This window comes from Pipistrellus hanaki, assembly GCF_964339955.1.
Source record: "Pipistrellus hanaki genome assembly, chromosome: 7".
Classification (NCBI taxonomy): domain Eukaryota; kingdom Metazoa; phylum Chordata; class Mammalia; order Chiroptera; family Vespertilionidae; genus Pipistrellus; species Pipistrellus hanaki.
The window spans coordinates 73,006,782-73,150,960 of record NC_140509.1 but is presented as its reverse complement, the minus strand read 5'-3'; the positions used below and the strand labels follow the sequence as shown (position 1 = coordinate 73,150,960).

At 38.5% G+C, this 144,179-nt stretch overlaps 1 protein-coding gene across 1 annotated transcript; it reads left to right on the top strand.

Annotated features, from left to right (window-relative positions):
* Positions 1-42,863: 42,863 nt before the first annotated feature.
* RSPO3 (R-spondin 3) lies at positions 42,864-127,870 on the top strand. The gene is made up of 5 exons (XM_084889668.1): positions 42,864-43,586; positions 78,529-78,720; positions 80,295-80,441; positions 85,022-85,219; positions 126,653-127,870. Exons 1-5 carry the CDS (start codon positions 43,490-43,492, stop codon positions 126,838-126,840), a joined length of 822 nt encoding a protein of 273 aa, XP_084745794.1. The 5' UTR covers positions 42,864-43,489; the 3' UTR covers positions 126,841-127,870.
* Positions 127,871-144,179: the final 16,309 nt, after the last annotated feature.

Here is a 144,179-nt window from a genome sequence, read left to right as displayed (position 1 = left end):
AGAACACCAGCCATATTAAATTACAAAACTCATCCTACTCTAATATGACTTCATACTTAATTAATTATATCTGCATTGAACATATTTTTAAATAAGATCACATACAGATATACTGGGGGTTAGGACTTCAACATAGGAATTGTTAAGAGAAACAATTCAATCCATTACAATTGGTCTCTTTCTCAAGCAGTTTAGTTGCATTCTGTGAACAATATAATTTTTGTCTTTGAATTGTTTTTAAGATTTTCTTGTAATTGCTGGTTATTCTGTAGTTCATTATAATATTTATAGGTGTGAGTTTATTCTTATAAATCCTGCTTGGAACTCAATAAGTTGTTTTTAAATATAAAAAGTGTTTATGATTTTTAGCACTTCTGAGAAAGTCTCTTCATATATTGGTGGCTTATTACACTTCATAACAAATATTGGCTCTTGTCACTACCTACAAGTATTGTAATGTATCTTCCATGCTTTTAATCTTTTTCTGTCTGTCTTACATTCTGGCTAATTCCTGAAATCTACATTTCAGTTAAAAGATTCTCTTTTTAACTTCACCTACTCTGCATTCAATTGGTCTTTAATAATAATAATAATAATAATAATAATAATAATAATAATTTTGTTTTTTAAGGATTTTATTTGGTGTTTTTTTTCAAAGCTCTTTATTTTTTATAACATGTTATACTTTTCAATTTGTGTGTGTGTGTTGATATAAATGTAAACATAACTACTTTGTAATTGTTAATCTGTAATTCTGTATTCTAAAGTTCCAGGTGCCTAATTCTGCTGTTATATCTTTTAACAGTAGATTCTTTCTTCTCATCTGGATGGTAACTTTTCTTTTGAGCTCAACTATAAAGGAAATTATTTTTTCCTGTGGTAATGGTATATGGTCAGAGATGTGAAAATTGTTCACTTAGTTACTTCTGCCAGGTGATTTGGGACTGTCACTGGTTCTAGGTAATTTATTAATTTCTTAGCTAGAAGTACTCTTGAAACTCATGAGTAATGAAATTTAGCATCATACATCAATGAGAGAATCTTTTTCTTCTACATTGTTATTTTTTTAACCACTAAAAACTATGATTTTTTTTTTTTCCTTTTCAACCTACTCACAGTAAGAAATAGTCTCAAGTGAATAGCACTAACCACCACCTAGTGGCTAGGATGAAGAACTATCTGATTTGATATATGTTACCTGGCACCTCTAAGAGATATGGGAGGTCCAAGCAGTTGGAAATAGAGATTATCAGTGACAGCAAGAGCAGCAATTAAACCCCAGATACTCCAGTGTAGGCTATGGATAGTATTGGATATCAACCCTCTTGTCCTAGCTGCAGACCATTTACTGGTAATCATCTCTTGGGATATTTACATAAAATACAAGGTCTCCAATATCAAACTTCTCATGCCTAAATCTCAAATCTCCCACTTACCTCTAAATAATCTTAGATAAATTATTTAACCTCTCTATGTCATATTTTTCTCATCTCTGATATTGGAATAATAATGTTACCATACATACCTTCATGATCATAATATCCATATTTAGGTTCTTGTGAGGAATAAATACAATGATTTATGTGAAGAAATTAACACAATTTTTGGGGGGGCTCTTGATTAGAACTTAATAATTGAGTATTGTTTCTGTTTTGAGCTAATTTGTCTTCCTGGCTGGATTTGCAATCACCCCCGATTATACTCTTTATGGCCATGTAGTTTTTCTCTGGTTCAGGGCCTTGTTTCCACTCCCTTCCTTTGCCTGCACTGCTGAATGCTCTGGACCACCTGGCCCTGGCCCCTTGTAAATGCTTTGTTAACTCATCTTATCTTCCTCACAACCTACTTCTTTGCCTGAAAAGATCTGCGTTTGGAGTGAGGTTCCTATATTTACATTTCTATGACAATAAAGATAATTCCATCTTGGAAAATTTTTCCTATCTGTACATATACCACTTTGACCACTTTACCCGTTCTTATATATCTCTCATTGCATACTAAGTTAAAGAGACAGAGAGAGAGAGAGAGAGAGAGAGAGAGAGAGAGAGAGAGAGAGAGATTGAGAGATTGTTTCTTTCTCCTACTCTTTTCATCTATTGTACTGTCATGGCTGGTAACACAAGTGTGGGTCTATGGAACATGGTCTGTACCAAGGAAACAGAAAGGTTAACAGTTTTTTAGTAAAATTAGGCCTAAATTATACAAGTGCTGTTAATCTTTAAAGAATTTGAAAATGCCCGTGAATCCACTTAAAAACCCGCACAAACTTGCCAATTTCTAACTCCTCATCTAACTGAAGTGTACTTTTTGCCAAGCACAAACCTATAGAGAAATATTTTAATTCACATCTTTTATCATTTTATTGTGAAAGACCAAAAACTCTTTCTGTAAATATTTATACTTGAAGCATATGTTTTATTGTATAAAGTGGGCATCTGTACCAATCCTAGAAACCTAACCACCGCCATATAAGATAATGTAGGCCAAATGAACTTATGGTACATGACTCACTTCTAAGTTGGGAACTAAATATAAGAAAAATGAACATGATCTCCGAGCTGAATTATTCAGGCCTACTTCTGTTTGGCATGTCCTCCTGTTATCTAAGTTACTGCGTAATTCGATCTTGGGGTGTGTGTGTGTGTGTGTGTGTGTGTGTGTGTGTGTGTTCCCCCCCACCCCCCCACCCCCCGGGTGAAACAACTATGCTTTGAAATTTAGGATAATCAGAACAGCACAATCAGATACTTTTTCTCCCACTCAGATTCCATCAAACATACTCCAAATAAATTACTTGGTGATGACAGTCTTTTGTTCAGTTGGGTGTTCACAGTGTGTAGGGCATTGGGAACATCACTTGTGGTGACATTATACGTCTCAGGCACAGGCCAGGCTGTGGGAATTCCCTGGTTTGTTGCCCTCCCTCAAATGAGATATTTTGTTCTCAGACACTTGGATGAAGGTATAGTCACTCTCTCACGGACAACTGCAGCTGTACAGACATAGAGTCTCATTCAGTTGGTTCCATTCTTAAACTGGACATTCTTCTGCCAATCACAGATCAAAAGCTAAAAATGTGAGAGAAGGGCTGTCAGTTCTTTTCCTGGTGACGTGGTTCTGTCATGGGTTGCCAGTCTTCCCCGGGTCCCCTCAGAATGTGCTGGCAAGTGGCTCCAGACCCAGGCACAAAGGGACCAGCAGGGGGTCTGCCCAGGTCACCATAGGTGAGAGCCACTCCCAGCTCAGGCTTCTTGGCTTGTGGCTCTTACATTTGAATATAATATAGAGCTTGGAATATTTTCTTTTGTAATTTGTTTTGTGATTTAGGCTTTTTTTGTGATTCTATATACAGTAGTAAATTCATAAAAGGGAAGAAATCCACAATGCTTGGATTACAATACTTGTGCTATATATCAGAGCTATTAGATATAAATTTAATTGCAAGGCATTTGTGATGTTGGATTTTTTAAATATTAGAATGTTGTGTCTCTAAGTTCTCAGGCTACAGAAACAAAGAAGGAAACTGGAAGAACCTTTAATGACACTCCCATTCATGTCTATGGCCAAGGGTCTCTTCCAAGGTACTTGTACTAGGTTCTTTAGGTTCTACCAGGTCCTAATACTTCATTGTCTCCAACTGACACACACACACACAATTAGTATCCCTCTTCCTTCCTAAAATTTCAAAAAGAAATGAATGCATTTACCTGGAGAGCGCTAATTACATTTGGGGGAAATTCCCGTTAAATTTAGGACTGCTATAGAAGTATTCAAATTCATGTAGTTATGGCACATACATCCATTCAGAGCATTATTTTCTAAAAGTTAAACTATGCAGTATAAAAGTAAACTGAGTCTCCTTTTAAGGAAGGAAATAGCACAAGAACATGTGATAGGACCAGACAGCAATTATAAATGCACACGGACTTAATAATAAGGTAATACAAAGCAGTAATCTGAAGAGAGTATATTCCTTTTCAGGGAAAAAAAAAAAAAACTATAGAAGGATGTTAAGTGGTATCCAGGTCAACACTGGACCACCCGAGAATTAATCACTCTGAGGAAGGGCATTTAGGAAAAAGAGGTTTATGCAGCAATACAATTATGTAGTGAAATACAAGGCCAATGTATTAAACTTAAGAAAAGAAGGGAAAAAGTATTTATGACACATATTCCATTAATTCACGTGGAATGCCTCAAAAATCAAGTTCTTAAACAAGGAACACATGAGTCTCAGAGTAATCAGAGATGATTTAATTATAAATCAAAAGAACATATTCCATTACTTAGAATGTTACAGACTACTTAGTACTGTATAATAGATAAAGAAATTTTAATCTGCTAAATGTTCTGAAAAGTTTGAAAAGGTGAGGTTTCTTTACTATGTTAAAATTTAATATTAGCAAAAACGAATTTCATGCATTGGGCCTCTAGTTTATATTAAGATACGTGAGAGCATTTCTAGTTTCTAGTATAACTTACTAGGAGTAAAATAAATAATTGAGTGAGGGTATGAATAAAAAAATTAAGAGATAATTCATATAATTTTTAAACTACCTGCTGGTTTCTCTTAATCAATTCATATATAGGTATGATATGTATATATGTATGTCTATATTACCTATACCAGTATATTACATATAATTATTACATAAAATATATTATAAATTATATAGTCTGGGCCAACTACATAATTTGTAGGGCTCAGCACATAAAATAAATGTGGAGTCCCTTGTTCATAAAGCAGGAAAAAAAAGTAATAAAATTACTAAAATATGAAGCTTTTTCCTTTCTTTTGACATTTCTTTCCTGAATTGTCATGATGTTTTCATTTATTGTTTAATGTCATTCTCAGTAAAGAAAATAAAAATTTAAGGTTTAAAAAAATTAAATTTTTGTATTAAATGTATTAGTGTGACATTAGTTAAAATTTTAAATTATTATAAACTAGAGACCAGGTGCACGAAAATCTCATTCTACCATTAGGGTCAATTTGCATATTACCCTTGCATATAAGATTGTACTGTTAATTTTATATTGTGCAATGCCAGTTTAAGATGCAATTATAAAAATCTCATGCAGAGTAACTGAAATTATACATTTTTATTTTGTAGCTTGGGCATTCGTATGTATTTTGTTATTACTAGAACAAAGACTACTTTTCATAAAACTATTATTTTATTTCATTTGTTGATATGCACATATTCTACCAACACTCTCTATTTGTGGCTTATCTATAAACTAGAGGCCCGATGCATGAAATTTGTGCAAGGGGCTTGGCCCTCAAAGCCCTTGCAGCCCGTCTTTGTCCAGAAGGTCTTCTGGAAGAACATTCTGAAGGTCGTTCAGCTGTTCAGTTTAATTAACATATTAGTTCTATATTATATAAGGAAGGTCTGAAGGAAAAGGAACTATAGGCTGCCCTATCTTTCTTTTTTCTTCTATAACACAGTTCCTCCCATAACATGCTTACTGTTTACTTGCTTTGAATTATCCTGAACTCCAACACATCTTGAATCCATAGAATTCTGTGTTGATGGGACATCACAAAGCCTAAATACAAATGGGATGTCAGGAATGGTGGACACATATATTTCTCACATATTCTTTGCTCACATGAATGTTCTATTATCCCATCAAACTCCATTTACAAAACACAAGTTCTAAGATAAAATTATTAAGAATTGAAAATGAGACAATAGAGCATTAAACCAAAAACAGGAGTAGATGAATGGATTAAAAACAAAAAACAAAAAACCTGTGGTGCATTTATATCATGGAATACTATGCAGAGTAAAAAAGAAGGATCTCTTACCCTTTAAGACAGCATGGAGAGACCTGGAGAGTATCATCCTAAATTAAATAAGCCAGTCAGAGAAAGACAAGTTTCACATTATCTCACTCATATGTGGAATTTAATGAACAAAATAAATTGTTGGACAAAATTGATCCAGAGACATAGAAGCATGGAATAGATGGTCAAATGTCAGGGGGAAGGCGGGGGTGGGTGGGTAAGTGGGTAGGAAGAGATGACCCAAGGAAGTTGTATGCATATATGCATAACCATGGACACAAACATTAGGGTGATGAAGGCCTGGGGTGGAGTCAAGGGGGAAAGAGTAGGATATAAGGGGTCAATGGGGGAAAAAAGGGAATATATGTAAAACTTTCAATAATTAAGATTTTTTTTTTAAATAAAGTATAATAATAATAAATGAATAAAATATAAACAAAAACAAGGTCCTTCTAAACACAAAGCCTCATATGATTGGCATAGTTCTACACTCCATGTGGGGCCTCTGCTGCCCTTTACACAATCACCCCATCCAGCAGAAGTCAAGTGGTCAAACACTTGTAAATGTTACTACCATCAGAAGGCAGGTGACAAGTTTTGCCTTAAGTTGAAACTTAAGACTTTGATTGTTGATTGCTTAAGTTTATGTTCAAAAATAATGTTATCTTTCTGATGGTGGAAAGCAATGTTAAGTTAATTGCCAAGAATCTTTAAAATTTTAAATTTATATAGATGCTATTTGTAGGAATACAATCAGACAAAAGGCTCTGTAATAGAAATACTTCATATCTGAAGGAAAAAAAAAAGTTTTCAAGTTATGGGATACCAATCTATTAAGGGATCTTGAAATAAAATTATTAGGTTGCAGCCAGTATTTTTTTAAATAAAGAAATGGACTGGAAAAGAGTAGAAAAATCAGGGTTTTGTGGTCCTAGCTGGTCCTGCTCAATGGATAGGACGTTGCCAGTGGACTGAAGGATCCTGGGTTCGATTCTGGTCAAGGGCAGATACTCAAGTTGCAGCTCAATTCCTAGAAGGGGGCATGCAGGAGGCAACCAATCAATGATTCTCTATTATCATTGGTGTTTCTCTCTCTCTCCTCCCTCCCCTCATTGAAATCAATAAAAACATACTTAAAAAGTAAATCAGAGTGTTGAGCATGTAGCAAAGATGTGCATAATTTTATGAAACTTTAATTTCATGCATATGCATATATGAATGTAATAAGCTGCAATATAAGATGTATTTCTTACTGTGGTCATCATCAAAAAGTCTTTGTCTTAAAACCCTGTGTCTTCAGATGAAGCTTATGGTTTTTAAACTTGGGAACCATCTTTCCACAGTATAGCAAAGGTTAATTTCAGAAAAGGAAGATCACATTCATGTAAGTCACCTGAAAATTATTCTCTACAAAATGTTACCTTTCCAAGCTTAGATGCCTATGGATGATCATGTTATGTAGGGTTTATAGATAATGTACCCAGCAAGTCTAACATTTGCAACATCCACTAAAGACTGGGCATTCTCATATTTTACCATCTATATACTGTTCTCTGAACTACTTGTATATAGACACACACACACACACACACACACACACACACACACACACACACACGTTTATTCATTTCCATTATGTGATTTAATCCTCACAGTAATCTCTAAAATGGATAACATCTGCCCTTTTTTATAAGTTGAGGAAAGTGGAACCTAGAAAATTAAAGTCATTTTCCTTGTTCCATATCTTATCATTGGCAAAATGGGACTTGGAACTTGGGTTGTCAGTGGCTAAGTCCAATATTTAACTCTCTTGAGGTGTTATAATCTTACCCCTCAAAAAATGTTAAAAAGATTAAAATTTTAAAAATAACATAACTGATGTACAAAAATCAAGATTTGATTGTGTTACAGTCTAGTGAAATATAATTTAATTTTCGGACTCCATTTTTCCACTGAACCATACCGTAACTAATAGGCAATATTCTTTTGTGAACCAGAGCCTCAGCATTTGCGTTTTCTTGTGGTTACATTATAAGAAATAATGTGCAATGTTTTGATTTCTTTGTACCCACAATCTAAGCCATTCAAAAGCAACAAAAATCCCACAAAGGAGGAGAAAAAAATAAATCTTAGAGAATTTTTGAAAGAACAGCATCAACTTTTTATAGCAATCATAAGAAAATCATCTACATTCGTATCAAATATCAGGTTTCCAGCACAGGAAAGAAAAACTGCAGTACCTGCCATTTTAAATTACTCCCTGTCATGTTTTTATTCCTCCTCCTCCCCTGGGATGTTAACGTCTTGAAGAAATATGTGTGCACTCCGAAAGTATTTCCTGAAATCAGTGCATTCCATATGTTCCTAGGGAAACAAATTATTCACTCCGTGGGTCATTCCTGGCGACATTGAGATCTTCTAATCAGTACTTTTAGGCCCGATGCACTTCGTATTTTCAGGGGTCTCTTAAGTAGACCTACATAGAACACAGAAATATTTCCATGGACTTCAAACACTCCCGTAGCCTAAAAGAACACACAGGAACACATAGATACACCCTCTTCCATACACACTTGCATACGCAGTCACACACATGTACATCCTTCATCGTTTAACCATATTGGACATTGGTTTAAGAAAATTGAGACAGCTATTTTAAACTAAGTAAATGATAGTCACAAATGCGAAACAAAATTATAAATGTACAAGAAAAACACCACCATTAATTCTATCTTAATAGCAATTGTACGTGTTTCTTCTTCATTTAGAAAGTATATTCTGCCCTTCAAGAGAATGTAAATCACTTTTTGAACTGGGTAGAGAAATTAATACCTATCTTGCCACTTGATCTCAGTCAGTATAAAATTGTTTGATATTGGGGATTTGGTAAAGGCTACATTTTTATGTTAGGAAGTATTTTTCCTCGGGAAGAAAATTAAGAGAGAGAGAGAGAGAGAGAGAGAGAGAGAGAGAGAGCGCCCTAGCTGGTTTAACTCAGTAGGTAGTGTTGGCCTACGGACTGAAGGGTCCCAGGTTCGATTTCAGTCAAGGGCATATGCCAGTGTGGGGCATGCAGGAGGCAGCCGACCAATGATTCCCTCTTACTATTGATCATTGATGTTTCTATTTATCTCTCCCTCTCCCTTTCTTTCTGAAATCAATAAAAATGTATTTTTAAAAAATTTAAAAGAGAGAAAATAATGTTCATCTTTTTCTCATATTTTACTATCTATGTACTGTTCTCTGAACTACTTGTATATAGACATATATCCAACTTCTACTCAGAATTTCCACTTAGATGTCCAATTAACTTCTTAAACATATATTCCAAAATGAACTCCTGATATTCTCCCCAAACCCTACTCCTCTGGCAGTCCTTATCATGTGTGAGTAACAACTTCATTCTTCTGGTTGCTGAAGAGATAAAGCTTTGCAGTCATTTTTAACTCCTTTCTTCTTATAGGCAAATCAAATCTTCAAAAAAAAAAAAAATCTTGTTGGCTCCACCTTCTGAGTAGATGCAGAGTCTGACCAGTTATCACCACCCTGTCCCTACCATCTTTTCCTAAATCATCCTTGTCTCCCGCTTGGATTATTGCAAAATCTTCCTAAAGTTTTTCTGCTTCCACACTTGCTCCCCTACAGTCCTTTCTCAAAAGAGCATCCAGAGTAATACTCTTTGCTCCAAACATCAAAGACGTTTTGCTTCAATGACTCCATCTCACCTGGAGTAAAATCCAAAATTCATACAGCAGTCAAACAAAACCCATGTTGCCTGTTGCTGCTCATCTCTGAGCTGTACTCATTTCTGAGTGCTGTCCCTTATCCCCTCTCTTACCACACCAATCTCTCTGTTATTTCCTGAGCACTCTAGGTAAGCACTCTCTTCAGCATTTTATGCTGGCCTGGAAAACGATCCTAGCTTCTCCCTCTTCCAACCCATCCCATGGCTAATGCTTCATCTCTTTAATCAGCCCTTGTCTGATTATCTTATTTAAAATTACAAACCCCTTCTTTCTAAAACGATTGTGTCATTCTTATGAAAGTTAGTTTAAAATCCCCCTCTTTTGTATTCTTGTCTTATTCTCCTATTATAAGCTCTTAGATGACAAGGGCTACTTCTTACCAATAGTGGAAATATTGGTTAATCTAATACAGCCATTTTCCTAAGTATTTGCTCAACAATCCTTATTTAATTAAAAAATTATAACTTTTTTAGGATTTTTAATAATTAAAATTATTTCATTTCAATAGAACGCTAGTTTTCATAAAGAATATGAAGTTAGGCAAGGGGCTAGAGTAGCATCTTGTTTTTGGATTCTGAGTACCAACAATAGTGATATTTTTTAATATATTTTATTGATTTTCCACAGAGAGGAAGGGAGAGGGATAGAGAGCTAGAAACGTCAATGAGAGAGAAACATCTACCAGCTGCCTCCTGCACACTCCCTACCAGGGATGTGCCTGCAACCAATGTACATGCCCTTGACTGGAATCGAACCTGGGACCTTTCAGTCCACAGATCGATACTCTATCCACTAAGCCAAACCGGTTTCAGCAATAGTGATTTTTATATTCAAATTAGAGGCCCAATGCACGAAGATTTGTGCAAGAGTAGGCCTTCCTTCCCTTGGCTGCCAGCACCGCCTTCACTCTGGCCAGAGCCACTTTCTGCCTCTTGCCTTGTCGCATCGATTTGCATATTCCTTCCTTATTGGCTGTGGGTGCTGCCATCTTTGTCATGGAGTTGTGGTCAATTTGCATATTCCATCTTTATTAAATAGGATCATTTTTGTTCTGTTTTTGCAGGTCATTTTTCTATATCTAACACATTTAAAGCAAGACATCCTCACTTAAGAAGTAAAAAGCCTGCAAATAGTCTTAAAAGAGAACAATAGTCCTGAGCAAGTCTCTAAAATTTTAATTCAAAATGTTGACTCACTGTAAGAATCATTTATAGGATATTTTTTAAAATATAAATTCTTGAACCATTTCCCAAACATACTAATTAGAATCTGTAAGTGAAACCAACCATCTGAATAATTTATAACCTAAGAGTGAGATAATTTTGGAAACACCTCTTGTAGAGACATGGCTGAGAGCTGGTTTCATTTCTTACCGGTAGATATGATCTTTCTATTCCATCCAAAGTAATTATATGTAATATATATTTTTTAATCTGAGCATTTGTAGTCTATGCATTGAATAAGCACTTAGAAAATATAATTGGACAAATCTGCAAGTCAGTGGTAATTATAGGTATGTACTTCAAATGTGGGTAATTTAATGTGGACCTACTTCACTTAAAATAGATTTGTATAATATGTATAATAAACTTTTGCATTGAAAAAAATAATTTTTATTTTAGTGCTTTTCCTAAGATTTGTTTTACACAAAAAGCCTAGGAAATGTTAGTTAGTATGCACTTGATATTTTGTTCTTGGCTTGTCATGTATAATTGTGTCATATGAATAAGTCCAAGCCAAGTAGAGAGAATTTAGCAATGTAAAAGTACTATGAGAGTTAAGAAAGATTATTTAAGGTCACATAAGATAGCCAATTGAAATTTCTGTTTGTCAATATTGGGGTTAATTACAGTGAAATAACACTAACTTTTATTTAGTTAACACACATCTTCTTCACTTTCATAGGAAATTGAGCAACCACACCTTGTTCTAAGAAAAATTTAATGACCAAGAACTGAAGTGAGCTTGAAATGTCAAGTTATATTTTTCATATTAAAATTAAAAGCAATAGACAAGGTACAAAAACACTGAACATTGTTGAGTCAACTGATCTAAGTTATGCTAATTTTACTATTGAATTGCTGTGGGGAAAAAGTCATCCTTTTAACTATGCCTCTTTTAAATACTGACAATATTTTTGTTGAAAAATATTAATAAAAATGATAAAGATTAGGGTGAACCCTTGCTTCACAGGTGTTAGGCATAGGAAACCCTGACCTACAAAGACAGAACACAAGTTATAAAAATAATTTGAGTATCAAAGCACTATAGTAGGCCCTCAGAAGAAGAAGAAAAAAAGGGGATGCTATTCTAGCCGATTATGGTATAACTGAGAAGGCAAAAATAAATAGTAAATACTTTATTAAACACCTATTGTATAATTAGTTATCTAAGAAGACTTCTCTATGAGCTTTTGTAAACATCAGAAACTTTAAGAAAAACAGAAAATTTAGTTGGGTTTGAATAATAACTAAAAAAATAATGAGGCATCGGAAAGCATTCTAAGAAATGTGAAGCAACATACACCAGTTTTTGCAATCACAAGACTTTGGGTCCACTGAGGTCTTGTGATACTTACAAACTAGTTAATCTTTCTGAACCTTACGTTTCTCAACTAAGAAACAGGGAGAATACTAATACCTACCTATCTCTTATGAGTATAGAGAAAATAAAATGAAATAATGCCTATAGAAGTGCATTGAAAACTGCCAAGAGCCATGAATAGGGTTTGGGTGATTTTAGATGAGGAAATAATGTGAGTCAAGACCCAAATGTCCCTGTGAGTTTGGTATATGGAAGGAAGAGTGGTGACAGAAAGAAAGCTAACTTGGTGGGGGTAAGAAGACTTATTGGGAGTAATGTGAAGTCAAGTTACATAGATCTAATAGCGTCAAGTGATTTTGCTTGCATTCTTGAAAATCCGTTTGGATTTATTTTCGTAGGCAATATGAAAGCACAAGTCTCATAGTTGAGGAGAAAGGAGGCAAGTCAAAGCTGAATTTCTATTCTGCCAAAACCATGCAGATGGGTCAAAAGAGGAAGAACAAATCAAATAGTAAGTAACTGTAAAATTTCATAAATGATTTGTAGCAATCTGTGCTAGAATATTGGCTCTGATAATGGAAAGGGAGGGGTATGCCTTTTGGCTTTGTGATGACAGAATTAACTGGCAGAGTAGATGACCTGTTGATAAAGTAAGATGTTTCAAGAGGATACCCAAGATTTCATATTGTTGCTGGGTCAGGAATAGAAATGGGATCTAGGAAAAAAATTACTTGAAATGTTTAAGGAAGTCAGGAGCCAAAGAAGTGAAGAACAAGGAGAATTGGCAAGACGATAAAATCTTTATATATATATATATATATATATATATAATATGTATGTATTTTTTTTAATCCTCACCAGAGGATATTTTTCCCATTTTGTTTGTTTGTTTGTTTTGGAGAGAGTGGAGGGTAGGGAGGAAAGGGGAGAAAGAAATATCCATGTGAAAGAGATACATCAATGGGTTGCCTCACGCATGCACCCCAACTTGGAGACTGAGGATTGAGTCTGCAACAGAGGTTCATACCCTTGACTGCAATAGAACCCACAACCTTTTGGTCTGAGGGCCAATGCTTTAACCAATGAGAAAACTGTCCAGGGTGACAAAGTCTTTTATAAAAATCACATTCAGATACTTTAAAAAGTGAATGTAAAGTTTGTGTAAAATAGAAATACTGAAGTCATAAATATAGGGTTGATAATGGAAATGCTAAGAAACTTTGCTTTATTTGTATGAGAGAAAGAGGCATGGGATATATAAGATAGTAAGAATAAAAATGCTTAATAAATAAGTGAAAGATAAATTGTTCGCCCATTTATATTGGGAATTTAAATTTTTTATATTAAAATTAAGTGACATCATTCCCTCTTTTATTCCAAAGGTGTATTATACCAAAGCATGCTTTAGAAATTATGTATTCTAAATTAAAATTTTAAAAATAAAACATACCTACAAAATGTTTGAAGAAATTTCCTGAGAATCTACCAGATGAAATAAGACTCAGGAACATTAAGGAAACAGATATTCAGTAAGTTCATGGGCTTTAGAATGAGACTGTCAAGACTGAACGTTGGCTTTTAACATTGATGGTTTCTAGGTCTGATTCTTAGTCACCTCATCTGTAAATGGGTGTAATTATAATATTGATAGAATAGTTGAGATAATTAAATATTTAATGTCTGTAATACATTCAGCATAGTTCCTGACCCAGAGTAACTACTCAATAAAAGTTGTTATTAATGTTATCATCTTCATAATCACCATTACCCATACCATCACCCTTGTTATTCAGGGCTAGTCAGAGGCAATACTCAAACCCAGCCCTCATGAACCCTATCTCAATATTCTTCCACTTTCATTTCAAGGCATTTCACAGAATTTCAAGTTAATGATACTATACAGAACTATGGTTTGAAAATGCCTCCTTTTTGGATACCTCTCTTAATGGAAATTCTGCTTTAGTAAACATCACCATCTATGTACTTGCCACAACCCTACCTTTGCCACAGCCAGGATGAATGCTCTGATAAAAAGACAATAGGACTCTTTACCACAAATGCAAATCACTATGGCAATTAACTACACAAACCTTTGAAGCTAAGGCAATTAACTACACAAACCTTTGAAGACAAATTGAAGTTGACAATTTTAAATTACCAACATAACTGGGTGAACAGTAATCTTTACTGACTGTCCAGTTTCTCATCTTTCACTCACTGATTAAGCATTCTTATTCTTACTACCTTATAGATCCTATGCCTCATACTCTCATACAAATAAACCCAAGTTTCTTAGCATTTCCATTATCAGAATGTCAGCCTGTCTATGGAAACACTTTGCTCTATTCCTCTCACATTCTTCACATATGAAGAACGGTATCTTCCATTTCCATAGAATTATACAGTTTTCAGAAAAACCTTCCCTCCCATCTTTCCATCTGATTCTCACACAGGGCTCTGAAGCATTTTATAGATTGCCTGTTTCATAGAGGAGGACAGCGAAGCAAGGACTGGCTTGCGTGGGATAGCCCAGTGGGTAAGTAAGCAGTTGACTCTACCTTCTGTTACAGAGGGCACACTCCCCTGAGCTTCATCTCTTAAATATATAGACAACTATTGACAAAGCTGTCAAAAAGTGATTTTTTTTATTTTCACATTGGGTTTAATCACGAAAGAGTTGCCAAGTGAATTCTCAGGGTAAATGAAATGCACTATCATCCTGCGATATAGTTTGTAGATTTACAGAAATAGCAGTCGGGTCTTCTGCTCTGCCACCAGAAAGAATTAGATACCTGTGAAAATGGAGATAAGAATCTTTCTATAAGGCCTGGAAGCATACACAGTACACTTCCTTTTCCAGTGGGGGGGGGGGGGGGAGGAAACCCAACAGAGCAAGCAAGCAATGGTCATCTATCTAGGTTGTTATCAAGACTTCTGTGCAACATCTGATTCTGCAATCTGTCATTGCCCAGAGCCAAGAAATAAAGAGACAGTGGGAGTCAAATCCTTTGTAGAAAGCAACGGAGCTCTTGGGCGCTTTGTTCCCTTCCTTCTGCCAAATGGGATGGGACTCTGGCAGCAACACTTTGATTAAATCGTGAAAACAGTTCTAAGGGCCAGGAAATTACTTCATAAGGGAGAGAGAGGGAGAAAGAGAAGGAGGCACTGGGTCCCTGGAGCAATGGATTTATGTGCTGTGGTATGAGATTTGGTTATCTTTATCTGATTTGTATAACTTCAAATGCTATTATTTACAAAATGCCCTGTGTTTTAGGTCTCTGATTCACCTTTTAACCTGATTACCTGTCTCTCTATACTGGTTATGAGTTCAATTTTCCCCCAAGTAATTCAGTGTGCATTAATTCTACAATTCCTAAGAATATTATTCTGCCTTTTGTTAAGTAGCATTGGCTTTTCACTTTTTAATTCTTCAACTGTGATTTCAATATCAAGCTAAAATAATCACAACAAGGTATAGTGGGGGAAATGTTGAATTTGACATAGGGACATCCAGGCATTGACATTAATTAATTGTATGGCATTGTTCTAGGTGCTTTTACCCCCTTGGCGCTCAGGTTTCTCCTTCTTTCAGAAAAATGTTTTTAATTTCTTTAAAGATTTTATATATCCTATAGTTCTATGAATTCCTGACCTCTAAACAATCCACAGGGTTTCCCTTGTTGCCAAGGTAGTATTTCTAAGTACAACAAACCTTCCTTGCATTCTGATGAGAGAGTAACAGAAGGTAGAGTCTACAGCACATATAGCGAAGGCCATGTTTTTTGGCTTTTTTAAATGTATTTTTTATTGATTTCAGAGAGGAAGGAAGAGGGAGAAACATCAATAATGAGAGAGAGTCATTGATTAGCTTCCTCCTGCATGGCCTCACACTAGAGATTGGTGGAGCCTGCAACCTAGGCATGTGCCCTGACCAGGAATCGAACCCTGACCTAGTTCCTACCACTGAGCCATGCCAACCAGGCACAAAGGCCGTATTTTAATTCAAATTATTCTAGTCCAGGTGAATTAAAGAAAGAGGAACAAAATCTATAAAGATTTTATATTTGTTTATATATTGCTTTAATTCACAAATTTTAATTCACAAATTAAAATTATGTATAAAATAATATGAAAAAATTAAAATATCAAAAAATTAAAATAAGGAATGTTTTAGATCAAAACCATAAGGTAATATAGAACAAAGATGTATAGATTGATAGGATTTAATAGTGATATTAATATTGACCTTCATTTCCCCATGCTTAAACATCACAAATCTTTGTGTAAGGTAGTAAAATTATATTTATTATTTTCAAGGTTAAATATTTTCAAATATCTGTGGTCTTTTCTTACAAAATATCCATCTCAATCAGAAGCCCTGGCATACAGCCTACTTTCTAGGTCCCAGATTATATTTGAAGCACTCAGCATTGGGCAGCTCTACATGCCTTGGGAAAATCATATATTCTCTTATTTTGTTTTGATGCATATATATCTGATCCTTATGAAAATAGATTTTAAAACAAGGTCTAAATTTTTATTGTAATGGTTTTCAGAATATACCTTTCAGCCAGGCTGTCATGGTTCAGTGGTTGAGTGTCAACGTATGAACCAGGAGGTCATGGTTCAATTCCCAGTCAGGACATGTGCCTGGGTTTTGTGCTCAATCCCCAGTGTGGGATGTGCAGGAGGCATTCAGTCAATGATTCTCTCTCATCATTGATGTTTCTATCTCTCTCTCCATCTCCCTTTCTCTCTGAAATAAATAAATAATATCTATATCTATATCTATATCTATATCTATATCTATATCTATATCTATATCTATATCTATACCTATATCTATATCTATATCTATAGATAGACAGTTGATATCAATAGATAAAGAGATAGATAGATAGATAGATAGATAGATAGATAGATTGTTATATATCCATCCCAAGTTTATATTGCTATTTGATTCTTTTAACTGCACTGTCAACCTAGAAGACACAAATCAAGTAAAATCTTGATGGCCATCTGGTGGTACTCTTACAGAGGGTGTTCATGCTTTGGGTAGTCTGGCTTCTTTTCATGAGAACTGGTGAAAAGTGGGCTAGTCCTGAAGCATGAGATAAAATCCAGGAGGTCTGACGGGATCAGATTTGTTCTGTGGAGCACTAAACAACAGATGTAAACCAAAGAATGCACACTACTGTTATCACATAAATTACTGGTCACTATCAGAGGGGTATCATTAAATGGAAGATCCAAGAAACAAACGTAAAGACATAGGCAGGAAATAAGGCAACAAGTCCAGCGTTAAAGAGGTCATGAGCAGGTCAGAAATCAGAGAAGGTGGCATTTAGCAAAATGTTTATGATACTGCTATCCTGCCTGTGAGCAAATGAAGTAAGGCTGCCAGGACCTTGTTGTTGTTTAGATGTTGAATGGTAAGTAGATTGGTCAGCTTAAAGGAGAGTTCACCTTCATACTTACCACTACAGCTATCTGGTAGAGATGACATAAATGTCAAACTCTCCAAGGATTTTGTGGACCTCCTGAAGCCACCTTAGCACCACTACTCTGGCAGAATAAAAATAATAGGCTTCTCAGACCACTCAATAATCTAACTTTATAATATGGAGAAGAGAAGCGTGTTTTTATCAAATTTTGTTTGGGGAGACAATTCTCCCTGAGTCTCTCATTTTTCCACGTCTTGTGAGCAGTGGCACATTTCGTTATTTTTTTCCAGGCTATCTTTTCAAGCACGTTTGTAAAACAGAGCCTTGAAAAATAGAGACAGCATTTCCCACCAAAGCAGAGGGCAGACTTGCCTACTGTCATGTCTAATAAAAAGTATGTTTATGGCTACTATCTATTGTAAAAGATTCAGATTCCCTAATCTCAGACCCCTGTGCTTTAAAACCAAGCCTCTGCATGGACAGGCATTACCTTCTCATTGCACTGTCTCATGGGAACTGGGGTGTGGGGAAACAGTACAAGAAAATGCTGATACTCTGGCTGCTGCCATTGCTGTTAATTTGATCTTTTTTTCCCTGAGGCAGAGTCTTGTGTCTTCTGCCAGCATCTATGAAACTGTGACAAAATAACTTTTTAGTTTGCAGAGTATAAAATCTCAAGATAAAAAAAATAATTTTAAATAACATACTTGTAAAAAGAAAACAAAACTATCTTCAGAGAGACTCACCTCTGTTAATTACTTCCAAGTAAGAGGTAGTACTTTACCACAGACTAGGGAAAATTCAAGGATGGAAAAACTACTATATGTACTTTGTAAGACTGTTTATCTATTATATTTTAGACAACAAAAATATTGGCTTTATATAACTTTCCTTAAGGAGCCTATACATACCTTTTAAAAATAAGCACGTGCCAAAACCGGTTTGGCTCAGTGGATAGAGCATCGGTCTGCGGACTGAAGGGTCCCAGGTTAGATTCCGGTCAAGAGCATGTACATTGGTTGCAGGCACATCGCCAATAGGGGGTGTGCAGGAGGCAGCTGGTTGATGTTTCTCTCTCGTCGACGTTTCTAGCTCTCTAGCTCTCTCCCTTCCTCTCTGTAGAAAATCAATAAAATATATTTTACAAAATAAATAAGCACATTGATACCAATAGATACACTTGAGTACATTATCTCTATCTTAAATGATAGAATATCCTATATTCCGTTGACTTTGAGTTTCACCTCAGTTATCTTGATCTCTGCTCCAATTTGCACTTAATTTTTATTTGTAGCCTCAGGATGTTCATCACATTTGCAAATCTCAAATGGTTATGATTTATAATTGAATCTTATTTGTTTTTGTTTTTTCAGTTATCACATCTATAATATTGAATTTATTTGTCTAGGTCAGTACTGAAAACCTTTAATGAAAACTGTAAGAAATATGAAATATATATATACATGGTATTTTTTATAGAGAAACCTTGGAATTTTTAATTCATTTTTTAATTTTAGCATTATATTCAGATTACGGCAGTCATATAGTTTGAGAAAGATGCAGGCAGAGAGGATGAATCATCCTAATATCTATATATATAAAAGACTAATATTCAAGTGTCCCTCCTACTGCTCACTATGACACACACTGATCATTAGGGGACAGACACTCAAAGCAGGAGCTGCCATGACACTTAGTGGCCATTGACAGAGAAATGGCACCTCAGACCTAGTGCCCACAAAGCAACACTCAGCTTCCCCCAAGTGGGACACAAGCCCCGCCACCACCCGAAACAACACCCTACCAAATCACAGCCCATGGTGCCGAGAACCCATAGCACAAAATGTGGCCCACAGTCCAGCCCCACACGGAAACAGTCACTGTGGGTGCCAGGTAATGGTGTCACATAGCAACACCTGCTTCCTCTCCCTAGCAACTAGCCTCCTTAGAGTTTCTTCAGCCCAGGACCACGGCATGCTTTATAGCCAGGTGCAAACATTTCACACTTTAACCAAATGTCTGGGAAGCGTTTTCCCATGTTTCATCTCATTTGATCCTCACAGAAGTCCTGGAATAGGTAGATAGGAGACTCACTGGAATCCTATTTTCTTTTCATTAGTTGAAAAAGGAAAATTTTGAAAACTTAGAAACTTAACCCGACTAAAAAGAAGTAAGAAATGGTGGACCTTAAAAATGACTTCAGGTTTTCTCACTGCACAGAATATAGTCAAACACTGCTGCAATTAAATATTTTACCCTTTGTTCTCCCTGCGTGATCTATAATAATAATCTGCTTCATGTTGATATTTACTGCTGAGTGGCTGACAATTACCTTAAAGAGAAGTTGGGATGCTTCATTGGGCTGGGAAAAATTTAGCTACATCAGAATGCAGGTCTAATTAAGCAAGTTTATTCTATATTTATAAAAGACTAAGTTGACTTGGGCATGCACGATACATATAAAGCTCTCGCTGGTGCCAATTGCACACACTTGTTTCAATCTGTCATTGTCAATCATGAACTTCTATTATAGAGAAAGGGTGAATGGCAATATTAAAATATTCCTTCTAATTAATTCCCTTTCAATGGGAATTCTTGCACCTGACACTAGTGTAAGTATAAAAGAAGAAACACAGTGAAAATTAAGTCTGGTCAATGTGGTTTAGTGGTTGAGAATAGATATATGAACCAGGAGGTCACAGTTTGATTCCTGGTCAGGGCACATGCCCGGGGTTGGGAACTCGATCCCCAGTAGAGGGCATGCAGGAGGCAGCCGATTAATGATTTAATGATTCTCTCTCATCATTGGTCTCTCTCTCTCTCTCTCTCTTTCTCTCTCTCTTGCTCTCTGAAATCAATAAAAATATATATTTAAAAAATTAGCCTCAAGTTGAATGTCACACAAAGAGATAAAGAGGTCAGGAAATTCCAGAGAAGTCTATGATGGATGGAAACAGAAGTGGTGGAGGTGACTGTGCATGTGTGACCTGAGGCAGACATGCTAGTATATCCAAAGCTTAGATTATTCTGTTTTATCACTTTAATGTCCCAGACAACTCAATCAATACAAAGGCATCCCCCTCTTCACTTTACCAAATCCCTGCCAACACTCAGTAAGTTTCAGTTTAAACACATCACACAGATGTTTACATTCAGTAGGGAAATTTGAGAATTTTCATCAGGATATACAAAAATTGAGTCTGGAAGTTTGTGGTCTAACAAGAGTCCTCCTACTCAAAAGCAAAGGCAATATTTCTAAAAAAAAAAAAAAAAAAAAAAAAAAAAATTTAAAGGGGGAAAGGAATTCAATGGACACAAAAATACTGAGAGGTTTCAGAGATGATGGGAAATAATGAACCCACCCGAACTAATCTATGTTATGAATAAAGCTTTCTTTCTGGCCACACCAAATTGGCCAAAATCAGATTTACATGCTTGTTCTACTTGGTGTCCAAAAAAAAGAGGAATTGTTTATTTCAATAACTACACACTGGAATTCACGGTTTGGGTTTTTCAAGGACTGCATAACAGGGCCTTGGGTAAGCAGGTCTCTTATTTCTGTCAATGGAAGTTTTGTGTGTTTTTTCCTAGAATTTACATTTTAAACTGTAAGTTTCCTTTTAGTTTATAATTTTTCATGCTCTTCTATTTATGCAGCAAAAGTCATTGATCACCTACTGTATTTAAAGCATTTTTCTAAGCACAGAATACAAAATGATGAACAAAACAAAATCCTGCCCTAAAGGAACCTAAAGTGGGCAGTTATCTTTGGAAACAGACCATCACAGAAACAAACACACTTTGCCACTCCAACAAAAATATTTAGGTTGGTAGTTGGTTTAATTTGCCTTATTTATTAAGTGATTTGACCTATCAGAATAAAAGACATTTTCTAAATGCTATATATATATATATATATATATATATAGCATATATATATGGTTTTATATGTATATATATAGTTTTATATATAGTTATATATCGCTTTATATATAGTTTTATATATATAAATTGTTTTATATTATATATATATTGTGACTATGCTTTTGCAAAGTTGAAAGTGAAGTAAAATTACAAGTGGTTAGGCTCATTCTTGTCATTCATTTTTATTAAATTGTATAGTATTAGAAATTTAAAAACTAGCCTGGATTAAAACAATAACAATAGTAACTGGTTTTTCTATAACCACTACCCTGTTTCCCCGAAAATAAGACAGTGTCTTATATTAATTTTTGCTTCCAAAGATGCGCTAGGTCTTATTTTCAGGGGATGTCTTGTTTTTCCATGAAGAAGAATATGGTACACATTTATTGTTAAATGAAAATAAAGGAAATTTATTACCTGTATATGGTACGATAGTATGGTAATTGTCAACACAAACCAGACAAACTGTGAATCCTACAGTATCAAGAATTTACTCATTTATTCAATGACAATCATGTCATCATCTTCTGGAACATCATCATAATAATCCAATTCCTGAATTTCCTGGTGAATTTCTTGTGACTCCATTTCTTTCAGAATCAGTGGACCAAATCTCTCATGTTTAGCCTAGGGGGGGCCTTATTTTCGGGGGGGTGCCATATATTTCACTCAGAAGGAAACCTGTAAGTAGGTCTTATTTTCGGAGGATGTCTTATTTTCGGGGAAACATGGTAGAATTCCCATTCTCCAGTCATTCATCCAGCATTTGGACTTGCACTCTTCTCTGCCTTTGTAAAGGAGCTGCTATATCACTCTCGCCTCCTTATGAATTCACTGCCATCATAAGTTGCTTCTTTTAAAAAACTACACTCAGGAAAGTAACCCAACCAAAGTTTCAGAGAGTATGGCCAGGATAGATATAGGTGCTGAAAACCCATCCTACAGCCATCAAACAGTGTTAGTCTGATTTGTTTATTGTTGGAATTCACCCTTATGACAGCCACCTCTGTCGCTGCACACAGGAGAATTACTACATTGACATATTAAGCCATAGGTGAACTGCAACTCAGAAATCTACCAAATGTTAAATGTCAAAAACATCTACACTTAAGAAAACCTTCCGGCGGTCAAATAGTGCATAATGTTTATTTATAATTTCAGTTTACAGGTGTAATATCTAAAAATACTACCATCTTTTATGGTATATATATATATATATATATATATATATATATATATATAGGCGCATTGTAAACCAGCTGCTTCTTTGTAGAGTCACAATGGTTTTAATGCTCAAAAGACCCCTCTATAATTTAAAGACACATCTCAAACTGTAAAAAAAAATTATCAAAGAAGATACAGAAACAAAGGCTCAAAATAATAGATAATGCTCATTATCTCTACTATGAAATTCTGTTCAGAGTTTTATTGTAAAGGATAAAAATGTATTTTGTTTTCTGTCACTTCAGTACTTTGATTCTATATGAAAACATCTTCATTCTACTATGAAGACCTGAGACATTAACCTGGAGGATAAATTATTACAAAGCCTTTGCAGCCTTTGTTGCTGTTAGATATTGCGCACTCCACATTGCTCAGATTAATGGAACTCCAAAAACAGCTCTTGAACAGAACACAATCCAGTAGAACTAGATTACCAAGCCACCCTGAACTCCTACTGGAGCTTATCCTTGCCAATGACATTCATTTATCTCTCTCTCGCACCATATTTCTATCTGGCTTTTAACATCTGCCTTTTGATGCTTTCTGACTCTGTGATTGGTCTATGACCCTACTCTGCTATATCGCCATCAAGATTAAAATTGCAGGCCCGGCTGGTGTGGCTCAACCTATGAACCAGTTGGTCATGGTTTAATTCCCAGTCAGGGCTGTGTGGAGTGTGCAGGAGGTGACCAATCAATGATTCTCTCTCATCATTGATGTTTCTCTCTCTCTCTCTCTCTCTCTCTCTCTCTCTCTCTCTCTCTCTCTCTGCAATAGAAATATTTTTTTAAAGATTAAAATTTCAGGTATATTCTTATGTGGGAATAAAATCTTCTCCCTCTAGTCATCACAGCAGTCCAGAGGAGGCACAAAAGAGTAGGGGGACAGAAAAATTAAACAGTCTATCTAAAGCTCTGCCTTCACTCTGAACTGAGCTGAAAGGCAAAGAGGCTACACTTAAGTGGAAGAGAGATTCAGCATTGGCTGAAACTGCCCATATCCACTGGTAGAGCTGCATATTTTCGTGGCATGATCAAGTGAAGGGCATGATGATGCACAAAGTCCTCCAGACCAAATAATCTCAACCCCACGATTTGAGATTGTAATATTAGGGATTTATGCCTTTGCAATTACCAATGGAGTGTAAGCAGATACCCAAAAAGGAATGAAATGGCATCCACTTGAAGAAAGAAATACAGAAAAGTTAAAATACAGGATGAAAAGTCTGTGATTAAAAAAAAAAAAAAAAAAAAAAAAAGGAGGGGCCACCGAAAGGATAGGTAACTATAAATAAAACAATGAAATAAATAAATTCCATCTATGGCATTCTTTCTTCTAGATAAAATTCCATGCCCTGGTTAAGGAAAGGGAGCAGTAAAAATCAAAGCAAATAAAATATGTAGTGGGCACGTACCCTGTTTTTACTGCGGGCTCTAAGGAATAAAATGTAGAAATGAAGGTAGGAAGATAACAGAAATCAAAGTTACAACAAAAACTAAGAAACTGTGAAGCAAATTCCTCAGACACACCTGTACAAAAATGTGAGAATTTTTAATTCCAGGTTCAGCCCTCTCTGGAGATTTGATCTTGTTATGATATGGAAGTAAACTGGTATCTAATGAGAAAAATTCTGGCTAATCCTTGCCTCTGATGGCTACATGTTCAAGAGACTAACTGTTGAAAATGTTATACAAACTTTGAAAAACATCCAGTCAAAATCTGCTTTGAGTGCATACCAATTTATATTTGCCAGAAAACACAACCAAATTGTATGGTTTCTTAGAAATAAATGTGCAAAGTACAAAAGGGAAAGGAATATAAAATATTTTTTCCTCCCTTGATTCTTAAAGTGAAGAAACTTCCAGAAACTACATCTTCACAAACACAAAAGCTGTCTCAGCATTCGAACGTGAAGCCTAAAGATCTGCAATGGGGGATACTAAAATAGACTCCATGTCTCCTTAAATACGTTTTTAAAAACTAGGATATTTTTCAATCATTTTCTTTTATTCATCCGTCAGCGATTTTTTTGTGGAGCATATTGCCTATGAGGGAACCAGTTTGCTTAAAATAAAGAATGTAAAGTTCAGATCACTTGATCCCTATGCTCAAGGAGCTTGAAGGTTGTTGAAGAGGTAAGACATGACCAGAAAAGAACTCTAATGCAAGGCAGAAAATAATGTCCCCCTTAAAACAAAAAAAACTAAAGCTAAATGCCAGGAAAGTTCAGAGGCAGGAGAAATCATTTCCATAGTGTTGGGAGAAAAGAGGTAGTTTTCCACGGAGCTCACACCCACTGAGTCAGGCCTTGAAAAAACTTGGGATTTCTATAATTGTTGATAGAAACAGAAGAAATTCCAAGTGAAAGAAACAGTTCAACAAGAGGAGCAAATGTGGGAAAGCTCAAGCAGTTTATGGGGGAAGACAGGGAGTCCAGTTGTGTATGTTTAGAGATGGTACAAGTATATGAGAAACTAAAATGCTGCACTTCCATGACTTTCTAGGAGCTAGTGGCTCATATTCAGATTTTCAAGACACACTTTTATACAAACCATAAACTATCTTCTACTGAACTAATATGAAATGTAGTCCTGGGACCGTCTAGCTCAACCCTCTATATTAGCAGAATTCAAAAACTGAATTTTAAAGAGGATAGATGACATTTCCAACTTCATAAAGCTAATTAATGGCAGCATCGAGACCTGTATCAACGTTTATTATTCCAGTATCAGAGGAGGGATTTCCTCTGGCGCATAAATACTCTATTACCCCACCCATTACCTCTCACTCTCTCTCCATTCATGCCAAAATATGCACTGGTTCACAGGCAAACCTGAGTAATCTGTTACCAAGAGGGAGGGATATTTTCTTTGAAAGTTCTTAATTGGTTCACCCAGAGAATCAGTCGCTACCTTGGTCTCATTAGCTGCAGGTTCTAACCAAATCCTGCACTGGGCCCTTATTGAGAGGGTCAAAACAACGTTGTCACCAAGGAAAGGAATTTCTAAAAAAGAACCAATAGCAGTTGAAATGCATTAAACATAACTTTCTTAGATTTGACTCCCTCTAGAGTATGTTGGAGGAAAAAACTTGAGTCAATGAATTCTTTTTTAATACACATTTTGAAACATGGAAAGTACTTGCTACTCCCCATCCCCCACAAAATCTACAAGTTTTCTTTTAAAAAAAAAGATGAAGAAACAAAATCAATTCAGTCTATCTTAACTTCCTTAGTGATCAGAGCCGAAATGTTTCTGTTGAGTAAACTACAAAGCTACATCTCTAACTCATTCACCTACGGATATTAGGACCAGGGATCTCTAAAGTGAAGTCCTTAAAAATTAGCTTTGTGAATTAGAGTACTAAAATTCCAAATTCATAGGTGTTGTTTATTAATGAGTGAGCGTTTGATAAGTGCTATCAAATAAAATAAACCTATCACTAAGCCTTTATTTCTATAACTTAAAGTTCACTAACCAAATCAGTTTCAGCTTTTCACGTATATGAACATGCATTCATGTGATATGCTCCTTTATGGCAAGATATATATGTATTAGTTCCATATTGCAAAAAGGAAAATTAGGGACTTGCTTCATTCTAAAATCTTAACATTTGAATATATTAAAGAGATTTCTTCCACATGTTTTTTTGCATTCTCAATCTCAGGTAGACTTATTCAACATAAAAATTTTTCAAGGTCACTGGAGAATTAAGTACTATACATCAATAATAATAGGAGTATTTATTATTCTTCATAGGAATAATACACATGATAAGATAATCAGATCACATCAGATCTCTTTTTTTTTTTCTTTCCCATTCTACCAGGGAACCTATATAAAGTTTGTGTGTGTGTGTGTGTGTGTGTGTGTGTGTGTGTATAGTTTATATATAAAGTATATTATAAATGTATATATACATAAATGTAGTTATGGATGTAGATACATATTTTAGTGAGCTCTGTTAATTAGCTTTTGCTAGTCCAGGTTAGGTCAATACTATTACACTTACCACCTCAAAATTTAAATACTATATATATAGAAATGAAATAATATGGAAGAAGAAGCCATAAATCTTATTTGACAATATCTTAACACTTATCTGAATTTATGCAGAAATCCTATTCTGCAGAAAAACACATTCCATTTTAGGCAGTGCTCATGGTCCAAAATGGCCCCTATGTCATTCTTTCAATAATGCCCCTTCCAGCCAAAACCGGTTTGGCTCAGTGGATAGAGTGTCAGCCTGTGGACTGAAAGGTCCCAGGTTCGATTCCGATCAAGGGCATGTACCTTGGTTGCAGGCACATCCCCAGTAGGAGTTGTGCAGGGGGCAGCTGGTTGATGTTTCTAACTCTCTCTCTCTCCCTTCCTCTCTGTAAAAAAATCAATAAAATATATATTTTTTAAATAATTAAAAAATAATGCCCCTCCCAGTAAAAAAAAAAAAAAAAAAAAAAAAAAAAAAAAAAAAAAAAAGCTCTCATTAGGCTTTAGGTCCCATCTATTAGCTGATTAGTAAAGTACTTCTGCTTGCCTGTTAATGTTAATAATTAACTTGACTGATTAATATAAATTAAAGAGCCAGACGTAAGTCATGCTGGTGGGAACCTGTAACCGATTGGTTATTTATTTGAGCGCTACGGTGCATTAAGAGTTCATTTTGACTCCCTTGAATGTAACGTAGATAATTGCTCACTTTCTGCAGGATTGAGAAGGAAAGTTCCAATTTATCACAAGTTACAAAATGTAGTGAGTAATCCTTATTGTATTGTATTACACAGCTGTGGGATGGCTCCTGATGTCAATAGGCCGCTTCCCATTCCCCAGACTAGACTCACTTGACTTTCGGTTTATTTAACTGACACTTTTGTTTGAAATTCTGGGTGCTTCTTATCCCTTTGAGTCACAAGCTGCATCTGGGAACCTCTGCTCTGGCACTTTTAGCACCTCATTAATTACTAACTGTGGCAAAGTCCTGCTGTTTCGCAACTCCTCTGCCTTTGTTGGGAAATCACATCTCCTTGCTAGAATGAGAAGGCAGGACAATGGTGTTCTGCCAAATGTCCAGTCTGGGTGCATGTTACAAAGACTAATTATCTGAGGGTCTTGTAATGTTCCTAGGTACTCACAGTTGATAAGATAATTGATTGTGTCTAGGAAGTACCAGGGGAAATCCAGGAAGCCTTTGCATTCAGCTGAACGAATGTTCCGAGAAGTCGAATCATCGAATCATCGTTAAAGATGTAAGTGAGAATAGGTGATGAGAGAGAAAATGCTCTCCTGGTTCTAAAGGCACCTTTCAGAGGGATAGCCCAAAGCACAATTCCCAAAGGCAAACAGCACTCAACCTCTTCAGTGTTACTGTCTGAACCTCCCATTTCACTCTCAAGGCCTGCTTTGCTCCACTGTTGTTTATTTTGTGTGTGTACAAGTTCTGACCCACCCAGACAATGAATTTTAAGCCTTCCAGGGTCAGGACTGCATCCTTTAATTTTATTTTTTTTATCCTTAGCGCCCAGCAGTGTGCTCCATATGCAGATGTTTAGAATGCATGGTAATTTCCTACTGTGAAATTTAACAAATAAAAGCACAAACAATTCTATAAATCAATGCAAGATCTTGAATAACACCTAACATAATTTTACAAAGAATTCATCTACTAAACCAACCTGATATCCTGTGTCAAGACAGCAGATATATTGAACAGATGCAATAAGTGTAATCTACACGAGTATTGGAAATGTGTTGCTGGCTTTTGTATCACATTTATCAATTAAGAGATTACACAATTTTGAAACAAGTATTCCTCAATCTGGGTATTAAATAAGAGTAAAAGTATCCAAAGGATAGCTTCCCGGAACCCTGAAGAATACCCACTCATTCCTTTCATATAGAATGATTCTTTAGCTAATCTGATTGGTTATCTCTCTTCTTCTAAAATCTTTGGTTATCTTCTCTCAAATGTTCCCATTCGGGAACAAAGGTTTAGAATTGTTAAGAATCATTCTCGGATCCAGGTGCAGAACTGGGTGTTGATAAAGATAAAGGAATGCAGGTTGATTTGAGCCCCACCTCAGCTCTCACCTTATCGGGCATTTTAAACCCATATCTCATCCTGTATTTTCTCCTTTCCACGTTTCCTTCCCTGCTCCGTGAGTCCACACCAGAAGGGTAAAAGGATCTAGAGACAGTGTTTCCTGGTAAAAGGATATAGGGACACTGAGTCAAAAATTAGCTCCCCCAAGGTCACCCGATGAAAGGACTGGGACATCTGAGGATTAGCAGTGTTTCCTAGGTTTCCTGGTTATTAACAAGTGGCATCTGAGATGCTTGTTAAATATACAGATGAATAGGTGTCTCCCTGGAAATTAATTTCTGATTTGTAAGGTTCGTTTTTTGGTTTTGTTTTGTTTTTTAATTTGGAAGGTTCTAAACCTAGACTGGAATCCATTTTGTTAACAAGGCTGTGACTCCTATCTTTAGAGAAAGAGGAGAGCACTGTGTTCACACTAGAACCTCCTGAGGACTGTTTAAGTCACAGAGCCCCGAACACCAGAGATTCTGATTCAACCGTGTTCAAATAGAAGCTCTTCAGGAGTCCTTTTTAAAGCTCTTTCAAATGATTAGTATATCCTTGAAGCAGCCCCTCAAACTTTTCTGTGCATACAAAATTACCTAGGACCGTGGTCGGCAAATTGTGGGCTCACAAGCCACATGCGGCTCTTTGGCCCCTTGAGTGTGGCTCTTGCACAAAAGACCATGGCCTGGGCGAGTCTATTTTGAAGCAGTGGTGTTAGATGAAGTTTAAGTTTAAAAAATTTAGCTCTCAAAAGAAATTTTAATCATTGTACTGTTAATATTTGGCTCTGTTGAGTAAGGAGTTTGCCGACCACTGACCTAGGAGAATGGTTAGGATGATTCGGTAGATTGTGATTCATCAGGTCAAATGTGGGACCCTAGTTACTGTATTTCTAAGGAAATGATCTCAGGCTATTGCTCTGTGGACCCCATGTGAGCACCAAGGCCAGTTTAACTGATATCTTTGGGAGTAGAGCCACCCACACAGAATTTATATACTAGAGGCCTGGTGCATGAAATTTGTTCACAAGGGAGAAGGGGTCCCCTCAGCCCAGCCTGCACCCTCTCCAATTCAGGACCCCTCGCCCTCCCCCCCCCTTCCGCTGGCCTGGTTACCTCATGCAGCCTGCTGTTCAGTAGTTTGGCTGTCCCTCACTAACCCCCTTGCCAGCCTGGTCATAGGCAGCAATCTTATGAGGGCATGGTGGTCAATTTGCATATTACCTCTTTATTATATATTATAGGAGAATATCAGATTCCAGTGGTGAATAGGATAAATAGTTTGGAAGAGAAGGTTGAAAATAAACTGCTAACTTACCTAGATGAACAAACTATTAGGTGAACGAACTGACAACAGGCCATGGTGCCTTGCATGGAGCCTGGGATGTGAGCTCTCAGGAATTACTTTTGCATGCGGATCTGAACATTCTGAAGGGGCATATGCACAGAATAAGTCATTCAGTTGGTCTCAAAGGAAAGAGGAGAAAATTTGAGCCTATGTGTTTCCTTTGAACAGTAATCACTTCAATGCCTGTCCTGCCCTTTCCCTATGTCTCCATAAAATTTGCTTCAAAATCTGGCTTAACATCCAAGTCTTCAAAGACTGCTACCTTAGCTCATTTCTCTGTAGTCTAAAGACTAACCTTCTTCTAGGGATATGAAAGTATATACAGCATAACATTTCCATTGTTGATACATCTCTTTATATCTTTTTTATGACTAAATTATGAGCTTCTGGAGACCTGTGTCCTTCATTTGGTGTTACTTTCACAACATTGAATAAACATATGCCTATTGCACATAGTAGAGTTAGCACTTTCACTAATTGGCAGTGTGAAGGCAGAATCCAAGAAATTTTTATACATTGCAGTAATTTGAAAATAAATTGTAATAGTATAAGTATAGGATAATACATGGAATGAATGTATTACCTTATTTATTTCAGAAGGTTATAAATTTTGTCCTTAAGAATGGCTAGAAAAAGAAACTATGACCACTTCTATGGCAAATTCATATTCAAATTCTCTATTATAAAAATAAATATGGGCTTCAGTTAAGAAACTAAATGCAGAAACATTAGTATATTTCTAGTATACTCAGAATTCACCTGACCCTAGACTTTGCAAACACAAGTATATGGAAGTCAATGAGAAATTATGGGGGGGGAGGGGGGGGAAAGAGACAATTAAAGTGTTTAACACAAAGAAATTAATAAATTAATATTTTTTAAAACTATATAAAGGTTTCTACATTTGAAAATGGTAATGAATATCGAAGACAAAGCCCAGAGAAAGTAGTAAAGGAATGTTAAATAGAAGTGAGTGAATGAATGAATTAAACTGGTGAACAAATGAGCTGTTCTCAGACTCCATTGCTATGAAACAAAACATATGGATTGCTAAAGTAGCATGTCTGATGAAACAGCATTCAGAATCCTGGTGTAGTCACAAGTATCCTAGAAATGAGAGGGATTGAGTTTTAGTCTCAGCTTTGCCAGTATGGGCTCCAGCAAGCCATTTAATCTTTCAGGTCTCAGTTCACTCAACTACAAAATAAAACAATATATATTAAATGATTTCTAAGAGTCCTTCTAGTTCTAGAATTCTATTAATTTTGTAATTTAAATTAAGCTAGAACTTTCATTAAGAATCAGAAGCTTTACCAGTTTTCAAACAAAGATTCCAATTTCCTGTTGAAAAGTTCATTTAGTACAGAATCCTTAGGCTGGCATATCTTGCTATTCGAGGAAAATGGTTTTTGTTCTGTATTTTTTAAATTTTATTTTATTGTTTAAAGTATTGCAAATAGTACATATGTCTCCTTTTTTCCCCCCCATTGACCTTTCCTCGGCCTCCCCGCCCCCCCACCCGGCACATGCCCTCAACACATCCCCAGTGTCTTGTGTCCATTGGCTATGCTTTATGCATGCATACTAACTAGTACAAGTCCTTCGGTTGATCTCTTAATCTCCCCTCCACAACCCTTCCCAACCTTCCCACTGTAGTTTGACAGTCTGTTCAAGGCTTCTCTGCCTCGTATCTATTTTTGTTCATCATTTTATAATGTTCTTTATTATCCATTAAGTGAATGAGATCATGTGGTATTTTTCTTTCGCTGACTGGCTTATTTCACTTAGCATAATGCTCTCCAGTTCCATCCATGCTGTTGCAAATGGTAAGAATTCCTTCTTTTTTACAGCAACGTAGTATTCCATTGTACAGATGTACCACTGTTTTTTTATCCACTCATCTGCTGATGAGCATTTAGGCTGTTTCCAAATCTTAACTATGGTGAATTGTGCTGCTAGGAACATAAGGATGCATATCCTTAGGGGAAGTCTCAGTAGCCCATTAACTGCCAAGTTGTGTTTCTCACTCAGACTGGATGTCCAGCACAGTCATCAGTGGATGAGCAGAGAGGGGGCTCTTCGCAGACTCCCACCGCTGACAAAGGATTTCTTTTCTCAAGTGCTTCCATATCAGCACAACCACATTAAGAGAATAGTGTAAACCTGTCCCTGACCCTTAAAGCTGTTACCTTGCAGTGACTTGGTGTCACTTCTGCTTCTTATTTCTTTTGTTTTATATATTCTATGCTAAATTTAAAGAGAGGGGGCGGACATGGAAATGGAATTTCTACAGCTGTCCAGAAAGCATAGTGAAGAGAGATACCATTGGCTACCGCATAAGGTCATGCCAGGAACAGCATGGTATGGAAAATCCCGACAGTCACTTTCACCCATATTTGAGTTCTGTACAAATGTCTCTGGCCCCCAAGCAAATCTGCCCATAAACTATTATATTAGGTCCCACCAATATGAGGAGAAATTTTAGCTCATCCTTGACCTTTTCATATACTGTAATTTCCTTATAGACATTTACACAAGACCTTAGATATCCACCATAGCTCTACCCCTATGATATGAAAAAGGACATGGATGAGGAACTGTGCAGAGGAAACTAGACTATGACTTATTTGTCCTACTCTCCCACCATCTTCCCTCTGGTTCCAGAAGGGCTTTCTGCATCTTCTTCCTCTGACAAGGCTATCTTTTACATCCTGATTCCTCATTACACTGTAACTTTCAGTGGAACTCTATATTTAGACTGCCAACTTCGCTTGTGTATATAAAGGGAAATTTTGGAGTTGAGAAATTTCTTGTCTCTCAACAAATCCATGGTAAGACTATTACTAACAAGGAATTCAAAAAAGGCATTTTGAGGCTCAAAGAAAAACATAAAATTATGATCTGATATCTGTCCTTTACCCTCAAATAATAAATAGCCTTGGTTCAATGCGTAGAGTAGCTGTAAGGCAACATAATATTCAGGGAATGAGAAATGCATCTGTTTAACATTTTCAAAACTGATATCTTCAAATTAAGCAATGTAGAATGTTAAACATCAGGGCTATAAATGAAACAAAATGCTTTTCATTACTGGGATAGTCTTCAAATTAAAATGTAGCATAGCCGAAACCGGTTTGGCTCAGTGGATAGAGCATCAGTCTGCGGACTGACAGGTCCCAGGTTCAATTCTGGTCAAAGGAATGTACATTGGTTGTGGGCACATCCCCGGTAGGGGGTGTGCAGGAGGCAGCTGATTGATGTTTCTCTCTTATTGATGTTTCTGGCTCTCTATCCCTCTACCTTCCTCTCTGTAAAAAGACAATAAAATATATTTTAAAAATAAAATAAAATGTAGCATAAGTACTAGTATTAATACAAAACATATTTATGTTGTCATTGAAGGTTTCCCCCAACAAAGTATTTAGAAGTCTGTCATGCCAGAAAAAAAAATCCTTTCATATAATTCTCAGTAACAAGTATCAATAATACCCTGTTTCCTAGAAAATAAGACAGTGTCTTATATTATATTAATTTTTGCTCCCAAAGATGCGCTAGGTCTTATTTTCAGGGGATGTCTTGTTTTTCCATGAAGAAGAATATGGTACACATTTATTGTTAAGTGAAAATAAAGGAAATTTATTACCTGTATACGGTACGGTAGTACGGTAATTGTCAACACAAACCAGACAAACTGTGAATCCTACAGTATCAAGAATTTACTCATTTATTCAATGACAATCATGTCATCATCTTCTGGAACATCATCATAATAATCCAATTCCTGAATTTCCTGGTGAATTTCTTCTGACTCCATTTCTTTCAGAATCAGTGGTCCAAATCTCTCATGTTTAGCCTAGGGGGGCCTTATTTTCAGGAGGATGCCTTACATTTCACTCAGAAGGAAACCTGTAAGTAGGTCTTATTTTCGGAGAATGTCTTATTTTCGGGGAAACACGGTAGCAGCAATTTCAATTTTAAAAAGTTGGTGAAGAGAAAATGGGTACAGTATATTTTGCCTCACCTTTTTGTGTTTGAGAGTATAGCCTCATCTACTTTCAGCCTCAAATGCATTTTCTGGATAATTTTTCTTTTTTTCTCCTAAGACATGCCAAATCTCAGGTGAATCTATGTCAGGGAATTTTCAATTACTTTTTATAACAACCCATTATGTAATCTCTTATACAACCTACTCCAATATTGTAGGGATTGCAAAGGGGTGTCTAACTTACATTTTTATTTATGCTTCACAGGGCCATCCCTAGAAAATTAAGTTCACCATTGAAACACTCACACCTCCTCTTCTGCTGCTTTTTCTTGCAGCTTCTATTTCTGCCCTCACTTCTCTGCTTCCCATAGTTACTCTGCATCCTCATTATACACAAGTCTCTCACATTTCAAAATATCCAGTACAGGTCAGACCTTCTCCCCTTACCAAATATCAGGGATCTGTTAAGAAGGAAACAATCTAATTAAAGTAATTTGTTCATTATTCACTTTCTTGGGAGTAATTTCATTTAAAATAAATTTCTAATTGTAATGATTAAAAGTAGTATTACTTATCTATTAGAAATTATTAATTGTTTATTACTTATTACTTGTGTATTAGTAGTCAGGCTGGCCTTGAATTTCTAACTTATTATATCATATATTTTTAATAAAACACAAAAACACCATATTTTATATAACTTAACAATGTTACTAAGTAAAGTACTGATTCTTATGATCACAAATAATGAAAATTCACCATAAAATCATGCAAAATTAATGTGTTATTTTTACATAAATCAGAGACTCAATTAACACTGAAGTCCAAATCCACCAGTTTACCACCCCCAACCCTAGGCCTTCACCACCCTATTGTCTGTATCTACGGGTTATGCAGATACACATACAAGTTCTTTGGTTGATCTCTGCCCACTCACCCATCCTCCCCTCCCTTCCCTCTGAGGTTTAACAGTCTGTTCCATGCTTCTATTGCTTCAATTTGGTATTAGTCTGCTGAGTGGCCATGGGATTCAAAAGCTTGACTTTATGCAGTGGATTAAAAATTCCCAACAATTCTCTGCAGCTCCTCATAGCAAAAGATGGAGTCTATTGAGTAAAACCCGGAAACCATCTGACCCTGTAACTTGCTCGGCCAACAGAATGTACTAGGAATAACACTGTAGGACTTCCAAAAGGATCTTTCAGTATCTACTTTCATGCATCTAGAACCCAGAGACCCAGAGAGCTCCATTCTTAGGACATGAACAAACACCTGTGGAGAGAGGCCTGCCTTCTCTGCCACCTCAGGTGAGTGCAGACCCAGTGACCTGATAGCTGCATGTAGCATCTGAGCGGCCCACCCACATGACCATTAGGAGGGAAGACCAAGAGAACCACCAGTCAAAAAACAAAACAAAGCAAAACAAAAATGGTGAGCTGCCATAAATAGGTGACATTTTAAGCCTTAAGTTTGGGAGGGAGAGAGGTTTGTTTCATAGTAATATGTACAGATAGAAGCTCTCTGGGAAGAAAGTCCTTTGCAATTTTTGTCTACAAATATAGAATACCACCTGCCAAATTGGAAAAAGTGGCCAACAGGCTAGAATTCAAATGTCAGGACCACCAGGCAACCAGAACCTTTCCTATTCCTCATAATGGCTTAAAATTCCCTGCATCTGGGCCATGCCCCTAGGACAATGTAAAATCAAAATATATTACTAAGAAAGAAATGACTATATGGAGGGGTGAAAAAGAAGAAGAGAAGGGCAGAACGATGCTAACTCTTTATCACTAATAAAGGTTAGATTCCAGAGTAGGGAGCATCTAATACGGGGAGGGCTGCAGATGGTTGAGACACAGCAGGGTACTTTCCGGTAAACTGGGTACACAAAACTGTCTGGGGAGAACATGTGGTAAGGAATACTAGAATGCGTGGGGAATAGTGGAGGATGAACGTGGGCTAGGAGAGTGAGAGCAGCCAGACACCTAGAAAGTCCAACCCTCATTTCCTTGGTTACTCTAAACGCTTGTAGAAAAGAGGAGAAATAAAACATCATTTTTTCTCACATGAGAGGCATCCACCCACTATGTAGCTATAGTAAATTGCTCAAATCATTAACCTACACAGACAGCCCCACACGTATCAGCCATTAACCGCACTCCCACATGGTCAATACTGAGCCACATTGAATTGCTGGAGGAGGGGGTGGCCTGATACCACCCCTGGAGTATGGCTGCCTCCCCTGTAGCAAGCAGTCAGGCAACCGTGACCACTGACCTCCACCAGACAAGATAGAAGAGCTTATCCTTCCACTGAATCAGGACCAGGCTATGGCAAAGGAAGAAATCCTTCCTTATCTGCGCTGAAACTCATGTCAGTCCTTTAAAGGCTGCGCATCTTAGGCACAGAGTTTATCTCCACCCCACCCAGCCACGCATTGTTCCTCTTTCCTCTTCCGAGAACACACCGCACGGGCCCTGTCACGTAGCATTTCTCTGTGGAAGCTATCATGGTTTATGTGCCTGCCTGCCTTCCTCCCTCACTGAGGGCGAGGCCCTAGTCTCTCTCTACAGCCTAGCATAGCATGTGCCACATGTGCACGCACTGTTGAAATAAGAATAACTAGCTGACCAGAGGTAGCTACTCAAATGCATGGATAGTAATAAACGTAAACCATAAATGATAGGTAAGTATAGAATTGAAGAGAGGTGTGTGTGGTTTTTTTTGTTTTTTGTTTTTTGTTTTTTAATACAGCTGCTCTGAGGAGGATTTTTCCTGATTATCATTAAGCATGATCTTATATGCCTCTTCATGCCATTTTTATTTTCTATCACAAAATATAACATTGCCATATATATATATATATATATATATATATATATATATATATATAATTTCAGAGAGGAAAGGAGAGGGAGAAAGAAACATCACTGCTGAAAGAGAATAATTGATAGGCTGCCTCTTGCATGCCCCTACTGAGGATTGAGCTCAGGACCCAGGCATGTGCCCTTGACAGAAATCGAACCTGGTACCTTCAGTCTGCAGGCTGTCGCTCTATCCACTGAGCAAAACCAGCTAGGGGTATAACATTACTTTTAACCATAGCACCAATACAACCCATAATGTCCTTTCTTTAATAATGCCCTGCTTCTTTGTCTAGCCTGGAATCACCCATAGCAGGCACCATCAACAAACACTTGTGGGATGAATAGATGGTGACCGATTGACCTTACCTGCCACCTTTCACTCTCCAATAAGGAGCCCTTACTCACGTATCCATTGTGCATGACCAGTTTGAGACCTAGCAGGAATAAACAAATAAGCAAAAAGTGACTTGGTCAAAACAGCCGTAAAGTCACTGGCATCTTTTGCTGCTGCATCCTTAACTGCACTGTCCCTTCTCTTCCCGCTTATCACCTTGTTTCTGGTGCCTGATTACAATTTTGAACATGAGCTTTGCTCTGCTCCTTGCCGTTCTGAGTTTAGTTCCTCACTTTGGGTTAGCCCACAACGGAGCTCTGAAGACTAAAGAGGCAGGAGAGCAGTGTTGTTGAAACCTGGTTGAGAGCTAGGTAATAGTTTCTATATAAGCTCAGGCCAGTGACTTTATCTTTCTGGCTTCATTGTCTCATCTGTGAAACAATCTGTTTCCAAGTTGTTTTGAAATAACCCATACAAATCAACTGCAAAAGAATTATTCATTAGAATTATCCCTCACCTAGCTTGGCACTCTGCGTCTTATAGTGTTTTTATGTCTTTGTTAGTAATCCTTCAACCCAAAACTGTGACCACAGGAACTTCACTGTTGATTTTCTGAAGAGTTTCCTAGGACAAAAGAAAATGGGTATAAATCCTCATCCAAAGATATAGATCAGAAAAAGAAAGGAATAACACAGAATGAAAAAAGTGCTTACTCAATGAAATCCATGTTCCTTACTCACCTATGATTCCTGATAACAAATAAAGATTGACTGGGGATGCAAAGGTCTTTTTCCCTACTCTCTCTAGGTGTCTGCCCAGAATCTGAGATTTAAAATTTGTTTTTCTTTATCCCAAAGCCTAAAGACATCTAAAAAGATTAAAGTAGTTCTAGACCTACTTTGTTGAGGCAGAATCATCTAGGATTCCTTTCATGGGTTAGACCAGTGGTCAACAAACTCATTAGTCAACAGAGCCAAATATCTACAGTACAATGATTGAGATTTCTTTTGAGAGCCAAAAACCGACTTCTGCGCATGGGCCATGAAGTTTCAATTCCACTTTATGTGCATGCCTGCACATGGTATTTTGTGGAAGAGCCACACTCAAGGAGCCTAAGAGCCCCAGTTTGCCGACCACTGGGTTAGACATTTCTAGAGAATCAACGATTTTGCAAGCAGATTTCTAAGGCTGAACCTATTCAATTCAACACAATTCCGTAAGTGAAAGCTGTGATGTCACATAGCTAGAAATAGCTTTGGCATTTGCAATTACAAGTCTGTCTTTCTTTTTTGGAAATATTGCCAGTATTTTCAGAGCAAAACGGGTATTTGGAGTTCACTTAGTTGAATTCTTTCATTTTTCAGATGAAAGAAACCTGAAAAACAACAAATACAGAATAAGGATTCAACTTGATCCCTAGATTGCTAGACTATGCAGCACAGAACTTTATATTAAAGATTTATAATCAAACAAAAGTTTCTGAGATATTAATATTTGACAGTAAACATTATAGGATATTCACTCTTTAAATGTACCCAGCAATGAATTTATTTGTGAAAGAATTTACTTAAAATAGGCATACCAGACAAGTGCTCACCACAACTTTATAAGCGTCCCATAACTTCATCTGGGAGAAAGAACATACTTCCTGTTGACAGAAAGTAATCTATCACGAGTCCTAATTTTCTCATTTTTCTTAATGATATGTAACCATTTAATCATTTTTTTAATTGCTATACTAACTCTGTCTCTCTTGCTGAGACTGGTTTGGATCAGTGGATAGAGTGTCGGCCTGCGGACTGAAAGGTCCCAGGTTCGATTCCGGTCAAGGGCATGTACCTTGGTTGTGGACACATCCCCAGTAGGGAGTGTGCAGGAGGAGCTGATTGATGTTTCTCTCCCATTAATGTTTCTAACTCTCTATCCCTCTCTCTTCCTCTCTGTAATAAATAAATAAATAAATAAATAAATAAATAAATAAATAAATAAATTATATATATATATATTTTTTTTTTTTTAAAAAAAAAAAGCTCTTTGGAAACAATTTCTTAAAAAATATATAAAATAAAAAATAACTCTGTCTCCTTGATTTCTCTCTCTACAAATAGCAGTTGTCCTTCCTCTACTAAGTTCAATGGCTTTCACACACCACTGCCTGCTCTGTCTTTCAGGGATGACTTCTGCTTCAGTCACACAGACCCCGGCAGCAGCACCCTGGTTGACTGACTCAGATGCCTCCAGATCTGAGGAACTGGAGAGAGCGGAGCCTTTTCAGGATCTGCATGTCAGTTCTGTGGTATAATGACTGATGTCAGCCCAAACTCTGCCAAACATCTCTCATCACTACTAGTTCTGTCCCATTCCAAACGGCGGGGCTTGCTCCTTCTTTCTGGAGCACACGCCCCCTGACACATTTTGCAGTATGGATGCAGCAATATGACAATCATTTTCTCTTCTTCGAGTGCCACTGCAGCAAAGGACAAAAATAACTTGTCACTGTTCCTCCCTGCCTGGTGGGGGAGGTGGGGGAGGAGAGAGAAGTTTCACGGACTCCTCTGGATGTGCTTAATCCATGATCATTGTCCCAAAAAACGATTCTATTCTTCCAGCTCGAATCTCTTAAACTCCTGGTCATCCAAAACCCCGTGCAACTTGAGAGTTTTCTGGAGAAAAATAACAAGCCAACGTTGACTTCTATGCTGAGCCTATGGTTTCTAACTTGCTTTTTAGGCTTGGGCCCTGGAAATCATCGGCAGCCGCAGGCTTCTGTGAGTGCTGCTTTCTTGACTTAAAAAAAAAAATAAAAAATAAAAAATGGGAGGGGGTACTATGCTGTACAAAATAAGCCAGGGCATGCTTTCCATAAGCTGCTGGGACAGTTAAGGGAATGTGAGACTCAGCCAGGCAAGTAAACACACATTTAATAGTACGCTAACATGGATCAGGAAAAAGTTCTAAAGCATAGCGTCAAGAGAGAAAGAGTACGCTTGCCGTTTATTTAATGTTTTCCTTATGTTTCCTCGGAGCCGCACTATTCCTTGACAAGCTTTTCCTGCCCACTGCATCTAGGGCTTCTTTTCCGGGGATGGCTCCAGAGCTACAGCTTTCTCACTTCGCTTGTTTATTTATTTACACTGCCATTCCCATTCTCTTCCAAGCTAGCATGTGTCTGCACAACAGGCAGTAAGAAGCAAGTGTCTTTTTCTTCGTGTTTATTTCCCTGAAGTTGTTCACCAAATTGCTTTTTTACATCCCTTTTGCAATCTCATCCCATCCGGTTTAAGTATCCTGGATTAGAAGGGCCTTCTCTGGAGTCCTTTTCAAAGGGAGCCTCCCACAGCCTTTAAATCCCCCACATTTTATGGTACAGATATTCAGGATCTGCGGCATTAAGGAGAGGGAAGGCAAAGCTGAGTGTGACCGGCACAGGAAAATAAAGCAGCTTATTTTTATGGAGAATCACTATTGGAATCATCCTGTTATTTGTAACTTTTCTGGTTCTAAGTGATACACTCGGTCATTTGCAAGTGGATATTATGCAACAGAAAAAAGGAGGAGAATGTGTGCATACTTGTGAGTGTGTGTGTGTGTGTGTGTGTGTGTGTGTGTGTTGCACAGAAAATGCAGTTCCACCCCAGAAAGAGAAATATCCAAATGGGACGTCTTAAAAAGTAAGCCAAAAATCATAATCTTGATAGGATTGTTGTAGTGGTTGCCTTCCTCGTAAAATACAGCCTAAAGAAAACTATTCCTACCTTTGCAATTCCAATACAAGTGCGCCAAGTAAGAAATTATATTTAATTAATCAGCATGGAAAGGTTCCAATTTTTAGCATCTTGGCGGGAACTCATATTTTATGCTTCTCTCCTTTTGTATCCAGGCCATTTCATCTCCCCAGCCCTCACTTTTGGGAAGTTTAACAGCTACAACCACTAAAGACCTCAGAGACATACAACAATGTGAAGCATTGCAAGCTTGCAGAATGGGGTGGATAGGGGCAATAGTCTTGTTTTTCTCCTCTCATTTATCAGCACGTAAATTGAAGGCAATCCAGGACTAGGGGTCACCAGTGGAGGAAAGAAAAAGGAATACAAATCTCACTCGCTTTCCTCCAAGGCTTCAGCTATATTTCTAAACCTATATTATTGGGCATAAAAATTAACAAGGTGTCTAGGAATCAAGGATCTTTTTACAGTGACCTCTTGGGCTGGCGTTAGGGGCTGTGTAAACCTGAGATCCTGCAGCTCTTCCATTACAATGCATAGGACAGGTCTGTCTGCGTTAAAATCCCTTTGGGGCTTGTGACTTGCAACTAAATGCTTCTTCAGTCACTATTGGAAGCTCATCCCCTGGTGCTACCACAGAAAGGAGGTGGGAAGCTTGCCTGCCGCTGACTAATGACAGCCAGGGTGTATTCTGCTCCTAAATGCTAGCCCTGGGCTCACCCACCCCGGGCCACCCAGGAACCTCGCTTTCCGCTGTCTTGGGGTCCCTACCTCCGCTGGGAACAGAAGGAAGTAGTAGACCCTCCTCTCCTCCCCCAATACCACGAGAACTCTTTCCAAACGTCATACCCAGTCCCCCAGATGAGACACCAAAAGGCACAACAGATCTTCTCCCTGAGATTGGGGGAGTGAGGGTGAGAGAGCGCCCAGCGAGGGCGAGTGACCACGAGGAAACTGCGTGAGGGGAGGAGGGATCGTCCAGGGCCGCGCGGCCGGGCTCCGTGTGGAAGAAAACCGCAGCATCATTGAATTTCCAAAGGGACCATCCTGAGCGCACACACCTCTGGGTCCTACCCGGTGACCTCCGGCAGCCCCTGAGCTCCCCGCAGACCACCCGCCCTGCGCCTCACTGCAGCTACTTTTATCCAGAGACAGGGAGGCAAGCCGCAGAGGAGAGGCTTTAAAAACAACAATCACAACAAAACAAAAATCAAACAAACAAAACACCGGGAAGTTGTCCGCAGCCAGAAACCCTTCAGCCATGCGCCCAGCGGTCCAGGGGCGAGCTGCCCGGAGCCGGGTCCCTGCGCGCCGCGCTGGGGGCGCGGGGGCCGGACGCGGAGGCTCAGCCCCGGAGAGCCGGGTGCGCCCCGCCTGGGCCGCGGAGATCGGCTGGACTCGGGAGCGGGGCGCGGGGGTCCCTCGCCTTCTGGACCTCCGCCCTCCACCCTCCCGGGCCGTGGGTCCGCCTCTCCCCGCCAAAGCCGCCCTTCGGAGGGGCCCCGCTAACGCCCGCAGCGCCTCCCCAGCTCCCCGGCTCCCGCTCCCCCGCCTCCTTCCCGGCGCCCAGAGATGCTCCGCCGCGGACCCGGGACCCCTTGGGCGCCTCTTCCCGTGCTGCCTCTGCCAAAGCGCAGCGCCGGTACTTTTCCAGCTCCCTCTTTCCCTCTGGAAATTGAAAGTTATTGAGGTCGCTCCGGGTTGTGGCTCCAGCAGTTTCCTTCCCCGCCCCCGAGCTCCCCCCGCCCCCCGCAGCCATGCCCCCTCCCCTTCGCTCGCCCCGTCTTTCCCTCCCTCCCTCCCTCCCATCTCTTCCCTCCCTCCTCCCTCCCTCTTCCCTCCCTCCTCCCCTCTGGGGTTCTCCTGGCAGCCCAGCCCCACTGGAGCGGCTCCTGCTCGCGAAAGGCTGCAGCAGCAGCAGCTCGGGGTCTCTCCAGCGCCCCTTGGCCATGGCCGCGGTGCCCACGGCGCTCGCTCCCCGACGCTCCCGGGGCCTTCGCCTCTGCCTCCGCCGCCTCTGAGCCCCAGGGGCCGCCCGATCGTCCGCTCGCCCTCTCGCCCGTCCGCCCACTCGGATCCCGCCCGCGGCCGCCCCGCCGCGCACCATGCTACCTGCGGCCGCCCCGGCGAGGCCGCCCGCTGCTGCCCGAAGCCTCCTCGCCCGCCGCGCCGACAGCCACCCTCGCGGAGCCGCGGCGGCTCGGGGCTCGGACCATTTGAAAGTACAATAGTCGGTTTCCCTCTGCACCCGGGTGACCCGGGCGCTGCTCCCGTCTGCCAGCCCAGCACGCCCATCGGATCTGAGCGCAGGAGTCTGTCCGCTGCTCGGGGTTGGCTCTCGCCTTCTCTCTCTCTCTCCCTCTCCCTGCACGCCTCACACCTACATAACATTTCTAAAAAAACAAAAAAACAATCGGCACCATTATCCACCCAAAGGACACGGAGGACAAGAAGGGAAACATTACTGGGTTACTATGCACTTGCGACTGCTCCCTTGGTTTTTTATCATTGTGAACTTCATGGAATACATCGGCAGCCAGAACGCCTCCCGGGGAAGGCGCCAGCGGAGAAGTAAGTGCTGGGTCTGGGACGCGTCGGCTCCCCGCCTCCCGCCGGGTTCACCTGTCGGGGCGCTTGGCCGGGTGCAGAGAGGGCACTCCGAGCAGCTGTCCCTCCGGCCCTGCGCCCCCCGCCTCCGAAGGGGGTCCCCCGTTAGGCTCCGGGACGGACGGCGTCTCGCACTCCCTCCCCTCCACGTCCCTCCGGGACCCGGCACCCGCGCGCGCGCGCCAGAGCCGGGCATCCCGGGCGCTAAGGTGTCTCCCGCGCCCGTTAGCTTCAGGTTGGCGGGAAAGTTGGGTCTTTTCGTGTGACTTAGCTCTGGGGATCCCCGCTTTCCTTTCGGGACTCGGATGGGGGACCTCGGATCCCGGAGATGCGTGTCCCCGGCCACCTGGGAGACGCGAGGGGCGGTGCGCTCAGCCTGGTGCCGGGTCACCGCGCGCCGCCGCCTCGCGTGGGGAGGGAGACCCGCTGGGCTCCCCCGTGGCGATCCCGCAGCGATCCCGTGGCGATCCCGTGGCGATCGGCTGCTGGGAGCCCGCGGGGCCGCCGGGGGGCGAGGGGGCGGACGCCGCGCGCGGGGAGCGGGAGGCTGGGGAGGCGCGCGGGGTCCGCGGGTCCGCGCGCTCCGGAGCCGCTCGCAGCGCCATCCCGGGGCCGTGGGGACCTCGGCACCGCCGTTCGGAGCCGGTGTCCAGGTCCAACCTTGCCTGTCACACGCGCACGCGTTTGCCATCTCGGGCTCTTTCGAGCGGGTCCCCTTTCCAGCGGGCGGACGCGTGCGGCGGGTGGGGTGCCCCCTAAAGAGTCAAGCTCGCCTCCTCGCCGGCTCTCGCCCTGCCTCCTGTGACTTGTGAACGCTTCTTTAGACAGTGTCCTAGCTGGGATGGGACGGGCGCCCCGGGGCACCCTGGGCCCAGGTCGGTCTGTGTGACAGGGGTGGAGGAGGGGACAGACCTGACAATGTCGCCTCTCCCTGCTCCTGGGTACCCCGGCGCGCCTCCATCTAACTGCTGCGCCTGGGGTGGCAGCCCCTTGGAGAGCAGCAGAGGGGGTGGGGGTCTTACCCTAGCTGCTGGGGAGAGGGAGGGAGACCCCGCCCGCAGCCCTTGGGGGCGCAGAGGGATGCTTTGGCCTGGGCCGCTCAGACCTCCCGGGCGTGGGAGGCAAAGACGTCGGGCGGCTCTCGGTCCCGCGTGGAGAGCCCCCTCGCTCCTCCCGGGGACAGGCGCGGGCCCACGCACAGGACATAGCGCAGGCTTGTGTGGGACGGGGATTTGGTCATCGCTTCCCTGCCGCTGCTCGCCTCTGCCCTCGCCCCTGGACGGGAGGGTCCCCTGAAAGCTGCCTTTGTGCCGCAGGCCTCCAGCAGACAAGGTCCGATTCACCTGAAAACGGCCTTTGAGAAACGTGGCCGGGCCAGCGCTCCAGGGGCTCCGGCCGGCCGGCCTCGCTGCCTCTGGGATCGCGTGGCAGGGGGCAGGAGGACCTCAGCTAAACATGTCAGGACATCCGATTTATTATTCTTGGCTCCTGGATGGTTTATATTCGTCCTAACTCCTCCAGCCATCCTTTCACTCAAGCACTGCGCTCACGCCTGCCTTCACCCCCCCACCCCGCCCCCTCCACGCTCCCTCCTCGCCTCCTCTTCTTGTGGAGTCTGGCTGGGGGTCTGAGCCACAGATCCCTGGGAAGAAGGATGCCCATCCATACCGAGCACAAACACGGCCTCCTATGCGCTATCCCTCTTGCAGCCTGCGCCCACCCCACTGAGGACCCACAGGGCCAGGAGCCGCACCCTCGCTGGGTGGGGACAGGGACCTGAATGTCAGGTTGTCAAGTGTCTCCGATTGCAGTTGTTGGGAGAAAGAAGAGACGGGGAAGGAAGTTGGCCGCGCATTCGCTCCCACCTCCCTCAGCGAGGACTGCCGCTCGGGCAGCTGCCCAGGGAGGCTCCTCCAAGGCTGCGGGGAGCTGCTGGATAGCGCCCCTCTGGGAGGGGGCCCTGGAGGAATCGCGGGTTCAAAAAGGCAAACTGCTTCTCCGCCGTGATCATCTCCAGGCCAAGTCAAAGGCGCCCTCTGGTTGCGTCGCGGGGCTGAGAGAGGGAGTGGGTGGAACTGGGATGAAATTCCGGTTATTCTGTGGGAGTGGGGCCCGGGGAGAGCGAGCGCCGGTTAGCAGGGGCTATCCCGCTCCCTCTCACTGCAGTCGGCTTTGGCGGCTGGGTTTGCTGGTGCAATCCTGGGAGAGGGGCGACCCCTTGCGTCCTCCGAGGAGACACGCCAGGCTCTCTTGGCAGGTGCAGTAGGGTATTTTTGTTTTTTTGTTTTGTTTTGTTTTGTTTTGTTGTTGTTTTTTGGAGAATGGGGAAGGGGTGGAGGGGAAGGAGAGATCTGTATTAAATGTCCAGAAACTCAAGGCCAAACTGCATGTGCACATATTCACTTCTTTAAAAAAATCTCTGAAAGAAACGCACTGAGACTTCTTCTCAAGGCCAGGGAAGGTTTTCTTTAATGAAAAATAAGGTCATAGTCAAAGGGATTTTAGAAAGCGATCTCCAGTTTTTCAAAGAGACAACTTCAGTGAATATTTGAGTGTCCCTTCCAGCCTGTAGTTGAATCGCTTCACTTTCTTAAACTTTTAACTTAAGATATGAGAGATAGAAAATGGAACTAAGAACTTACGGTCTTTTGAATATTTTAGTAGAGTGTCTTGCACGAAAAAATATTCATTTGTAGGGTTGGATGTCAAGTTTAAGGAACCATGGTTAATCCTCAGATATAGCAAATGAAGACCTGTTAGGGATTTGCTTCCCTAAAACAACTGCTAGACCATTTTCTCTGTGTTGTTGCAAATTAATGCTATTCTTTCCTCTTATAAAAGAAACATTTCACACAGAACTTTCATACTTTTAAAAATATATATTGAAGTATGGGTTGATAAATACACAATAACCTTCTTACCTATTTGGACTCATATCCAGTTCCCAGAGATGACTAAATTGAATTTATTCACGGTAAAAATGAAATGCAATTGTTACTTAAAAATTCCCAGGTAGCAATGTCTTCAGAGGTAAGCATTAGGATGCTAAATCCAGAACCTGAAACTCAACTTTTAATTTCTCTCCAACTTAGCCTTTGCAACTTAGTACAGTCAGCGTCTGAATTCCTGGTTATCTTCTAGTAAAATGAATAGTCAAATTTGCCACGACAATAACCACAATAGCTTACTATTGCTCCACATTTTCACCTGAATTATTCATTTGAGCTTCTAAATAGCCACTTGACCTAAAGAGACAGGCATTCCTATTCTCATTTTATAGAGAATGGACCCAAGAAACAGAGGCTAAGTAACCTATACAAAATTATACAGTTAGTCAGTGAAACTTGTCTCCTGCTATTTATATGATATGCTGATTCATGTGTGAGAGAACATGTCAGGCATGTTATGTAATCTCATGGTCTCTAGACCGCCATTTATCCAATGTGTTTGGAGAATATGCTCTTCTGCTTGACTGGAAATTTTTGAAATGATATTTGTATGTATTATACATTAATGACCAATGTCAAAGAATTAACTAACGGATAATAATAGTGAAGCTTGTTAAATATAACATAATATTATTTAGTTATTCAGAAGTAGTTGTAAGATCATATTATGCCAGAAGACTATTGTTAGAAACATCAGTTGCCATTGTTGTATTCTTTTTTTTATGCCATGTACTAATTGAATTTTAATTTTTTAGATTTCAGATAAATGCAAGACTTGAAAAGCCATTGTATGCGTAATAATTGCAAAGTATCCATTGCACATCTATAAAACTTATGAATCTTTCATGAAGGTGTTTTAAGTAAAGGAGAAATAATACAAAGGGAATATTTTTAATGGTCATAAAGTAAAAACTGGTTCACTGGAATATATTGCTCATGACATTTTTTCAAATGTTGAGCTATTCTTTGATTTCCAATGCACCCTTGGTGATTACACTCTACTCTTAGAAAATAACAAGTTAACAATAAGATGGGAAAATATTTTGTTTTGAATTTTGTAATATTGCTTTTAAATGAAAGTATGGTTTGGATATTGGCTACAATACATTTTCTCACCTGTCTACTCTTGTTAACAGTCTACCTTGTTGTTAAGAGGAATTTAATAGATGGAGACATGAGTAACATTTGCTGGAGAAGGTGTATTCTACAACATATCATGTGATACCTGTGTGAATCACAAATTCAAACTCTTAGTAATGACATCTGAATATATGCAAAAGACTTATTTTTGTGAATTCTAATTTAATCATCATTAGATTATCAGAATTATTTCTTAAACTATCCTTTTGTTATATTATTTTAATTATTTAATAGTTTAACAGAAGGATTTTACCAAGAATATTAAGGGTGATAATTTTTAAACATTGTCTTTTTAGTCCCAAGTTATTCTATGTAAAGTAATTGAGAATATAAGAATGAGTGTGAAATGGATTTAATGTCATCATGTCTATATTACTTTAAGCATGAAATATGAACAGTATTTCAATTTGTAAGTAGGTAAATTTTGCTAACTCATTTCCAGTAAATATTTCCCTGGCATTTAATATTCTACAAATTAGGTCCCCAGAAAGCTATGAATGGAAATTGTAACATGTAGTTAAAAGTTGATTTTCAAGTTATTATGGAGAGAACCTTGCCACACTACTACAAAACAAGTTTATTAGTCATCTGATCACTTTAGCTATGTTTTAAAATATATTTTTATTGATTTCAGAGAGGAGGGGAAAGGACGAGAGAGATGGAAACATCAATGATGAGAGCAAATCATTAATCTGCTTCCTCTTGCATGCCCCGAAACTAGGCATATGCCCTGACCAGGAATTGAATCTTGACCTCCTGGTTCAGAGGTTGACGCTCAACCATTGAGCAATGCCGGCTGGGCTCATTTTAGACTATTAATCTGAGCAGATATTTTTTGAATTGCTACTAAAAGTCTAAAATATAAATGGTTAAATCTTTTTTAATGTAATAGTGCTCTAATTCTATGTAATGTTGATAGAATACTATGTGAAGTTGCCAGACCCCATGTAAAGTTAAAATCATTTATCCTTCTGCAGTTATTAGAATGAACTATCAAAAATAAAACTATACTACTTATAATTATTTACTCAGTCATGTTTTCCCTCTTTATCTCTATTCAAATGCTTAATTTTAGACGTTGTGCTAACCTTTCTTCCCACTTCCCTACTATTCACCCCCACCCCAAAATCCTTTTCCAAGTAGTGAATTCTTGAAATGCCATCAGAGAGGGTATTATGTTTCATGAAATGTAAGAATCAACTTGGGTTACCGTTAGAAAAACATCATTCAGTTTGAGAGCATGGTAAGGATCATGCAAGACAGTGTGTTGAAATTATATGTTTTACTTGGTTAGGACTATTTCTTCTCTGAACAGTGCCTTGTACACTGACATTCTTTTGAGAATGACCATTTAAAAAAGTGTCAAATCATAAATTACATCGTTTTATTTATTTTATTTTTTTGCCTTGCTTTTGATTTTAAGAAATAATGTAAAATTGTAAAAATTTTTCTTAAGGTTGAAAATTATCAGCTTATCTTAAAATTTACCATCTTATGAACAGCCTAGTAAATTTGAAACACTTTGCAATTCTACCTTAACAAAATTATATAGAATCTATAACAATAAAAGCATAATATGCTACTTAGGCTGGACAGCTGAACAACCTTCCAGACGTCATTCTGGATGTCCTTCAAGACAAAGCTGCGTGGGGAACAGGGGGGAGGGGCTGAGGCAGAGGTGGTTAGGGGCGATCAGGCAGGCAGGTGAGCAGTTAAGGGTGATCAGGCAGGCAGGTGAGTGGTCAAGGGCAATCAGGCAGGCAGGCGAGTGGTTAGGAGCAATCAGGCAGGCAGGCAGAGTGGTTAAGGGAGATCAGGTAGGCAGATGGAAAGGTTAGGGGAGAACAGGCGGACAAGTGATTAGGGGTGATCAGACAGGCAGGCAGAGAGCTTAGGGGCAATTAGGCAGGCAGGCAAGTGGTTAGGAGCAATCAGGCAGGCAGGCAGAGTGGTTAGGGGCAATCAAGCAGTCAGGCAGAGTGGTTAGGGGCAATCAGGCAGGCAGGTGAGTGATTAGGGGTGATTTGACAGGCAGGCAGAGGGGTTAGGGGAGATCAGGCAGGCAGGCAAGTGGTTAGGGGTGATAAGGCAGGAAGGCAAAGTGGTTAGGGGCAATGAAGCAGTGGTTAGGAGCCAGTGGTCCCAGATTGCGAGGGTGGAGGCTAGGCTGAGGGACCCCTCCATCAACCCTCCCCTGCACAAATTTCATGCACCAGGCCTTTAGTATAAAATATATATCTGTAGAAGATACTTCCCATTTTTTCTATTTATTTAATTCTACCCATCAAACCTTCCCATTAAGGAATACTGCTAGCATTCTGATTAAAGTACTCATCCAGCAATACTGGGGCGGAAATGGATGTTCCACTCTCAGGAATTGTGGCAGGACCGAAAATGCTTACTGTTGCAGTTCCATTGAGTGCTAAGTAATCTCCTTTTATGCTCCAAATGTGTTTAAACAACATGAAACTTTTAAGCAAATTACCTGAATTCTTTTTTACATGTGAAACATTTGAATCATTTCAAAACTTTATTTTAAAAAACATAGTTAAGGTGCCTCTTCTCTGATGAGAGCATTTCTGCCTTATTTGTAATCTTGACAAAAAACCAAGTTACCATCTGCTATCACTAACATTCTTCTGGAATTTTCTCAAAGAAAACTGGTACTAAAGGCTATGATCACCCAATTAAATATATCTTTTAGAGCTTTTAACAGCCTTTATACCTCATGCAAGAATCTAATCAAGTATTCAAAACTTTACCTTATTAAGGTTCCATCTGACCTTTAAGAATTTGATAAATAGCAAGCATCACAAGTTCACAATAGAGACTAAGACCTAAGAAACCACTGAGGAGAGTCCCCAGTGTATGTTAGGAAAACTAGACTGAGAAGTAGAAGACCAGATTCTAGATCCAGCACAGCTCCTAGCATCTGGATGACCTAGTCAAGGTTACCACACTAAGTTGCAGTTCCTCGTCTGTGAAATGAGATGGCTGGTTAAAATTTTATATCTGGCCTGGCTGGCATGGCTCAGTGGTTGAGCATTGACTTATGAACCAGGAGGTCAGGAAGTCAAGTTTAATTCCAAATCAGGGCACATGCCTCAATTGCAGGCTAGATCCCCAGTGTGGGGCGTGCAGGAGGCAGCCAATCAGTGACTCTTTCTCACCATTGATGTTTCTGTCTCTCTCTCCCTCTCCCTTCCTCTCTGAAATCAATACAAATTATATTTTTTAAAATGTAGATCTAAGTGATTCCTATAGTCTCTTCAACTTTTTGTCTTTGGGTAAGAGAAGCATAAGTCAAGACTAGGGAGCTAAACAGTCCTTCTAAACTTAGCTGTCTTATTCAACTAAGTTTAGTAGATAAAGATTAAGAATGAAAGCAAATAGAAATATTCATTTATTATAAGTATATTAATCATATAAACATTAGTTAATAAGTAATTGATTAAAGAACATAATTAATTATGATATTTCCCATCCTTCACAATTTCTAGTGCCTGAAGACATTAGCTGTAGCACCAATCAGTGTGCTCCTTCTTCAGCAGGTCCATCTTGTCCTTTGGCTCACAGTCATAGGGATCTGGTTTGGAACATAACTGAAGAGAAGCTTTAGAAGTTTCCTATCATGGCAGACTTTAAGAAGTGGCCTGCGCTGGGATAAAAGTGGCAATTATAATAAATGGCCCAGGTTAAGGCACTGTGCTACGACAGTTACTGATAGAGCAAGACAGCATATACAGCACATAATTTATATTATGACCAAATCCATAGGTCTTGGAAACAAATTGGGTATGAAGGGAAAAGAGGAAGTGGACCATCTTTGGCACTAAACTTTGGAGTATAAAGATTCAGTTCTGTATGAATGGAAAAACGATCGATGGGAAGGTAGGAAAAGCATATTTTGCAAGAAACCTATTTTTCTTTTGACTTACCTTTCTTGAGGGCCAGTTGAATTTTAGTAACTCCAAATTAAAGTTTCAGAGAGTGTCAGGGGCTGAAGATAAATATTTTGGAGTCGCTCACATCAAGGGTATAATTGAATGCTTGAGACAAAATCAAATGATGCCTCGTTTATGAAAAGCGTTTGCAGTGCTGACATTGAGACTCAGCTTTATTGGTAGCTTCAAAATACGATTTGTTACATTAGTATGTTTGTTTTTTAAAGAGCCCAATATATTATTCTCACCTATGGTTTCTTGCTTTCACCTATGGGACTCTCTGTGTTATATGAGCATGGTCCCTGATATTGTGAGCTGCAATTTGAAACTTGCCAAATCTTTGAACTGAAGATCATACATGGCAGCCTCATCGAATGTGAGACTATATGGCTTTGATACAGATCACATGAAACTTGAAAAATTTTATGGTAAAGAAAGATGTGGGGTTTTTTTTTTAAGATGTAAACATGGCTTTTAAAGAATATTCCATTTAGATCTAGCATCTACTCAAAACCAGTGGAATTCTATGTTCAAGTACATTTCTCTACAAAGTGCGCTTTCTTAAAATAAGAGAATCTCAGGATGGGATGAAACTGGAAAGAATCCAGTCCATACACACAGCGTGTGGATTACCACTGCAACATCCCCACCGAGTCATTGTCCAGCCCTAGTAACCACTCCACGCCACACCCTCTCTTTCTTCCCCTATTCACTTTGAACCTTCTGTATCAGAAGCAGGTTATTTTTCCTAGTGTGCCTATTCTCACAGTTCTCTTCTCAGACCTTGGTGTGAGCATGGGATTGGATTCAGTTACCTTAAAACCTATTTCTCAGATGAATACACCATAATGCAATGCACCATATTCACTCCCAAAAATTGTCCTCAGAAAACTAGCTGGTAAGCATATTTATAATTATACCCCGATACAAAGCACATTCCTGAGAGTAAGTGGTAAAGCAGCCCCCATTTTATAACCACATAATACAAACCACCACCACACAATATAAAATAACAGAATTTGTGAGCTGCTTGTTTTAGAACACTGTTTTCTTAACATATGCTTGATAAGCTGGTAAGAAAAAGAACAGCTAGTTTCGTATTATTATGTGTCTCCACTCATGCAAAAGGACCTCACAGATATGAGCACAGTCATCTCCACAAAGGCTTTCATGTAAGGAGAGGCAGTATCAGTCACATTTTCTGAGAAGAAAAAAGCAAAATGTTGTGCCAAAGTGTGTGTAAATGCTTCCTAGTTCTCAGAGCTACTGTTACAGAGGCCCGGCGCAAGAAATTTATGCATGGGGATAGGGGTGGGGGGGAATCACCTCAGCCCAGCTTGCATCCTCTCCAATCTGGGATTGGGCCTAAACCTGCAGTTAGACATCCCTCTCACAATCCTGGACCGCTAGGTCTTAATCGCTCACCTGCCTGCCTGCCCGCCCCTAACTGGCCTCCACTGCTGGCCTGATCACTCCTAACTGCTCCACCCCTACCAGTCTGGTCACTCCTCACTAACCCCTCTGCTGGCCTGGTTGCCCCAGGCAGCCTGCTTGTTCAGCTGTTTGGTCATCCCTCACTAACCCCCCTACCCCGGCTGGACTGGTTGTAGGCAGCCATCTTGTGAAGATGTGATGGTCAATTTGCACATGACCTCTTTACTATATAGGATACATTTATCTGCATATAATACAATTATATTTACTTTTTGAAGTGAGTGCTGTGGTAATAGCTATTAATTAAATAGCTGCTGTGTTCTAACTATCTGTGAGTGCCAGACCCATAACTTCACGTTTTTTGCAAATATTATCTCATTTAGTCCTCACACTCACCCTGTAAGGAAGGTGCCAGTAGTCCCATGTTAGTTGCTCCAGATCAGTCAATGAAGATGCAGTGGACCTGGGATTCCAGCCCAGCTGACTCTAAAGCCCATGTTCTCTCCAGATTTCTTCTCATCACCTCAACTCTTGGGATTGGTAGGGAAGCATTTTCTCAAACCTCACCTTTTTCTTTCCCTTACTCACCCTTTGCTCATTATTTCTTCCTCCTCATTTAACAAGCCGAAAATTTTTTCAAACATTTACTATAGAGTTTGCTTCTGGTATCCTGGTATTCTCTCTCCCATAGCTCTTTCTTTTCTTTACCCTTTCCTCTCTTTCTTGAAACCTGCGCTATTAATGATTTTAAACTTAAAAAGTTGCTGTGTTTTTTTTTCCATTAGGACAATAGGCTAGCACAGTTTATATGAAATGCTCTAAGATTATTCTTCCCATCTATGGTGTGGCTGTCCAAGATAAGATTAACTTAGGCATGAGGATGTGGGTACAGTCTATAATTTTGCAGTTAAATATCAAAATCTGTCTATGTAATTTACAACCACAATAGATATTTCACTGGCTAGTTTTTGTTATCCAGAAAAGTTATCTTTATGGTGCTTCATAAAATCTGTTATTTATATTACGTTTACCATGAGCATTAACAGTAACCTCCACTCTGAATTTTTGTTTTATAGGCCTTTGTACAGTAATTTTCAATCCTGATTTCAAATGAAAATCACCTGGGAATCTTTAAAAAAAAAAAAAAAAAAAAAAAAAAAGGCAAATCAATCCCAGACTATACCCTCAACCAAATGGAGCAAGCTCTGGGGCTGGGGCCTGGACATATATATTTTCAAAAATAGTCCTGTTGGATCCTTAATTTGAGAATAGCTATCACTGCTGAGCAACTGTTGAAAACAGTGCCCGTTCATGAGGGTTCGGTAGATGAAAAAGCCTGTGTGTAGTGTGATAAGAAATGAGATATATGCCATTTGATCAGGTAATAGTTAAAAATATAAAGCAGTTAGATAGTCCCATGTTGTTTACCAATAGAGTAATGTTAAATTTGTGACACCGACTAGTGCAGACAAGACCAGCTGATAGAGAATTGTCTCAGCCAAAGAGTCTAAGAAAAGAGAGGTAAGGCACACCAAAGGGCACGATAGTGAGTGGAACATATATGGACTCATTGAGTAAGAATCAGCTGCTGGGGGAGGTGCAATCGGGGCTGAGTGTGCTTGCTGCTGAACTCTATGTACCATGGCTGAGTGAGGCAGTAAGTAGGATAAAATATGGGGTATCAGCCACACCAAAAAGTGTTCTCAAAGCTACTTAATAAGCAAATGTTGTTATGTCTTACCTGCTGGCTGGAATTGTACCCTAGAGTCCTCTTTGTTTTTAGGAAAATGTAATGGTTAGGAAAATGCCTAATCTAGAATAATAAAAGCATAATATGCTAATTAATCCAAATGGCCGAACAGCCGAGCAACTGTCCAGATGACCTTCCGGATGAAGCCGGGGCTGCAAGGGCCTAGTCCCTTGCACGAATTTTGTGCATTTGGGCCTCTAATAATAAATAAACATCCCTTTTTTTTTTTTTTTAATAGTTTCTACAATCCCTGACCAACTTTAGATTGACTACTGGTGATTGTAAAACTACTATAAATAACATAGTTTTAACTCTATCTTTATGGGTTAAGTTTTGTAGTAGGTTGTTTATTAACGAACTTACTGATTTTTTTTTTCTCTCCTAATGTGCTCTTCATTGGGTGGTTATCTTCATTAAATCTTGTTTATTATTTTTTCCTAGTCCAGGGAGGATTTTCAAACCTTGTCACAAACCAGAGAAAGCTCCATGGATAGTGAGGTGGAAGTCTAGGCTTCCTGTCAAACTTAATTTTGCTAGTTATGGGGGCTTGTTGGGAGAATTTGGGTTCTAGTGAGTCACTAGGCCAAATCCCAATAACCACACTTGCCAAAAGTAATTAGATTGAAGAAAGCCAGGCTCCTTGGGAGGAGGGTCATCACAGCACACTTGAGCCATTGCTACGTGGTCAGACCTAGTTACTTGTCCCTGGGGATTGGGAACAATCATGAGTTATAAAGAGCAGAAAATCCACCAGAAAACAATGCTTTCCACCAATATTTCCCCCCTCTCAATAGGTTATTCACCCTAAGCACGCAAAAGATGGAAATACGCCACTGGTATCTGTACACAGTTCATGTCACCATCACCATATAAACCACCTTGTTTGCCTGCATGAATACAAACATACACGTACAGAAGTCCTGCTGTCCTCATTCCAAGTTCTCCCCCTCCCTTCCTGAGTAGATAAAGAGAACCTAAGGAATTTAGTTGTCTTTGTAAAAGAGGTGTCTGATTAGGATGGAAAGGGAAGGGAAGGGACTCTTATAAACATCCTAAGGTCAATGTACGTATAGTACTACCGTATTAACCCTTGGAAATAAGAAAATAGTAGTATAATACACCAGGACTGGAGTTCTAAAACCTCTAGAGGTAGGAAAAAACCAACAACAAACTTATGATTTCTTGTACTGAAAAGAATACCATGCTGAAACATGGTACCATAAGTATCTAAGTAGGAATGAGCAATAACTAAGCAATGCTTTAATTTTAAACCTTTTTACAGGCAAATATTAAGTTAGCATAAATACATTAAATAACCTAAGTCCATGGTCGGCAAACTGCGGCTCTCAAGCCACATGTGGCTCTTTGGCCCCTTGAGTGTGACTATTCCACAAAATACCACAGCCTGGGCGAGTCTATTTTGAAGAAGTGGCATTAGAAGAAGTTTAAATTTAAAAAATTCGGCTCTCAAAAGGAATTTCAATCATTGTACTTTTGATATTTCGCTCTGTTGACTAATGAGTTTGCCGACCACTGACCTAAGTGAAAGATTGCCATTGCCTCAGATACCCAAAATAGAGACTGTCACCTCATGTGATGGCTTTTCAATGGAGCAAAGACACAGATCTCCCACCGATCATATTGTTAATGTGGTAAGTTTCACATTCCTTCATGACTCAGGATGACTTCAGCATATTTCAGTACTCCTATGACCTTAGCCCAGCGATTTTTCAACCAGTGTGCTGCAAGAAACATACTGGTGTGCCACAAGAATTTTTAAAACCTGCAATACCTGACTATTTATTTAGTCAGGGGCATTGACCTCTTTTCCTTTACATTGTCAAATTTAAAAAATTACAGCAGCCAACACAACAGTAGCCATCTGATGTAAGTGAATAAAAATAACACCTACTTTTTTTTTATTACACTGACAAATATATATATTTGGTGTGCTACAGAATCTCAATAATTAGTTTATGTATGCCATGAGGTGAAAATGTTGAAAACCACTGCCTTAGACTACTGCCTTAGCTCTTTCTAAGCATGTAGATAGGTGATACTGCTTATTTTAAATCCACTGCCAGGCAGGCAGAGATTCACTTTCTGGCCAGCTTTCTCCAGCAACACAATCTCCAGGTATTACTGGCAAATAAACCCTGACCTTGTGCACACCAAAAAATTATAATGACCTGCTGTCAATATATTACCAATCTAATGGAAATGTTTGATTTTCTTTGGTCTTGAATTTGACCATGAGATAATCTAAGAATAGAAGAATCCTAATTTTTGGAAATGTAGCAGATGTTACCTGTGTTTACTTATTTCACTACCTTTTGGTGGCATGTAGCTTCTGCCTTGAAATACAAAAAATATAAGCAAATGCTGCTTGGCCACAACTAAAGGAGCACATAAGTGAGCAGCTGAATATTTGTTTCTTACAGAATTCAGTCTTGCTTTCCATGTTATGACCAGTTTGTTGATCTAAGTCTAAAAGGACCTCACTACTTTTTGGTAACAATAAATTAAGCCCAAAGGTGGTATCATCAGCCCCTCTGCCCTCAATTCACCCACTCATTTCATGCCATCTTCAGAATGGTATCTCAGCCCCCTCCACAAAGACTAACATAATTTAAAGAGATAGTCTCTCTTTCCTATAGCACATTTCCAAGACATCCATCCAACTTCCCAGTTTGTCCAGAGCTTGATGTAGATTCAACCTTTTTAAAATGTATTTTTAAAATATATTTTATTGATTTTTTTTTTTTTTTTTACGGAGAGGAAGGGAAAGAAATAGAGAATTAGAAACACCAATGAGCTGCCTCCTACACACACACCCCACTGGGGATGTGCCCACAACAAAAGTACACAACAAAACTTGACCAGGATCAAACCAGGAACTCTTTAGTCCACAGGCTGATGCTGTATCTACTGAGCCAAACTGGTTAGGGCATAGATCCAATCTTTTTAAAAAAATGTTTTTATCGATTTTTTTTTTTTAGAGAGAGAAGAAGGGAGATGGCTAGAGAGATAGAAACATCGATAGAAGCATCGTTAATCAGCTACCTCCTGCACACCCCTCACAGGAGATGGAGCCAGCAACCTTGGTACTTGCCCTGACCTGGAGTCGAACCGTTGGCCTCTTGGTTCCTGGGTCAATGCTCAGCCACTGAGATCCAGCGGCCTGGCTAGATCCAACTTTTTAATGCAGATCAGTGGATTCCCTTGGAAGCCGGGCAGGCTTGCCGCAGGGCCATGTGGATGCATCCTGGGCCCAAGCACAGTCAATAGCATGTGCCATCCATTCAGCTCTGAGCCCAAGACCCTGATTCATGTGTGTTTTCACATGAATTTGCATGCCCATACCTCCATATTTAATGTCTGGGAGAACAAAGGGGGGTTTCAGGCGCTCCAAACCATTTTAGGTCACTGCTATCATTTTCAGCACCCATGCGGCCATCTCACATTGCAGGAATTCATTGTAAACGATTTGCCCCTGAACTTAATATATTGCCCACACTCTACATGGAGAGTTTACAATCCCAGGAAACTTTATGTAATGCTTTTTAACCAAACTACTTAAATCACTGGCTGTGGGGCAGAAGTGCTATCATTCATCAAATAACACATTTCAAATGAAAATTGCCAAGATTTTCCAGTGCAGGATATTTTCTCCACCCTTCCTAGCCCAAACTCACTTCCTCATCTGCTCCCCAAATTCTAAACCGCTACGCAGACGAATTGAACAGTGGTAATTTTAGAATCTTCCAAAGAAAAAACAAACACACAGATAGCCCAGTTAACTTCTAAAACACTGCTGCCTTTATCTCGGCAGATTTCAGCCCTCTCCTTTCCCACTCCTGCAGGCTGGACTCTCCCCCCCGCAGCTCAGGCAAGGAACAAGTTATTTTTGTACCCTGAGCACCTTGAGGACCATGGCACAGAATGTGTTTGATGCTCGTTCACACTTCAACAGGCTTCTTTCCTCAGAGACAATTTATTTGCTAGGTCTCTGAAGCCTTTAAACATGAGGAAATTGGAGAGTCATTTTTATAAGAGCAATAAACGAAAGTGGCTGTTCAGATACTTTCCTTGAACTGGTCCTCACACTGAAGGACCTTTTTGTCCATGCAAATCCTTGATATCCCAGCAAGCTGCTCCCTAAAATTCTGTTGCTGCTTAATATGATATGACCAGGGACCAGGCATCCCCTTCTCCTTCCCCCCACGTACACACATCAGCCCCCTGCTCCTGGGAGTATGCCAGCAATTTTGTAGAATTCATTCTGACAACTGTTCTGGTATAAATATTTAGAGAAATCCTTCCATTAGAGATTAAACAATGTGTAAGTAACGGTTCATAAATGATAGATCTTACTAATGTTTGCAACAGCAGGCCTTATGCTCTCTGATGCACAGATTCCAATGCTGGACACTGAAGAGAAAACTAAGGGAAAAGGAACCAAGACAAGAATTACATTGAACTTCATGTAATTTGAACTGCGAGATAGCATTTTAAGTTACCACCACAGAGGTGACATGTTTTAATGTGCACAGAATGTAGGGTGGATGAGTTTCTTTAAATTGCAAATAGCAAAAGTTTGCTTCTGGCAGTGTAGTGATTTAAAAAACGGGAAGAAGAGTCTGGCCAGTGTTGCACAGTGGTTGAGTGTCAACCTATGAACCAGGAGGTCACATTAGATTCATGGACAGGACACATGCCTGGGTTGCAGGCCCCAGGAGGGGGCATGCAGGAGGCAGCTGATCAATGATGCACTCATCATTGATGTTTCTATATCTCTCTCCCTCTCTTTTCCTCTCGGAAATCAACAAAAAGCAAACAAAACAAAACAAAGATGAGAAGCAATTACAGATCTTTTTATTACCAGGCCATTTCAATTGCAGTTGTGAGCTATTTCTCCATAGTCCCACCAAATGAGGTAATACATCTGAGATCCTATGTGATGTAAGGTCTGGTTTTTATCTCCTTATTCAAGAACCATTAAAAGACATTATGGCTGCCGAAACTGGTTTGGCTCAGTGGTAGAGCATCAGTCTGCGGACTGAAAGGTTCCAGGTTTGATTCCGGTCAAGGGCATGTACATTGGTTGTGGGCACATTCCCGGTAGGGGGTGTGCAAGAGGCAGCTGGTCGATGTTTCTCTCTCATCGACGTTTCTAGCTCTTTATCTCTCTCCCTTCCTCTCTGTAAAAAATCAATAAAATATATTAAAAAAAAAAAAAAAAGACATTAGGGCTGGGCTCTAATGCTAATACCAAATGTCATTTGTTAAAAAAAAAAGGGTGCTTCCCCAGTGGCAAGGACTAGAAGCCCACCATGTTCCACGTGTGTGTTTTTCAGCGTGCGTGGCATTTTTATGCTGCTTATTATATATGAGGGGATCATACAGCTAATTAACGATTACTGTGGTACTTGACTAGGACAGGTGTGCATCCTTTAATTATCATTGTAACACTAAAGAGGTTCAAGTATCTATAATGGGATTTTACTTTTGCTTCAAATATACAATGACAATCATTCATCGCCGAGTCTCCAGTTGAATCCTGCCTGAATCATGGATTTGTTCATGATTCAGCAAAGAAAATAAAAAGAGATTTAAGGGGAATGAAAGGGAAACTTTATAAATGTCGTCGCAGGAGAATCACACCTTTCTAAATGCCTTTTTAGAATCTAGATTTTCTGGAGTTTGGACTCTAAAGAAATCTCCCTGTAGGGGGCAGGTGGATTGATTTCTAATTAATACTCTGCTATATAATTTAGACAAGTCATTTAGTCTGGGGTTCAGTTGCAGCCACTATAAAATGGAACTAAAGTCTTTTATTTACTTGAAAGAAGAAGACTGATCTTGAAGCCACCCACCAGTAATATCAAAGAGCTTTTCCTTTTCTTTCTTGTAAGATGTTCTAACCTTAGGTAGTGGTCAACAGTTCAAGAAGTTGGAGTTAGGACTTGAATTAAAAAGCATAAGTTTCTCTTTGTTGTTCCATGGAAGTCTTCAGGAAGCTTACAAGTGAATAGTAAGTTCCACTGAAGGGGAAAGTCTTAGGAAAATTTGAAACTAAATGCAGCCCTAATTAAAAGAGCACAAATGCATTCATTCAACAGCTATTTATTGAATATGTAGTATGTGCTGGGATTACAAAATTGAGCAAAACACTCATGAAATCTATCCTTGTAAGGTGTCACAGTGGTTCAGGAAAGAAAATATGGAGCCAGAATTAAATGTTTGGCTCAAGAAAAAGTATACTCTTTAGATACTCTTTGTAAGCTGCATAAAATTTTTTCAAGACTTGTTTAAATAGAATTCAAAAATTAATTGTTTTACAAATGAGCCTAATGCACACCCAGATTATTCTCTGGAAAACAAAGATGCCAGACAGCCTGGGGATGAAGCAGGAAGGTGGAAGGAAGACCAACTGGAAACACTGGAATTTATTGGACCTCCCAGTATTTTCTTGCCTGGAAATTTATGACCAGTGAACCGGAGTCATCAGTTAGCGTGACGTTTGTGACAATCATAGGAAGTACGCTATGCACACTGTAAACGTAGTTGGCATTGTTAGGTAAAGCTTGTAATGGAGTGGCATAGTTTGGCTGAGCTCATTTCCATTTTTAGCACATTGACTAATTTCTATAGCTGAACTTTTACACTAGTTCATTAAGTGGAATTACTTTCCCCAAACAAACATTAAAATGTTTTATGTTTAAAAATAGGGCATTTTTGTCCATCCTGCCCAAGCATTTTTCAAATCTTTTTTTTTCTTCTTTTTTCCCCATCACCATTTGTCCCCCCTAAATCCTCTTCCACCTCCACCCGACCCCCACAATCACCACACTGTTGTCTGTGTGCATGAGTTCTTTCTTTTATGCTAACCCCTTGACCACTACATGGACCATGCACTCTCATCTGCTTAAAGCACCGGTTTGGCAAACACATATCAACAAGTTATTTTAATTTCTTATGGAAGTCTGTTGATGGCCTTTCCTAACATCAATTCATAACTTTCAAGATATCAGTTGCCAGACTTCAGAGTTTTGAAAATAACACAATCCTCTTCTTTTCTATACATTGCTGCTAACTTGTGAAGGGTTTTGAGTAAAGAAAGATCAGCATCAGGTATTTTTATGTGCCAACTCAGGTAACACTTACAACAATCTCATGATACATGGATCACTATTTTATAAATGAAGAAACTGAGGCTCAGAACACCCAAGGAACAGATCAAAATGAGGTAGCCAGACATGGTGCAACTAAGTGTGTATCCAGATCTTCTGCCCTAAAGCACAGCTTTCCCCATTACACTCTGCTTGTCAATAAGGCTCCTAAAGGAGAATGCCGGAGGACGGTTAAACATGGAGAGGTCTCTGTCTGCAGCTCAGAGGGAACTGCTAGTGAGGGTGAGAGAGTAAGCCAGGCCCATTTACAGAAGTGGTTACTTGGGAAGGGCAATGAGAAGCCTTTAAACTGTTTTTAAAGGAGCCTGATTAGGTCATAACTATTGTTTTTTAAAGGTCACTCTATGGTAGCAGCAGTCCTGGTAGGATATGGAAGGTTAGCGCCATTAATTAAGGAGGGAGAGTCCATAGGAAAGGGTGGTTGGAGATGGGGATGAGGAGGCTCCTACATTTCTGGCTTTCATAACTGGGTGGTGCCACATAGTGAGAAGAAAATATTAGGGAAAGAACGTGTGTGGATTAGCTGTACAATGTGTTTTCATAGTAAGATGTTGGGCATAACGCATACAGCATGATCCCCTCATGGTGCAGGGGTCCTCAAACTTTTTAAAGTGGGGGCCAGATCACGGTCCCTCAGAGAGCTGGAGGGCCGGACTATATGAACTACTAATTCCTACTGTAACACCTTGGCTGCGCTCACTGCCCAAAAAACTTGGCGGGCAGGATCAGACTCCCCTGGGGGCTGCATGTGGCCCGCGGGCCGTAGTTTGAAGACCCCTGCTTAGAGGATAAAGGAGAGGCCAGAGAAGTTACTTGATGGAAGTCACCACTTTGCAGTGGAGCGAAGAGTAGAAACAACTCCTGTGGCCATTCTGCAGCACTGGGCACCACAGAACAGACGGATGGTTCAGGACTGGCATTCTAGAGAAGCAACCTGTGGATCTTCTGGCAATCTAACCTCTTATTTAACCAATGCTCATTTCAAAGAGAATTATCTGTCCACTGACAAAGATTTATTTCACAGTCTTTTTATTTCCTTACTCCATGAGATCCAACTCTTAAAAAGTTACTATAACCTATTTTCCAAGAGAATGTGACCATGTTAGAGCACAATAAAATAAAAAAATTAAAAAATTAAAAAAAATTAAAAAATATATATATGTATATATATGTATATATATATATATATATATATATATATATATATATACACACACACACACAATTACACATAGTCTCACCAAATACAAATGATTAGGTTCAAATCTGGCCCTGAGTTGATGAGGTATCATTATGCTCATTATTAAAAATAAAATATCATTACGACTTTATACATTTTATTTTTCAATACCCTTGTAAAATGTGTAGAACAAGTGTTACCCTTCTCGTTTTATAGATAAAGCTCAAAGGCATTAAGTGACAAGTATAGTATCACAAAACTAGTAGGTGGCAGGATTCAGCCTCAAGTTTCTTATAGGGGAATATTGTTTTTTTTGTTTGTTTGTTTGTTTGTTTGTTTTATTTTGTTTTCTTGCCTTTTTTTGCTGCAAAAAAAGCTTTATTGTTTCATTTGGTCCAATGCATGGGAGAGGGCTTCAGGGTGGCTAAAAGAATGGCTAGTAGTTCTGGGGAGAGGCTCAGGCCAAAGCCAGACCCCAGGGGGATGCAGAGGGGCCCCTCAAAGGCCTCTGGGCTCCACAGGCTCCTAGTCCTGCTTGAGGGTGAGCCTTTTGAAGAGATCCTCTCCCAGCCCAGCCTGGGGGCCACAGCCTGTGGAGGTGAGTCAGGTATCACCCATCTTCTTGATGAGTTTCACCTCCTCACCCCGGAAGTGGTTCTGCAGGAAGTCCCAGAGCTGAGGGCCTGCACAGGTGGTATCAGGGCTGCAGCTCCACCAGGGCCTGGTTCAGGGTCCTCTCCAAGGCCAGGGTGGCTCCCATGGTGCCCTGAGTTTTGCCCACTCCTCTTGGGGAGGCTTCAGCTTGTGCTGGAGGAGAATGCAGCCTCCGCGCTGGTTTTGCATCTTTAAGATGCTCAGAGCCCTGGGCTTCTTCTCAGCCAACTGCCAACCACCAACCTGGGGAAGAAGCAGCCCACGCCCTCGAGAGCCACATCGTTGGTGGAAATAGAAGCCAGAGAGAGGTAGGTGTGGGAGGCTCGCAAATGCAGGTTGGCAGGCAGTTGACCCCAGCCTCCACCTCAGTGGAATAATTCTGATGCATTTGGGGTTCATGGTTGTTCAGCAATAAGGAGTTGAGGTAGAAAAGAAACCCGTTGTGTTGGCTGTTGCGCCAGAGGTAGTGACTGATAAGACACAGAAGAGAGGCTGGAAGAAGGGGTGTCCCTGGATCTGTTCCATCCAAACACGAGACAGATCTGAATATTTGTTTTTTGTGTTTTGGGTTGTTTTTTTTTTGTGTGTGTGTATGTGTTGTTGTTTTTTACCATAGCCTTTCCTGCATTGCCACTATCCCATTTATCTTCTATGAAGTTCCTACGATTGGTTTAGTTTCTTTGTGTTTGCTGTTAAAGAAATGCAAAGTAGGGGAAATCTTTGTTCAGGCGATGTTATTCTTATTGGCGGACTAGGTGATTGGTGGATCTTTAAGGTCCTTTACCATTTGAATATCTATGTGTGAGCCCACCACAGGGGGAAGGAGAGGATAGGGTGCCAGATAAGCTATTTTAGAGAATGAACAAAAATGTTTTCAAATCTAAGAATAAAATGTTAAGTTCTTGGCTCCCCTAAGAGAACTAATAAACTAACAATAATTTATAAAAAGAGACTCCTAGTGATATAGTATTTTGTGGAATGATTAAGAAAAATGCTTTCTCATTTTGTTATGTCATTGTCTGTCATCATCATTTTTGAATGAAGATCCTCAAATAAGCTCCCTAATTAAAATGGACTGGTAAGCTCTTTGGTGAGGCAGAGTGTCCAAGGCAATATGCTGTGAGGATTATGATGGAAAATAAGCCCTGTTGGATCTTTTTGTAACAAAAGGCTTTGGCTCTGTAGCCTCCATGGAGAATGATCATTTATAATGGGTTGCAGGAAAATTTGTTTTATCCTGTGGGGAAGACGGAAAATGAGAGGAATTACTGTCAGGTGTCTCTACTCCTAGTCTGGGCAATTTTCATGACTTAGCTTTTCAGGTCCTACCTCCAAAATGGCCACTTCGCCAGAACTCAACACTGGGGGATGAGCCCAGCCACGGGAAAACATGAGGAAATGTTGCTGCTTTAAGGAATGAAGCTTTGCTCCTCCATTCTAGGTCTCTTTGGCTTTGGCAAAACCCTGAGATTCCATATCTTAATTCGTGCATGCTCAGGTGGGATGGTTGAAATCGTCTCTCCCCTCCACTCTCCATCCCCCAACTTTGTTTTCTGAACTCCTGAAACACATGAACAACTTTTTCTAAAACTTCATCACCTTTCAAAGCAGTGATGTTTCCTTGTTATCTCCACAGTAAACTTCTTAAGCTGCTTCATATGATTTTTTTTAAAATATATTTCATTGATTTTTTACAGAGAGGAAGGGAGAGAGATAGAGAGCTAGAAACGTCGATGAGAGAGAAACATCGACCAGCTGCCTCTTGCACACCCCCTACCGGGGATGTGCCTGCAACCAACGTACATGCCCCTGACCGGAATCGAACCTGGGACCTTTCGGTCCGCAGACGACACTACCACTGAGCCAAACCGGTTTCTGCCTGTTTCATATGTTTTATCTTTATCTTTTCTCCCCTCTGTTTCTCTCCATCAATTTCACATTTCAGTCAAACAAACAAAACAACAACCCTGAAGAGTGCCACTAATGCTAGCTGGTCCTAGTCAAGGCACCCAAATTTTATAAACCTCATTTTTGCTTTGAGGGTTTTTGATATGTGTGTTTTTTTATATAAAACGAAGGGGAGTTATTTGTTCTTTATGATTTATTATGAACTGTTCATGTGCCTAGTCCTGAGGTATACATTTTTATACAAAGTGGAAATAAGAGAAGTCCAAATCCCCAGGATCTCAAAATAATAATTTTATCTGCTTTCCTCCCTCTCTCAATTTTTACCTGCTTTTCTCTCTTTCTTTAGATATCAACTATCCTTCTATTGGATATCCAAATCTCCTTTTCTCAGTTACATTATTTTGTGCCTGGCTTTCTAAGTTAGAAACCACCACATCATCATTTACTGCTCCTTTGTTTTTCCACTTAAAATTGATTTTCAAATCCTGTTTATTCTCCTTTTTGAAAAGCTTTAAAATCCATGCCTTCTTTTTACATCCCAGCAATGCTCTCATTCAGCTAACAACAATGTCCGGTATAGAGCATCACATCCCAGCGTCTCTCTTGATGTTTAGTCTCTCCTTCATTGATCCTTCTCTCCACCATCAGATCTTAAAACCAAATTAGATCATGTCACTAATTTATAATTGAACAGTTCCTCCAAATTGCATTGAAGGTTAAATTCAAACCCCCAACCAGTTTCTCCTTATTTTTCAAAATTTACTTCAAACTTCAGGTCTTCCAAGTACCTGGGCCCAGGGAGTTAGGGGTGTCCTTTCTGCCCAAGTCTTGTATGTACTATTTACCAGACTGGCTTTCCTTTGTCTGTAGTATCTCGCCATACTTAAACGCCTCAGTCTTCTCCACCTTTCTTAAAGCACCAAGTGCCATTTGACAAACTGTCTTCAGGAAAAGAGAGAAAACGTATTGGTGTCTCTATGATAGTAGAACTTCCTGAAAGACAGATTTAAGTTCAATATGGGAAGATATTTCAAAATGTTCAATAGAAGGAGGTGCTGTAAAATAATTATACTGGCTATCCCAAAATGTCATCAGATTTGTTTTACCGGACATTATGAAATAGGTTGTTCTGGGGCATATGTTTGAACTAAATCCCTCTAAAGTTCCAAAGGCTTATGACTATCAGCTGCAAGCTAATTAACTACATGGACCTCAGTGTTCTCATCTGAAATTTAAGAGAGAAGGAAGAGCTCTAAGATCCTTTTAAACTCCACAGTCATATTCACCATTCTCCTAAATCATCTTTATGCTTTTACATAATTGCTCTTGGCCATAACATTCTCTCTCTTTCCCCCCCTCCATTTGTCTAAGTTATTCTTTAATGTCAAATCTCATAACTGTTCCTAAATGCCCTCTATGGTCTTCAGATACTTCAACCATCAGTAACTGCCCCTGCCTGTTAATTTTTGTTGTACTAAATGTGGCCATTGGGATATAAAAAGATGTATTGTAGGCTTCTTGGTCAGAGACCATATTTTGTCTTTCAGTCTCTAGAAGAGTATTTCCAGTAATCACTGAGTAAATACTTATTTGTGAATATGGCAGTGATGTGGTATTCACAATGTGGTACTTGTACCACCTGCCTCACATTCACTTGGGATTACTTCTTATAAATGCAAGCTGACATTATTAAAATTACTCCAGGTCATTTTTACACACAGTAAAGTTTTAGAATCACTGGCATAGACCTTCGGGTGCTATATGCCATTCTGATATTATTTCTTATAGCTTGCCTTACCACTTCCAGTCTTCAGTGTAGAGTCCTAGAGGACTTCTTGTGTAAGACCACCATGGATATCTGTTAAAATCTGCGTCTGTGGTCCTTAAAATGTGGCCCCTCTTCCCTATGACTATTAGCGTATCCCTGATTCCCTGAAGTTTCCCAGATCACCTGTGTCAGAAGAAGCACCAGCATCTGTCCTCTCTCCAGCCTCCTTGCTTGGAGGTTTCTGACAAGAGTTGTTATTGACTAAAGCTTCCAGCTATCTCTAATGAGTAGAAATGGCTTAAAGTACTCCTTGGGTAAAACAAAGTCTCTTATGCCTAGTGATTATGTTAAGTACCTGCAAGAAGTCTAGGTGCTTACATATGATCTCATTTAATTTCCCTTCCCATCCCAGTATCTACCAAGTAGATAATCCCCATATTAGAGATGAGGAGGCCTAGGCTCAGGGAGGTAAGCAACTTTTGTCTAAGTAAATAAGGCCCTGAATTCTTGGCCACAGATTATTGGTTTTATTCATCTTTGGATGCTCACAAACAAGCACAGTGTCTGGGTGTTGCATAATTCAATTGTTTAAATGAAAAGCTGAGTGAAGGGATAAATTTTGGTTTTGCGGCTAGTAAATGTGAGAACTCTGTGTAAGCCCAAGGTCAGTCCTCCACCCCCCAGTCCCTGTGCTCCTCTGGGAAGTGTGCAGGGCCCTTTTCCAAATAAGGTGGCAACCCAGTGAGTGTGCACATAGCACAAAAATGCATCACACCCATGAAGGTGCATGTCAGCGCCTCCTATTCTCTCAGCAGTTTGGGGAGTCCAGTAGAAAAACCCATTTATTTTTCGGCTCACGAGTTTAGATGTGACACATAAAGCTGGACTTATTTAATGGTATACCCACTATTTGCACATCTTCTTGTGCCTGTTAAAATACCACAAGTCCCTTGCCTGCTGTTTGCTTATGCTAAGACTTCAGCCATCAGATATTCTACTTTCGCATGCTATGTGGCAAGAAGATCCAAGTTTATTCATCATATAACAAAGTGGAGTTTGTTTTTTAGCACAAACTGAAGTTTGTTTCATGCAAGAATGTGAACTTAGTAGTTATGGAATCACACCCATGCAGATTCATTACCATTCAACTATCACATTTTCTGTTTATGTTGATTTCTAATTAATTCTCTCCTCAAAAAAAAATATAAAAAATAAATGGAATGGCTCTCTCAGCCAGACCAGAGCACATAATGATTCCCACTGTTGGATGAACACTGTTGGATCTGTCTCATGAAAAATGCTGTTATTACCACCCACTAACTCATCAACAGGTCCTGGCTCTCTACAGAATCTGGGTCTCCATCACCCCTCTCCACACCCTCTTGTCCTCTATTCACCTCCATCTGGGAACATGGCCACTTGGAGAAGGGGAAGCTTTCCCTCCCTTAGCAACAGCTGGGATGCTGATTCAGTACCTTACATTTTACACCCGTAGCAGAGTGCATTAACTTTATGATACAATTTCTACTTGTGGTTAGGAAAAAACAACAAAAACACTATGTTTGGTTCTACAAATGCTTTTTGTTGCAGTTTCAGCAACAGAGTCAACACTAGCTATCTGGTAGGTCATAGGAAAACGAATATGGTTTCCAGTACTTTTGAAGAATCAACTTTGGAATTAGCCTTTAGGTTATTAACTCATTTAATGGGGGAAAAGAATATGATATTGAGAGTCTAAATGGAAGGTTATATCAGAAGAGAAACTATAGTTGTTCTAAATTATTTAGATGGTGTCAGTATGTGTTTCTAATAGCATGGATCCAGGAAAGAAAAAGATTGTGTACACGATTGCAAAGGGTTTTTACTTCTTATTCTCTTTATTCTTATGACCTCTTATATATTTCATAACTTTCCTGTTCCTCCTCACCACCACCACCCCCTCGTCCCTCCCTATCTCTGACACCCCCCCACACACACACACACACATTCTAGTAACAGGGAATGGGAATTTAAAACCCAAAGACAAACTAAAATTACTGCTAGAAGGAGATGGGAGGAACAAAGGAGAAATGAAGTGTTCCCAAGAGCAAAGAACATGTAGATAGATGCACAGTCTCTTCAAAGATTCTAATCTGAACATAAATTCCCAAGTTGTGGCTAGGCAGAACATTCTCCTCTAATATAAAATTAATAAGAGAACACATTTTCATGAAATATAAGATGCTGGTTCTGTTCCTGGCATCATAAATCCAACAAAAATGAAAATGAATAAACATATCAGACAAAATGTGTTCTTGCCTTTCTTCCTGGTACTAGCAATACAGACTCTAAATGCACTTGGTATAGAATCGCAGCTATTGAGTTTGGTCCACAAGGCTCTAACCTTCTTTTCTAACCTCCTCTCATTCCACTCACAGCGCCATGGTCTCATTGGACCCCTTGGGCTGCTCCTCAGGCCAGTTCTTTCCCAAAGCCTTCACATGTTTGCACTCCGTGGTGCTCACCAGTAATACTCTTTCTCAAGTGTTCATGGCTGATTTCTTATTCTCTTGGTCTCAGCTAAAGGGTAACCTTCTCAAAGGGGCCTTCCCTGACCACCCTATTTAAAATAGCTCCCCAGAGCTCCTCTCTGCCTTATCCGCCTGCTTATTTCCTTCACCACTCCACAAAATTTAATCAATTATTTATTTACTTGCTTATTCGCTGATTAATGTCATGAGGAAAGGAACCACATGTCTTGTTCCGTCCTCCATTTTCTGCATCCTGAGTAGGTTGGGCACATAGTGAGTTATCAGGAGTTTTGTTAATCAGAGTCTCCACATTGTCTATGCAATGCCCACTGTAGTCTATCTTTTGTTTCTAGTGCTGATTCCTTAGCCTGTGGATACACAAAGCACAGCCACCAGCCACCAAGTTGGCATCCAGCTACCAAATAGTCATCCTATTTTAGATTTTAGGAATTCTATATCTGCCATCATTTGCTAGCCATTTTCTTAATATGGTGAGCTGGCTTGATTTTAGTGGAAAGTCTAGCTAAGTGCTACCTAATGTTAGGTCTGTTTCATTGCTGTGGTTTTATTTAAAGTATTTATAGGATATAAATATTAGACTCCCTTCAGGAAATTATTATTCAGTAAGAGAAAGAGAAAGATTTTCCAAGTTCTGAAAGAAATAGTTTCCATTAAAAACAGTATGTTTCCCCACATAATAACGGTGGAGCCCTAACTGGGCTGTGTTCAGACCTGGTGGACACATTCCTCTCTGAGCCTGTTAGGAATTTTGTGGAACTGTTGGTGTGGCACAAACTTTTGAGTATTAAAGGTTGATTTAGAGGACAAAAGATGTGACAGATTCTATCATCCCAACTGCTTCAGGCCAATTGATGTCTTCACTCTTGATTTTGATAAAAGACCAAAGAGAACATGTATGTATCCTGTGTCTGAATACATATATATGTCTAAAAATATATATATGTATATGTATACATGAATACATAACTATATTTAAGTAGCATAAGTGAATTTTAATTAATTTAATGATTAAAACATTGGTATATTAATACATTTAAGCCATTAGATGATACACAGTATTTCAAAAGTAACAAAATTTATATGTTTGTGTGTATATATATATATATATATATACACACACACACACACACACACACACACATGTGGCAGTTTCAACAAATTATTAGCCACAAATTATAATAAAGAAGTGAGATAGATTCAGATATTATTGTTTGACGATGTAAAGAAGTATCATATTCCAATAAGCAATTATATCCATTCAAACAGTTTTTGATATTATATTGTCTATACTTAATACTCCCAAATTGCCCAAATGGCTGTGGAGATATAGCCATTGTCAGTACCTCTTGAATGTTTTAACTTATGAGCAAATAAGAAACATTGGCTCTCAATGTCTTCTGGGGTTGATTCAACAGAATTTGAAAGAGACTGCCAAGTAATTCAAATTTTTAACATTATGTTTTTCTTAAAGTGAATATTGCCAAAAATTCCATAGGAATCATGAAACATCTCTTTCTGTAACCATAACATTACATTAAACCTAAAAACGATTCTGTAACAGTCAATCCCCAAAGTATGATAGAAATGTGCTATCCTAACTTAAGCAAGAAAAAGAGTCTACATTTTCTCCAGGTGAATCTCTAATTGAAATACACAGAACTTAGAAAAGCTTTCATTGTTTTATTTTGAAAAATGTATTTCATATTTAAGCATCATAAAGTGTATGTGATTTGAAACTTGATTTTTTTGTTCATAGGATAGGCATAACTCACAAATGTTCTTTAGGTACTTTTGGTTAAATATTTACTGCTTTGACATCTTTATTATTTAAAAAACACAAATAGACCTGCTAGCATGGTTCAGTGGTTAAGCATCAAGCTATGAACCAGGAGGTCAAGGTTTGATTCCCGCTCAAGGCACGTGCCCAAATTGCAAGCTCAGTCTCCAGTGTGGGGCATGCAGCAGGCAGCCGATCAGTGATTCTCTCTCTCCCTCTCCCTTCCTCTCTGAAATAAATAAAAATATATTTTAAGAAAATAAACAGGAAACACAAACACCTTATTTTTTTAAATCTATTACCTTCAGCGATTTAATAATAAAAAATTCTTTGTTGAGACCTATTCAATAAGCAGCTGCCCTGGGAAGAAGTTGGGACTTATCAAAGAAAACTATGAAGAAATTATCAAGGCCGACCAGACCCCTGCCTTCAAAAAGCCTTCAGTCATTGTGAATGTCCTTGTAAAGGAGAAGACATGGAGAAAAGGACAGATGTAAAAATAACTTTGATTATAGGATTTCACTGGTCTCCTCTTCCTACCCTGTCTGTTAAGGCCACTTCATGCAGGAGAGTAGGCAGTAAATATTGTGAAGGCGAGAATACTTTAAAGTGACCCTGTGGTTTATTTTCCTCCTCCTCTTCCTTCCTCCTCCTCCTCCTTTCTTCCTCCTCCCTCTCCTTCTCCTACTTCTTCTTCTTCCTTAAAAGTAAATTTTATCAAATTCACTAACTTACTAATTTTTCCCTATCTGAATTATAAAATTGACAAGTTAATTTCATGTTTTTAGCTTTTCTTTTAAAGTTAATCAAACCTGCTTTTATAAGCCTAATGTTTATTAAATTTTGTACTTCTGGAAATGTGCTAGCCACAAATAAATGACCATCAGAGGTCATTGGCAGCATGTAATAAGGGATCTCTTCCACATAGCAATTTGCAATAGATGTTAGTACATTTGCAGTAGGGCTTTAGAAAGGGATTACAATAAAGCAAATCCTTGAGGCTTGCACTTCAACTGTTACAGAAATAGAACATTGATTCCAATGCAGCAATTAGTTTGGTATATCATAAACACTGAAATTAGCCAAACATTGTGTATTTACCAGATGCTCTGATACAGTTTAAAACTCTGTGTTATGGATATTTTATAAAAAAAAAAAAAAAAAAAAAGTTGAATTACCACACATGCCAATAGCCTTTAGGAAGTGTTGCATTAGTCATGCATCACAAGATGATTAAATAAAGAAATAGTAGGAAATCTTACCAACTGGGGGGGGGGGGGGGACTGAAGTTACTCAGAGTATCAAAAGTTTAGACACTGAAAATGTGTTTGTTATACATTGATATATACTCTTTTCATACTTACCCTTCATATACAAGTTAAGGAAAATACGTTCCTCTTTCCCAGTTTTGGGGACAGACACTCATTTTACCATGTATTTGACACATCTGTAGCCAGAAGGTCCCATTTTAAAGTTCCCGTGAATTCAGCCCAGTTCTCCACTTATAATTACTCACATCTAAAGTTTACTTATATGGACAGAGATTGGCATGAGATATCAAAGATCTAGGTTCTAACTTTTGATCTAAACTCACTATTTATTCAATAGTTTACATTTCTTTGAATTCTAGTTTGGGGTTTCAAAACAAATAATTGTTGTAGCTCCTGCCATTACAAACAGCAGTTACCACAGTTACTTAGGCTTTCTTTGAAAGCAAAGTGGTACGGAAATAGAAAGTATTATTTAAGTGAGCTGATATATCCCTTTTCTTTTACAAAATGTCCCTTCTCTGGGGCTCTGTTTGCTTCCATTGCCACCCTTCAGCACTTCCCCTTTCAATAGACCTTCACTAATTAAGTAGCTACCACCAGACTCACAGTACGTCCTAAGCAACTATCACACAATTAAACTTCATCTCTTGAGCTTTGCTTTCTGGATATCTTATAAAACTACAAAATCAATGATCCCAAGCCGTATTTATATTTGTAGATCTTTTTGTTCCATGTACCTTGCTCCAAACCTCCAGCTGAAGGCTTTGTATTCCGCCAGCCATCCTCTCCTTTCTCATCAGCAGCTGAAACTCAAAACACAGCTTCTCAAATCCCCTTTCTTATTCAGTCCACATTCTGTACGTCACCGTATTTAACTGGCTTTACCTCCAAAATGTCTTTGGAAATATGCATCCCTCCCTCACCACATTCCATTGCCCCCGCTTTGTTTTAAGCTATCATCAGCCTCTTACCTTGATCACTACATTTAGTCTCCTAGTTTCCATGCCTGCCATGCTCTCAGGGAAAATCACCTTTCTCAAAAATTCTCCTTATTCACAGAATAAGTACCTTGGCCCACAAAGGGTTTCATAGTCTAGATATACCCTGTGCTTCCAATCTCCTTGATATTGCTCATGCTTCCATTAACCACTGCTTAAGCATCAGTGGCATTGAACTCATGCCAGTCTCCTTCTTGATGTGGTAATTGTGGTGTTCCCTCCTCCAGCCCTGCCATGGCCACTTCCATACTGATACCTTCAGCTCCTTTTCTAACATGAAGTACAAACCTTAGATAGTCTATGAAGCCTACACACCAACACCGCCTCCATTGGTCATATAAAATAATAGTACAAAAACATTGTTTGAAAAAGTGATTTGGAAATACAAAATGGAGTTATTATTAGACTAGAACAAAGAAGAAGCACAACAAAGCAGAATTCTATTTTCTGTCTTAGGATCATAAGATTTTAAGGCTGAAAGGGTTGTTACAGTCAATCCAGACCAAAGTTTTCTGTGGTTTCCATATAAAAAGTAAAAACTCTTGCCTTAAGATGAAGTTTGAGAAATTTGTGTCTAGTTGTGTAAGACTGACTGTATAATTTGAGTGATCTTTATCCAGCTTTCAAGAAAGCAATCACTATGCTACTCAACTGTTAAAAAAAAAAATCTAGAATCTTAGGATATGAACTTCATAGTCTCAATTCTTCTCACTTCCCACAACATAATACTTAAACTTTCCTGAAGCAATGTTTGCTTTCAAATTTATGCCTGCCCATATTCAAAAATGCCCTGATTAAGAACAAACAAACAAGAATTTCCTTTGCCAGTTAAGACAGTTGTGTCTTTACTTTAAAAAAAAAAAAAAAAGTATTTTGTTAAAAATTTTTGGCTACAAACAAAATGTTGTTTTTTTTTTTAAAAAAAAAAAAAAAAAAAAAAAAAAAAAAAAAAAAAAGCAAAGAGAGTGATAGTACCACAATGTGTGAGTCAACTGTGCTGTATTAATCAGTAAAAGTTTTAATGAGGGAATTGTGCACCCTCATAATTTGGGTGCAAATTGTTACCAGATCATGGGATCCATACAGCTCTCTCCTGGAGAAGTTTCCAAACATCCGAACTCAATTTTTTTTCAATGAAATTAAACGTTTTTTGAGGCTCTTAACATGTGAGTCATGTTTATTTTCATAGTTGATTCCTTTAAAGTTACATTATAATAGGTCGACATTTCAAGGTGCTCAAAAGCCTATTGTGCCTCCTCTGAGCAGCTGCATTTCAGAGATAGGGACAGAGTGGTGAGGACCAATCTAATCCATCTTCATGTGAGCTCAGAGTCACTCAGTGCCCTGGGTGGGAATGATTTTCTTTTCTACTGAGTTCCCGAGATCCATTTTTCCATAGAGCTTTTAGAAGGTTTCAGGGTTTTATTTTTGTTTTTTATCAAAACCCTTGTTTCTGAAACTGAGTCAGTAGACTCAGAACACATGGAGCTCTCTTCACTTTAGGGTCTTTTCCCGCTTAAAATGTGTACACATTTTCTGTAAGTCCCCAATACTGAGTTACTGGCATGAAAAATTACCCTGTTACTTGGAAAGCGGTCTTCACTTACAAGTCCCCCAGGTCCTATAATGTCTAAACCTCCTGTGCCACTTTCCATGTCCACCCCACCCCACAGAGGAGCATGTACAGGAAAAGCAGACTTCCCTTCCCCCACACATTTCCTCAGTTTATTTACAAAACGTCTTGGAATGAGAATGAGCTGCTTGTGGTTCCTGTGGCTGATTCAGGGATGGTTTCCTCCAGGCAGAGGATGCTGGTCAACTGAGTGACCTCTCGGTAGCTAACCCGTGCACCCTGTGGGAAGGCTGAGAGGGCTTAAAGGTGCCCCTTCTCAGTAAGCCTGGTGGGGTTTGCTTTTGTGGTCAAGAACTTAGCAATAATCAAACATCACTGTGAAACAGACTAAAGAATGGCATGGTCCATCAGAACCTATCCCTCCCACTTCCAACAAAATAGTCAGAAATACACAGGGATGCCTTTACCCCAAGGATGTCAAACTCAAAGGCTAACATGGGCCAAGTAAACAAGGTTTAGGTTTATGTGGGCCGCAAAAAAACAAAGCTTCCATTGTCATAGAAACGTAGGTTTATTTCGTAGAGACATGCTAAATACAAAGGGCTGAAATAAGTCGTTGTTAACATAGAATAATAGAACATTTTAACAAAAATTAATATTTTTTCTTAAACATTAACTTTACCAGACAATTCACAAATTAATAAGCATAATGCAAATGAACCTATTTTTCTTGTTCTCTGAAAGCGAAATATTTCCTGTTGGGCACACCAAACAAGTCAGTCCAAGACTAATGACGTGGCATCGGCTGCTAAAATATTCGCTGTTGGTATTAGTGGAGAGAAATGGTGTGCCCACACATAAAGCGCGAAAAGGAAATGAATGCAACACGATTACTATAGCAATCAGTCATTAGCGAACGTTGTAGCTGGTTATTGATAAACAGAGGCCCGATGCATAAAATTCGTGCAAGGGACTTGGCCCTCGCAGCCTTGGCTGCCTCTCAGCCCTGTAGCCCCACCCACTGGTCATTCTGGAAGGTCATTCCGCCATCTGGTCTAATTAGCATATTAGCTCTTTATTATAGAGCAGTGGTTGGCAAACTGTGGCTCGAGAGCCACATGCTGTTCTTTGGCCCCTTGAGTTTTTAGCCAAGGCCAGCTTAATAGTACCCTAATTAAGTTAATAACAATGTACCTACCTATGTAGTTTAAGTTGAAAAAATTTGGCTCTCAAAAGAAATTTCAATTGTTGTACCATTGATATTTGGTTCTGTTGACTAATAAGTTTGCCGACCACTGTTATAAAGGATTATTTATAACAGGATATTGTAAAAATTAAATTACAAGATTGTTATTAAAACGTTTCTTATTTATATTGGTTGGGCCGCAAAAAATATTCCTGTGGGCCACATGTGGCCCACGGTCCGAGAGTTTGACATGTTTGCTTTACATACTTATGTACCAACCTTTGCTCTCATAATGGTCAGGATTTTTCCCTTCTGGACTCCTGAAAGGACAATAAGGCTATTAGTAGTGCATTTAAATAAACAATGCATTTGGAGAAGAAATCATACCCAACACCAGCTACATGAGAGATTCACCTTTGTTAGCAATTTTCCCATCAACTTGCACATAGGTGTTGATGACTGGTTAGTCATAAGGTTTAAAGTTGTGAGGATTTCAAGTAGATATAACTCTTCCAAATGTTGGTCTATATTTGTTCATATTTGCTAATGAATAGTCTCACCACACAAACAAGTGTCTCTTGGAAACCTTGGAATTCTCAGGGATATGTGTCCTTAGTATGGACTGGTTATGTTCTTGCCAAATAAAAATTCCCTTGAGTAAATGACAGATGAGGTTGCAAAAACTATAAGACTTCTCTCCCAATGGATAAAATGTTGAACATAAATTATGACAAGTGCTCACATATGATTCACGTGGAAATATTGGTAAGCTAAACATAATTTCACCATTCTATCCATGTGAACTGATAAACATCAAATTCATGTCAAAAGAAATATTTGGGGAAAGCATTCGGAGGTGGGGTGCCCAAATAGTTGCATAGTTTTAGAATCAATTGGCATTGGATCAAAGAGTAAAATTGTGTACTCAGACAGACCATAGTTGAAAAAAGATACCCTAGAACACAGTGTCCTTGCTCAAGTTAAGCCCCAGTCTATGTTGTCATCCTTGCTTGAAGAAATTAGAGACGCGTTTATCATCCACCACAGAAATGAAAAGCAAGCCGAAACTGGTTTGGCTCAGTGGATAGAGCATCGGCCTGTGGACTGAAGGGTCCCAGGTTCAATTCTGGTCAAGGGCATGTACCTTGGTTGTGGGCACGTCCCCAGTACGGGGTGTGCAGAAGGCAGCTGATTGATGTTTCTCTCTCATCGATATTTCTGGCTCTCTATCCCTCTCTCTTCCTCACTGTGAAAAATCAAAAAAATACTTTTTTTTTTTTAAAAAAAAAGAAAGAAATGAAAAGCAAAAACTAATGTGTATTGATTTCAATGAATGTGCACAAAATTACCATCTCCAATCTGCCAGGGTGCTGGTTCAATTTGGATATTTTTATTTACATAAATGAGGCAATATATTCTTATATTTCAAGTGCTCAAATTTTAAGAACTTTTAAACCAGAAACAATGTGTGTATTAAAAGGAAATTGTAGAGCAGAAAAAAGATGGGGGGGGGGGATCCCAACTCATTCACCCCTTACCACCAAATTGAAAAATAATGAAATAAAATGTGTATTCTACCCAGAGAATGTCACTGAACTTCTATATTTACAATTTAACCTTGGTTTTTTGTCTTTCTCCATTTGTCCTCCAGTGCATCCTAACGTCAGTCAAGGCTGCCAAGGAGGCTGTGCGACGTGTTCAGATTACAATGGATGTTTGTCATGTAAGCCCAGACTATTTTTTGTTCTGGAAAGAATTGGCATGAAGCAGATTGGAGTGTGTCTCTCTTCATGTCCAAGTGGATATTATGGAACTCGATATCCAGATATAAATAAGTGTACAAGTAAGTGCCTATACAAAATTATGGTTTTATCTCATCCATGGGGACTTTCCAGACATGAAATGGCCTCTAGAATATTTGTGATATTCAGTGTTAAGTAAATAGTAATATTTACCTGGTTAATTAGGCTAAAACCTATTTGGACTTCACCCTCAGGGTAGGACAATTTTTAGCACTTATAAAAAAAAGTTCAAGTTTTGTGTGTGTGTGTGTGTGTGTGTGTGTGTGTGTGTGTTTTCTCTTTTTCATTGTTTCATTCCTAAGGTATAAATCATTGAACCAATAGAAAAACAGTGCAAGCATCAATGCCATTTGAGTTCGCATTATATTTACAAAATCTAAATATTTAATGACTTAAAGAATCAATTCAGCTATTTTTCACTTCAGGAAAGATTCCAGTATAGATACTGAAACATTTGTCAGTTAGAAATAAATGTCAGAAATATCACATCATCTCTCCTCTGCACCTGAAAAACATACTCTCCACACTGTAGACCAAGAAAAGGTTTAAAATGTAAATTAGGGAATATCACTCCTCTATCCTACACCACATGTAGCCCCGCCTACCTCTCCAATCTCCTCTACAACTACCTCTCAAACACATTCACTAACCTCACTGGCCTTCTTACAGGATCTTCCCACCTCAAAGCTTTTGCAATTACTGTTCTACACTCACTGTACTGGCAGTTTGGAAAGCTCTTTTGTCCACACCTTGTTTGGCTGGTTCTCTCTTTATAGCAAGGGTTCTACTCATATGTCCCCTTCTCAGAGAGGCATTTCATGACTATCATATCAAAATAACCAACCTCTTCTTTTTATCAGTCATTTTTCATATCTTTTTCCTACTTTTGCTGTTAATTTTTTCCAGGGCATTTATTAATCTGAAATCAGACTGCCTGGTTTTACAAATCAGTGGTCCTACGCTAGTTACACAACCTTGTGTGTCTCAGTTTTCTTATCTGTAAAATGGGAATCATAATGGAGGCCACCCCATTGGGTATTGTAAGACTTAAATGACTTAATATTGCAAAATTCTGGTACAATGTCTGACCTATAGTATCACCATAGAAGAGGTGTTATTTTTTATAGTGTCTCCTCTCCTTGAATGTAAGCTTTGTGAAGTCTGAGTATTGTTTCGTTTTTGTATACTGCTGTCAACGAATACCTAGAATAGTGATTGGCACATATTGGGCAATCAAGTACTTGTTTGAATGAATGGACTTCAAGAATAGCACAATGGCAATATCCTAGTATATTTTATTACAGTTCTGATGAAACATTTCACTATTATTTTTTTAAATAGATATTTGCTCTTATAAACATTCTTGCAGTGGACGTATGGTCAAAAAAATTTTTAAAAAGCAATCAGTACAACGATTCTAAAACCAGTGACTGACGTACATCAACAAAATGACTGGAGAGTCCTGAATTTAGTTTGGCAAAATAATTTTGATCCCTAAATATTTGTTTGATATAAAAGTCACATGTGCCTAGGTTGTAAGCATACAGAACTGGATCAGTAATAGTTAAGCCAAGATAATTTTTAAAAAATGCTTCTCTTTTTGTTTCTCTTTCAGAATGCAAAGCTGACTGTGATACTTGTTTCAACAAAAATTTCTGCACAAAGTGTAAAAGTGGGTTTTACTTACACCTTGGGAAGTGCCTTGGCAATTGCCCAGAAGGATTGGAAGCCAACAACCATACCATGGAGTGCGTCAGTATTGGTGAGGAGGAACTCTGTGATTTAGAAAGATGAGAAACATCTTAGATGGTAATTCAGTCTCCATGGACATGGCCTCTCGTCGTCCTATTTCACAAGAGCCTGAGGGACTGTCTCTACGAGGCTCTCTCCATCTTTCCATCTCAATGGTGCTACCATAGCTTTTCCCAGCCATATGATAGTACACTTTAACATCCTGTGGGAGCTCCATTATGTCTTAGGGACTGTTAATAATTGTTTCGACTATTCTTATCATTCTTTAATTAAGTTTTACTTATAGTGATTTATATATATATATATATATTGGTCTTGAACTAAATCCCCACCTTAGGGCAAAAATGTTGCAAAACACCCAGGTCTAATCTCCGTCAGTGACCCAAGTTACTCTCCGAGGGGAGAAAAGCATGCTTAGTGGGTAGATCAAATACCTGGAGAACTGGAGCTGATACCGTTAGAATTCTCACTCTTTCCTTTCACACTGCTTTGCTGAAATGTTCTGCTACGCAGGTATTCAGAAACAAGGAGAGATTTTTGGACTTACTCAAACTGACAGAGGAGACAGTCCTGGGGTCTGATTAATTGCAGGCCGAGTTTCCTGGAGGGGAGGTCCCTCAGACAAGTTGTTTCTCTAAATAACAGATCACTGTCAGGCTATATTTTCCTTCTTTTAAATGCCGTGCAGCTACTACAGCTACAAGTTTGATGAACACTTGGGGAGCAGATGAGAAACCAAATGGGAAAATAGCACACTAAATCTCCAAGTCCCCTGGGCAAGAGCTTCAGGAACCTTTGATGCCGCGCTGGTGTTGGCACATGCACACAAATGTCCTCCTGATTCAGTACAAGATAGTGGTCTCCAGGACTCCCCCGCGTCCCCACAGAACAATCCATTAGACTCTACAGTGCTGGGGTAATAACCCGAAAGTGCTGGTTTGACCATTTCAGATCCACTCGGAACACTTATTTCTAAACGCAATTTTGGCAGAGGGAAATAGATAGATGATATTTTTAAGATAATTTCAGAAGCATCTGGAAAACAACAATCCTGAAACAGTTCATGGCTCATTTTGGTTTGCCTTTTCCCCCCCTTTAGTCAATAAAACACACACACACACACACACACACACACACACACACAAAAAAAAAAATACCTTTAGAAAGAACGTGTTTTATCTATTTGTAGGCACCAAGGGTTGAGGGTTAGAGGTAATAAATTCCAAACTGGGGGGAAATAAGAAAAGGAAACCTGTAGAATATTCAAACAGGATGAGCTGCAAAGAGTTTGTGGTATTTATCTCTCCAGGGAAAGGGGCACCGGTTTGGATTTTCTTAGTTGCTGAAAGTATAGCATTCAGTCCTTGAAAGGTTACTTATTTTAAATATATCTATGCTTTCTTATCAGAGAGAGCATTGAACAATTGAAACTATTGGATTAGCCTTTAAAGTTGGCTGGAAATTTATGCTACCATTAAGACAAGATTATTTCTTAACACAATAAAATTAAAGAAATTACATAATTTAGAATATGGGTCAGCAATCTAAGAGGCATTGAATGAATCTGGCTCGCTGGACAAGTAGACTCAGAACACACTAGCAGTGCAAATCAGCAACTTTGGTTCAGGGCTGGCTCTTGTTGCTTGTTCCTATGGGTTGTTTCCCATCTAGCCTACCAGCACTACTCAATCCAGGCCCATGGGCTTCCCGAGAATTTCATGAAAAATGGTGACCTGCTTGATTATCACAAAGGGCCATTAAAGCCTGTTTCTTTAACAAATATGAAAACTAGGACTAGAAGAGCTGAAATGGTGATCCCAAGGACACAAGTGAATTATTGTCAGTGCTGTAACGTAGCTTCCTAGTGTTCACCCAACAGGTTAAAGAATGTTTTCTCTCTTTGCTAAAACTTACACTGTATGACTTGTTTCTTATCCAGATTTTCAATTGGAGGGAAAGGTCATAAACAGAAAACACCACCCTGGTATAGAGCTGGGGCGAAAGACTTACAGACTTGCCCATTATCATGGTTTGCAGGTCAAATTAAGCACAAATATCCACTGACCCCAATTTTACAGGGGAATATATTTCTTCTACTTTGGACTCTGGATATTTGCTTCCCTTCTGAACTGTCATTCCATTCTGTCATCCTTATTGCTTCTCTTGGAAAGTTGTTCAAGTAGTGAAAGGGGGAAGATATCCTGCTCCAAAGAGTGAGTAGCAAGGCACATACCCTTGCTATGTTCTTTGTGGAACCACATAGTTAGCCAACAAGAATGGGAGCAGTATCATTAGAATTTCATTGTTAGAATCATTCATCATCTGACTGAGGACTAACAGCTAGCTATGCTGTAATTTTTTAAATGTTTTTATGAAGTCTGAGTACACATTTGCCTAGATCACCTTTGTGACAAAGCACCAACATTCTGTTCACTTGCAAATCATATAATGTTTTTCTTAGTTTATCCTCTTAGTTCTGGTATTAAATGAATAGTAGACAAAGTGATAGCTCATAAACTTAGATTTTTATTTTTCCATGTGCTTTCTTGGAGGTCTTTTTATTTATTGTGTTCAAGATCCACTGCTTTTTTAGTGATTAATATGGGGATGGAAGACATTTCCTTAACTGGCAAGAGTTATGGTATCATTAAGTGACTTGGTTGCTCTAATAATGGTATAACTGAGCATGAAGACTATTTAGAAAATGGTGCAATAAAGTTCAGTTGAGTTCATAGAAACTTAAATTCGCTTATCTAATCATTTCCATTTAACCCTGTGTTATGTTCAGATATCTGAAAATGACCAAAAAAACATGTAGGACAATGTATGGCAAATGGATCTAAATTTCTAAAACACTTAGGTTCTATTTCTTGAGAATGTATAAAATACAGCATTCTATCCTAAAGTAAGGATTCTTTAAATCGGAAGGCAGCAAGAACATTTTTTTTGAAACTTGTTTTTGTGCAAAAGGAGTCATATTATCTGAAAAAGTTATTATTGCAAGCTGTTACAGGAAGTTTTATAGACATAAATATAAGAATAGCACCTTGAAGATATTTATTTTCATTAGAAGTCCAAAAGTTTGACCTTGAAAAGCCATGTTTGAAAGGAAGAGATTAATACATAAAGAAAAAGGAACACCTCTACAAAAAATAAATAAAGCTTTAGAGAAAGTACATTAGCTGATCTTAGGACTCACTTATCAGGTTAATTTTAGAAGCAGTCTATCAGCTGAAATTGACCCAGAATTCAGTTAAAATAGATGTTTCCATGCCTGAACCATATCTATCTATATCTATATCTATATCTATATCTATATCTATATCTATATCTATATCTATATCTATATCTATATCTATATCTATATCTAATCTCTATCTCTATCTATCTATCTATCTATCTATCTATCTATCTATCTATATAAAGCCAGCTACTGGAACACCAGAATGACTGGAATGACTAGTTGCTCTGATGCCCACTGCAGTCAGTGAACTGGCCTCCTGCAGCCCCTCCCCCTGGTTATCCCAACCCCTGAAGGGCCCCACCATGCTGATTGACCCGTGGCCCCTCCTTCCAGCCAGCTCCACCCCTGATCAGCCCTCCCACTCTGAGCAGGGCCAGGGCTGGCCAGCCAACCACTCATGGGCGGCCCCACCCCACCACCACCCCTATTGGCCCACACTCCTCCCCCAGCCAACTCCACCCCTGATCAGCCCCACACACACCAATCGGGAATGGGGCTAGCCAGCCAATCTCCTGCGGCCCCTCCCCTAACCCCATTTGTGGGTAAGGCTGGCTAGCCCACAGCCCACAGTTCCTCCCCACATTCCCAATCAGTGGCAGGGCCCCTGGCCCCGATCTACCCATTGGAGCTTGGCCAGCTGGACCCCACCCATACACAAATTCATGCACTGGGCCTCCTCTAGTCCATTAATAAATAGCAATACTTAAATACTCAAGAGCAATGAAGTAGAACAGGTAGTGGATTGCAGGCTAAGGACCCAGATTCATTTTCTGCTTTACCATTCTGTATGTTGCACAGAAATTCTCAAAGTGTGTTTTTAGTACTTGCAAATCAGTATTTCATGTATTGTTAGAAATGCAAATTCTCAGGCCCCATCCCAGACAGCTGAATCAGAGACATGGGGTGGGGCCCAGAATTCTCTGTGTTAGCCCTCCTGGGGATTTTGTTATTTGCTACAGTTTGAGAATCCTCTAATGCACGATAATGACTATTCTATCAAGTTATGATCAGGATCGATCAATAATTGTCCAGTGCTTGGCACTTGGAAAACACTGGCTAATTGTGAGTAATTATATTAGTTGCTGGTTAGTCAAATCTAAAGTGAAAAGAAAACCTAATGCACGGATGAGTTTACCTGATAATGTGTGTACTAAAACACTGAAAACATTCCATTCCTGCCTCCCGCTTTCTCTTTGTTCTATCTTTGTCATCTTGCCCAACTCTGTTCTGCAAGATTTCTGCTCAAAAATTGGGCAAGTATGGATGGGAGCAAACCTTTTTGTTTATTTCACAACCGTGGGGATATCTGAGCACCAGCTGAGGCTGTGTCTGCTGTTCTGTTGCAGTGCACTGTGAGGCCAGTGAGTGGAGTGCTTGGAGCCCCTGCACAAAGAAGGGGAAAACATGCGGCTTCAAAAGAGGGACCGAAACCAGGGTCCGAGAAATAACACAGCATCCGTCCACCAAGGGTAACCTGTGTCCACCGACCAGCGAGACGAGGAAGTGTACAGTGCAAAGAAAGAAGTGTCAGAAGGGAGAACGAGGTACTAAAAGATATGCTTGTTTGACTCTTCATAATTTGATGGAAATTTCACTTTATTTCTCAGGACACAGTTAGTATTATCGTACATCTCTAAAGCCCTAAAGTGTGTGCTAGCCAAAGAATGCGTTGGCTGTAAATTACAGAATAGATGTGTATTTTTTCTTAACATGGAGCTGATAGCAAAACTTTAAACTGGAATAGAAGAGTGCTCACTGAGTCCTGATGAAGGAGGGTGCATCATGGGAATTTAGGCCTATAAGAGGAGGGGTGGATTCTCTTTCTTTACTCCACCTTCCTAGTGCCTAGAAAATTTGGGGAAGCCTCATAACCACTAGGTATAATACCATTCGGTATAAGATCATGATGAAGAGACAACAGAAAATAAACATATTCCTTTGTTCATTGCGTAAAAAACCAAGAAGCACAGTTAGGATGTAACTAACATGTTTTAAAGGTTACATAGGATTTAAAAAAATGTTAAATATATATGTTTTTTAAAAACATCTTTATTGACTTTAGAGAGAGGAAGGGAGAGGGATAGAGAGCTAGAAACATCTAGAAGAGAGAAACATCGATTAGCCACCTCCTGCACGCCCCCTATTGGGGATTGAGCCTGAAACCCAGGCGTTTGCCTTGGCAGGCAATGGAGCCCTAACCCCCTGGTTCATGGGCTGCCATTCAACCACTGAGCCACCTTGACCAGGCTAAATATATATATATATGTTTTTAATATAGACTTTACATTTGAGGGAAAGAACCAAGCTATATTTTATAAATTTAATACCAACAATAATGACATGGTATCCTCCAGTTTTTATTCATAGTACGCTAACTTTATATAACAGATTGCAGAATCTTAATGATCAGTGTTCAATAACTCTGTGTCAGAGCTTGTTCTGAAGTCTTATGATTACCAAGGAGGAATATACCATTTCATAAGATGTTTCAAGGTGTTTAATACATATTGGTCTTTAAAGTTTAATTTTTTTCATCTTCCTCACTAATGTCTTCAGCACCAGGGTCTACCAATATGTTGCATAGCTTTCTATAACTACTAGAGGCCCCATGCACAAATTCATGTACAGGTGGGGTCCCTCGGCATGGCCTGCAAGGATTGGGCCCAAACTGGCAGCTCAACGCCACCTGGCACTTCTACTCATCCTGGCCCCACTGCGCCTGCCACAGGCTCGTGCCCAGTCACTCCTCCTGATTGAGAGAGGCTTGGGCTCACCAGTCTGGAGCCCTGCATCTGGTGCCATCCCAAGGGGATGGAGGGTAGCCAGGACCCAATCAGTCCTGCAGGATGACTTTGCATAACCTGGGATCCAGATCCCTCCTGTTGACATTTGCACTGGTTGTCAGGAGCCACCTGGTGGCCACTTTTATATTGTTTCTTGCGGAGCGTCTAGGGAGGGGAAGTAGCCATGGTGATAGAGGCTTGTGGCGCAGTCGGGACTGTGCCAACAGCTCTGGTCCTTCGGTGCCTGGTCCATTCTCTGGAGATTGGACCTGCAAAACTACTGAGGGAGGGAGTGGCTGCTACTGGGCTGGTAGGCCACAGGAACAGGTCTGTCAGCTGAGCAGCACTTCTGCTGTGGGAGCTCACTGACCACCAGGAGGCAGCTCCTGCATTGAGCATCTGCCCCTTGGTGGACCAGTTGTTTGGCCCTTAGGTCCTAATGTTTGATTAGGCTTTTATTTATAGAAATTGGTAGTTACCTGGTAAGTCGATAAATCATCCCCTCAATTAACTGCCAATTGAAAATAGTTTAGTTGCCCCTGTAATTGAACTTCCTTTGCTTATTTCATTCATTCATTCATTCATTCATTCATTCAATATCATTTTATTTCATTTTCACTTTATGGCCATACACAATTTGAAGCCCTGGAGATTTACAACTGAATAGGGTACAATTTCTATCCTGAAGGTTCACTCAGAATCCTATGGAGGGTTAAGATGTTTAAACAGAAAATCACAATATCCTATATTAGGGAAGATGATATGTGTGTGAACAAGTTCAGGGAGAACACAGAGGAGGGTGCTGGGCAAACCTGAATATCACTCATCTAAGACAGAACTTGGGTCACCTGTACTTTGCAATGTCTTTCCCTATCCCAAATGCACCAGCAATCTTCAGCATGTATAAAGGTATTGTTGACATTAGTAATCAAGTAATTAATATGTTAAAATTATTGAAGACATGGATTATTTTAAAGGGATCTTCAAGCTTTTGCAAATTTGTAAGATAAAAATTAGGTTTTGATTAAAATTAAGTTTAAGGAATGAAAGTTGGCTAGTGAAAAAGGTCTTTCTGGCATTAGTTACCAATTAATTTAAAACATCTTAGATTATGAAAGCTGAATTTGGAAATCAAATATTTCATCACTCTACTTGTTGGTAAGCTCCCATAGCTGTACATTTACTTATGTTTACTAAATTTTCTTGAAATGTAATGACTTACAGGTGGTTTTCACACATACTAGCCTTTCCACAAAGATTCTACACTCCTAATAAGTATTCCATATACTTGTCTTTTCAAATATAAGTGAAAAAAATCTTATCCAATAGAAAAAGTAAACTATGGTACTAATTGCATTTTATTTCTTGAAAATGTGGTCCTCTAATACGCTTTTCTGGCACTTGACTTAACATTAACATTAAAAATGTCAGTCTTTCAACAGAGGGTGAGAGTGAGGACAGGATTGGGAGGCTAGGAGGGGAGCAATGGAGGGATAAGCACACATTTGTAATACCTTAGTCAATAAAAAAAAAAAAAAGAAGAAAATTTCAGTTTTAAAACTAAGAATGGATAAGACAAATAATGTCATAAGAAGTTTAAAAATAGCAATCTGTGACATAAACTTGGCTTAAAAGTTTCTTTTCTGGTCTTTTTTCCTTTCCTCTGATAGGACATAGTAACATTTCATATTACAGAGGAGCTTTATACAACCATAAAAAAATGTATGTGTTTATTACTTTTCAAATTTCATAACACACAGACAACCAAGTAGAAAATATAGACTGCATTTGCAATTAAATACAAGATTCCGTTCCAGTTTTATTAATCTTCATACATCTTTTTATGTCTGTCAAATGTTTTTCTCAAGTAGCCTAAAAATTTTAGAAAGGAAGCCGCTTCTTCCTTAATTCATTACTTCTCTGATCTAACATGTACCTTACCTTGTTTTGATGGTAACTTAGCAAAGATCCTATTGAACATGGAGAAACCAAATAGGAAAGTATTTATGACCTCTAAACAGACCACTGTACTCTCACTTAGGCTCTGAGATTTTATATATATATTTAATAAACACAATAAAGTGATAAAGACATGATTTCTCTTACCACTCTTAAATGCTTATTGATTAATAAAAGAATGTCTTTTTGATTCATGGCTGGAGCATTTTGGGGGAGTAAGCTAAAAGATAAGACTCTTTAAAATAAATTTAGCCTGAAAATCTTGAATTTAAACTTGTATCCATCATCCCCACCTAATGGGTTAACAATAGACAGAGGTAGATAAGCCATATTTGGAAAAGGTGTGGAGCATGTGTTCAGGATTTTTCTGTTGGGCCTTAATTGCCAAAGGCAAGGTCTCCGGGGAAGAATGATAAGATCCAGAAATGACTTTTCAAAATGCACACAAAGAAACTGGATAGAAGGAACTAGGTTTCAGCAACAGAATGGATTATTCTGGTTGTGAGATGCATATACATATATATTTAAAAAGCTGTTTGCTAATAATATACACATACACACTTTTCTCTACTAATATTATTCTCGTGCTCAGAATGGTCATAGTGAATGAGTCTGTAAAGAATAATGTAATATCTGTAGCCCCAAATCTGAATTTTTATCTGATGTACTTTTTGTTTGAACCCTTTAAGATTATTTCCCCTTACCTGACATGCTACCTTTTAATCAACCTTAACTTCTCCATCAATTACCAGCTTTAATATGTTATAACCATTGCAATAGTTTCTAGCTTGAGCCATCTCAATTAAATTATATATCTAAAATGTCAAAGATCTATAACATATTTTAAGAGATTATAAAGTCTAACATATATAGACTATCATATATACATTAAAACAATATCTTGAAATAGAAGTATACAGGATAAAATGTACTTTCAATAGTTGTCAACATATACTTATTGACTCTTGATTTACGTGGTGTAACCATCTTAGATAAAGAAAAGTGAAACAGGACCATGTAATATACGTGTGCCTGCATTTGATGCAAAGGGATAATTTTTGTGTGTATGTGGGGGGCGGGCATAGGAAGACCAAACATGTTTCATATTAATTTGCACATCCTTTAATTGACTGAAGAAAAAATTCCTATAGATATAGGGTTTTCAGGCAATTTGAAAAGAATGAAAGAAATTTTGTTCCTTGCTTAATTGCACGTAGAGCATACTAATTTATTACATGCAATGCATGATCCTGGGATAGAAATGGAGGAGAAAAGTAAGTCACAGAAAAAATAGGGTTGCCTCTATTTTCTTGGTGTCAACAGAAATACCATCCTTCCCACCAGAGAAAGAGAATACGAATCCATTAAAACATAAATAAATAAAATATCCAGAGACATTTCCAGGGAAGAATCAGAATGAAAATTATTGCATTATTTGAACATATTGCAGGTTGCCGTATGTGCCTTCCCCAAATTAAAAGTAGCGTAGCAAAATCTAGTAGGTTTTACACAAAAGAAACGTGTTATATGTTAACTTATAAATCACTGTTAACCACAACTTCAAATACCACTATTATATAAGCATTATGTTTAACATGAGCACTATGTTTAAAATTACAGCAAAAACAGCTTTAAAAAATCAAGCAAATAAAAAGCGAGTCTGCTAGGTCCCTAGTTATCCTCCTCTGTTTGTTAGTTTATTTCCTAAAAGCTTTATAACAATGATTCCAGTGATGACTGGTTGCGTTTTCTGCAAGAAGTATTTAGATGAAATATTTGTTCAAATTCGAGACAATCTATTTAGCCAATATTTTCTGAACAGTTTTCAAAATCCGAATCGATGGATGGGTTAGCTCAAAATTGCAGGATGCCAACTGGCTTAGAGTATGTGCATGCTGTCCTCTCCCCACCTGTGCTCCCTGGAGGAGGACCAGCTGGCCGGCAGCTCATCCTGTTTAAGCACCGGAGGGTGGGAGCTGTCTACGCTAACCTACACCCCATCGGTGGTCTAGTTCTTTGCCGTGGGTGTTAAAGAGTGCAGAGCTGAGATGATCATGGCATTAGAGACTGGGCTTCTCAACCTGCATGATTTTGCTGCTGGTCACAAGCAGGAGAAACTCAACAAGCTGTCTTTGTTTTTTGTTTTTAATATATTTTATTGATTTCTTACAGAGAGGAAGAGAGAGAGATAGTCAGAAATATCAATGTGAGAGAACCATCGATTAGCTGCCTCTTGCACCCCCCCTACTGGGGATGTGCCCACAACCAAGAAACATGCCCTTGACTGGAATCAAACCTGGGCCTTTCAGTCCGCAGGCTGACATTCTATCCACTGAGCCAAACCGGTTTCGGCAAGCTCTCTTTGTTATCCTTCCTTGGATTCTAGTCAGTTGCTACCCCAATGGGTTTGTTCAGATTCTGGGCAGGGCCCGTTGCCACCAACAAAAACCTGCACATGATCCTTTGGTAACAAGGACGAGATGGTAGAACAGAAGGGAAATCTCAACACCCCCGCCCCCAAGTTAATATAAAAATAATAAACCAATTTTATTTTAAAAATTAATGCCCTTTTAATGTAAAATATTTCAGTGTCACATGAAAATGTTCAGCTATGTTAAAGCCTCCAAGACAGGTAGTCCATTGCAGTAAATAACACCTTTTGCTCTCAGAGAGATGTGCCCTAATATAAATGTATGTACCTCCTCTTAAAGACTACTTTGCAATCCAGTTGTATGTTCTTAAGTGTGTCGATCTTAAAAGCTCAGCTAAAAATAAGAAACTTTTTGTTTTATGCCTTGCAACCCTAGGTACTGTACCATTTTTAAAAATTCAACCATCCGTTATCTCCTTATAATTAATACCAAATTCATAGTATCCCATTTTTTATTGTCTACCTAAAGATTTAGTGGACATCATTCACAGTGGTCAAAATTTATCATGGGGAATATTTGTGTTACCATCATCCATGCAGTCCCTTCCTTGCTATGGTGACAGAAGAATCATTTTTAGTTTTCTCTGTTGTGTTGATATGTACCTCAGCATCCCTATTCTAAAACCATCTTTATCATAAATTATCCAGACAAATGCTTTTCTTTTCTCAGATTTTTGGTGATGTTAATAGATTTCTAATGTTTTTTGTAACACACGTGAGTCAGTTTATTAAATAGAGTAGTAGCTGTCGTACACAAGGCATTCTTCAGCCCCTGAGCAAACAATGGTTTGGGCACTGCTTAGATTCTGTGCATGAAGTGAAATTGTTCAGTCAGCCTTTGCTGCATAACAAATGATTCCAAAACCTAAAGGCTCAAAAAATCAATAACAATAATAAATGTGAATGAGCAATTTAAGCTGAGGTCCCCTGTGCAGTTCCCACTGGGCTCCCTCGTGTGGTTGGCTGGCTGAGGACTAAGGAAAATGGGCTCTGTTCCTATCATTCTCAAAGTGGCTAGGGGTTCTACAAGTTTTGAAAAGGGAGAGGAAAAACAGTTTCTCTTGAAGAAGGTATGGGGGGGATAAATGCAGTGCAAGAAGACTTGACTTGGGGTGGTGAACACACAATATAATATGCAGATGATGTGCTGTAGAATTATACACCTGAAACCTATGTAATTTTATTAGCCAACATCTCCCCCAAAAATTCATTAAAAAGGTTAAAAGGATAATTAAAAAAGAAAACAATGAACTCATAATAAGAAGGCAAGGGGTGTGTGTGTGTGTGTGTGTGTGTGTGTGTGTGTGTGAAAATAAACAAACAATAGAAGGGACCGAATTGAAGATTAGACAGAAAGGAAAAGAATAGAAACATGGTGGACTAAGAGGTTTTGAAGAATTTGCCATTTATACCCATTCTGTCCCTGTTACTAATAATAGCCTATTGGTGCCAGGCAGTGTGCTAGATAGAAAATTCATGTTTGGATTAGTCCGTCAGTAAAAAAAAATATACCTCCTTCTATTTGGGGTCTGCTATGGCAGCAGTGGATAAGGATTAAACCATTTGAGTGGTTCATTTCCGCTCGTGGTGCTCAATATGATATGTTTTCATGTAAACGAGTTTGAGATCACAGAATTTAATTAGAACCTGGTCGTATTTGTTTGGTCACACCTCTTGGGAGGCCTCAGGACAAGGTATCCAGTTTTGTTCTTGCCAGGCTGCACCAATCTATAAAGTGAGTCCGCAACGCTCCTATGAAGAAGTTGCTGGAGTAGATAAAAGGAGAACAAGATAATGATCTATGGAAAGAATAATTCTTTTGTGCCTTCAAATGCGGGATACCTTCTCTGCCAACGAGGTTTCAGCAGCAGCAGCAGTTTCAAGGGGTGACTGTGTTGGGGAGGCGGGAGAGAGGACAGGGCCATGAAAGGAGGAAGTGTCTTTTTGCCGGAGAAATGTTTACTTTGTAATTAGCAAAGGACAAGAAGGCCCTTTTGGAAACTATACTTGGGGGTCCAAAATTTAAATTTATGCTGATGCTCTCCCGGTCTCTCTCTAGGGAACCCTCCTCTTTGGCAGGGATCTCAGCTGGCTAGAATAGGCTGCGAAGGAAGCCAAGGTCTTGGGGTCATTTCTCCAAAGAGCCCGTTAGCTCAGCTCTGTTCCACAGCCACAAGCTGTATCTTTAACCCTACTTAACCATCATACAAACATACATCAGCACATCAACATGGCAGTCTCACACACACACACACACACACACAAAAAAAAAAAAAAAAAAACAAAAAAAAAACAAACAAGCAAAAAAACATATATTCACTTCGAGACCAAAACAAAGTGTATAGAGATATTTCATTTTTGCCAACATAAACAAATGTTTTTGTAAATGTCTTAGCAAACTCTAATGAAGACCTTAGCTACTCGTGGAGCAAACGGCGAAGATAAAAACTATCCACACAGGTATATGTTACAAGTGCGCCCATCGTCGATGCTCATGACTTTGTGGACTGACATAAACCACGAAGCCACCGTCTGAAATATAAGATTCACAGTGGCAGAGACTTTGTTTTTGTTTGTTTGTTTTGTTCATTTTATATCCTAGACACCTAAGAGTGTCTAGCACAGAGCTGGTGCTTTAATAACTATTTGTTAAGCATATGAAGGTATCTTGGCCTGGCCTTTTATTTATTACTAGAGGCCCGATGCATGAAATTCGTGCAAGAGTAGACCTTCCTTCTCCCGGCTGCCGGCACCGGCTTTCCTCCGGTACCTGGGACCTGGGCTTCCTTCGCAGCCCCAGCTTAGCCCAGAAGGACGTCTGGTCTAATTAGCATATTATGCTTTTATTATTATAAATTATTATAGATTCCTCTTCTGCCCCTTACAAATTGGAAAATGCAATAGAAATAATCTCTTACACAGCATCTTCATCAACCATGGGTGTGTTTTTACAAAGAAAGAAACAGTACTTTAGAAGTAAGAGAGTCCTGCTCCTTTTAACTATTGTCTACAAGTTTTAACTCTTCATGTCCTAAATGGAAATGCTTTTTAAATAATTTTTTAAAATCTATTTTTATTGATTTCAGATAGGGAGGGAGAAGGAGAGAGAGAGAAACATCAATAATGAGAATGAATCATTGATCAACTGCCTTCTTTCTGCACCCTCCCCCACTCCCAACCTGGTGATCTAGCAGGCAACCTGGCATTTGCTCTGACTTCTGACCGGGAATTGAACCGTGACCTCCTTGGTTCATAGGTCAACAATTAACTCTAGCTACACCGGCCAGGTGCTTTTTAAAATAATTTTTATTTGTTTTTTCAAATATATTATTTTCAAAAATATGTAATTATTACTTGAACAGAAAAACAATATATCAGTAGTTAATAACCCCTTCTCATGAAGCTCACTGTTAACCCCCTTTCTATTCATCAGACAGATTTCAAATTATCTTAAACCAAAAGAAAACTATTGGCTGCAGGCACAGCTTGCTCTAAGTGCTTTAACAATATCACTTGGCTCTTTCTCACCATTTCAACTCCTCCTGCCTCTGTTTCTCATTGTTTATTGGCCTTCTTCCTGCTGCAGAGAGCTTTTTCTCTACTCAGGGGAAAGCCGGCTCTGGGCAGCCCTAAGTCTACATCCACATTGCTCTCAATCCAGAAGAATGCTTCTCTCTCTCTGTGTGTGTGTTCACTCACCCAATCTCATGAATGGACTCACGTTGACTCTGAGTGAATCACATGTCCAACCCTGCAGGAATCACTGAGGCAGGAGGGCTGTGCCAGTGTGACTGGTCTGCCGGTTGCATGCCCATTATTAAAGCCAAGACACATATGGGCCACTTTGAGTGGCAGGTCTTTGTAAAAACAAAGGGGCTAGGCCCATGGTCGGCAAACTGTGGCTCGCAAGCCACATGCAACTCTTTGGCCCCTTGAGTGTGGCTCTTCCACAAAATACCACGGTCTGTTTTGAAGAAGTGGTGTTAGGAGAAGTTTAAGTTTAAAAAATTTGGTTCTCAAAAGAAATTTCAACCGTTGTCCTGTTGATATTTGGCTCTGTTGACTAATGAGTTTGCCGACCACTGGGCTAGGCTAACAAACAACAGTTGCAAAAGGTGCCCTTCTAAAAAAAAAAAAATTTCAAATTTTACAAAATATAAAAGCTTATACTTTTTTCATGAGGTCATCCTACCCAATATTATATATGGAAAAAACATTTAAGTGAGGCGGAATAAGCAACATTTTCTCCACCTATATTAGACTGGAGAGGCACGTATAGCTGAATGCTAACGATGTTTTAATCTGTGTGTTTTCCCCTGATTTCTGTGGTTTGCTAGAAACATTTTTATGTGAGTAAACTGGCTCTGAAATGAATAGGAAAATAACCCGCTGCTCATGTGAGTGTTTTCTGGGACTGATTTGTGCAAGCTTAAGCAAAGGCATGTCCATTTCCATTTCTAGCTGCGGAGTGTTCCGTGTGAAATGTACCAGTGTGGGTAATGACCTTTCGCTTGATTATGAACCAGGCCACTGGAACGTTAAAATTAACTCAAACCTAATTACTGAACTCTGATGTTTATACTGTGTATACACCACCCGGTCATAACTCTAGCCTCTGCGAGCCCAGGCTGCCATAATTGAGAAATGTGCCTTGTAAAGGGTTGTTTTGTTTATTTGTTGTTTCTGCTGGAAAAGCCTGCTTTTCCTATTTTCGCAAAGAATCAGATTTAGGAAAGAGGTGCTGAACAGAGTCCAATTACGTTTTCTATCTCAATGCAAAACACGTGCATTTTAAATGAGATATTCCTTGTACTTTTGCATCACATGAAATCTAGAAGGTTAGAAGCACAGTGCCGCTTGCATTTTACTGACGTTTTATAAAATGTCACATTTTTTTGGCAAGAAAATGTCAACAAACCAAATTCACACTTGGGAAATACGATTCCAAAAATAAGACAGACATAAAAATGTATTAACACTTAGAATTGGCAGTTAGCATCTGATTAATTGCAAAAGGATCAGCCATTACCATCTAATTTATTTTAATCTTATTACTCTACTTACAGAAATAGTAACCTAGTTTTCCATAATGCAATTAGTAGAATGCTAATTTGCTAATTGTTTTTATGAAATATGGACGTGTGATAGTGAACTATCCCTCAGAATAGTACGTGCTCACTGTAACCATCTGATATAACGCATGCCTGCTTTCCATGCAGCACCAAAATCATAAAATAATTTGGTTTTATTTTCAATTTGTTTGTTCCAATAGTTGAAACATAGTTTACTAGAGTATTTCATAGGAACGATGGTGGATTCACACTTACTCAGTGTGTCAAATTTTCCTTTGACGCGTTCAGGAGGAGGGAGTTTTTATGTGTCATTTCTCTCAGCCCTTTAGTTTCCTCTATGTGCCCGAGTGTCCCTTGTCCCACTCTGGATATTGCCTGGCCACCTTTTCCTGCCATGCCTGCAGGTTTCCTCAGTTCTCAGAGAATGATCTGCTCCTAGCCTCATTGTTTCTTTTTGTGGTTTTGTTTGTTTGTTTGTTTGTTCATGAATCCTTGCAGGGTCAGTTTGGTGAAGTAGAAACGCACTGAAATTGTTTGAAAGGCAGAACCATCTCAGTTCAACTCCCGGCTAGCTGTTCATTTCTTTGTTTCGTTTTTACGAAAGCATTATTTTTAGTATCAATAATGGCTAACCTGGAGAGTAACTTTTCTCCTGGCTTTGTTCTTATTGCTGTAATAAAAGTCTCTGTAACATTCATAAGCTGACGCATTCGCTTTCTATCAGAGGTGAAAGAGTGGATATGTCATAGTATTTAGAATACAGACTCCGGAACCGCATACCTGTTTTTTTAAATCTCACTTGTGCTTTTAACTAGTTCTATGAATTCAAGCAAGTGACTGGCCCTTGTATGCCCTGTTTTCCTGCGAGGAGTTATGTAGTGAGGAGCGGCTGAGTGTGTATAAAACTCTTAGACTTGTGTCTGGCACATGAGAAGCGTCCAATAATTGTGAAATTTAATATAAAATGGAGTCCCAAACACTGGGTGGATAAATAAAAGGGTGTGCATATTTTAAATATTAATGTATTCTGTCAGATTACTTTCCAATAAAAGTTTTAACAGTTCACATTTGTGGTGTATCAGAATTGCCTGTTTTCTTATATATTTGCCAGAACTGGATGTAACCAGTTTTTTTAAACTCTTATGAATTATTCTGTTTTTATCCTATTGTTTTGTTATTGGCATTTTCCAACCAGGAAGGCTAATAATGTGTTTATTCGTTTATTAGTTATTAATTATTTATCCTATTTCTGTAGGATAGCTATTTATATGCTTTTCCAATTTTCCTATTAAGCAAATTTGTGTGTAAATATGATGATCCAGGCATAGAAAATATCTTGCCTTGTATCTTTTTGTCTCTGTCAATGTAATTAAGAGGAGATGTGTGTTAGGACTAATCTTATATTTCTTGTATAACAATAGCAACATATGAAACAGCAAAATGAGAGAGTCAAAGGGATCTTAGAGATGCATAGTTCACCCACCCACCCACCGTTTTTTTTGTTTGTTTGTTTGTTTTTTTGGCAATAAATGACACCAATACCTAAAGAGATTAAATGACCTTGTCCCAATCCTGGAGCACTGCAGTTTCTACCAAATCATGCTGCTTTGTGGACACAATATTTCCTGTACTATTGTTTAATCGCTTTTTATGAACAACTATGTTTACATCCATTTGTGGAACGATGCAGATATTTAACAATGCAGCACCATGCTAACTTTAGTGGCTTTCTCCTCTTTCGAATCCCTTCTTTGCACCCCTGTCTTTAAACTGCGAAGGGAGCCACCTGCTGAAGCTATGCTTGGATGCTGCAGTGGAAGAGGGACTGTCTCCCTTCGATGAAACAGGTCTTTCTCAGTGAGTTTGCTTTTGTGGCGGAGGGCCAGGTATACTGGAAAGCAGACTGAGCATTAAGCAAAGGGAGTTCTAGCTGAAAAGGTGATCTGGTAAGGGCACCAAAAACAAGGAGACCAGAAAAGAAGGCAGGCAAGAGATTTCTTATGGTGAGAAGAGCAGCCTTTTTAATGGGCATTGACCGAGTCTTGCTTTGCTCCTGGTAATGCATTCCTAGGCTATGCATTACAGATGCTTACAAGATGAGAAGATTGGATCAGAAAAGTCATTTTTAAATGAGTTTTTGTAACAGAACCCTTTTCTTTATTAAAATCCTAGGCAGAGCCTGATATAAAAATAGATAAAAATAGAAGCTGTAGGGGAGAAATTGGAACTTGTGCATGATGGTTGGGAATGTACAATGGTGGAGCCACTGTGGAGAACAGCATGGTGTTTCTGCAAAGAATTAAAAGTAGAATTACCATATAATCCACCAATTCCACATCTAGCAATATACCCAAAATGATTAAAAGCAAAATGGTCTCAAAAAGATATTTGTATACCCATATTCATAGCCGTGTTAGTAAAAACAGCCAAAAAGAGGAAGCAACCCAAATGTCCATTGATAACATTTGTTTATCCAGGCAAATGAAGAAACAAAATGTAATATATATACTATAAAATATTATTCAGCTTTAAAAAGGAAAAAAAATATGTGTCACATGTTATAACATGGGTAAACCCTAAAAATGTGATGCTAAATGAGATAAGCCAGTCACCAAAAGACAAATACTGTATGACTACAGTTATATGAGATACATAGAGTAGTCCGATTCATTAGAGATAGACAATAGAATGGTGGTTGCCAGAAGCTGAGAGGAGGAGGTAATTGGGACTTATTTAATAGGTACAGAGTTTCAGTTTTGCAAGACAAAAATATTTGAGGAGACGGAGAGTCCTGCTGGTTGCACAGCAGTGTGAGTGTACCTAATTCTGATGATCTGTGCACTTAAATGTGATTAAAGTGGTAGTTTTATATTATGTGCATTTTACCGCACTTCAAAATAATTTAAAAAATATAAGTGCTTGTATGAAAGTAAGGCCTAACTCACCAGTAGCTCTGAGCTAGAGCACTCTATACAAAAACATTAAGGAAGATGGTTTAGCCCAGCCGGTGCGGCTCAGGGATTGAATGTCGATCTGTGCACCAAGAGGCCACCGGGTTTGATTCCCATTCAGGGCTCAATCCCAGTAGGGAGTGTGTGATAGATGTTTCTCTCACTTTCTCCATCTTCCTTCCTCTCTCTCCCTAAAAACAAAACAACCCAAAAAAAAATATCAATAAAAACATATCTTTTAAAAAGAAGATGGTTTATAAGATCTCTTTTATGTTTCCCAATTAGATTCAGATAAAACCTGAATTTAATATTCCCATAAACCCTGGACTACAGAAAAGCGCAATATGTTTTTCTTAAGAACGTTGCTTGAGTCTCGCAAGGGAGATGTATCCGTGTGCCCCCTAAGGCATCATCCAGAGGTGTTGTCAGATGTCACAGTGTGTATTACGCTGTCGCAGAGGGATGTTCAGGGTGACAAGAAATAAGGAGCTGTGAACACTAGCCCTCTAGGGATACGTTCACGTGCTGGCCTTTGTTCCTTTCTTGGCTTTCCCCTCAAATTTGTATTTACTTAACACTAATTTATGGAAATGTCACTTCAACACTTGTCATCTGTAGCAGCAACTCTATGGAAAAGAGACCCGGCATTTTGTAACATTTCTAATACATACACTGTACACGCAACCTTGAACTTGGAGTTATGTTTAATGTATGACACCGCGTAATTTTGAAGAACGTTGCTCATCGTTATGTTGTCCCCCCTAATACCTGACGCAATATTTTTTTTCAGGATTTCTGTCATGTAGGTCTCCATTTTTTTATGGCTAAATGCATAATCTAAAAGACTATGCTACAAACCAGCCTTCACTTGGCTAGGAGCTTAGGAGAAGTACTCTGAGCACTTTTTATATAAACTCTAAGGAGGTCAGATTTAGAAAAATCTCAGCTGCTATACTTGGATCCCATGAGTCACTGACCATTTATAATTAATATTAATAAATGGCAGATGACAGATGTTTATTGCTTAACTAAAAATGTGTGTGCAATACTAAGTTTAAAAAAATAAGTGAGTTTAAGACCCAGAGGGCTTTAAATATATGTATTTGGAGTAATGAAAATAATAAAACCACCAACATGTGATCCAGAATCCTCAAACTGCAAACACCACAGTTTCATAGGAAACATAAAAGTATTTTCAATTCATCATATTAAACATGGGATTGCCAGAAAAATCTATCCCTTTAAATTAGAATGCCTCTTTTACAAGCCTGGATTTCTCTAGAAAGGAGGCTTCGGAATCACTAATATGCCCTTAGCGATTGGTCTCACAGTCTAAAACTAAACTGGTTAGCATGTTATAATCAGAAAATTTTAAAACATAGTACCCAAATTCTGAGTTGGTTTAAATTTTAACATTCCATGGATTCCCACAAAACAGTATACAACTGGAAGGGGATTTATTTGCCTCTGGACCCTAAGGAGTTAGGACACGGTTAGTTTAGTTGCATAGATGTATTATTATTATTATTGATGATTAAATTGAAGATTAAGGTAACTTCTAGTTATTGAAGAAGAAAAATGGTTTTAAGGGAATTACAGTGGACCCAAAAATCATCTTACAAAAAGCCAAAAGACAGGACAATTATTTGCTTGGGTTGTATGTCCTTAATGTCAATAACCATATCCATTGGCATCAATTCTTCCCAAATGTGGCTTGCCTAAAGCGTGGCAAGTTGCATGTTTATCTCATGTCGTCCTTTAAATATTCTGGGCATCTGGGCATTGCTGTTATCCACTCCATTTTAAAAATGAGGAAACTGAGGCACTGAGTGTGAGTCATCAGGACTAGAACCTGTGTTTTTTGTCTCTTGGTCCAACCTTCTTCCCATGCTGGCTCTTTCAACACTTTGCCACAGGACCATTCATTTCTATTTGTCTGACCTTTCTGATTATACCCACTACACGTGTGATTGGCATTAGCTGTTATTTCTTGTCATTGCCATCGTTGCTGCTGATAAAGTTGAGAATGTTCTCTTCCTACCACTGACTCTGCTAAGTCTTCCTTTGTATTATAATAACCATTTTGACCTTCAAAGAACAGACTTGAACTCGGTGAGCAGATTGGCCAATGACTTCTCCTTTTGCCTCAAATCACAAGGCTGCTTTAAAGCCAAATGGTTTTTCGCAAATTGTCAACATCCTACTCGAATGTGGTAAATGGTTATGCTAGCCAGCATCATCCTGTCCAAACAAAGACACTGTCAGTCAATAGAGTCAGTGACCTTTAGGCTCTGAGTGCTTTGTGCAATTTTCACAGGGTTGTGTTTAGATATGGACCCTAATAAAGAGCCTTGTTTGGCTTTGTAAGAGGTCTCAGAAATCCACACCCCTTCCAACTACCATAAAATAACACTGAAAACATAAAGATGAAATTCACTAAAAAAAAAAAAAAAAAAAAAAATGTATTTCAAAGGCTCAGATTTTCGACTCTATTTATGAAGTTCTGTAGAGACGGTCTCCTAAGTGTCATGTGCACCAGTGGCTACTACGCCAGACACGGAGCGAAGCTGCAGCCCCAGGAGGCTCCCGAGCCTGGAGCAAGCTGCACATGGATGGAGTTCCGAGAGAGCACACGATGTGCATGTGCGAACGCAGCAGATGCAGCGTGACTTTCGGGTTATTCCCTGGGAACTCACGGCTATATGGAAAAAATCACACGCTGCTCCCAGTTGCTGTGGACATCTGCTGAAGGCACGTGAGATCGGAGCTGAGGCAACGGTGCAAAATCCCTCCTCGGATATCCTAACTTAGAAACAAGGGAAGCTGCTCGCAGAATAAGAGTGTCGTTCTGACATTATCAGTGTACAGCACGCTCCTCCAGGGTGGCACACAGAGGCTATTTGTTTTCGAGCAGATGGGAGCATCTATTTCCCGCAGTAATATGACTAGGTGCCTATGGACAGCCCTTAGTGGGGGGTGTCAAAGGCCAGCCTGTTTCTAGCAGCGAGTTCGCAATACCTTGCTCTTAGCAAAGGCTTAAACATTTAAAGAGGCTTTTAAACATTTTTTAGGCATGAAATTGAGCTCACAAAATAAGCTTTATGGCAAGTTAGTCAGAAACACATGGATATGTTTCCTTTAAATTATATACAGATTTTTAGAATTAAGATGTGGTAAAAAAAAAACTACTAGTGGTCTATTAAGACTTCTAAAGCCACTTGAAACATAATTAAATCCTCCCCTCCCCCAAATTCAAGGATGTTCTATTGGAAATAGAAAATTGGTGGCTGTCATTTTGGCATTGCCTGTGCATTATGCAAACACTACATTTAGCCTCATTTTGGAAAAGGGGATAAGCTCCCATCAGGGACAGACCAAAAAGGTGGGAAGAGAGCGAATGAAATGTGGGACGTTAAGAAATCAGGTGTCACTTTTCAGGTTGTCCTCACTGCCCCCATATTCTCTAGGACGGATAGAATGGAACAGCTCCATCAAAGATTAAATATGCTGTACCACACAGCAATTGAAAGTAATACATATGGAGTCAGCAAACTGGGAATATAGTCACCAGCACTTAAAAAAAAAAAAAAAAAAGCCTGTTTTATGATCCATTTATATTCATCCTCAGTTATATAATAGGTTTCCATTTGAAGAGCACAGTGACATTTTCCAAAGCCAGTTTTGTGGGATGTCTGGCAGGAGTAGTGTTTAGATTTATGGAGAAGCTTTCTATCTTGGGGCAGCTTTACCTTAGCTTTCTGAGCCAGCCATAAAATCATGTGTGTGAGGAGCACTTTGACTTCTTACATTTGTATCTGTGAGTTAAATGCATGAAAATGTATTCAATTTTAAAACTTTGTAGTGAATAGATTTTATAGCACATCTATATATGTAAAAGGCAAAAATGCTGTGTCTGACGGGTCTCTATGATATGCACTGACCACCAGGGGGCAGCACTCGATGCAGGAGCTACTGTGACTTACACAGAGAAAAGGCATCGTAGACCTGGCACCCACAAAGCAATACTCGGCTTCCCTCAAGTGCAACACAGGCCCTTCCACCATCCTGGAGCGACAGCCCACCAAATTGCAGCCAATGCTGCCATGACCCCATGGCACAAAATGTGACCCACAGCCCAGCCCAGAAACAGTCACTGTGGGCACTGGGTAATGACGTCACATAGCAATGCCCGGCTTCCACTTCCTAGCGACTAATCTCCTTACAGTTTCTTCAGCCCAGGAACATGACTTGCTTTATAGCCAGGTGCAAACACTTCACACTTTAACCAAATGTCTGGGAAGCATTTTCTTGTGCTTCATCTCATTTGATCCTCAAAGAAGCCCTAGAGTAGGTAGATAGGAGACTGGGTGGAATCCTATTTTCTTTTCATTAGCTGGGAAACAGATTTTGAAAGCTTAGAAACTTGACCCAACTGAAAAGAAGTAAGAAATGCTGGACCTTGAAAATGGCTTCATGTTGATATTTACTGCTGTGTTGCTGACAATTAACCTGAAAGAGAAGTTGGGGTGCTTCACTGGGCTGGAAAAAGTTTGGCTACATCAGAATGCAGGTCTAATTAAGCAAGTTTATATCTATAAAAGACTAAGTTGACTTACAATGCACGATACATATAAAGCTCTCGCTGGCGCCAATCACATGCGTGTTTCCATCTGTCATTGTCAGTCGTGAATTTGGTTGAGACTTCTATTATAGGGAAGGGTGAATAGCGATATTAAAATATTTCTTCTAATTAATTTTCTTTCAATGTGCGTGAATTCTTGCACCAAGCCTCTAATTTTATATGAAAAAAATATAGTTTTCCAGCTTTACTGAAGTCACTCAATGATCTCTTCATCATTCTCTTTATGTTCTAGAATCCATTTGTTCTCTTATAAAAACTTATACATTTTTCCAGTATATATTTACTGATGTGTAGTTTTATTCCTATATTTGACCTTTAGTATCTCTTAGTTTCCGGTATGGCCACTTGCTTTGTTTTGTTTATCTAACTTAGAAAATACAGTTCCTCTCTGAAGATAAAGTCTGAAAGCAGTGTTTAGAGTTTGTTGTGTTGGGGGTGGGAGAATGAATCTTTTTTAATATTGAAAACCCAAATAATTCAAAGAAGTGAGAGTCTGAATTACAGAATATAGAATATATTAGAAAGACATACAATCCTGTTACTTTCTTCAATTGCATTTGGAATTGATGCTAAGTACATATTGTTAGGTGACTTTCGGTTTTTAAACAATATTGCCTGGTAACATTTTTTTTCCATAAATGATATAAATTGCTGGAAAACTTTAAACTTTTGGATAACTTAAAATACCTCTAAAAACAACTTTGTTTCCATTTTAAATCTACTTAAAAATTCTTCTCCCTGATGATATTGCAAAGGTCAATTTTAGCATACGTATCATAGTACCTTCTCAACCATAGATTCCAAATTTGTGGATTTATAGCTGATTTGTTTTTATTACTCAGCCCAACTTCTTCATCTCTTTACGGATCTGTCTAAAAACTAGTAAGAATAGAGTTAGTATAAAAACCTGGATATCCTTAAAGACTGTATTCTTTAAGACTAGTTCACCACATTTTCTAACACTGGTGAGAACACATTATATTGAATAAGGATATTGTTAACCACATTCTAAGATTCATCTTAAACTGTTTTATTATGAGCATTATGTATCTATCATTAAAAAATCACTATTATTTTAAAACACGAAGTGCCCATCTGAAAATGATATGCTGCTGGATGTTTTGTAACGTTAAGCAGGTGCAGAGATAAATGCAAAAGCAAATTCCAGAGTATTTTTGTAGCCATGAAACCACCATAAAAAGGGGTTTGTGACCTCACCATTACCTTAACATTGTCTCCAGCATTTCATATTTAATTACAGTAGATTACTCACCAATATAATAAATATAGATTTATGAGATACTTTAATGTTCTTAAAACAAATGAAAACCACCCAAGAGGAGCCTCACCAACCCTGAGGTTGTCCAGATTGCATTGGCTGAGAGTAAGTGGAAGATCACTCATCTCCAAGGGTCATGCAATCGATCTCAGAGTGGGAGTTAAAGCAATGACTAAGCAGAAAAGGAAGCTGAAGGACAAGCCTGTTACAAAGGAGGTTGGAGCTCCAATGTCAAGAAACTTAATTTCCTTTTTTTTTTTGTGTGTGTGTGTGTGTGTGTGTGTGTGTGAATAGACCTAAAATATCACTTCTTACCATGATTTTCTTTGGGTCCTAAAACCCCACTTGTTTGGTCATTTATTTTTTATGACTCTTACTGATCAGGTCAAACAGATAAGAAGAATACATTTTTGTGTATTTTAAGTTGGGGGGGGAGGGGCAGGGGCAGGCACTTTATGTTAGGAGTCACCGGAAAGTAATTTTAAATGAATTTATGATACTCCAGAATTTGGACAATGAAAAATACTCAAGATGCACTTTAAAGAAGAAATATTCTACTCCAGGGTGAATATATTTATTTGATTTCAAACAATCAAAGTTAAAATTCATCTTCATTTAACTCAGGTAACACCTGTTGAAAAAATGAATTTCTTATGGCTGGATTAGTATACTCTTGTTAATCCCTGTGATTCCTTGTGGCAGCACAGTTTTATTTCCAATAAACACTGCCTTTTCTCTCCTGTCTCCTCCACTTCCTAAGATTCTCAAACCTTACATTTTAAGATAGACCTCTTTTTTTGTCATTGTTGATCCAAGATATTTCTCCATGGATTTTTAGGGAGAGTGGAAGAGAGAGAGAAAGACAAAGAAGAACTTCAATGTGAGACAAACACATAGATTGGTTGCCTCCTGCGCAAGTCCGACCAGGGCCCGGGCTGGGGAGGAGCCTGTAACCAAGGTATGTGCCCTTGACCAGACTTGAACCCAGGACCCACCCGGCTAGGGCTAAGCAAGACTTCTTTTGAACTTGGTCCTTCCTTAATGGGAGAGCCTTTCTTGAACTGCGGAGAACTTTGACACAAGATTGGCCTGCCTTTGGGGTTTTTAATGTGATGTGCCACGGCTGATGGCTTATGCAAGTGATTGTTAAGTCTATTGCTCACGTCAATGTTCCCACTGGATATTTTTCTCATTCTTGGGGAATTTAAAAGAATAACAAATAACCAACAAATCATTAAAAACTATAACATGTTACCCAATTCTTGGAAATAAGCCAATGAGCCTAAAATCTGCTTAAGTATCCTAAATGTGAATCCCCAGCCTTTCAAGCTACCACTTTGTTTCAAACACTCACCAATGAGAACTCTTATCTCCGCTGCACAGAAGAGACATCCATATGGTAGCTGCCAACTGTGAGGTTCTGCCTCCTTAAGCCCAGCTGCGTGTTTGCCCCTGAGATAGCAGAAGGTAGAGAGGGCCTGTCAGAAAGACGACATGGATGCAAATGGAACCTGAAATCGATTTGAGGTTGGCACCAAATGTTCCATGTCAGTAGTATGTGGAATTTAGTGCAGTCATAAGAACTTAATTCTATATTTTATCGGAATTGGTGATCGGGTGAGAACTGAACTTAATCTGTCACAAGCGATAGGAACAAATAAACAAAGCTGGGTGAGCAACTAAAGTGGTGAAACAAGAATTGAAAAAAGAAAACTTTAATGTGAACTGAGAAAAAGTCACAAGAAGTCAGTTTTGTTCTTTTTTTAATGTGTTTGTTTTTCCTCAAAAATCAGCGGTAAGTTCTGTCCAGGGGAAGGAGTCAGAGAGAGCCAAATGATGACCTTAAAGTTTTGTTTTTGTTAGTGGTGTTTTGTTGTTACCTTTTCCCCTGAAAAACAGAATGGTGAAATAAATTTTAGTTTGCTACTATTAGTCTCATAATCTGTGGGATATAGTCCTCCTTGGACTCATTTCTGAAATAGAAATGAAGTATGAAATGAAACTGGCATTCATTGAATATTTAAATAGATCTTTATTTAGCTGCTTTTCTGGAGCTATGCATCCTAAGAGAGTCTTTATAGCTATCAAAATGTTAACTAATTATATTTCACTGTATATATTTTTAAACAGATCATATTGTAGTTGACAAGCAGAGATATTTTGTATAATTTAGGCTACACAACAACTATAAATGTCACAGACAACTGAAGATTCTCTCAGATATACACATAAGCTTAATTATAAAATTCACAATGAAATATATATATATATATATATATATATATATTTACTTCATGATTTTATTTTTTATTTTTTTATCCTTTATTGTTTAAAGTATTACATAACTCTCCTTTTCCCCCCATTGACCTCTCCCCAGTTCACCCTCACCCCCTAACACACGCCCTCCACTCCCAATCTGTGTCCATTTGTTATGCCCATATGCATGCATACAAGTCCTTTGGTTGATGTCTTACCCCCTCACCCCCCCACGTTCCCTCATAGGTTGGACAATCTGTTCAATGCTTCATTGATGCTGGTTCTATTTTTGCTCATCAGTTTATGTTGTTCATTATATGAAATATATTTCTTAAAGCAGGTTTCATTTAATCCCCTTTTTCACATAATCATAGACATTAAAAAATAAAATGATTACATTTGGGACAACTTAGCATCAGGTATCTTGTCAAAGATTTTTCTAAAATGATTGGGAGTCTCGTCAATATAGTCTCTTCTACAGCTATGCTCAGTTACAAATCAGGATAAATAGTAAAATATCAAGCTCCTATGAATTTTCAAAGAAGCACAGTCTGAGCTAAGAGTCAGCATCAACATAATAAACATTTACTGCCTTGTATTACATATAACATATAACATAGTAATAATATATGTAAATATATATGTTATGTGTATATGATCTTAGGCATTTTCCAAAAGATGTTTATATTTTGTGAGCTTTTATAAATGAAATCAATAAAACCTATGTAGGTATACAAAATACATATTGTTCTAGATTTCAACTCGACTTTTTCATTTTATACTTCAAAAGAATGAAACTATTTCTGAGAGGAGCATCTGTGTCTTTTCACATATAACTTTTCTTGATTATTTCTAAGAAAGCAGACTAAACATGCAGTTCTGACATAATGCAGCATCCCATTTTGATTTCTGGTTAGCCCAGAAGCCTTCACCAGCCGAAAAAAAGTCTCTGAAAAGGGCAAAACTTTCTGACCTCGGGAGTTCTGATAGGAAGAACTGAAGCAATGAACACCAAGAGTAGAGAAAACACTGGGATAAATTCCCCAAAGTTCTGCAACCACACTGATGTGGGTGCGTGGAGAAAGGCATAAGCTCAATCTCAAAGAATCTCCCTGTTTTCACATTCTCTCTTTTCTCTCGAAGCTGATCTTGCAGATGATATAGTCCAGATGAATATCTGCTTAATAGGAATTCTTGTTCACAAATTGACACTGAGAGTGTCTCCACCATATTATCTAAAAGTAAGAGGGGGTGCATGCATCTTGTTTCAAAATTTGGCTAATAATCAGATCATTTTTTAAAAAAAAAACAAAGCAAAAATTTGGTTCTCATAGGAACTCAATAAATAGTAGAGGTATGAACTTTAAAAAATTAATATGTGGTTCTTTATGACACTTTGGCTGCTTTTGATCTATTATGTTGCACCAATAAATTTAATTTCTCCAAATTTCCTGGAGTAAAGTTTCTAGAAAGGAAATTAAAGTGTTTATATTCCAAAACTTTGTGTAGACACATGAGGTGTTTTTCATAACCAGGATGACCTATTCAGATTATGTAGAACATTTGAACATTGACACACTGGTCCTCAAAACTGTTTTTGTCATATGTTTATGAACTGAAATATAAGAAGACCATTACAAGGTTTGAGCTTGTAGTAGTGCTCTATTGCTGTTATAAATTACAAACAATTTAGTGCCTTAAAATGAAATTTTCATCTTGTAGTTCCATAGTTCAGAGGTCCGATACAGGCCCAATCAAGCTAAAATCAAGGTGTTCGCAGGGCCATTTCTTTCTGGAGGCTCTAGGGGAGAATCCAGTTCCTTGCCTTTTCCAGCTTGTAGAGTCTGCCAACATTCCTTGGCTCATGGTCCCTTCCTCTGTCTTCAAAGCCACAAATGGCAGGTGGAATCCTTTCACATAACATTTCTCTGACCCTTCTGCCTCGCCTTGCACTTTTACAGATTCATGGGAGACTGAGCCTGCCTGGATAACCGTAGGTCATCTATCTCAGAGTCAGCTGATGAGCAACTTTAATTCCATCTGCAACATTAATTATCTTTGTTGTGTAAAGTAACATAACCACAGGGTTAAGATGTTGTCATTTTTGAGAAGCTATTAGTTTGCCTACCATGGAACTCTTCCAAAACAAAAATGGCTCATGCTTCTTAGAAATTTAAATAGTCCCCAATTTACCTAATATTCTTCTCTTAATGGACCCTAGGTGAATGATCAGCAAGCCAAGGACAAACATTCACTGGCATTGCTCATTTTTATGAACTGGATGTTCACGCTGATGATCTCCTCTATGAGAAATTGTTGACAGATTCAGCTAAGTCTGCCCAGTTCTTTCATTACTCTTTCTGTTTCCCCCTGTCATTTACAGATCTAAAAAGGAAAGTTAATTTTTCTTATAAACTGTAGAAAAATATGAATAAATTTATCATTTCTAATGCGTGTGTTGTATATATTAATCAGAGGACCAACTGAGGCCTAGAAATTGGAAGCTGGATGTGATGATATTGTGAGTAAGCCTTGTGTCCTCACTGCTCCCAGCTGGGGTGATGTAATGACACCATGCCTCATATAGAGTAGTTTACTTAATGGATCACAGCACCACCAAAAGCAGAGATTCCTTTACTGAGAACAGCATAAAGAAACAAAGCATTATAATTGTGACAAAGGAAAAGTAATCTCAGAGAACAAATTGATGTCCAATTAAAAAAAAAAATGAGTTTTTAGCCCTGGCTGATCTGATAGAGCATCAGCCTGCAGACCCAAGGGCCCCGGCTTTGATTCTGGTCAAGGGCATGTACCTCAGTGGCAGGCTCTCCCAAATCCAGGCCCTGGTTGGGGTGCGTGCAGGAGGCAACCAATCAATGTGTTTCCCTCACATCAGTATTTCTGTCTGTCTTTCCCTCTCTCTTTCACTTTGTTTAAAAATCAGTGGAAGGCCGAAGCCGGTTTGGCTCAGTGGTAGAGCATTGGTCTGCGGACTGAAAGGTCCCAGGTTCGATTTCGGTCAAGGGCATGTACATTGGTTGCGGGCACATTCCCGGTGGGGGGTGTGCAGAAAGCAGCTGGTTGATGTTTCTCTCTCATCGACTTTTCTGGCTCTCTATCTCTCTCCCTTTCTCCTCTCTGTAAAATATCAATAAAATATATTTAAAAAAAAAATAAAAATCAGTGGAAGAATATCCTCAGGTGAGGATTTAAAAAAAAAAAAAGGAGGAGGAGGAGAGGAGAAGGAGGAGGAGGAGAGGAGAAGGAGAAAGAGGAGGAGGAGGAAGAGAAGGAGGAGGAGGAGAAAAAATGTGTTTTTATGTATAAAATTGTCATTAAACTGTTTTGTTGTTTAAGCTTTGAGGTATTACCACTCACTGTGCTTTGCATGATTCTGGTGTTCAACATTCTGCCTGTTCATCCTCTCATTCAATTTTATGTTTTGAATAACTATATATCAGGAGCCGAACTGTGCTAAATGCTAGAAGTGAAAATGACAAGGAAGACGCACAAATACGTATGGCGGGAAACAAATAATGGGCATGTAAGGTGTCCTGACACAGAGGAGGTGGATTGTTACTGCCTGTTGCAGTCCACGTAGAATTTTTCCATTGAGCAGCAGCATCTAAGGCACAAAAGCAAGAAGAACATGATGTGATCAAATAATAGAGAGATATGTCATGTGCAGAAACAAGGCAAATTAGGGAGAGATGACACTTTATAAAATAGACTGGCATCAGATTCCAAGGGGTCTGCCAAACTATGTTATCCAAATTGTGTGAGGACTGGCACTTGAGAGATTTAAAAAGAAGACACCAGCCCGGCTGGTGTGGCTCAGTGGTTGAGAGTTGACCCAGGAACCAAGAGAGGCTTGGTTCTATTCCCAGTCAGGACATGCGCTGGGGTTGTGAACTCCATCCCTGGTAGCGGGCATGCAGGAAGCAGCTGATCAATGACGTTTCTTTCTCATTGATGTTTCTGTCTCTCTGTCCCTCTTCTTTTCTCTCTAAAAATCAATAAAAACATATTTTAAAAAGAGAGAGAGAGACTGAAAGGAACAATAGACCGACCCTCTGCATTATTAGAAGGTAACCCACCAGGAAGGTGGAAAACAACAGGAAGCAAACAAAAACATAATCTGGTGTGGTTTTTTTTTTGCAAAAATATGTTGTAGAGATGATTGGCATTTGGACTAAATGAGGTAGAGGAGGGAATAACACATTTGGGAGATATGTAAGAGGAGAAATTTTCAAAATTTTACCAAATGGGTTTGAGTGCGTTAAGTTCTTTCACCAAAAGTCTTAAATGAATCAAGTACCCCTGAGGTTTTACCCCAGTCAGATTAAAGCTGTTCTATTCTCAAAAGTGACATTTTCCACTCAACTATTTTGTGTTTTCATTGGGACCATTGTCACCACCAATTCTTTGCATTTTCTAAGTACTTATACGTCATTTGTTCCTCACCCTACCCCTCTTGGTGGGAACAGGAATTGCCCATTCCAGTAATAAAGCACGCAAAGGGCTCTGCTTAAGGTCACATTGCTGCTAAGTAACACAACCACGTCTAAAACGCACGTTTTCTGTTACCCATTTCAGACTGTTGACATTTAATTTAATGTCACACATATTTTTTAAGCACACATTTTTTTTTAATGCGTTCTTAAGAGTTTACATAACCACCCCCAAGGAGAGACAATAACCAGTGGTTTAGTAGCCAAGACTCAGATCTTTCTAACTTCAGAATCTGTTAGAGAATGGCCGGGGAAGCCTTCATGGAGATACCACCCTCGAAAAGGAGCTTAAAGAACATCTATAAGCAAAGAGTCCTTTTCAAAAGACTTAACTAGTACGTACATTAAAGCATGTTAAGCGTTCATAGACACATAAAATGGTTAAATCCATTAACGCACATAAAGAATACAACTGCTTACCATGTGTGGTAAGTGGCAGTGAAAATCGTCTATTAGATCATTCAGTGATTTCTGAAATATTCATGGTTTCTTAGAAATCACCGGTATTATTTTCTGTTGGGGCCGATGAATACACCACACCCAGTCCTGTTCATACCCAGGGAAGGTTGCCCAGGGGACATTTGTGCTTAACTCCTCAAGGGCCCCAAAATGTGCTTGGTTAAAAATGGCCAATGTGTAATGGAGACTAAAGGATTCTCCTTCCTGTTCTCCCCAACCCCCAGCACAGCAGAGACGGATCTGCCAATTTAAAAATTCTCTTGATTTCCCTAAATACTTTTAATTCCCGGTATTTGTAATCACCTCCTGACCACTTCCCCCTTTCCTAAAAATTCCCTAGAGATAAGGGAAGAGCTTATGTGAAATCATAGATCACGCATATTCCCCCTTCCACCTAAATGTGTGGTCTTCAGAATCTTCGGGAATATTATCCACTTTGCCCAGAAAATAAAATCCAAAAACATGGGTTATCAAAAACGATCCCTTTAAAACTTTTTTTTTAAATGTATTTAGTTGTTGTTGTTTTTTTTAATTTTCAAGATCATCTTATTTGATTCTTTTTTTTTTTTAAATATATTTTATTGATTTTGTACAGAGAGGAAGGGAGAGAGAGAAAGCTAGAAACATCGATGAGAGAGAGTCATCGATCAGCTGCCTCTTGCACACCCCCTACTGGGGATATGCCCACAACCAAGGTACGTGCCCTTGACCGGAATCGAACCCGGGTTCCTTCAGTCCCCAAGCCGACGCTCTATCCATTGAGCCAAACCGGTCTCGGCTCATCTTATTTGATTCTTAAATACTCAATTGAGCAATAATTATTCGTTTCCATGGAGATTGATCAAACCAGGGTTCATTTCGTTAGGAATTATCACAGTTTCTTTAAACTTCAGCTCCTTTGCTTCAGTCTTTTCTAGGACTTTCTCTCCCTATTAATTCTATTGCACATGCCATCTCTAACCTTGCCACACCCTCTTAACTTAGAAGTTTCATCATAGCAACCAGTGGCCCTTCATTTTGCTGGAATTCCACTGAAAGCAGAATTCAACAGATTACAAAAAAAGCCACAGCCATTCAGAACTGGGAAATTGGGCTTCTGAGACTACAGTGCCACTTCAAAAGCCCCAAGTTGGGCCAAGGAAAGCCAGGGTCATATTTCTTCATTTTAAAAGAAGACTGCTTTCCCAACTCCACCAGATAAAGCATCATTTACTCCTGCTATAAAAGGGAGTTTATCGTTAAACTTTTTACAATCATCCAGAAACCCCTTCCTCTCCTCTTCCATTCCCGCTTTCTGTCCCTCTCCCTGACCACCTCTTTAAAAAAATATATATATATATTTTATTGATTTTACACAGAGAGAAATTGAGAGGGACAGAGAGTTGGAAATATCGATGAGAGAGAAACATCGACCAGCTGCCTCTTGCACACCCCCCACTGGGGATGTGCCCGCAACCAAGGTACATGCCCTTGACCGGAATCGAACCCGGGACCTTTCAGTCTGCAGGCCGACGTTGTATCCACTGAGCCAAACCGGTCCCGGCTCCCTGACCACCTCTTATTTTCCAGTCTCAGGAACATTTTGTCAGGCCACTGTTTTCACCTCAGTGAAACTTTTAGAGCCTTCAAATCCCCCAAACTGCTCTAGAATTACAATTTCTTGTAAAAATAAGAGAAAAGAGTAGAGTTCCCTATAACCTCTCTCTTGCAACCTGGACTTTATAAGCTCTCTTCTTGAATCAATCTTAGAACAATATATTCATTCATCTTTGATTTGGTCCCAAAGATGACCTTCTACAACATGACATGTCAAAATTATTTCCCTGAGACCATGATGAAGTTCTGTGGAGTGGGTTGTAGTTATGTGAAGCTGATATTGGAACAGAAGTGGCTATTTGGCTGAGGACTCCATAATAATAATGGGAGTCATTAAGACAAGTAGTTTGAAATACTGTATAGTCACAGCATGCTTGCATATGTGAGAATAACACCCAAAGCATCTCTCTCTATGCCTATCCTTCCCTAACTCTTCCTCAAATAGAATGACAGGTATGAAATAACAAAAAGAGAGCATTATTTATTGTTTCAATTAATTTCTTCAACAAATATTTATTGGGTAGCCAGTATATACAGGTCTTGCCAAAGAGAAAGGCAAAACTACCACATTCTTTGTGGGGGATTTTCTTTATTTTTTTTAAATATATTTTTATTGAGTTTATTTCAGACAGGAAGGGAGAGAGAGAGAGAGAGAGAGAGAGAGAGAGAGAGAGAGAGAGAGAGAGAGAGAGAAACATCAATGATGAGAGAGAATCATTGATCAGCTGCCTCCTACATGCCCCACACTGGGGATCAAACCCGAAACCTGGGCATATGCTCTGACCACAAATCAAACCATGACCTCCTGGTTCATAGGTCGATGCTTAACCACTGAGTCACATGGGCCAGCCCATAGCAATGACATCAGTGCTAATCACGTATGTAGGTTTCATAAGATTCTGAGGTTCTCTGTGCACAAAATGAATCAGTAACTTACTATTAGAAGCCCCAATTTTATCTATCCTCTCCACCCAAAAATAGCTGTCCTATGAATTGTATTTTCTCTTTTAATATTTTTAAAGGAAATCAAAATTAATTTTGAAATTCTATAAAGACAAGTTTATCATATATGAAGTTATTACTACATTGCTCTTCCTAATATTATAAAAATAAGAACATAGTTTAATTTCACCTGACAATGTGCAAAAGGGCCTGAATATAAATGAAAATTCAGTAAATAATATATTACTATATACTTAAGGACCCAATCAAAACTATGGAAGGAAATTAACTAGTTAGCAAAAAAAAAAAAAAAAAAAGAAGAAGGCAAATTGGGGTTCTAATGAGAATGTCAGTTGAGAAAATCCACCTAAAAAGGTTGAGTGACCACAGAATAAAAGCAATTCTTTGATTTCTTTTCCATTAATCAGATGCTTGTTAGAGGATCATGTTCTGTTTACCCCAAAACATTTTGAAAGTTTTCAAGGAACAAAAATAGAGAAGCTGCATGTCTTAACATATGGAAAAAATGTTTGATAAGAAAAAGTAAAAAAGTCATATAATCTAGCAACATCTCTTTAAGGGCTCGAATTTCTGAAGAACTGGTAAATACATTGACTATCTTTTCATACATATTGAAAATTAATTGGAAAACAAGCTCTTGGTCTTTGAATTGACGTTTTTCAATCCATCAGGAAAATAGAACATTTCCATCTGTGGTGAGAAGGAACCTATAAATAAAAATGTTCATAAATATTTATACAGACATACACAAACATACATACACATTTGTTGCACATGTGTTTATTCTCCCAACTCTCCTCCACAATAACCCACACCAATTCAATAATAAAGGAAGCACAATGAAAAGCTATCAAATGAGAAACAGTGAAACATTACTAATCTTGCTTAATTATAGGGTTGATATTTCTAGATTATTAAACTTCCAACTGCCAAAAAAAATTTCAAATAATTAGCCCTGACAGGTCTGGCTCAGTGGATAGAGCATCAGCCTGCGGACTGAAAGGTCCCAGGTTCAATTCCGGTCAAGGGCATGTGCCTTGGTTGCAGGCATATCCCCAGTAGGGGGTGTGCAGGAGGCAGCTGATCAATGTTTCTCTCTCATCGATGTTTCTAACTCTCTATCCCTCTCCCTTCCTCTCTGTAAAAATCAATAAAATATATTAAAGAAAGATAAAATACTATTTTAAAAAATTTTAAGTAGTTAGTTGTGTTCCATTCAAGTATATGTATCCGCTATTGATGAAGCACTAATAAATACAAGGAGTTATCTGCTGGTTATGAAAATGCATGTGGAAAGAAAGTATTTCTAACTAAGAACAGATATTGGCAGCAACCAATAGGAAGAAAACGTATTATAAAGTTTGCGTTATCTTCCATATGATCTTATTTATATTATGAATGAAACTTATTTTTTTACAAATTATAATATAGTTGAGGTTAAGTGAGATTTTCCTATGTTTTCCAAACTAGTTAAAAAATCATTAGTTTGAGACAGAGTTTATAACAAAAAAAGAAAGCTAACACTGAAAAAAATTGAAAACATTGGAGAATATAATAAAGGTGCATAAAAAATATCAGCTTTACATGGGCAATCAATAAATAGCTGAAAATATTAAATCATAGCTATATTAAAAATATCATCTTTACTAAAAATATCATGGCGTCATGCACACTAAGTAAGAGACTTAGAATTTGTTTTTCTCCCTGTGATGTAATTCCTGATTAGAGTTACATTCCTTTCCTACCCCCCTCCTTTACAGAACAGTAAAAAAAAAACTTCAAAGAAGAATGGGCTATGGTAGAATGAGAATTAGACAGCAGAGGCAACTAGTGTATAAAATGATGAAAGAGATCAGAATAATATCAACATTTATTGTATAATCAATCACTGCGCATGTGTCAGCAAGTATGAGGCTACCCCTCCCTCGTCAATATCACCAAGTAGACCATTTGGGTAAGGGAGGAAGTATAGCGCCGTCAAACATGGCTATCAACACTTCTTTTTCTGTCTCAGAAGAACAAAATTCTGAGACAAGTGCTGGGAGCAAACGGAAATTTATCCAAATGAAAATCAAATGATAAATGCCAAGAGAATATTCTTTCTTTGGAATTCTTTCAGTTCTTCAAGTTAACCAGCTGGAATGAATTTTCAAGTAGCATTCTGTTCAGCCTTTTGAAATGAAGGACTTTCCTGTTAATTGGAAAGCTATAATTCATCAAAGATGAAGACAGTGCTTTTGGCTTAGTGAGTCTCTTTCTCTTGGGGAAAAAAAAAAGGGCGGGGGGAGGGGGGGGAGATGGGGAGTCATTTAGTGGATGTGTACCATAAACAGATTCCAGAACATGCATTTCAAATATGAGAGGCTACATATCTAATTAAAGAAAAAAAGGAGGGGAATGTAAATACTGGTGTTACTCTAAGCTCTGCATTTAAAAAAAAAAAAAAAAAAAAGCTACCACTGTGCTCTCTAGTGAAAGGAAGAAAAAAAATATTATTAACTTTCAGAATCAAATATTGATACAAGTGAGGTTTTGGGGTTTCCTAAGGTAAATGAATTTGGTAAGTTAACAAATTTAAGCATTCTTTATTGTATTACTTTACTATATGCTATTGGGTTGAGGTAATGATTGTCAACTCAAATTTAGAGTAAGAGAGTAAAAATTCACCTGGAAACAAATATTTTTAAGACTCATATTTTCAAAGCAATCTATACTTTAGGCAATACTTTTAATTTATTTGATGATTAGTGATATATTAAATAAAGTAGTTGCATTTAATTTTAAATTGACACAAAATTAGGCAAACTAATCACAACTAATGTGAAAAGTTTTTTTTAAATAATAATAATGAAATATTAAACATAGTTTTTTCAGACTTCTTTTAAAAAAATCACTGACAATTGTGTATTCTGCTTTAAAATAATTTCATAGAAAAAACTATCCGTGATGCTACTTACATACTTTAGGTTTGCCGATGTATGTATGATAGGATTTTTCAAAGAGGTTATTTCACTGTTTGTTTTTAAATATTTATATTACTGAAAAAGATTTTTAAAGGATGGTATGAAAGAAATACTTGACATAAACATTTCATCTATTCACACATATTCTCCACCTTGAGATATAAGGTAGCAGCCAGCTACCTTATGAAAAAAATTTGACTGGATTCAATAGATGAAATTCATCAACACACCCTTTAACAGAGGTAGGCAGTGAGGAAGGGACAAAGTAGAGTAGGAGTTCCAAAAAAGATAAACACATCACTTCAGTTTTGATATCGTCGTTACTGCTTTAAGAAGACTGAGCTAAACGCAAAATTTCAGGGAGAACAATTGACAGACCGGCTCCAGTGGTTTTTGAAACAGATGAGCCAGCCACACAACCGTCCAAAATGAAGATAAGCAGTATCACATAAGTTTCCTCATTAGAAGTTCATAAACTGTATATGATAGAATCAAAATATAGTCATTTCTTCTTAAGGGAGCAATAATAATCATTTTACAAACTAGTCATGAACTTTATGGCAAGAGTAATGAACAAAACTTGATTGGCTTCAAGAGATGAAATTCATCAACACAGCCTTAGACAGAGAATTAAAAATCAGAATATTTACATGCTTATCCAATAGATACAATTGCCTAACACCAAAGATCTAGTTCAAAACATATACAAACATGCTTAGATCCAGAAATTTTCAACATGTAAATGAATGTGTGTGATTTGGTTTCTGAGAGTTTTGTAATCCAGCCTAGTGTGGTGGATGGAATTTCAAAGTCAAGTTAAGAGATTTTGCACTGAAAACTGAAACACTAAAATGGCTAATTGCAAATGGACTTTTCATCAAAAGGTGGTTGATTCAAGTCCTAAACTTTTTTAAAAAAAATATTTTTTATTGATTTTAGAGAGGAAGGGAGAGGAAGATGGAGATACAAACATCATGATGAGAAAGAATCATTGATTGGCTGTCTCCTGCACACACCACACTGGGGATCAAGCCTGCAATCCGGGCATGTGCCCTGACCAGGAATTGAACCGTGACCTCCTGATTCATAGGTTGACGTTCAACTACTGAGCCATGCCGGCCAGGCTATACTTTTTTTTTTTTTTCATAGCACATTGTAGCAGAGTTGACAGCTAATTTTTTTTTTTAAACAGCAGTAACTAAGAATACTAAACATAAAATAGTTATGTAATACAAATTATAATGTATATTTTTTAAATATCATAAAATGAAATACAGAATAACCTTTGCTTTTATAATGAGTACATTGTAAATATTGCAAATAGTAAGAAATTTCTGCGTACTTTTCTTTCCTTTTTGCACTTGTAAGTATCCTTTTATTATGAATTTCCAAAAGGAAGATAATCTAGTATGCAATATTCAATATCTTTAGCAGTTTCTTTCAAACTCAAGAGTCCCATTTGAAGGGAAGGAGTCCAGTCCAGGCTAGCTTTCTGGATAACAGGAGCAATGAGGTGCAGTAGAGTTCCCTAGGGCGATAAGGCTGTGGAAACTTCTGTTAAGACATCTGACATGAGTCTTTAGTGAGGAATGAAATTATGGAAACAACCGAAGGGGGGGAAAAAATCTATAAAGGCCTATTCTTATAATCGATTTATAGGGGAAGTATTCTATTTGGCAAAAACAGTTCATTATGCTAATCCAGATTATGGAAATATAGATTTTTAATGTGATTATTGATATTTAGGATGTTTACTGTAAAATGAATTGATAGGACTGCATTCAAACATCAGAGGAATCCTACATTTTATTTTTTTTAATATGTTTTATTGATTTTTCACAGAGAGGAAGGAAGAGGGATAGGGAGCTAGAAACATGGATGAGAGAGAAACATTGACCAGCTGCCTCTTGCCAAGGATGTGCCCACAACCAATGTACATGCCCTTGACCGGAATCGAACCTGGGACCTTTCAGTCCGCAGACCGACGCTCTATCCACTGAGCCAAACCGGTTTCGGCGAATCTTACATTTTAAATTCATACAGTTTTTCTTTCTCCTTTTTTGTCTTATGTGTAACAAAATACAAAAATCTCTGACAATTTTATTAGGATTTCAAAATGTAATGGTGCCAGTTATTTAAATATAAAGTTTCTAAATTAGATATACCATATAAATAATTTCAAATTACATATATATTGTATCTTACCTCTACCTGGTTGGGGGAGGGTGAAAATACAAAAAAATAAATATACTTGTGGCAATAAAAAAAAGAAGAGAGTAGAGAATGAGGTAACTGAATGGTGTTGACACAAAACACCATTAGACTCTGATGAGTGACTTGCTGCTCAGAAAATTCAAATTTCAAGAGGGTAAATAAGTTCTTAACCTTAATTTTTATAAAGCACATCTATTTAATAAGTTCACACCTGGTCTCTTTTTTCCCCCCAGTGGCTTATGTGTGAAATAAAACAAGGATGCCAGGTCACACTGTGCTCTATGGAGACGTGATGTGGGAGCAGAGGAGTACGGGGGTGAAAAGCCCTCATTTTCCTCATCTGTTAAAGGGGGTTATAATAGAGATTCTAGACGCGGCGCTCTTGCTTAGAAATATGCCTGATACGCATAACTATTCATTAAATTTTTGTTATCATTACCTGTTTTTAAAAGCAGATCTCCAAGTCACCCACTCTTGATTAAATTGTAGCAGGTTACAAACTGGAAGTTTTGGAGCAAAAAAAAAAAAAAATAGAATCATATTTTAGGAAAAGGTTAGGGTGAGTGCAAGCAATAAAGAAGGCATTTTAAGTTGACGTATAAAATATACGGGGCCAATAAATAGTGTTGGTTGTGGTGAGTGGAGTGCAGGAGAAGTGTGAGGCTACAGAAACGAGGTCACCGGGCAAGGACCCTGCGGGCATGTTAAGAAGCTTGAGTTTATCCTTTCACGTCCTTAAGTTTACTCTCCTTGTTTTACACCAAGACAGTCTTATTTCAGAACTCCCAAAAGAATGTAACACAAACAGAACGCATCTCTTAAACTGGCTCTTTTCGATTGGTGGCAAAATGCTATTTCCATCTTAATATGTTTTAATGATCAGAGCTAACTTTGCAAAAATGGGTTGATGGTAATTTTCCCAAATTAAGAACATCTAGTGGGGTGTGTAATGATGTGTCAAATTATTTCTCTTTGAATAACCAATCAGAAACATCTTGGAAGTTAAATAGAAATGCAGTTGAATTAATTCATGTGTTAAAATGATGGAGTAGATAATTCAGGTAGCTTTACATTTCAATTTAGAGAGATTAAGTTCCCCTTTTAAAGTTATCTATTATTTAAATTTCCACCACACTGTTATAAATTTCTAGGTTGAAATAAGTATTTCTATTTTATTAAAAGAAACGCAAACGAAAGACAAAAGGTTTGAATGCATTTCTCAAAAACAATTCCATTTGGTAATAATGTAGCTTAGAAGGAAGTAGCCTTGCTGGCTTTCAGCTATGCTGTTCACCATTGTCAAGCTCTTCTGTTTACGTATAAACCACCAATCAAATGCTTCTAAATATATATCGATCTATACAATTTGCTGAAGTACTTATAATGTAGCAATTCCCCTGCCTTTGCAAATGTAACTAAAAAGAACAAAAGTCGGGCTTTTCATTCTCTATGCATAAAAATCCGGTGCAAGTCTACATTAAAAAATCATCACATTAACTGCATTTTCACACCATGTGTGCCTTTTTGAAGTGTATAAAGCCATGGGTGTTCAACAATTTTATCCCATACCCAATAAAGAGAAAAGACCTAGCAGAAAAATTAAATTTGAATGGGATAATTATTTAATTGGGTTGAGTGGCAAACTCAGTGATATTTAGTTCTCAGAATAGAGTGTGGGATACATTTTTAGCTTCTTGAGAGAAAAAAAAAATGGGTTTGTCTTGGAACTGGAGCTACTTAAAGCTCAATGGCTCCCCTTAGTGGTGTCTTTTAAGAATTTCACTAAGCGGTAGCTTTTCTAAAGACCTACGCACAAGACAGATGTTTCTAACTATCCAGAAAATCATGCACTGATATTTACATTTTAAGTAATTTTCAATAAATCAATTCTATTTTTGATTATATTGAAGTAATATTTTTTATTCATAACCTTGTTACAATTAAAAGGGTTATTGAGCATTTTCTATGGTTTCCATTTTCATTTGGAACTTAAATATTTATCGTAATATAAAACTTAGGAAAAACAACTCATCATTTTCTTCTCTCTTTTTTTCTTCTTACATCTTTATGGTTTCTAGTTCATATTTCTATTTGAACAGGTTTTAAAAATACAATTAGTAACTAATTTTTATTTTGTATCTAGGAAACTATGTCAAATGTACCTAATCAGAAAACCTGCCTTAAAAATTAGCAGCAACATGCCTGGCTGGCGTGGCTGAGTGGTTGAGTGTTGACCTATGAACCAGGAAGCCCTGGTTCAATTTCCAGTGTAGGGCATGCAGGAGGCAGCCAATCAATGATTCTCTCTCATCATTGATGTTTCTATCTCCCTCTCCCTTCCTCTCTGAAATCAATAAAAATATATTGTAAAGTATTAGTAGCAACAGTAAGCCAAAAATATTTGCTATCCACTGGGAAAATATAAGAGAGATTAAATGAGAAATTATATGATGTGAAATAAATTTTAAGAGTATATGTTTAAGGAAATTGGATCTTCTTTTGATCTCCAGCTATGGTTCTTAAACGTGCTACACATCAGAATAGAATAGATCTCAGAATAGAATGGGGGTGAACTTGTCATTAACTACAGGTTCCTGGGCCCATCATTAAAACTACTGAATCATAATCTCCACGGGTGAGGCCTAAAACTCTGCATTTTTAAAAGCCATCTATGCTTGGAAACCTGGTCTGCAAAAGGCCCGAGGAAGTGTTTACATGATGACTCTATCTTTGTATTCACTCAACATTAATTTTAGAATCCTCAAAATCTCAATCACCTATTCAATCGTGTGGTACTGGTTTGCAACAAAATCTTAACTAATATGTGGCTATGTGGTCTGAATACTAGTCACTGCCTATACTCCTGTATGGATTCTTATTACTTACAGAAGTGTTTATGAACTAGGAAACCAAGTTTATCCCAAAACAACTTGTTGGCCTTTCTACACTAGTCACAGAAACACTGAAACTCTGCCCTGCTCTCAGGTTCTGATATTTTCCTTGCTCCAGTTTTCAGTACCACTGGTCCTCAGGACAAACTCCCAATATGGCAATCGAGTCCTGTCTATCGCTCCAGTTTCCTGGGTAATGTCCTATATATAAACCATGATCAAACCCAGGAAGGCTACTTTCAGTTTTCCAGATTCACTTTGTCCTTGCATGCCTTCCTGCCGTTGACACTGCCCCACAATCCTTCTTCCCTCATCGTCCTGGGAAACTCGCACCCATTCTTTAAGGCTCAGCTCAAACATCACCCCATCTGGGGAGTCTTTGTCCATCTCCATTGGCAGAGTTCAATGCTCTCCTTTCTGTGCTCCCAAAAGGATCTTGTGCATAGCTCTATTTCAGTATTAGCTTGTGACTCTCATTGTGTCTGTCTCCATCTCTCTCTCGTATCTCCAGGTTTTAGCACAGTTTTCAGCATGGAGTTAAGGTTTAATTCATGTTTGTGGAATGAGTTCATGACATTAGCTTTCACTTCTCCTGTGATTAATGTGTGCCAGGCATCTTGTGTAATCCTTACAGAGTTTAACAAGTATTAATGATTATCTACATTTTAAATATCAGGCAATTAATTCTGAGAGATACCAACAATGTGAGTGCCAAAAGCCACACAACAGTAGTGGCAGACCTAGAATTTGAACACCATGCTATTCTGACTCTAAAGACCGTGGTCTACAACATGACCCCAGAGTGCCTCCCTGTTGGAGCTCGACTTGTACTTGATTACTAGTGGGCGTTTCCCTTTTGACGGTTTCTACCCAAACACCACTAGAACATTAAGGGAAGATGAACAGCCAAAACCAGTTTGGCTCAGTGGATAGAGCATTGGCCTGCGGACTGAAAGGTTCCAGGTTCGATTCCAGTCAAGGGCATGTATCTTGGTTGTGGGCACATCCCCAGTGGGGGGTGTGCAGGAGGCAGCTGATCGATGTTTCTTTCTCATTGATGTTTCTAACTCTCTATGCCTCTCTCTTCCTCTCTGAAAAAAAAAATCAATATATTTTTTTTTTTTTTAAAGGGAAGATGAACATTCTTTTAATCATAAGAACAATCTACAGCCCAATTCTGGGGCATGTGTGCATGTACACACACACATAATCAATGAATGAAAATACAAAAAACATACATGTAAGATTGTAATAACCAGAATGCTTAGTTTGCAAAATCACCCCCCCCAAAAAATTATATATATATATATATATATATATATATATATATATATATATATATAACTATTGACCACATCAAGGAAAAGTCACCAGAAGAGAAAAAGGAGGCCTCTCTAATGAAAACCTTGCAAAATTTCCCAAATTGCACATGAATTTTAATGGACTACAGCCACTCTTCTGCATTTCTATTTTATTTCTTGGACAAGAGGAAAATATACTATTTATGCAAAAGGGTAGTTAGCGTTTCCAACCACGAACACATGGCCTGTAAAAAATAATAATCCCATTTTTCTGTTGTGCAATAGCTCTCTGTTGGGCAACAACAATGTACAATGTGCTAGTTTCCTGTTGCTTTACTAGAGCCTCCCCTTTCACTCACCGCCCAGACTAAATAGCTATTCCTTGGATTATAAAACTATAATGCAAGCTACTTCCAAAAATGTTTCTGCCTGTCTTAAGAAATAATCCTATCAGCTTGCTAATAAGCAGAAATGCACTGTAAGTTGAGTATGTTGTCACAAGTGGCTAAAAAACATATAAATCAATCTATGACCAGGAAAAAAAACAACCTATTACTTATGTGTTCAAAACATTATGGTTGGGGTCACAGCTGTAAGATGTTGGATCATCATCAAGAGAACAATGTCAAACACTGAACTTTTGGATGATTTCCATAAAAAGTAACATTTTGTTTGGGGTCAGTAGTTTTCATGCAACTTTGGAATGATTTTCACGGGCAATTTTTTTAGAGTTGAACTTGAACACCTCCAAAATGCTCCTCAAAATGGAAATATTATGTAACTTAACCTCTGTGGCCATGTCCTTCTGAAAACCAAGCACATACCATGAAAACAAGCATTTCATTCTTTCAATTGGTGAGGATTGATGAAAATTAAACTATGCTACATATTCAGTAAGGTAAATTTACTCTTCAGTTTTCTCTGTTTAGTTACCAAGTGCAAGTCAACACTTCCAATGTGTAGTATTTAAAGTCAGTATGGGGGCGGGGGGAAACAAGACAAAACAAAACATGGATTTCTTCCACAGAATCTTATCAATCCAGACATATTCTTTTAAGCAAAAAGAAGAAGGAGATTGCTACATCAGGCCTCATAGTCAACTCTAATATTTTTTGTTCATCTTTACATATCCAAAATAATCTGATATTTGCTTTACAGTGGTCTGAATTCCCATTTTTGTTAACTGTCCTTTCACAATCCAGAATTTGGAGGTGTGTTATGTTGAGCCTAGCAAGGCAGGTTTTGATAAAGTAACTGGAAGCTTTTATAAATATAGTCTCAGACAAAGCTAGTTGTGGCATAAAATCATTAATCCAAGGAGACTGTATTGGCTGAGTACACATATGCACTATTAATAATATTGCTCCCTGGGATACTGAAACCAGAGCTCAAGGAAAGGAAAGCCAAACCACTGAATTCAATATTTGCAGCCTATTTCAGGACATGAAAATATTTTGGTTCTCTCATGCAAATAATTTCCCCAAAATACCTTTGTCCAAAGCAGCTTTTTGTAGACAGAGACTAATATCAAATTTTACATGGCTTTGTAGGTGGGAACATGAGTTATCAGAATTTGTTCTACATCAAGGAATAGTTAGTTCTTAATTTGCATTTACGATGATATTGAATTAGTAATTTCTCATTGGGATTTATGTTTTAATGGGTGTTCCTAAAATCATGCTCTCAGAAATTATTTTACATTGTTGACTGTATATGTGAAATGTCTACATGGTAGTAAAATATCTAGTTAACTCACTATTTGGAAAGAAATAAAAACAACCTACCCTATTTGATGCCAGGCTCATGCTCTTTAATTATATTATTCTTTTCTAAAATCTTCAGCCATTCTCCAGTGCCGACAGAAAGAAATTCAGTTCTTTACCCAGGCTCCAGTCTACCTCACTATATGCCTTTCCACATGAAAACCTTTAAAGTTATGTTGATTCCACTTTGTAAAATGCCTCATAGTGTGAACCTGATTTAAATCTTTGCCTCAAACCCAGCTTAATGTCAGAGACCTCCATGGAAGCCAATATACATACAATAATTATTGGCTAATTTGATTGAATGATGCACAATGTTCCTGCTTTACAGCCTATACTATAGGGTTATTGGTGTTATAGTCACCACTGCGCCTGGAAACTAAGATCAACCTACAAATATTCATGTTAAAGTATGTACAGCTATCTTGATATTCTTCATGGACTATTTTTTTGCATATTTGTTACATAAATTAGTTCTAGTAGATGGCATGCAGATATATTGACACATTGCAAATATGTAAATGCTACTTGGAAAAATTTGAATATACAGTAGTGCCTTAATAAGAGCCAGATAATATATACTCACTAATAAATTTCTTATGTGGCAAGAAATATTCAAAACTTTCTATTAAATATCCATAAATAACTATCAAGTAAAATATTACCAAACTTATAACAATAAAACCCTCTAGTGTTCAGAACTGTTATCTACTAATTGCTTCGTTATATTTTGTATGTGTTTCATGTTTATATTGCTTGAAATATAAAATGGACTTAAAAAAGAGTAGTTGAGTGAATGATTTAAATATTGTAGTAGATATTTGGCATCTATGAGTATAGTATGCAACCTAAGAGGAAATTAACTCATTTAAAAAAAAAACTTAGAATAACCAAATAGAACATGATTGAATGTATATTTTAAAGGCGTATCCTTTCATTTCAGGGAAAAAAGGAAGGGAGAGGAAAAGAAAAAAACTTAATAAAGAAGAAAATAAGGATGCAGTGCCTGATAACAAAGCTCTGGAACCCAGCAGAGAAACCCCCGAACAACGAGAAAGTAAACAGCAGCAGAAGAAGCGAAAGGCCCAAGATAAACAACAGAAATCGGTATCCGTCAGCACGGGGCATTAGAGGGTCCCGTGAGATTGTCGTAGACTCGTGACGCTGCTATCTCAACCAGATGCCCAGGACAGGTGCTCTAGCCATTAGGATCACAAATGGACAACGTGTCAGTCACTGCTCGGTCCAAACAACATTCCAAATAGCCGTATCATCTTCATCCCAGCATAATTAACAACAACAGAGCCCAAAGTTCAAAGGAGGGATGCTTTCGAACGGTTATCTTACGTGCTTCTGTGCATTTTTAAGAGTCAAGAACGTTTGTACATAATTACCAATAGGCTCTAAGTTCTAACAACCTAATGAAGACATCTGGAGAAGCAACATCTTTTCCCTATTAAAAAAATATATATATATTTTTTCAAGGTATTATTTTAAGAAGCAAAGGCTAATTCTGCAAATTCAAAGATACAGTATCCCTTCAAAATAAATAAGAGATCACATCTTTCCAAGGACAGTACTGTTTGTCCAGGAGATCTAGAAAGTGCTCCAATGCTAGGGCCTGGCATTTGGAATCCTAAGAACTATCACCGCGGAAGCAACTGTTTTAAGAACAGTTCCATGGCCCGCGTCCTGTCCTGCAAGAAGCATGAGAGTGCACCTAGAGTTAACTATACTGCCTGGGACTGGAGAAAAGCAAACTGTGGAAGAAACCATCGAGTTGGAGATGACTTTTGTGCTTTCCGAAACTGTGAAGGGTTGTGATTCCCCGGAACAGGCCTCCAGTCTATGTCAGCACTGTGTGGTTCAGCCTCTGCTACCCCTTGGGTTATATAAGTCTGTAAACATGTACCTGTAACTTACTTCCAAAAGCAAAGTCATACTTATTAGAAGATTCTGATTCATAGAACACAAAAAAACTAGAGCAAGGAGAATATAACATGTTTGCAAAGTTATGTGTTTTCTTTCTCAATGAGGGAGAAGCAAGTTTATTACCTGCTTAATGGTCCACCTGAACTAAAAAGGATACTACTTTCTAACAAGGTGTATCTAGTAGGGGGGAAAGCCACCACAATAAATATATTTGTTGATAGTTTTTAAAGTTTGGTTCATTTTGTTTTATTGGGAAGTTGTTTCTCTCGCAGTCTCATGGATTAGAAAAGATAATTCTACATCCTATGTAAGTCAGAACATATGATATTTCTATTGGTTGTTTTGTTTCTTTTCAACTCCATCTTTGGATATTTATTTAGAGGGTATTAGGAGATATTTACTCAATTTATTTTCTTATTTTAATCAACAAAATCCTGGTCATAGATGTAAAGGCCTTCCTAAATTATTGCACTATTTTATTGCTTAGAAATTAGCATTTTTTCTTGTATGTTGGTTTTCCCTACATCATGAACATCTGTCCTTTACTTCTCCATATTTTCTCAGTCTGTGGACCTCTTCGGGGGAGTAAAGTCACCTTAGCTGAAGGCCTCCCAGAGGATACAGCCAGCCTAGGGCAGGAAGAGGCACCTCGGTGTGCAGCACAGAATCTCATGACCCACCTTACCCTTCCTGCTGTCATGGAAGGAGGCACAGCTGCTCTGTCCACCATGCTCCCTAGCCCCCCAGAGATGACTGCTTTCCGGAGAATTTGCAATGAATCGGCCTTCTGGCTCTTTCCCCACCAACTGCACTGTCATGTGGACTGATTGGCTTACTTTCATTTCCACTTCTCTTTTGCTCTTCCAAAATACAAACAATTTGAATAATGTATTTCTGTTTCTTCCTCTGGTGATTTTTTTTTTTTTTTTTTTTTTTTGTCCCCAGGAGAAAAGTGTTTCAACTAAGTAGATCTAGTCCCAATGTATAAATATAATTCTATCTTCAAGTGCAACTTATGTTTCCAAGGATAACCAAAGTATATTCCCATGTTCTAAAATTTTTGTTTGGTCTCAAGCACCATCTTTGTTCTCAATCTTACCTAGTCAAGCATAAGTGGCCAAATTATTTTTGTGTATCTTTTTATGTCTGTCCTTGTCTTCATTATTTCAATAAGCAATTACTGGGAAAGTCCATGCCTGTATTTGCAGTGCTGAAAGGGGATTAAATAAGCCAGGACCCAAAAATGTGGCTATGATGTCTTCTCATGTGTTTCGACAAGACTTTTACCCTGTGGTCCTCCAGACAATGGCACACCATCTAAAGCCTTGATGTGGTACTTAAAAGCACAAGTATTACAAAGGAAAGTAAAATACAACTAACATTAATATTTATACATTGGGTGAAATACAACTGCAGACAAAAGTAGCATCAATTTTTAACTGCAATTCTCAATTTCATCTTTAATAGATCTTTAAGCACATGGAATCATTATGACCTTTATACTAGCAGCCTCCTCAACTTTGAGAAAAAACTTGTGATCAACTTCTGGTCACAGAAGGCATTAACTTTCTGCTCTCATTCTGTCTCTAAGATCCGGTAAGCTGTTAATGGTAACAGATGGCTGGTAAATTCTTGGCACAAAGAGAATTTGAGAGAGTAAAGCAACCTAAATCTGTCTATGTCTAATCCCCACTCTTGCTCTGGTCTCCAAACTCTGCTTTATATCTAAGGGGAGGTCTCTCTGTTCTATCAGCAGATTTAGATTCCAGTCCCAGGTGCTAACCACTGGCAAATCACTTAACTGCTCTGACACTTCTGAGAGTTCAAGGTGATATCCCTAACTAGTCCTTATTAACAGCAGTGTCCTTTGGGTTTCCCAACTTGCTCTTCCCAAAGGCAGAAATGTATAGGCTCTCAAAGTATACAGATTAAACTCCACTGCTCTGATGTTATTAAATTGAACGTTATCTACACTAATGGTTTTCAAACATTGCCATGGAACATTGAGAAGGAAAAAAAGAAATACATAAATATGGCTCATGCTAGGAATAGAGGAGGATTCCTACAAAGGGAGATATAAAAGAAGGTAGGAAAGTTGCCATAGCTAAAGTTAGACAGCCCATGTTAACATACTGCTTCTGTCATTTGACTGGTTGTATCTTGTGTGCCTTTGGGAGAGTTGTGTGGTCTCTCAGAGCTTCTATTCCCCATTTCAAAAAAGAAATGAAAATACCAATCTTGCAAGGTTGGCTCCTGGGAAGAGTTCTGTATTACTCTTATCCTTTATAACTGTGGACTGGCTCTCAACTCAGTTCTCCTCCAGTGTGAGCAGGATATTTTCCAGCACTATCATCTTGTCCCTGAGTCTCTGTTCAGAATTGTATTGCTGCAGGAAGAAACATCAACATTTCTTTTCTATCAGAACTGCCAAAACAACTTTGTTCAAATGTGCCTCACTTTCTCCCAGCTACTTCAACATCAGTATTTTAATCGTCACATACCTTTTCTTGCCCATTCTGCCTCTCAGGTAATTCAAGGAGTAACATGACCATCATCTAAACAGGTAAAAAAAAAAAAAAAAATATATATATATATATATATATATATATATATATATATATATATATATATATATTTAAAAAATGAAAGAACAAAAAAAGAAGACACACACACAAAAAAAAAACAAAGTTGGAAAAATATCTTACACTTCCATTATCAATAGGTGTGTGAAATGGAAAATGTTGTTCAAAATTATGTTTAGACAATCCAAGATACTAAATCATCTAAAAACAGAGAATTAGAAAATGCATATTAGAAGTATTTTTAAACAAAGCTGAGTAATCATTTTGATGATCAATGTTTTCTGGCTAATTAAGTTTTAACTGATATATTATTGAATTATCCCTATAGAATTTTCATCACAAATAGATTTCAAGCAAGAGTCATATCTTTTCAACTAATTTAATAATTAAAAATTTACAGAGTCATCTATGTTTATAATAAAATCTGAAATGATATAATACATCCATAGGTGTATTTGAAATGGTAAGCACAATAAACAGATGCTGATATTATTGCTGCCCATTTATTAACTTCAGCAACAGATTTCCTTTCCTTGTGCCATTGCTCACACGTTGACTCACTGGAGACTATTCTCAGAGGAAATTATCCATGTCCTTCCCTGGAAGGAGTTTAAATAGAGGCCCTAATTCCTGCGTGCACAAGTCTGAGAATGCAACATGCAGCCGTTCCCACCCGCTTGTTTTTCTGTAGCTGCCGCCATTGGAAGTAAGTCCATGGTGGAGCAGGAAGCACCACTTCACTGGATAAATTGTGTGGTGCCCAAAGACAGTAACTAAGCTTCCTCTAAATATGGATACTATACCACAGACATCTTTGAGTCAGTGGATGCTGAGAAACAGGCTCTCTCTCCCCAGATCATATACACTCCTGGTGGGTCCCAAATTCCCCAGAGATAGTTCTGCAATAGCTCAGCCAACTCCAAGCTTAAAAAATAAAGAAAAGGAAGAAAAAATTTATGATCCATAAAAGAATTGTTATATCTTACCTTTATCTTTACAGCTAGTCAGTGACAATCATGTCCATGTACTGCCTCTCCTCTACAATGCTATACAAAAATAATAATAATAATAGTTTAGTAAGTGTCTCTACTTTTTTTTTTATTGCTTTTTTACAGAGAGGAAGGGAGAGAGAGAGTTAGAAACATCGATGAGAAACATTGATCAGCTGCCTCCTGCACGACCCCTACTGGGGATGTGCCCGCAACCAAGGTACATGCCCTTGACCGGAATCGAACCCGGGACTCTTCAGTCTGCAGGCCGATGCTCTATCCACTGAGCAACACCGGTTTCTGCAGTGTCTCTACTTTCAATGTAAAACTAAGGAAAAATGCTATTTACACTTTAAGTAGTAGGGTAATAAAACAAAAGGAAACTAGAAAAAGAAAAACACTTGGAATTTAACATCAAAGGGATTTTCCTCATGTGGTAATTATTTAGAAGCAGGTCCCATTTATCACTATGTTTGCCCTTAGTGATTTTTTCCCCATAGTAAAAAATGGTCATGACTCACTTTAGGAACTCACATTAAATACTACAGGAAAGTTGATTTTCGTTTATCCAAACCAGTAGTGAGAATAATTTATGATTCCAAAAAGACATACACAAGCAGAGCCAGTTTAGGAAAGTGAGTCATTTTCATGCAAATGAATTCTAGCTTTCTTGATTGTCATTCTAGTCTCCTTTTAAACTTTGGGAGTTTTTAGGGGGATATGAGGGAAAGTATGAATAATTGTGGTAAACCAATATTTCCACTTGTTGACTGTAGAGTACTTTAAGCAGGGCTTAATATGCAACATGTGAAAGGGTCAGGAGAATACAGCTTAATTTGTATTTCCATATGATCCAATCAAATTCAAAATGTTATTTATTTATAGAAAAGAAAAGACCATTTGAATATGCTATTCTAGGTCTCCAGGTTTTCCAGATTTATTATGAAAATTATCCTTTCCATAATCATCAAAATAGATTGTTTGGGCATAGACATTCCTACATGCCTAAGCAATTTGAAATTCAGGACCAAAATCAGTTTCCTTGCCTCTCCACCCTTCCATCCCCGAACAAGCAATAGTCAATTACATAATAAGTGAATACAGACTAAATTGGCAAGCAAAGAATAATTAAAAGTCAATAAACCTGAAGGTAAATTACTATGGAAAAGCATCACTTGTTTCAGGTTCGATGAAGTCCCTTTGGGAAATGCCTATGAAAGCAATCAGTAGAAGAGCTTCCTCTCTATTTGAGTCCCTTTGGGCCCGTTAGAACAAAATACCAGAGACTGGGTAGTTATAGATGACACGCTGGAAGCTGGAAGGTTAAGATCAAGGTGCTGGTACATTTGGTATCTAGTGAGGGCTCACTTTCTGCTTCACTGATGGCACCTGCTCACTGGGCCCTCCCTGGTGGAAGGGGCTAGGAAGCTCTCTGGAGCCTCTTTTGTGCGTGCGCTACTCCCAAATCTGAGGACTCCATCTTCACGGCCTAAGTACCTCCCAAAGGTCCCATCCTCTTCCACCATCAGATTGGACGTTAGGTTTTCAACATATGACTTAGAGGTGATCGGACACATTTAGACAATAGCATCATCCATCAATGAGCTATCGTTTAAGTAAACAAATAATCAAACCAAAGATTCTGCCATTCTTATTGTTTCACTATTAACAACCGTGTGTCAGTAACCTACCCAATTAGACTTAGTATTTTCGTATGTATAGGCTGTGTGAATGTTTTCCCTAAAATTGTCTATAACGTCTCTAGGTAGAAGTGAAAGGCTTTGCGTTCGTTATAATGACTGCTGAACCAACTGCAGCATCCATAGAAAATGGTTGGTTTTCTACTCTGTAAAAATGATAAGAAAACTTATTGTGTTTTTACTCTGTAAAAATGATAAGAAAATTTTTGCAGTTATCTAATTTTATGTTTTGACGACAAAGTTACAGAAAATGAGAAAATACAGAAGCCTAACTTTGTAAAGACATATAGTGATCTGATTATCAGTTTGAAGGGGGGAAAATGTCTGTATTTCTAAAAACAATCAGGTCTTGACCCACTACCCAAGCAGTGCTTCAAAGGACTGAAAAATAAATATACCTTTGAGTAGCATTTCAGTTGGAGATGTAGCCAGGTCTAAGATGATTTCAGCTCCTCAAAGAAAAGGAACATTTTGTCCTGTTTGCTCTTGTGTTAGTTACTTGAAACACTGCAACACTCAATCATTACCAGTAAAGTGAATTGAGAAGAATACTTAAGAAAGCAAACTGAGTCCCAGGTTGCTTCTTTACGTGTGGAGAGAGAAATAACACTAAAGTAGGAGAAGATAATTAAAAGTGGAATCCCTCAGATATTGTAACTTGCAAAAAGAGGCTTCACATTGCATTTCTAAGGATGCCACACTGCCTATTGCAAAGCTGTCCTGGGACTTCCTGAGCCTTCCCTGCTCTCACACACCCTGCTTCAATTGTGCAATGCTCCCTCCACTGCCTGCCCTCCCCCAAACTCTGTACTGGGTGTCCCCCTAGAAAGACAAAGCACCTTCTGAGGGGACTTGAGAAAGCAGAGGTAAGGTCAAACAAGTTATTTGGGAGTGGGAAGGGGCAGGGATCATTATATTCCAAAATAATTTTGAAAACAAAAACATGCTACTCCATGTTACTAAAGTGGCATTGAAGGAGTCACAGTGAGGAGATGGAGAACTGTGTGAACTTTCTCATCCTGGCTTTACAGTTTAATACAGTTTTACTTTATAACACGTGAAGGAAAGGGATCACAGAATCTCAGTACCCATGGCTTCCAGAACCTTCACAGAGCCCTACTGCACAAACAGGGCCACCGAGAGCCCCACAGTCCCTGGTTTGAGAAGTACCAGCGATTCTCTCAGAACAAAACCAAGTGCTCTCTATCCTGGGGGCCTTGTGAGCACCATCCTATCCCATCCACAGGGTCCAGATTTTGTAAGCAAACGCACCCGGGCTCAGTCACCCATCCTGCCCTGTGTCTTTGTTCCTTATCAGATTAACAGCCCCAGGAGCTCAGCTCTTCCTCACAGGGTCAATCCCGTAAAACCTTACAGGATTGGAAGAAAAAGAAAGAGAAAACGAAGGAAAACAAGGTCCTCAAAGGGAAAGAAATGACAGAACTCGCTGGGGAAAACCAGGCCCGCCCTGTGCCGCTTTCACCCACACGCCCAAAGTAAATTGTCTTCCTTTCAAGAAGCTGTCTCTCTGTAAATAAACTGACCAATGTATCTTTACAACATAAACAGCTCGACTGTCATAATAAACATTGCAAAATAAATACGACATAACATCTGGAGGCAGAGCTTTGGACGGGGCGGGATGAGAGAGTGCTAACTTTTTTTTAGTTCCGTTAATAAAGTAGGCATCTTGTTTTTTTTTTAAATTTAGGGAATGCTTTCCGTTATTAATCAAACACAAGCCAAAGACGTTCTGATTTTATTTTAAAATCCTAAAGAATATAAGACTGTACATAATGTCTTTTCACAAATTGGCTACTTTTATTGTTTTAATGCTCTTGTTTTCTACTACGCATTTGAAAGTAGGAGAATACAACATTGTTACTAAGCCACTTCATCTAATTATGAAAACGGTTCTTATTTAGCTCTGATTATTATTAATACTGGTAGAGGATAAACTGCCGTCTTTTTGCCTTGGAATAATTAAACTCTCTGATGTAATGTACTAGGAATTGCGCAACACTTCCCGTGTAAAGAAATATTATAGTAATTACTAGAGGCCCGGTGCGTGAATTAGTGCATGGGTGGGGTCCCTTGGCCTGGCTGCCAATCAGGGCCATTAGGGCCCTCTCACCCAGTCCCAATTGGGGCCCATCAGGGCCAGCTGCGGGGAGGAACCACGGGAGGTTGGCTGGCCCAGGCTGTGGGAGGTTGGCTATGGAAGTGCATTGACCACCAAGGAGCATCTCCTGCATTAAGCATCTGCCCCCTGGTGGTCAGTGTGTGTCACAGTGACCAGTCAACTAGTCATTCGGTCATTTGGTAGTTTTGTTGCTTAGGCTTTTATATCTATAGATTGCATTTAATTCTTATTGCTCATTGCAATTACAAGCAAAAAGTCCATGTTATCTGTGCTTCTCATATGCAACCAACTTCTGTGTAGTGATCACATTCAATTAATGTTTCTAGAGAGCCTACAGCAACTGGTCAGGCTATCTTTCTGTGCAAAGTGATTACATGGAATGCTTGAATCTCCTAGAAAACTATTATGTAGATACTAGCCTGGGAGTCACTTTGTTTATTGTAGGTAATACTCTGATAATTTTTTTGTAGGTCCAATACCTAAGAAACAAAAGCAGTAGAAACTTATGCCACTTGTGAGTAAAAAATCTTTTTGCCTAATTTATGGTAAATAATGATAATAATCAGCACCATTATTCCAAACTTATATGCTCTCAATTATTTCTTGCTCCCAGTTTATAAATTTTGTGGGGGGTTTTAATGAAACAAACCTAATAATTAGTAATGGGCTAATAGATATTTCTCATCTAGTCAGATTAAGTATGTAAGGATATTTAATTTCATATTAGTGCTTTTTTCTAAGTATACTTATTGCCCTGGCCAGGTGTCTCAGTTTGTTGGAGCATTGTCCCATACACCAAAAAGGTTGTGGTTCAATTATACAGGGCACCTAGGTTTTGTGTTCCATCCCCAATTAGGGTGAGTATGGGAGGCAACGGATTGATGTACATGGGTATAAAATTATATTACTAAACTGCGAAATAAATAGAGCCTGAATGAATGCAGAGAGAAAGGTGAAGGGGGAGGGGGGTGATACCAGAGATCATTTGGAGGTAATAGCCACAAAATGTGGTGACGATTAGGAGGAAAAGGATGAGTGACACGAGTCCCACATTGGTCTTTTCAAGTCTGAGGAGAGCATGGCACCACCAAAAAGTCAGCCAAGACAAGCCTGAGAGCACAGGTTTGCTTTGTTGACTTTGAAATGTGGGAGACATTCAATGGACTCTGAAATATAGATCTGTCCCTGACCGAAACGTATGAAATGCAGAGATGATCAATTTGGGAATAATCATCTAACAAATAAATCAGAGAGCCGGAGCCAGTGGGCCTGAGGGGACTAGACTACTACAGTAAAAGAAAAGGGAAAAAAAGACTGAACACATTTAGCTATAAGGAGTAACTGGGAGTAAAGCAACAAGCAGACTGTCAAATTACAGCAGGTAGGGTAGGGAGATCTGGGGGAGATAATAGATCAACCGAAGGACTTGTATACATGCATATAAGTACAACCAATGAACACAAAACTCTGGGGAGGGAGGGTATGTATGGGGGGGGGCAATGTTAAAATATGTACACAGATAATAATTTAATAAAAAATGTAAAAAAAAAAAAAAAAAAAAAAAAAACAGTAACTGGGGGGAGGGGGGGAAGGAATTCATGGAGGAAACTGAGAAAGTCAGACTGAAAGGGAAATGACGACGGAACAAAGAAAGTGGGAACACAGGAAGGGGTTACTAGGATTTGGCCATGTGGTCATTGTTCAGAACTTGTTTTAAAGAAGTTGTGAGGAGGATCTCAATGTGTTGAGACTAGAGGGGGAGGTAGGGGACTGCAGATGAGAAGGTGGGGAATGCAAACATAGTAACACGATAGAGAAGCTTCTTCTCTTAGTAGATGAGAAGGAGAACCACACAGGGGCAAGGTATGCTTTGCTTGGGTCTTATGAAGGAAGAGATTAGGCCAGAGCACCGTAACCTCCAGTTTAACACACAAGCAGTGGAATTATGCTAATGTATAATGAAACTAAAAGGGCAACTAAATATATGGTGTTAAGCGTGGTAGACAAATAGCAATTTAAACCCTGTTTCCATTATAACCTGTTTCTCTCCAAAAATACTTCCACCCTCTCTCAAATCTCCATAGCACTTCATGATTCTCAGCAAGATGATTATTTTGCCTTCTTTATTTGACTGTCTTTTCTTCTATAAAAATATTTGGTAATTTCTTCTATAAAAATTTCTTCTATAAAAACAGAATAAGAAAAATTTATTCTGTTTTTCCATCCAAAATTAATCTATATTACTGCCCTCCTTAAAATCTACCACAATTCCTCAATTTTTAGGGAATATTGCCTGTATATTAATTTCTATGTTTTTGAATGCTACTTGATAAACCAGTTACAAATGAAATTAAAAAGAGTATTTTCTATGTAAAATACTGTAAAATATAAAGTATGATAAAATATATAAAGCATCATTTAATTTAGAGAATAACAATATTATAAATTAAAGATATGCTATCTCTTCTCAATTAAATTATGTTTGAATTATTGACAAGAAGAAAAGCTGTTCAAGTCAACTTATCACAACTTTGTAAAAATTTTTAACTAAGAAAAACATAGACTTAAGTATATTTTATACGAAGCATAAATTTTTGGCTTTATATTTGCTTTCCTTTTCTCAAATACACGCAGCCACAGTCCACAATATGCAATCCTGTTTGATGAAACCTATTATATTTTGTCGCAATTTGTAACTGCCTTTCACATATTGACACAGGTTCAGCTATTCAATTAAAAATCAGATGTTTTATTAATATGTTCAGTTGCTTATAGGAAGCATCTTGTGCTTAGCATATTTAGTAAAAATAGGGCTAAATAGTCTCCATTACCTTATTTGATATCTAAAGCCAAGACACTGAAGCTGGTTTGGCTCAGTGGATAGAGCGTTGGCCTGCGGACTGAGGGGTCCCAGGTTCGATTCCAGTCAAGGGCATGTACCTTAGTTGTGGGCACATCCCCGGTGGGGGGTGTGCACGAGGCAGCTGATTGATATTTCGAATTCTCTATCCCTCTCCCTTCCTCTCTGTAAAAATCAATAAAATATATTTTTTAAAAGATAAAGCCAAAAGCATAATGTAATGCCTACAGTATAGATCTAATGATAACCTTAGAATGTTAGCTTTCTGCCTGATAGAAACTCAGAAAACCAGTAAAAATAATGTATTTCCACAGTTTCTTCATAATTAAAAAAAAAAAAAGGAGAAATACTTGCTTTCCAGCCAAATTCTAAATCATAAAATCTGGTATAAAAGGATCAGAAAATTAACCAATTTTCTTATATCGATTGTACATCTATTTCTAAAAGCCATCAATTATGTTTTACTGCTTCCTCAAAACTGTTGTTCATTTTTAAGAATTATTTTATTTTCAAAATAGTTGGGGTTTTTTGTTTTGTTTTGTTTTTGCCTAAATAACAGAACCTGCCATGAGGAGCAAATGCAGCTTCTGAAGACTACAATAAAGTTGTGCATTTCTATCTGACAAAATTCTAAAACTAATAGGAAGCTATTGACATAGAAGCAAGAAGCCCAGACTTTACTATACAGGTACCTGGAATCATCCCAGCTCTAGACATCAGGCTCTGCCTAATGTCTTTCCTGCCATGTTTCTTTGGTTTGGGAGCTTGGTTTTACAGATTTTTTAAAATAATAATTTAGGAAATCTTCATGAACTATATTTTGAAAAATTTTTTAATTGATTTCAGAGAGAGGAAGGGAGAGAGAGGTAGAAACATGAGTGATGCGAATCACTGACCAGCTGCTTTCTGCACTCCCCCTAATGGGGATCGAGCCTGCAACCTGGGCATGTGCCCTGACTAGGAATCAAACCGTGATCTCCTGGTTCATAGGTCCTCGCTCAACCAGGGCCTGTATCTTAAATTTAACAAAGGGATTGACAGAGTTTCTCTGGATATTTTCATGAATAAGATTGACAGAAGAGAGACTACAAATCTAGCTGAGCAACCCCAGATAAGAAAAGTTGATAAAATGATCTATGCCAAACTGCAGGTTCTAGAATAGGGCACCAAAGCCTTTGTCCTTCATTGTTTACTGATACTTCATCTCAATAGCTTAGAAGAAGCTAAAGAAAGCATCCTTATTAAGTTTTTTAAAAAAAAAAAATAAGACAATGCTGAGAGAAATAACTGATACTTTGGATGAGAACATAAAAATTGAAAAATAGCCAAATAGATAGGAACAATAGGCTAGGACCAAAATAACAAAATCAATAAGATAAGAAAGCATTAAAGTACAACAAACTACAAAAACAAACAAACAAACAAAAAAAAAAACAAGGAATTTAATAGCCACTTGCATGGGAATGGAGGGAATCAATTCTCAGAGATGTTTTAGTCAACCACAAGCTTAACAGGAGCTGGGTCTGATCAGATGCCTAAAGGAGTGAATGAAGCAATGGTGCCAGGGACAGCTTGTCTTCCCCGAAGGGCTTCCACTTCCACCTCAAGGTCAGGCCCTGGGAACAAGCTAATCTGAGTGTCTGATGCCTAGGCTAGAATTTCTTCAGTTTACTCATGTTCCCTCAAGTTCACCTCTGAGCTCTGTGAGGAAATGTGAGGTCAAGTGAGGCCTAGACCATGAGGTGGAATTTTCACAGGAGGAGGGAAGATCCGTTTGTCTAATCAAATACCAAGGAAAAAAAGCAAGGAAATGGAGAGCTCAATTTACAAAGGACTTGGTAATATGTTGGATTCTAGGTATGGAGAAGGGAGAGATGAAAGTTAGGAGTGGACAATTCAGACTTGTAGGCAACACAGATTAAAACAAGGAAATAGTACAATTTGGGGTGGATGATGAAGGATAAGAGGAAGGAAGGTGCCCAAAAGAAGAAGACCCAGAAGAATGAGATTTTTTATCACTGTTTTTAAACCTTGACTTCTTAAAATCCAGACATCTAGCATCGACATGCTTGATCCTTACATGCCACTGCCGAAGGCTTTCTGATTCCCTACTTACTCCCTGCATGCTTCTCAGAGACTTGAGCAGATCTAGCATAGGTGAGATTTTCACCATTATTTCTACTACATCCTGGATATCTGCCAAGCCTGTGCAGACAGTATTTTGAATATCCTAACCTCATTGTATATATATATCTATATGGACATCCTGAATTCTTCCAGGTCTGGATTTATAATTTCTGGATCACCACACTTTGTAGTGACTTTCTAAATTCTCTGTTAAATCTCCTTAATTTTCTTCTCCTTCTACCTGTAGGTACACAAACTATGTTCTTCAATCTCATTAAGAACTCTAATTCTTGAGCCTTCGGTTTATCTTAATCTCTCATCCTCTTCCTGGTTTCTTTAAATTATTCAACTGAGTTTCATTTTCCTTATTTTTTTAAATGCTTTGTTGATTTTTTTTTATAGAGAGGAAGGGAGAAAGATAGAGAGTTAGAAACATCGATCAGCTGCCTCCAATACACCCTTACTAGGAATGTGTCCACAACCAAGTTACATGCCTTGGACCAGAATCGAACGTGGGACCCTTCAGTCCACAGGCTGACGCTCTATCCACTGAGTCAAACTGGTTAGGGCCATTTTCCTTATTTTAAAATGAAATGTAGACCATATGTGATGTGAGGAATAGATAAATTACATAAAACACATAGCATTTCTCTTTGCTAAGAGTATGCACTAAATAATCATTGTGAACTTAGTCCACTTACACTTCATGATTTATTACTTAAATAACTATCTTGCCATAAACATGAGCACCTTTTCCCTTTATCCTTCTTCTGCACCTAATCAGCAAAAATCTAGCCCTGAATCAACCAGGAGAGTCTTTTCCAGTCTCGTATCTGGCTGCCAAGCACTGCTGAAAACAAATGCCACAACCACATGGATTGATGCCACTATAAATTCATGGTCTCCCACATCAGTTGAGCTATTAACACTACACAGTAAAATTTCTAACTATCCCCTAGTCCACTTCCTCTTTCATCTCCCACAATAATATTTTCAGACTTTCACCACCCTGATTTTCTCCATTACTCTCAGAAAATTAATTCTACTTTAGAGAGGATATACAGACCATTATGGGAGAATGATCTCCATTTCCTGTCTCTCCCCACAACCCAATTATATATAAAAATATAGTTAGAGCCAGCCTTACCCCTTCTCTTCCTATTTTAGCTAAGTGGTGTCCTTCTGAATTTCAAATGTTAATCCATCCATCTGTGTTGTTGCTGTTGTTTTTAATCACATATGACCATTTCTTTGGAAACCTTACTTAAATTGAGTGTATCTGCTCTCTTCTGTATCTAACTTCTCTTTCAGCATCTTCCATCTTGTCTCTTTATCTCCTAGTGATCATTTTATTTTTACTTTTCCTCTTAGAGCCGTGTTTCTTCAAAAAGCAATTAAGTACTTAATTCACTGTCCTATTTCCTAGGACATTCTGAACCACTGTGCTTGTTTACCACCGTTAAAGCCAATGTTACAAATGTCCTTCTAGTTGCTAAAAACAGCAGACTTGTTTCGGTCATTACCTTACAGGACCTTTCTACAGCTCATGATGTGATTTATCATTTTCCCTCTTGAAATTTTTTTCCTTATGATTGTTAATGATATCAGCAACTCTTGATTTTCCTCTTTTATCTTCCGATAAAGAGAAAATCTCATTCTCTTATAGGATTTTAACTACCATTTAACCTTAATATCCCAACATTTAAATCTTCAACCGATCTCCCACTCCAGATCCTTGTAGCTAATAGGTAATTTAAGAAAAGAAAAGAAAAAAAAACCCAAAAACTTCTTGACCTCAATGTTCTGTAGCATTTCAAACTTATTATGCTACAAATTGAACTCACCATCTTCCTCCTACCTTTATATTTCCTGTCTCCTATTTTTCCTATCTTGGCAAACTACCAGTCCCCATCCATTTTTTTTTTTCAAGTCAGAAATGGCATTCAACCTTCATTCACATTTATCAGTGATTAAGTCCTGATAGTTTTTTGCCTTAATATTCCTTAAATTTGTTGTGTGTTTTTGTTGTTATTATTATTATTCCATGTACAGTGCTGTACACTTGGCTTTCCTTGTAGTTTTCTACAAGAATTTCTTCATTGTGTCTGCCAAAATTCATTGGAGCCATATTTATTATCCGCATTGCTGCCAGGTATCCTCCCAATTTAAAACTCAGTCCCCAGTGTTCTCCATTGCTTCAAAAAAAAAAAATAGTAACAATTACCATTTATTTAAAACACTTACTATGTAAGTAAGTACATATGGGTTTCTTTGCCCAGAAGCCTCTGGACAGTCTCATACTATGAGGAACTTCCTCTCTCATGCAGCCCTCTCCAAGCACTGCTCACTACTGCCCACTAAAGCTTGCTGTGTGCTACTCCCTCTTATGGGCATATTTTTTCCCTTGATGAACTCAAAATTCCTTGAACCTCAATGGTCATACTATACTCCTTCCAAGATAAAATCCGAACTCCTTAGCAGAGCATATCAAAGAATTCATCATCTGGTCTCTGTTCCTCCAGCTTCATTTCTTACAGATATTTTTCTTTGTACCTGCTACATTTCAACAGTAAACAATTAATTATATATCCTCAGATGGCCATATTCCAGCTCATCTTTGGGCTGTGATAACTTCTTTATTGGGATAGTTAAATAATTCCCAAATATCAGTAGAAAATTTTAAATCAACCATCATTAATAAGAGTTTAGTTACTGTTAATACTGTACTTCTCAGAGGAGGCTTATATCAATAATCATTCATTTATTCCTTCAACAAATATTTAGCACCTATTTCCCCTGTGCCTAGAATTATTCTAGGTTCTCAGGGGAAATCCATGAATAAAACAGACACACATACACACACACACACACACACACACACACACGCACGCACATACACACATAATCCCCATGCTTGTGAAGCTTCTTCATTCTAGAGGAAAATGGGATGACAGTCAGAAATTTTAAATGAGTGGACAGATTTCAGGGAGGTGACACGAGTGAATTTGGGATTTCGTTCTGGGAAAAATGGGGAGCTAACTGGAAAGTCTGAGCAGTTTAGTGTCATGATCTGATAATATTTCCACAAAATCACTTTAGCTTCTAGGTTAAGAATAGACTTCAGGGGACAAAGAGCAAAGGAAGAAGGTGAGAACAGGCTGGTAGCAGAGGAGCTGGTGTGAGAAGGAATTATTATGAAAATGAAGTCACCAGATATGATTATAGGTTATAAATAAGGTGTGAAAGAGACAAAGGAGTTAAGGATGACTCTAATATTTTTTTGATCTGAGCAACTAAAGGGATGGAGTTGTCATTAACTGTGATGGGTAAGACTACAGTAAAGTCTTAGTGTTTATTCTTTGTCTGCAAATATAACCTTTCTCCTCAATGAACAATAACTGTTATTACACAAGGGTGGACAAAAGTAGGTTTGCAGTTGTCATATAAAAAATAATACAATAATTAATAAATAATAATACAAGAATAAATTGTTTCATGTACTCACAAATATAAACCTACTTTTGCCCACTCCTGTGTATTGCTGCTTTGAAAAAAATAACTTGATCTCTGGAGAAAGAAAATAATCTGAACCAGGCAATCACATTTCAAATGTCAAAATAGAATAATGACAAGTTGGATGGATCAGTGTGTTCTAGATATTCCATATGGTCTAACAAATAGTACAATCCAAACTTCATAATAAATGAGTCACAAACAGGGACTGTTTAAGAATTGCAAAATATGATATAAATACCAGAGTGGACTTTAAGATTTATTTTGGAAATCCATTTTTCTTTAATTTTGTTTTAAAACCTTCATTTTTTCCTTCCTCCTCTTCCCCTTCTCTCTCTCTCTCCTATTATCTTCTACTTTGTTCTTTTCTCCTTTCTAAAATTACATTTATCCTTAGTGCATCTTTGGCCCTTTAAATTTTCAAGACCTTGGTTTTATTTTGAAGTTAAAGTGTGATTTCTGGAGCATGTGTGGGATTAAAGCTCATTTAAATCCACCATATCTTATCTTAATCAACCTCTTTTATTAGCAATGCAAAATCTACCACAAAGTTTAATTGGTATCAGAGGAGCACTGTCTTCATTGTGAGTACGTGGAATAGATATTTGCCTCGTGATTTGCCTG

Bases quoted from the DNA above. Each gene is read 5' to 3' on its own strand.
- RSPO3 (XM_084889668.1), top strand. From the start codon at position 43,490: ATGCACTTGCGACTGCTCCCTTGGTTTTTTATCATTGTGAACTTCATG. The intron at 78,721-80,294 runs GTAAGTGCCTAT...TTTCTCTTTCAG, and splicing joins AGATATAAATAAGTGTACAA to AATGCAAAGCTGACTGTGAT. The intron at 80,442-85,021 runs GTGAGGAGGAAC...GTTCTGTTGCAG, and splicing joins CATGGAGTGCGTCAGTATTG to TGCACTGTGAGGCCAGTGAG.